Source organism: Somniosus microcephalus, chromosome 16, assembly GCF_052327205.1.
Source record: "Somniosus microcephalus isolate GS21.2 chromosome 16, FLI_Smic_1.0, whole genome shotgun sequence".
In the NCBI taxonomy this organism is placed as follows: domain Eukaryota; kingdom Metazoa; phylum Chordata; class Chondrichthyes; order Squaliformes; family Somniosidae; genus Somniosus; species Somniosus microcephalus.
In genome coordinates this window covers 93,818,147-93,962,325 of record NC_141002.1, presented here as the reverse complement: position 1 = coordinate 93,962,325, position 144,179 = coordinate 93,818,147, and the positions used below count along the sequence as shown (strand labels likewise).

The 144,179-nt window shown below is 44.6% G+C and overlaps 2 protein-coding genes across 3 annotated transcripts in view; one reads left to right on the top strand and one right to left on the bottom strand.

The window, feature by feature from the left end:
• Nucleotides 1–32,569, bottom strand: part of LOC147106392 (glycosyltransferase 8 domain-containing protein 2-like) — a 54,640-nt gene extending 22,071 nt beyond the window's left edge. Inside the window, exons 1-5 of the mRNA XM_086009458.1 lie at nucleotides 32,243–32,569; nucleotides 19,156–19,207; nucleotides 10,308–10,400; nucleotides 3,670–3,883; nucleotides 249–366 (exon numbers count right to left, since the gene is read on the bottom strand). Of these exons, the coding sequence (XP_085865584.1) occupies nucleotides 249–366; nucleotides 3,670–3,883; nucleotides 10,308–10,400; nucleotides 19,156–19,174 (444 nt within the window). The 5' untranslated portion in view covers nucleotides 19,175–19,207; nucleotides 32,243–32,569. The remainder of the gene's footprint in view (nucleotides 1–248; nucleotides 367–3,669; nucleotides 3,884–10,307; nucleotides 10,401–19,155; nucleotides 19,208–32,242) is intronic.
• A 9,563-nt stretch (nucleotides 32,570–42,132) lies between these two features.
• LOC147106391 (host cell factor 1-like) lies at nucleotides 42,133–133,584 on the top strand. 2 transcript variants are annotated; one of them, XM_086009453.1, is made up of 25 exons: nucleotides 42,133–42,318; nucleotides 50,278–50,426; nucleotides 50,635–50,795; nucleotides 60,019–60,221; nucleotides 65,865–65,949; nucleotides 67,606–67,712; nucleotides 69,818–69,997; nucleotides 71,020–71,322; nucleotides 74,142–74,323; nucleotides 79,926–80,150; nucleotides 81,198–81,302; nucleotides 84,711–84,930; nucleotides 91,626–91,762; nucleotides 95,497–95,647; nucleotides 98,019–98,242; nucleotides 99,857–100,103; nucleotides 105,447–105,607; nucleotides 109,351–109,741; nucleotides 110,477–110,746; nucleotides 111,682–111,767; nucleotides 115,488–115,625; nucleotides 119,599–119,784; nucleotides 120,211–120,508; nucleotides 122,896–122,953; nucleotides 125,650–133,584. In XM_086009453.1, the coding sequence occupies exons 1-25, from the start codon at nucleotides 42,159–42,161 to the stop codon at nucleotides 125,687–125,689; spliced, it is 4,467 nt and encodes a 1,488-aa protein (XP_085865579.1). In that variant the 5' UTR covers nucleotides 42,133–42,158; the 3' UTR covers nucleotides 125,690–133,584. The 2 variants fall into 2 exon arrangements, with proteins under 2 accessions (XP_085865579.1, XP_085865578.1); XM_086009452.1 differs by having other exon boundaries at nucleotides 74,142–74,329.
• Nucleotides 133,585–144,179: the final 10,595 nt, after the last annotated feature.

Below are 144,179 nucleotides of genomic sequence, written 5' to 3'. Positions count from 1 at the left end.
CAAAGCGCTTCACAGGAGCGATTAGCAAACAAAACTGGAAACTGAGCCACATAAGGTGGCATTAGGACAGGTGACCAAAAGCTTGATCAAAGAGGTAGGCTTTAAGGGGCATCTTAAAGCAATCTAGGAATCTCTAACACAACCATACACTGTGTGAAGTGTGACCCTTAGTCCACCCCACCCCACCCTCCCCCCACCCCCCCAAACCTTGAGGGAAACCCTGCTCCTGCAGAATCACTCATACTCACGGGCTGCAGTAACTCGGGCCTGGCAGAGTCAGGTCTTACTTTCCCCGCCAGTATAGCAGGATTGAATTCCATTACTTTGTACTGCATGTCTTTCAGATTTGTATTTTCAATCCATTTGCTAATGGGGGGAGAGAAAAAAAAGAAGCAACATGTTTATCAATCAGAAGGAGTGATGATTTGGAGAGGTGCTGGGGTGGGGGGTGTTGAGCACACGACAGTAAAAGGCATCAGGGCTCTTGTTCCCTCATATGATGCAAACTGGTTCCTTCGCACACCTCCAATAGAACATTTCTCCATTCCTCCCACTGAGACTCAATGAGCAGCAACGCCATGTCTCATTTTGCATTTCGCTCAGAATCCCATACTAAACATCCATGAATTATTTACTATGTTTTTGGAAGTGCACTACGCCGAACTGAACACTTCCGGTCTGCAGACCCCCCCATAAAGCTGGTAAACCTCAACTTTAATGATTAGCAATAGAGTTGAGGAGATTGGGAAGTGGGTTTAGAATCGGGATCAGGAATAACTCCACATGGTCCTCAAATCTCTCAAAATTCGCACTGGAGCTTGGAAGCTCTGGTACATGCCCCCCCCACCCCCGCCCCCCTCCCCCTGGTATCCACCTTCTGAAGTCTAAGGCCACTTGACTCGGTGATCTGACTTCCATTTAGTTTTGCTGTATGGCAGGATCCAATGCCACCTTAGGATTGTCTCGCTGTCGGAAGTCAAGGAGCTGCCATTGGGTACAAGATGGGACAGGACAGGAGTCATTCCGAACTTCATCGCCTGGGCGGTACTGTGGCAGAGCAGACCGCCGGCCCAGTATAGAGCCCGTCTGATTTTCATTCTATTGGAATCAGATTACATTGAATTTACAGACCACTCGGCCCATGGCGTTTTTTGCTCCACTCGAGCCTACTCCCATCCTCCTTCATCCAACTCTATCAGCATAACCCTCTATTCCCTTCTCCCTTGTATGCCTATCTAGCCTCCCCTTAAATGCATCTATACTATTCGCCTCAACCACTCCCTGTGGCAGCGAGTTCCACATTCTCACCACTCTCTGGGTAAAGAAGTTTCTTCTGAATTCCCTGTTAGGTTTCTTGGTGACTATCTTATATTGATGGCCTTTAGTTTTACTCTTCCCCACAAGTGGAAACATTCTTTCTGTGTCTACTCTATCAAAACCTTTCATAATTTTAAAGACCTCTATTAGGTCACCCCTAAGCCTTCTCTTTTCAGGAGAAAAGAGACCCAGCCTGTTCATCCTTTCCTGATAAGGTATAACCTCACATTTCTGCTATCATCCTCGTAAATCTTTTTTGCACCCCCTTCAGTGCCTCTATATCCTTTTTATAATACGGTGATCAGAACTGTACACGGCACTCCAAGCGCGGTCTAACCAAGGTTCGATACATGTAATTTACATAGATTGATGTAATTTACACCAATGCACGGTGCCAGGCAGTTCACAGAATCATAGAAATTTACAGCACAGAAGGAGGCCATTCGGCCCATCGTGTCTGTGCCGGCTGAAAAAGAGCTCTCCAGCCTAATCCCACTTTCCAGCTCTTGGTCCGTAGCCCTGTAGGTTACGGCACTTCAAGTGCATATCCAAGAACTTTTTAAATGTGATGAGGGTTTCTGCCTCGACCACCCTTTCAGGCAGTGAGTTCCAGACCCCCACCACCCTCTGGGTGAAAACATTTCTCCTCAACTCCCCTCTAATCCTTCTACCAATTACTTTAAATCTGTGCCTCCTGGTTATTGACCTCTCTGCTAAGGGAAATAGGTCCTTCCTATCCACTCTATCTAGGCCCCTCATAATTTTATACACCTCAATTAAATCTCCCCTCAGCCTCCTCTGTTCCAAAGAAAACAACCTCAGCCTATCCGATCTTTCCTCATAGCTAAAATTCTCCAGTCCTGGCAACATCCTCGTAAGTCTCCTCTGTACGCTCTCTAGTAGCAATCACATGGTAAGCCACTACTCTCATTCACATCATCAGGAGAGGCACTGAGCACAAGCCAGAAAATTTCTCACAAGCAGAGAGGAAATCAAACTTTAGCGCCTGTCGCTCTACGTCACCATCACTGGCAGTGGCCCAGGAGTGGGAATGGAGGATGAGTGGAACACGTTGACTGGCTGCATTGTGTTTTCAGTGAGAAAATGGCATGTGCCATTAAAGGATATCGCAATTTTCTGTGTCCTTATTGCACCCTGTCAGATCAGCACTGTACACAGTCTTGGTTTTAGATCCTATCTGTACAGCAGAGGCAAGCCCTTCACTTTCTGGCCGATTTACAGCTTTCTGTGTTAATACAGGCCAGGAATAATGTGGTATTCACACTGTATATACGTGTGTGTGCATTGCACCTGTTCAGGAACTGTAAGAATGTTTACAGATCCCTAGTCAAAGTTTGGAAGTTGGGGCTGTTCTGACAGTGGTTAGGATTCTGATTTGCTTTGCAGTTTGTCCTAATTTTTAATTCGATCATTTCCAGTGGCCTCAATTGGAAGGAAGACTAAATGCGTAAAGGGTTAGATAAAAAATGTTTTTTGTCAGAACTGAAAGGTCATCGACCTGAAACGTTAACCCTGTTTCTCTCTTCACAGACGCTGCTTGACCTGCTGAGTGTTTCCAACATTTTCAGTTTGTATTTCAGATTTCCAGCATCCGCAGTATTTGGCTTTTTTTAATGAAGACTTTGCTTACTTAAGCTTGATACGTTGTTGTTGGGAGGTGGGTGGATATTTTTTTTAATTCGCATTCACTCCAGATTTCCTAATCCATCCGCGGTTAAGGGGTCCAAGGCCCAAGTCAGCCGTTATTTAAAACTCAGTGTTTTCCCTTCTTATATTCCTACAGATACTATAAGAATCATTACAACTTATTATTTAGTAATAACATTTGGCAGTTTAACAATGTAAATGGTGCTTTTTTTTCTTCCCCTCTGCGACAATATAAAACCTAAATGTAGAAAATAGAATTACTGGTTGAAATCATAAGAGCGTTCCAGCACAGAACCAGGCCATTTGACCCATCAAGTCTGCCCCATTAATCTTCTCCATGAGCCACCTGATCTAATCTAACTCACCATAACCTTTATCATTCCTTCTTAAGGGCAATTAGGGATGGGCAATAAATGCTGGCCTTGCCAGCGACGCCCACATCCCAGAAACGAATAAAAGAAAAAAATTTCAAGTCACTCTGAGGTCCGTTATGAGCTCTGTTTTAACCAGGGTTTCTGACAGAGAATGTTGCATTCTGGCCACCCGCAATGTAAAGACAGTTTTCCCTAACATCCCCTTTAAATAATTTCTGATTATCTTAAAGTTGTGCCATCTCATCAAACAATCTATCATCACTTCAGTGAAAAAAAGTCCAAAAGTCAACAGTTATGACAAATACGTTACCTAATATGAGCGAGGGAGTTTCTAAGTGTAATTATGTAGAAAAAGACATTGGCGTTAGTGTTGCTATAGATGCTGTTGATTGTTGCTATCGTTCCTCCCATTCTCTCCTCCGCAGCGCAAATTATAATAGGTATAATATCTTCTGCAGCAGCAGCTTTACTCTGCTTCATTGTATGGGCTACACTGTGGGTAGTTGGAGAATCAGGTTTTTCAGCTGGACATAAAAACACAGAATCAGTTTAACTAAATGCAGAAAGAGAGATAAACATTCACTGAATATTTACAGAGAATTTTACAGTACAGAAAAAGGCCAACTGGTCCATGCCGGTGTTTGTGCTCCACACGAGCCTCCTCCCACCCTACTTCATCTCACCCCATCAACATATCCTTCTATTCCTTTCGCCCTCATGTACTTATCTAGCTTCCCCTTAAATACATCCATGCTATTCACCTCAACCACTCCCTGTGGTAGCAAGTTCCACATTCTCACCATTTTCTGGGTAAAGAAGTTTCTCCTGAATTACTTATTGGATTTATTAGTGACTATCTTATATTTCTTATAATTTTGGTCTCCCCACAATCTATATTAATGTCTTGGATGAAGGGACCGAGTGTAATGTAGCCAAATTTGCTGATGATACAAAGATGGGTGGGAAAGCAAGTTGTGCAGAGGACACAAAGAATCTGCAAAGGGATACAGACAGGCTAAGTGAGTGGGCAAAAATTTGGCAGATGGAGTAAAATGTGGGAAAATGTGAGGTTATCCACTTTAGTAGGAAAAATAAAAAAGCAAATTATTATTTAAATGGAGAGAGATTACAAAATGCTGCAGTACAGAGGGATCTGAAACACAAAAAGTTAGCATGCAGGTACAGCAAGTAATTAGGAAGGCAAATGGAATGCTGGCCTTTATTGCAAGGGGGATGGAGTATTAAAGTAGGGAAGTCCTGCTACAACTGTATAGGGTATTGGTGAGACCACACCTGGAGTACTGCGTACAGTTTTGGCCTCCTTATTTAAGGAGGGATATACTTGCATTGGAGGCAGTTCAGAGAAGGTTCACGAGGTTGATTCCAGAGATGAAGGGGTTGTCTTATGAAGAAAGGTTGAGTAGGTTGGGCCTATACTCATTGGAGTTTAGAAGAATGAGAGGTGATTTTATTGAAACATATAAGATTCTGAGGGGGCTCGGCAGGGTAGATGCAGAGAGGATGTTTCCCCTCGTGGGGGAATCTAGAACTAAGGGGCATAGTTTCAGGATAAGGGGTCGCCCATTTAAAAGAGGGTTGTGAATCTTTGGAATTCTCTACCCCAGAGAGCTGTGGAGGCTGGATCATTAAATATATTCAAGGCGGAGATAGACAGATTTTTGAACGATAAGGGAGTCAAGGGTTATGGGGAGCGGGCAGGAAAGTGGAGTTGAGGTCGATGATCAACCATGATCTTATTGAATGGCGGAGCAGGCTCGAGGGGCCGAATGGCCTGCTCCTGCTCCTATTTCTTATGTTCTTATGAAACATCTTCTCTACGTCTACCCGATCAAACCCTTTCATAATCTTAAAGACCTTTAATAGGTCACCCCTCAGCCTTTTCTTTTCCAGAGAAAAGAGCCTCAGCCTGTTCAGTCTTCCCTGATAGTTATAAAATCTCAGTTCTGGTATCATATGCAGAAATATTTACTGGACTGTTTTCTCCCCCAAAAGAGGGACTCAAAACACCAGGATGGGTCTCCTCCAGGACGCCGCTCGTACACTACCCATTGTGGAATCGAGACATAGAGACCAACAAGGTTGCAGGTTCAATTCCATTTCTATGCGGAGTGGGAGTGACATAAGAAAACTACTAGGCACTTGGTCTAAGCATTAAACAAAGCTTTAATCAACTGTTTTACAACATGGAGGTCTAGTTGTGTCCTTCACTGGTTCCTGTTAAGAATGTCCTGCGCAAGCTGGGCCCGTGTCCGAGTATTTATACTCTCCCTGGACAGCGCCACCCGTAGGCCGCTCAGTATTATTTCATACGTCTTTCTTTCATGAATGACTGATTCATGTCAAGGAGTACAACAACTCCCCTCAGGCTGGGAGTGAGAGGACGTAAATCAGACTTAGCTGCAGTGTTCCCGCCACTCCATCCCACGCCCCCCACCCCCCTATAGTTGACTAACATGCCAACACAAGGCACTGTGGAAACATCTTCTCTAAATATACTCTTATCAAACCCCTTCAAAATCTTAAAGACCTCTATTAGGTCACTCCTCTTTTCTAGAGGAAAGAGCTCCAGCCTTTTCAGTCTTTCCTGAGAATTGTGCCCTCTTAGTTCTGGTACCATCCTTGTAAATATTTTTGCACTTTCTCCAGTGTTTTTAATTAAGAACTAATTATTCCCACACAGGATTGGTTCAGGGTTTTCCTGGGCAATTTACCTTTTTCTGGCATTTCCTGTAAGAATCACATCAGTTATGTGGAAAGATGAGAGAAGCTGGGATTGTTCTCCTTGGAGCAGAGAAGGTTGAGGGGAGATTTGATAGAGGTGTTCAAAATAATATGCGGTTTTGATAGGGTAGATAGGGAGAAACTGTTTCCACTGGCAGACGGGTCAGTAACCAGAGGACACAGATTTAAGAAAATTGGCAAAAGAACCAGAGGGGGGATGAGGAGAATTATTTTTAACGCAGTGAGTTGTTGTGATCTGGAATGCGCTGCCTGAAAGGGTGGTGGAAGCAGGTTCAATAGTAACTTTCAAAAGTGAGTTGGATAAATATTTAAAGGGAAAAAATTGCAGGGCTATGGGGGGCAGGATTAATTCTCCTTCTCCTTCTTAGGCAGTCCCTCGGAACCGAGGATGACTTGCTTCCACATTAAAAATGAGTTTGCAGGTGACTGATGAGTCCAATGCGGGACCTACAGTCTTTGTCACAGGTGGGGCAGATGGTGTTTGAAGGGGTGGGTGGGTGGGGTGCTTGGGTTGACGTGTGTTCCTTGCGCTTGGCTTCCGCTTGCTCCCGGCGAAGAGACTCAAGGTGTTCGGCGCCTTCCCGGATGCTTCTCCTCCACTTTGTGCGGTCTTGGGCCAGGGATTCCCAGGTGTTGGTGGGGAGGTTGCACTTTTTCAAGGAGGCTTTGAGGGTGTCCTTGAAGTGTTTCCTCTGCCCACCTGGGGCTCTCTTGCAGTGTCGGAGCTCCTAGTAGAGCGCTTGTTTTGGGAGTCTCGTATCGAGCATGCGGACAATATGACCCGTCCATCGGAGCTGATCGAGCGTGGTCAAAGCTTCGATGTTGGGGATGTTGGCCTGAGCAAGAACACTGACGTTGGTGCGCCTATCCTGCCAATGGATTTGCAGGATCTTGCAGAGGCAGCGTTGGTGGTACCTCTCCAGTGCTTTGAGGTGCCTGCTGTACATGGTCCATGTCTCTGAGGCATACAGGAGGATGGGTATAACTACTGCTCTGTAGACCATGGTCTTCAAACACTCTCTTCCTCAGGCGACCGAAGGCTGCACTGGCACACTGAAGGCGGTGTTGGATTTCGTCATCGACGTCTGCCCTTGTTGACAGTAGGCTCCTGAGGTATGGAAAGTGGTCCACGTTGTCCAAGGCCTTGTCATGGATTTTGATAATCGGGGGGCAGTACTGTGTGGCGGGGGCAGGTTGGTAGAGGACCTTTGTCTTATGGATGTTTAATGTAAGGCCGATGCTCTCATACGCTTCGGTGAAGGTGTTAACGATGGTTTGGAGTTCGATCTCCGAGTGTGCGCAGACGCAAGTGTCATCTGCATACTGTAATTCGACGACAGAGGAAGGGACGACCTTGGATCTGGACTGGAGGCGACGGAGGTTGAACAGTTTCCCGTTTGTTCTGTAAATTAGCTCCACTCCAGTGGGGAGCTTACTGAGGGTGAGATGGAGCATTGCCGCAAGGAAGATCGAGAAGAGTATTGGTGCGATGACACAGCCTTGCTTCACCCCTGGTCCATACATGAATTGTTGGTCAGGATCACGGCTTGCATGTCATCGTGAAGCAAGCGGAGGATGGTGACAAACTTTTGAGGGCAGCCGAATTTGAGGAACATAAGAACATAAGAAATAGGAGCAGGAGTAGGCCAATCGGCCCCTCGAGCCTGCTCCACCATTCAATAAGATCATGGCTGATCTGATCCTAACCTCAAATCTTCTATCACTGTGCATCCACCCGAACCCATGTGATCTCCCGGGAGAGGCGAAAAACCAGATAAAGACCCAATGGCCAATTTGGGAGAAAAATATCTGGGAAATTCCTCTCCGACCCATCTAGGCGATCGAAATTCTTCCAGGAGATCACTCTGTCCCTATATTTTCTACAGTACTTACCTTCTGTAAAGGCGATCTCCACCCCAGCCAGGAACAGGAATAAAACCATCTCCTGAAATCTAACACAGAATTAGAACACAGTAGGAGCAGAACCAGGCTACACGGCCCCTGGGCCCACTCCACTACCCACAGGGCCATGACCATTCCGAACCTAGACTCATGTCCAATTTCCTGCCTGCTCCCCGTAACCATTAATACCCTTTACTTCTAGGAAACTATCTATTTCTGTTTTAAATTTATTTAATGATGTAGCTTCCACAGCTTTCTGGGGCAGCAAATTCCACAAACCTACCACCCTCTGAGTGAAGAAGTTTCTCCTCATCTCAGTTTTGAAAGAGCAGCCCCTTATTTTAAGATTATGCCCCCTAGTTCTAGTTTCACCCATCATTGGGAACATCCTCACCGCATCCACCCGATCAAGCCCCTTCACAATCTTATATGTTTCAATAAGATCGCCTCTCATTCTTCTGAACTCCAATGAATAGAGTCCCAATCTACTCAACCTCTCCTCATATGACCACCCCCTCATCCCCGGGATTAACCGAGTGAACCTTCTTTGTACTGACTCGAGAGCAAGTATGTCTTTTCTTAAGTATGGACACCAAAACTGTATGCAGTATTCCAGGTGCGGTCTCACCAATACCTTGTACAACTGCAGCAATACCTCCCTGTTTTTATATTCCATCCCCATAATGCCTCATGGTTGACAGTGTCGAAGGCCTTTGTGAGGTCAAAGAAGGTCATGTACAGCGGTCAGTGCTGTTCCCTGCATTTCTCTTGTAATTGGCGCACGGTGAAGATCATGTCCATTGTGCCCCTTAGTGGGCGGAATCCGCATTGTGACTCTGGGAGGAGCTCTTCAGCCACTGGGAGAAGGCGATTGAGGAGGATTCTTGCGATGACTTTCCCTGTGGCAGACAGCAGGGAAACTCCTCTGTAATTACCGCAATCAGACTTGTCACCTTTCTTGAAGATGGTCACAAATACGGCGTCTCTGAGATCCCCTTCCAGATAAGAGAAATGAGTTCATGAATTCGCGCCAATAGTACTTTTCCGCCATGCTTTAGCAAAGAGCCGGCAGAGGCACGATGGGCCGAATGGCCTCCTTTTGTGCTGTATGATTCTATGAATTCTTAATTATTGACTTGATGGGAATGTCTCTGCGGTTTGCCTATATTCCAATTATTTTCCAGGTTTTGATACAAACACAGCCAATTCAGATGAGATTCCAAGATTTCCTGGCAATCTCCTCGAGTTTCAGAAATCATTTGTTAATCTTTTTGCCTTTCTTTTCACCCAGGTATTTTCCCCTCCCCTCCTGGAGCCTCGTGCGGGGTCTGGTTTCCCAGGTGCCCAGCACCTTCCCGTAGCTTGCCCAATTGGCAATTCTGCATGTGTAAATCCCGATAGCGTATGTTTTTAAAAATTCATTCATGGGATGTGGGCGTCGCTGGCAAGGCCGGCATTTATTGCCCATCCCTAATTGCCCTTGAGAAGGTGGTGGTGAGCCGCCTTCTTGAACCGCTGCAGTCCGTGTGGTGATGGTGCTCCCACAGTGCTGTTAGGGAGGGAGTTCCAGGATTTTGGCCCAGCGACGATGAAGGAAGGGCCAATATGTTTCCAAGTCAGGATGATGTGTATGACTTGGAGGGGAACTTGGAGATGGTGGTGTTCCCATGTTAGCAGACGATTCATTCAAGGAGAGTTTTTGCAGCAGTCCATTAGTCACTTGACCGCCACTCATACACACACTCTTTCCAGCTGAGGTCCTGGCTGCTTTTTTCCACTCCCCAGTCCAGAGGCCCTGAGGCTAAATATGAAACTGAACTGCTGCCCTGCTTAACTTGGCACAGGAGATGGGACCTGCGAACTTTCCAGGGACATTAGGAACAGGAGGAGGCCATTCAGCCCCTCGGGCCTGCTCCGCCATTCAATGAGATCGTGGCTGACCTGCACCTCAACTCCATTCTCCCGCCTTTATGTCCACCTGAGAGGGCAGACGGGGCCTCGGTTTACCGTCTGATCCGAAAGACGGCACCTCCGACAGTGCAGCACTCCCTCAGTGCAGCACTAGGACGGTCAGCCTAGATTATGCGCTCAAAGCTCTGGAGTGGGACTGTGAACACCACAACCTTCTGACTCAGAGGCAAGAGTTCTTCCAACTGAGTCAAGTCGTGTAACCCGTCTAAATGTCAAATTGCTTCAAATCTGAACAGTTTTGTAATATAGCCTTCTGCCAACTCCCAGAATCTGATATGAACCCCATCCCCCGGACAACACAGGAACGCTCACCTGATTCCTCTTCGTAGAGCAGCATGTTGTGAAATTTGTTATACAGAACCAGACAGAAAGTCAGAATGACCAGGAACAGCAGGCCCTGATTAACTAGAAAGACAACATCAATGGAAATACAGAAAGAAACAAGACATTAAAAAGTTAAATATCTGTTTTGAGAAGAGCAAACCCAAAAGGAACTATCAGCACCTCACAAGTAAAACGAAGCTCATTCTAAACAAATCATTAAAAAAAATCTTATTGTTTTAAACATAGTGAAATATTAAACCAATTTTTTATTTCATGAGCTTGGTATCTTATTGATGTCTTTAAGTTGCAATGCGTTTTAACCAATCAGAATACAGGAGGTAAACTGTGAAAGCACCTCGAGACACCAGAACATTGGGCCTGGAGCCTTGATTTCCTGATTAGCCTTATCTTAACACCGAGCTTTGGGATATTGCCAGCATTAAAATAACACCAATTGGAAAGCTTAGGCTCAGGGGTCACTAATTAATTTATGATAGCAACAACAACTTGTATTTATATAGCGTCTTTAACATAGTAAAACATTCCAAGGCGCTTCACAGGAGCATTCTCAAACACAATTTGACACGGAGCTAGGGGATATATCGGCAGATGACCAAAAGCTTGGGTCAAAGAGGTAGGTTTTAAGGAGCTTCTTAAAGGAGGAGCGAGAGGTAGAGAGGCGGAGAGGTTTAGGGAGGGAATTCCAGAGCTTTGGGCCCAGGCAACAGAAGGCACGGCCGCCAATGGTGGAGCGATTACATTCGGGGATGTGCAAGAGGCCAGAATTGGAGGAGCGCAGAGATCTCGGAGGGTTGTAGGGCTGGATAGCAGTGCAGCACATTGTGACATGGAGTGGGAAGATGAGGGTTCGGACCTACATGGCAAAAAGCCCATTGAGTCGGGCCCATGCAGTTCACCACAGGAAAGAACCAATCAGAGTCCAGGCAGCTCTTTTACATCGATTTACCTTACGATTAATATGGAAACGGGCCATTCAACCCTACCCATCCGTGTTGGTGTTAATCCTCCACACCAGCAGTAGCCCTAATCCCATGTGCCTGCCCAGTCCCAATATCCCTTTATCCACCTTTTCCATCAACCGCCTATCTAACCTGTTTTCACTCAGAGGGTGGTGAATCTTTGGAATTCTCTACCCCAGAGGGCTGTGGAGGCTCAGTCGTTGAGTATATTCAAGACAGAGATCGATAGATTTTTGAATATTAAGGGAATCAAGGGATATGGGGATAGTGCAGAAAGTGGAGATGAGGTAGAAGATCAGCCATGATCTTATTGAATGGCGGAGCAGGCTCGAAGGGCCGAATGGCCGACTCCTGCTCCTATTTCTTATGTTTTTATGTTCTAACCTATTCTTAAGTGTTGACAATAGACTGCTTGGCGTGGTTCAGGATTCTTTGGCCACTTTTTCAGGGAAAAGAATTGGACATGAAAAGGGTGGAGTTTCTGATTTGGGCGCAATTGGCAATCTGGGCGTGAATTGCGCTAGTTTTCAGAACTGAAGTTTTTGCTCAAGTTTCTGCTGAAACTCATTTGCATATCGCTGAACGTAAAATCGTCCATGAATCAATGCAATCGGGCAGTGTTTTAGAACATAATTGTTTTTTTTTAATTCCTTGATGTATTTAAACTGGTGCAGTATTCTTTAATACAGCTGAAAATGGGTTCGTCATTAAAAAAAATAAGCATTTTCAGTAAGAGTCCACCGCCTGTGAGTAACCCGATTTAAAATCACTGAAAATGACTAAAAAAATATATTATACTGAACCATTTACTAGTTCCATTGGTGTACACACTGGTCAGTTTGAGTAAATTAAATATTTTTAAATATTTAACAGTTTATAAAAGGTGCCTATTAATGTCCTTGAGCCTTAAAAAAAACCCAGCTTAATTTTAAGAGCCTCCTCGAAGGCTCACAAACGGGCACGGACGTAAGAAAACTACTAGGCACTTGGTCTGAGTATTAAACAAGGCTTTAATCAACTGTTTTTCAACATGGAGATCTAGTTGTGTCCTTCACTAGTTCCTGTTAAAGAATGTCCTGAGCAAGCTGGGCCCATGCCCGAGTATTTATACGATAGCAAAATACTGCAAATGCTGGAAATCCGAAATAACAACAGAAAATGCTGGAAAAACTCAGCAGGCCAGGCAACAGTTTGACTCGAAACGTTGACTCTATTTTCTCTCCACGGATGTTGCCTGGCCTGCTGAGTTTTTCCAGCATTTTCTGTTGTTTTCCAGAGTATTTATACTCTCCCTGGACAGCGCCACCAGCAGGCCGCCCAGTATTATTACATAAGTCATTTTCACATGAATGACAAGGTTAATGTCAGGCACAATTAGCAGAAGCTTGCCGTGGTGATTAATTTGATCTGGAGGGGGGGGGTGCGGGAACTCGATTTGCGCTTGAAATTCCTACATCTTTTTTTGGCGCTGGTTTGGCCAATTTTGGACGAATTGCGCTGAAAAAAAAAAGCGCAACCGAGCGGAAACTCCAGGCCAAAGTGGTTTTTTTTTTAATATGTGTTTTTTGAGCAGAAGCTTCCTTAAAATAGATTAGTTCCCTCAGACAGCCTCTCATTGAGTTGTGAATTCTTTGGCAGATGAGAGGTGTTTCAAATGTCTCAAACAATGGTCAATTTGTTTGCAACGCCCGGTCATTCAGGAAGACACCTTGCCTCTTGGTGTTGACAAAATGTTTTGGAGGGATCTCTGAGTGAAGGAGGGAGGCCACTTAAAATAAGGACAAACACCAAAGAGTCAGGTAGCAGCAGGTTGCAAGGGTTCATCCTCTGCCCTTGTCAGGGAAAGTTGTGTTTTTACGTTAAGTAAAAGGTCGGCCAAAGTCGATTAGCGTACGTGTGTTGACTATGTACCTTTGCAATAGTACACGAGTAGAAGTTGTACTGATTATACCATGTGTTTCTCCGCGTACTCAGTGTTGTAGTGTATGTGCCTTTCAGAGCCCCATGTGTACTGTAATGCCAGTAATGGCCACTCGGGCTATATAAGCCTGTATATTGTGTTGTATCAGTTAGTTCCCCTCCAGACTTTGTTCAGTAAACACCTATGAAACCAACTCCTGTCTTCAGTGTCTCTATTAACACACGGACACAACAGTGGCGACGAATTGGAAACGGACTTACCTGCAATTCGGCAGCACCTCAAGGACATCGATTCCTCTGGCGTCCAAAGTTGAAGAAAAATCAAGAAAAAGAAAAAGCTGTGGTTTCACCAGCTGGCCAAGCTGGTGGCAGGTACTGCAATAATCCTTACTGGGCGTCGGGCTGGGGCTCCAGTGGCTGGCTCTACAGCTGGGCCAAGCAGCGAAAGCGGAGGCAAGCAGTAACAGACAGGGAGGGAGCACTCGGGAGACAGCCGGCGCTGCAAGCAGGTCAGCGTTCAGACCTAGAGAGTGTCCGGCGGGAACGAGTCTCCAACTGTAAATAAATAAATAAAAAGAACGGAAACCGCGGGAAACAGCGTTGTCATCGGCAGCAGCGGCGGGGAAGCGCGGGAAGCGCCATATCTTTTCTGCAGAAAAGAAAGAAAAGCGCGGGAAGCGCCATTTTATTTCTAGGATGCCTAAGTCTGGCAATATTGATGCTTTTGATAACGAGATAGAGGATTGGACCACATATGTGGAAAGAGTGGAGGTATATTGCACCGCAAATGGAATAGAAGATGAAAAAAAGCTTCTGTACTGCTAAATCTAATGGGCGCAAAGACATACGGGCTGTTACGAAATTTAATCACTCCAGCCAAACCAAAGGACAAGATTTTTAAAGAAATTGTTGATACCCTACAGGAGCACTTAAACCCAACACCACTGCTGATAGCGGAACAATTCAAATTCTTCAAGAGAAATCAACACAAGAATGAAAGTAACGCTGATTACCTCACCGAATTAAGAAAGCTATCAAAACACTGCCAATTCGGGCAGGACTAGCAGATTATCTTCGAGACAAATTTGTCTGCGGTCTCTTAAGCGAAGGAACACAGAAAAGGCTGCTTTCTGAAAAAGATTTAACACTGGACAAGGCTTTCAGTATGGCTGTATCATACGAAGCAGCCGCAAGAGGAGCTGCAGAGATACATCAAAAGACACAGGACTTCGGCACCCATGAAATGACACAGGGTTTCGAGAGATGTTATCACTGCGGCAGATCCACCCATGACCAGAGGGACTGCTGGTTCAAGGACAAAGCATGCAGGCAATGTGGAAAGATTGGACACATTGCACGGGTATGCCGATCTGGACAAAAAAAATCCACAGACAGGAAAAAAAAATCAATAAAGAAAAGTACAGAAAGGTACAAATGATGACGGACAGTAGCTCCGAAGACCAGAAGAGCGATAGCGACTCTGAAAACAAGAGACTAAGCTGTCTCAAATTACATTATGTAATTGCCAAAGATGATTACCAGACCATTTGGGTTACCCTCACGATAGCAGGGTCCCCAGTTAAAATGGAGCTAGATACAGGATCAGCTCTGACCGTCATAAATCGATGGGATTACGAGCGGCTATTTCCGCATATACCTTTAAAAGACACATCCATTATCTTGAAAACATATACGGGGCAGAAAGTATACCCCAAAGGGAAAATAAGGGTGCCTGTTGTATACAACGGCAAGGAAATACAAAAGTTGTATTTATACATTCTACAAGATGGTGGTCCACCGCTGTTGGGACGTGAATGGATCAGGAAAATACGTTTAGACTGGCACTCCATTCAGGCACTGACGGTGACCAGTAAGAAAAAAAATAATGATGACGTCATACCTGAACGATTAAAAGACATCTTGGCCAACGCCAAAGAAGTGTTTCAAGAGAAACTAGGAACCTTGAAAGGCATCACCGCCTCCATAAAAGTGGAAGATGCAGCAATTCCCAAGTTTTTTAAGGCAAGACCGGTGCCATACGCAATTTGTCCAGCAGTCGAGGCAGAGCTGCAGAATTTGGAAAAGGCAGGCGCATTATCCAAAATAGATTGGAGCGAGTGGGCAACACCCATCGTTCCAGTCATGAAGAAAGCATTGAATAATGATAAATCTGAAGAACAGAGAAAAATTTGCATCTGTGGAGACTTCAAGGTGACTGTAAACCCGGTCCTTCACACGGTACAGTATCCTCTTCCGAGGATAGAAGATATTTTCGCCTCACCATCCGGAGGGAAACGTTTCACCAAAATTGACTTGGCACAGGCATATCTACAGATGGAGGTTGAAGAGGCCTCTAAAAAATATCTCATGATAAATACACACAAAGGTCTGTACCAGTACAATTGACTGGTTTTCAGAGTAGCATCCGCTCCAGCTATCTGGCAAAGAGCTATGGAGCAAGTCCTCCAAGGGATTCCGGGGACTCAATGCTACCTAGGCGACATCCTTGTAACAGGAGAAAACGACAACGAGCACCTTGCCAATTTGGAGCAGGTGCTCACTAGGCTGAGAGAACGGGGCCTACGAGCAAATCGCCCCAAGTGCGAATTTTTCCAAAATCAAATATCATATTGTGGCCACATAATTAATAAGGAAGGGTTGCATAAGTCACCTGAAAAAATTGAAGCGGTCATAAAAGCCCCAGCACCTGAAAATGTTTCACAATTAAGGTCGTTCCTGGGATTAATAAATTACTATCATAAATTTTTACCGAACTTATCAACTCTTCTACACCCTCTCAATGAACTGCTACAAACAGGAGTAATTTGGAAATGGAGCGAAGACTGTAAACGTGCCTTCCATAAATGCAAAGACTTAATCACGTCCAAAGAAGTTTTGGCTCATTACAACCCATCACTGCCAATCAGACTGGCATGCGATGCATCCCCTTACGGTGTAGGAGCAGTATTATCGCATAAATTCCCTGATGGCTCGGAACGGCCGATAGCTTTTGCGTCACGCTCATTGAACTCAGCTGAGCATAACTATGCCCAAATCGACAGGGAAGCACTCAGTCTGGTATGGGGAGTGAAGAAATTCAACCATTACCTACACGGACAAAAATTTACCTTGTTGACTGACCATCAACCCCTCATCTCCATATTCAACCCTAAAAAGGGTGTTCCCATTATGACAGCGCAAAGGCTACAGAGGTGGTCCCTTTTTCTAGGGGCACACCAATACAACATAGACTACAAAGGATCAAAACAGCATGGAAATGCTGACGGGTTATCGCGCCTACCGTTGCCAACGGTAGAAGAAGCACCTACCGTAGACCCAGTGGAGATTTTCCACTCTACCATAGTCGAATGTCTACCAGTAACAAATTCTGCCATTGAAAGGGAAACTAGAAATGACCCGACTCTCTCACGAGTCTACGATTTAACAGTGAAGGGATGGCCAGCACATGGCGAACCACTGTTGCCAGCATTCTCGCAAAGAAGAGAACAGCTGTCAGTGTGCCGAGGAACCTTGATGTGTGGATCCAGAGTGGTGATTCCACCCAAACTCCAGGATAAAGTTCTAAAGGAGCTTCATGAGGGGCATCTGGGTGGAGTGAAAATGAAGAACCTAGCCAGGGCGTTTGTATGGTGGCCAGGTATCGATGGAGACATCGAAGAAATGACCAAGAGCTGCCTAGGATGCCAGAAGGTCCAAAACGCTCCACCCCAAGCCCCTCTACATCCATGGGAGTGGCTCTCATCTCCCTGGCAAAGGGTACACATCGACTTTGCTGGTCCATTTATGGACTCAATGTTCTTAATCGCGGTTGATGCACACTCCAAGTGGCCGGAGGTAATAAAGATGTCCTCCACCACCACGGAAAAAAACATCACAGTATTAAGGACCATATTTGCCAGGAATGGGCTGCCGGAACAGATCTGTTCTGATAATGGACCGCAACTTGTGTCCGAAGAATTCAGGAAGTTCTTAAAAAACAATGGGGTTAAGCACTACACGTCTGCCCCATACCATCCCGCCACCAATGGATTGGCTGAAAGGTTTGTCCAGACCTTCAAGAAGGCCATAAAGGCCATGGGTAATGAAGACATAAAACTTCAGCACAAGGTGGATAACTTCTTGTTCGCATACAGGAATGCAACACATATGGTTACAAACCAAACTCCCGCCATGATGTTCTTCAATAGAAGCCTAAGATGCTGGCTGGATTTGATCAAGCCCAACATCAGAAGGGACGTGGAGAACCGGCAATTTCAAGGCATGAATGAAAGGCCAACTAGAACCTTCCAGATAGGTCAACAAGTTTTGGCCCGGGACTACCGTACCGAGAAATGGCAGCCTGGAACTATCTGCACACGACTAGGACCGCTGATGTATACCGTGGACATCGGAGAAAGCATAATAAGGCGCCATGCTGACCAAGTCATAGAGTCATCCGAAAAGGGACAACCTACACCACAACTCTATACGCCTAACGATGAAGTAGAGATACCCATATCTACCTCCGATCCGGTGATACTGGAACCCGATGAACCCGACACTGGCATTCAAGCCGAATCAGCCTTGCCAAAAGAACCTACTACACCACCAGAAACTACTACACCCCCGAAGCGTTATCCGGACCGAGTCAGGAAGCCTCCAGAGAGACTGACTTATAATTAATTAAATGCAGCAATGTGTAGTTTATTTTTCTTGTAACATGTAATTAATAATTACTTAAAATATTATGTACTGGTTGGCTAAAAGGGGAGGAATTGTAGTGTATGTGCCTTTAAGAGCCCCATGTGTACTGTAATGCCGGTAATGGCCACTCGGGCTATATAAGCCTGTATATTGTGTTGTATCAGTTAGTTCCCCTCCAGACTTTGTTTAGTAAACACCTATGAAACCAACTCCTGTCTTCAGTGTCTCTATCAACACACAGACACAACAAGTGTTCTCCATGTTTTGCCTACTGTGGAATAAAGCAGCTAACGAACTGAACCGAACGTTGTCTTGCCTAGTGTTAACTCAACCTGCCTGGGGAAGGATTAAAGGAATACATGTGTGTAAGACAGGGAAATTCAGTCCAGAACAAAAGGGAGTTTAACTGTTACACTCCCATGTCCCACTACTGCGCTAGTAGATACAGGGCAGAGGGAGCAAGTCTTCAAACTGCTTTAGGAATGCATTTCACCACTGAACGTGAGGGGATATCTACGGCACTCCCAACATTCTTCAAAACCAGCCTCTTAGACCATGGCACCCGTCACCCCATCCCAATTCTTCCCCAACTACAGTCCGTTCTGCCTCTGTGAAGCACCTTGGGACACTTTGGGAGATATTAACTGGGAGTGGGTTTTGGGTAGGCTGGGGGGCGCGGCGAGCGTCAAACTCCCTCGACGGCAACAACTTGAGACCAGGGCTATTTTAACTCCTGGGCCTCATTTACATCCCGCCGGCTGTATAAAATTGCGTGGCCCGGAGGCTGCCCGCCGGGCTGGAAGGTAAGTGGCAGGGAAGGGATTTTGGCAGGGTCTCGCCGGTGGGAAGGTGGCGGTGGGGTGGGGGGAGGAGGGGCAGCGGGGGGACAGGGGTGGGGAGCTCGGGTCAGCAGGCATCAAGACGTTCCTTGCAGGGCCCGGAGGAGCACTTAACTGAGCAGGGCTGCATGTTAAAAGGCCATCGACATTCTAGTGATGCAATGGGATCCCAATTTGCAGTCATGTGTGAGGCTTCGGCCTGAATTAGGCGGGCGCCTCAACCGCATCCAAAACAGCGCCGTTAAAAATCCCTGGGGAATGGGTACAGAGCAGGTAACTGACCCACTCCTTTTTAGCTGCCTGGATGCCCAGATGCCACCTTTATGATGAATCTATCCCGATATCATTTCAAAGTCGACAAATATAAGAATCGCTGCTTTGCAGCATACTTACTCTTTCTAATTAATGCCATTATTTTCCCCTGTCGCTTAGCAAATGCTCTGATCTGTAGGGATAGTGAGGTAAAGAAAAACATTAATTAACAACGAGCCTGAGAAATGAGAGCACCAATTGATGTAAGAAAACTACTAGGCACTTGGTCTAAGCGTTAAACAAAGCTTTAATCAACTGTTTTACAACATGGAGGTCTAGTTGTGTCCTCCACTAGTTCCTGTTAAGAATGTCCTGCACAAGCTGGGCCCGTGCCCGAGTATTTATACTCTCCCTGTACGGTGCCACCCGCAGGCCACTCAGTATTATTTCATAAGTCTTTCTTTCATGAATGACTGATTCATGTCATCAATAAAATCTCATTAGACTCGAACAAGATTGTGTTTTCGGGGAATATTGTGGGTGGGGTGCAGACATTAGAATCAACCTCCCCTCCCCCCCCCCCCCCCACCGCCCCCAGTACTGCCGCAAAGTCAGCAGAGCATTTGCTCCGCGGCCAGTCCGTGCCGACTTGTGGCTCGAGCCTAATTCCGCTTCGGGGCTTCATTCAAATGCCGACAGGAACCTGTGGGCGCCAAACGTGCACCTCGCAGCGGCTCTCCGGTCGGGGAAGGCGGGAAACTGGCTGGCTCACACTCGGAGTCAACCGGCAACTCGGGTCTGGAATCATAAGAACATAAGAATTAGGAGCAGGAGTAGGCCATACGGCTCCTCGAGCCTGTTCCACCATTCAAAAAGATCATGGCTGATCTTCTACCTCAACTCCATTCACCGGCCCGATCTCCATATCCCTTGATTCCCCTAGAGTCCAAAAATCTATCGATCTCAGCCTTGAATATACTCAACGACTGAGCATCCACAGCCCTCTGGGGCAGAGAATTCCAAAAATTCACAACCCCCTGAGTGAAGAAATTCCTCCTCATCTCAGTCCTAAATGGCCAATCCCTTATCCTGAGATTATGCCCCCTGGTTCTAGACTCCCCTGCCAGGGGAAAGAACCTCTTAACATCTACCCTGTCAATCCCCCTCAGAATCTTGTATGTTTCCATGTGATCACCTCTCATTCTTCTAAACTCCAGAGAGTATAGGCCCAATCTACTCAATCACTCCTCGTAGGACAACCCTCTCATCCCAGGAATCAATCTAGTGAACCTTCGTTGCGCCGCCTCCAAGGCAAGTATATCCTTCCTCAGATAAGGAGACCAAAACTGTGCACAGTACTCCAGGTGTGGTCTCACCAAAGCCCTGTACAATTGCAGCAAGACTTCCTTACTCTTACACTCCAAAACCCTTGCAATAAAGGCTAGCATACCATTTGCCTTCCTTATTGCTTGCTGTACCTGCAATCCAGTGAAGGGGGCTTCAGGTGCATCGGCAGAAGGCCGGAATTTTTTGGGGAGCTCACCGGGAACACTCCTGCTCCTCCTGGACCCGCAAAAATAAAAACTGAAAAAGTTTTTTTTTTGAGGGGCCCCCTTTTGGGCCAGTCAAGACCTGGTGCCATGTGTGTGGCCGCCCGTTCTTTATACCCAGAAAGGAAAATCCTGCGGGATTGTGTAACAGGTGCCCCCCCCCGCCTCCACCACCACCCCCATTTTACAACCCTGCCCAAACTGAATTATACCCCACAGTGTTTCCAATAGCATTATAGCCTAACTATAAATGACAGTGTAAGGTGGCGATTACTCTAACCATTCGAAGACGAGCAGGGGAGGTCTCCTCAGTCTTTCGGAATTTGCTGCCGATGGAAGTGGAGACAGTCAATGTTTTCAAGTGGAGACTGGATAGGCACTTGAGGGAAATAAACTTGCGGGGCTACAGGGATAGAGCGGGGGAATGGGACTGACTGGATTGCTCTACAGAGAGCCGGCACGGACTTCATGGGCCGAATGGCCTCCTTCTGTGCCGTTATGACTCTATGGGCTCGATTTTGCCAGTGTGGGCGGACTGGGGCATGTCAGGACCCCGACTCCGAAGTGAAGTGTTGAAAAATTGCGATATACCCCTAATTAGGCAATTGATTTCCAGTGTGTGGGAACCCCTGGCCCAATGACGCTTTTCATACAGAAAGTCGCCTCCGATGACGTCATCAATGCTGCTGGATTTAAGGCCTGCAAGCAGCCTTGCTTCTTCTGGAGACTGGAAACGCTTTGGACATTGTATGAAGGACTTCATTTACCGACCATATCCACCAGCAAGCAAAAGTGTGCACCTCGCTTTGATGAGCCCTCCCTCCAAGCTCTGGTGCAGGGAGCAAGATCTAATAAGGAGGTGCTCTTCCATTCCTCAGGGAGGAAAAAGCCACCCCAGCAGACTAAAGCTGTGTGGCTGCAAGTGGCCGAGGAGGTCAACTCCATATCAATGAGCTGCTGAACCTGGCTGCAATGCAGGAAGAGGTTTCATGACCTTCTCCGCACGGGAAAAGTATGACTTTCCCATCACCCTCAATCTGATCCCCATCGCCTCTCCTCACCAGCACTCTGCTTTGCCAACCTCTTCCTCTACATCCCGCTTGACACTTACATCCCTGCACCCTTACCCACTCCCGCTCTCTATGGTCACATTCACATAACTATTAGACCATGCAGCCCTCACACTCTCTTTCACTGTGATGCAATGACAACAACTTACAACACACAGGGAGGGCCCTTTGTCGCCTTCTAAGCATCTATGCTATGGATTCTCTACACTCACTCCTTCATTCTCACTCAAACTCCACTTGTGTCCCTCATTGCAGGAAAAGAGAGCCCACAATAAGAGGGAAAGAGCGAGGACAGGAGGAGGCCACCCTCAGTAGCCCAGCTCACCACGTAGGAGGAGGCGGCTCTGGAAATCGCCAGGATCGAGGAGGATTCCCAAGTGGGGGATGGACAGACGAGCGCATCACAGCAAGCTGGTGACAGAATAGTTAGGCATCTCTCTCACTAACATTGAGCCCCCGTTCCCACTGTCCAGGAGGAAGAGCCTGAGCTTCCAGACTCCTCAGAGGAAGCTGCAACCACTGAGGGCGCAGCGTCAGCAGAATTCAGCGCACCCAGCACCAGCGCAGACACTCACACCTCGGTGGGACCTTCGCGAGATAAAGTAGTCTTGTCACCTGGTGTATCACAGCTCACAAGTGAGCATCAGCAGCTGGTGGAGACAGGGTCAGCAGTGGAGAGTCCTTGTCGGAGGGCGCAGGACACTGCCAGCTTGGCTCAGCTGCATGTCGACCCTGTGCCTCCGTGTCCATCCAGAAGGAGAGCGGTGCTGGAACTCCAGGAACAGGTGCAGGAGTCTCTGCCAGGTTTTGTCTCCAGGGTCGCTGCAAGTGTGGAGAGGATGGAGGAGTCCATCGCGAACATGAGCAGAGCCTTTGTGGAGGCATTGGCGCATGAACGCATCACCGCGGAAAGGATGGCAACCTCTGTGGAAAGGATGGCTACAGTAGAGGAGAGGATGGCTCCGGCCACGGAGGAGCTTAGTCGCCAGGGTATGGAAAACATGGTAATTGTTCAGAACTAGAAGTCCTCTGGAGTAGGACTTCCAGTGCAGAAATGGGTCCTCATGGCCCCCCTGAAGTGCAGCAAGGTGCTGTCAAGCCACTTGCTAGCTCTGAAGTGGGGCTGACCCATGAGAGGGATGTTGGTGGCAGACAACAAGGAAGTGGGGGCTCCTCTCCAAGTGCTCACATGACCATGCCACTGCAAAGCCCTCGGTCAGAGCCCCACCAGAGTCCTCACCCAACTGAGATGGGCATCTTAGCCCCTGCACAGCCGCAGGAGCAGCAGACTGTTGGTGAGTCCACACAGGTTCGCCACCCCAGAGGACGGCAGCCAAAGGCGTCGAGACAGGAGCAGCAAGAAAGTGAGCAAGGGACCTCCACATCTGCTGAAGTCACAGGGGAAGCACCACGTAGGAGCATGCGTAAGAGGAAGATAAAGCACAAGTAGTCACAAGGGTAGTCACTTGGGTGCTGTGATGTTTTGTATTTGGCCCAGCCATCATTGTCATTGTATTATAAACAGATTTGTTGAAGTTGTGGCCTGTGTAATTTCGCAAATGGGACTTTCACATTGAGGGCTTAGGGTGCCTTGCAATTGTCAGTATGGTGGTCAGAGTGATAGGAATCCATAGGTTCTTGTCCATTGTCGATGCTCTGGTAAGATGCGAGACAAAAGTGTTTGATTGTGCAGGCTAACCAAATCTGGCCAAGATGCATGCGTCCCTTGCATCCCGGGCAGCAATGTTGTCGCATGCTGGCGCCTTCTGGCCTGTGCAGTTTCAGGTGGGTGACTAGCAGCTTGGCGCTCCTGTTGATGCTCCTGTTGTTGGTGCTGCTGTTGTTCAGGGTTCTGCTGCTGTCGCGGCTGGTCTTCGTTCGAATCTGATGTCCAGGAGGAAAGGAATTAAATGGTCGCCATGCTTCTGGTATATACCTCAGTTGAGGAAGCGCTCAGTCAAGGTGAGGAGAGGGGTTTCCCAGGAGGTTACACTGGAGATGGGTGTCAGGCTCCAAACTTCAACAACAATGAGTTGGCCTGTTAAAAGTTCGCCCAGACCTGAGACAACAAAGTTCTGCCACCTGCAAATGATCATCGGTGAAAACTCCTTTTTAATGGTGGAGCTGCAGCTGTTAGTAAGCAATCCACTTGTGAGGCCGCCAGGATTACCTGGCGTGTTCCAGAGGAGGCGTGTAGGATGAGGTAAATGTCTAAAAATCGGAAAGGCCTCTCAAAATGGGATAATAGAGACAATTAAGTGGTTGTTAAGGGCATTAAGGGCCTATCCCGCCTCTTGGAGGCGGGATGGAAACGGGGTCAGAAAACATGCATGTGGGAAAATTGCTCGGAGGCGGGATGGAAGCGGGATCAGGCCCGGCCACCATTTTTTACGATTTTACCACCTCACACGCCTCCAAACCTGCCTCTTCGTGCTTGGCAAAATCGAGCCCTATGACTCTATGGGAGCCGTTGAGGCGGGATTGGAGGCGTGTGGGGGGTTAAAATTGCAAAAACTGGCGGGCGGGCCCAACCCCGCCTCCAAGCAATTTTCATTAAATTGTGTCTACTGGTCCCGTCTCCGTCCCGCCTCCAAGAGGCGGGATAGGCCATTAAGGCCCTTAACAAGCACTAAATTGCCTCTATAATGCCATTTTGATAGGCCTTGGTGATTTTAACCCTTTTCTGATGTGAAGCACGCCTGCTCTGAAACACAACGGTGAAACCTGGCGGGAGCACAATTGGATTGCTGACTATTAGCTGCAGCTCCACCATTAAATAGAATATTTGATCAGCCATCATTTGCAGGTAGCAGGACTTTGTTGTTTCAGGTCTGGGGGAACTTTTAGCAGGTATAACCACAGCTGTGGAAGTTTGGAGCCTGACACCCATCTCCAATGTGACCTCCTGGGAAACCCCTCTCGCCACCTTCAACTGAGGCATATACCAAGTAATCCTAAGCCCTCAATGTGGAAGTCCCATTCGTGAAATGACACACGCCACAACTACAGCAGTAGCCATCAGATTTTTTATTTACAGTAATCATCTGATGGCTTTTTAACATAAAACATCAAATTTCACCCAAGTGACTACCCTTGTGACTATTTGTGCAGTATCTTTCTTTTACGCGTTCTCCTACGTGATGCTTCCCCTGTGGCTTCAGCAGATGTGGAGGCCCCTTGCTTACTTTCTTGCTGCTCCTGTCTCGACACCTTTGGCGGGCGTCCTCTGGGGTTGCGAACCTGTGAAGGCTCGTCAACAGTCTGCTGCTCCTGCGGCTGTGCAGGGGTTGAGACGCCGATCTCAGATGGGTGTGGACTCTGGTGAGGCTCTGACCGAGGGCTCTGCAATGGCATGGAAGTGTGAGCGCTTGGAGAGGAGCCCCCACTTCCTTGATGTCTGCCACTCTCATGGGTCAGGTCCCCCTCAGCGCTTGCAAGTGGTTTGAGAGCACCTTGCTGCACATCAGAGGGGCCATGGGGACCCATATCTGCAATGGCAGTCCTACTCAGAAGGACTTCCATGAAGGTCTGGTTTCTCTGTTCAATAGATGACCATCGCTCCTCCAGAGATGTCATTCTATTCAGAACACTCACCATGTTTTCTGCACTCTGGCGACTTATACGAACATACGAATTAGGAGCAGGAATAGGCCACCCGGCCCTTCGAGCCTGCGCCGCCATTTAATAAGATCATGGCTGATCCAATTACTCCACATTCCCGCCTACCCCTGATAACTTTTCACTCCCTTGCTTACCAAGAATCTATCTACCTCTGCCTTAAAAATATTCAAAGACTCTGCTTCCACCGCCCTCTGAGGAAGAGAGTTCCAAAGACTCAAGACCCTCTGTGAGAAAAAAATTCTCCTCATTTGTCTTAAATGAGCGACCCCTTATTTTTAAACAGTGACCCCTAGTTCTAGATTCTCCCACAAGAGGAAACATCCTCTCCACATCCACCCTGTCCAGACCCCTTATCACCTCCATGGAGGTTGCCATCCTTTCCATGGTGATGCGTTCATGCGCCAATGACTCCACAAAGGCTCTGCTCATGTTCGCAATGGACTCCTCCATTCGCTCCACACTCGCAGCGACACTGGAGACAAAACCTGCCAGAGACTCCTGCATCTGTTCCTGGAGTTCCAGCACCGCTGATCTTATGGATGGACCCAGAGGCAGAGGGTTGACATGCAGCTGAGCCGAGCTGGCAGAGTCCTGCGCCCTCCGACTAGGACACTCCACTGCTGTCCCTGCCTCCACAATCTGCTGATGCTCACTTGTGAGCTGTGATACACCAGGTGACAACACTACTCTATCTCGCGAAGGTACCACCAAGGTGTGAGTGTCTGCGCTGGTGCTGGGTGCGGTGAATTCTGCTGATGCTTCGCCCTCAGAGGTTGCAGCTTCCTCTGAGGAGTCTGGATGCTCAGGCTCTTCCTCCTGGCTAGTGGGGATGGGTGCTTGCGATGGTCCTGTGGGGGAGTAAAGGAAAGAGTCAGAGATGTGATGCCAAGGTTACATGCACATTGCATATTGCAGATGATCAAATCTGTTAGAGCCTCAGAATCATTATCAGCGACTCATGCAATGTCATTGAGAGAGATGGAAAACTATTCTTTCACCAGCTTGCTGTGATGCACCCTGTCCGCCCCCCACTTGCGCATCGTCCTCCACTCCCACGATCTCCAGGACCGCCTCCTCCCAGGGGGTGAGGTGGGCTACTGAGGGTGGTTCTCCTCCTGTCCTCGCTCTTTCTTTTATTGTGAGCTCTCTTTTCCTGCAATGAGGGAGACAAGTCGAGGTTGAGTGAGAATGAAGGAGTGAGTGTAGAGAATCCATAGCATAGATGCTTAGAAGGAGACAAAGAAGGAGTGAAGTAGCAAGACCAAGGGCCCTCCCTGTGTGTTGTCAGTTGTTTTCATAGCATCACAGTGATAGGGAGTGTGAGGGCTGCATAGTCAAATAGTTAGGTGACTGTGACCATAGAGAGAGAGGGAATGGGTAAGGGTGCATGGATGTCAGTGTCAAGTGGGATGTGGAGGAAGAGATTGCTAAAGCTGAGTGCTGGTGAGGAGAGGCAATGGGGATCAGATTGAGGGTGATGGGAAATTCATACTCACTTTTCCAGTGCGTAGAAGGTCATGAAACCTCTTCCTGCACTGAAGCCAGGTTCTGCGGGTTACTGACAAAGAGTTGACCTCCTGGGCCACCTGGATCCACACAGCCTTAGTTTGCTGGGGAGGCTTCTTCCTCCCTGAAGAAGGGAAGAGCACCTCTTTATGAGCTCTTGCTCCCTCCACTAAAGCCTGCAAGGTAACGTCATCAATTCTGGGTGCAGACCTAGGTCTCTGGCTGGCCATTCTTCCTGCAGGTGCCTCTCACTGCAAAGGCCAAAAGGTTGGCAGTCTGCAGAAGAAGCAAGGCTTGTTGCAGACCTTAAATGCAGCAGCAATGATGACGTCATCGGAGGCGACTTTCAGACTGGAAAAACTCATTGGCCATGGGTTCCCACACGTTGGAACTCAATTGGCCAATTAAGTTAAAATCGCATCAATCTCCCATATCGATTTAGAATCGGGTAGATAACACGAAATGTGGATTACACGACCCCAGCCCGCCCCAGTATCAAAATCCAGCCCATCGACTCTATGACTGAAAGGTTAAACCACAACCCTTTCTGCACTCTCAGGTGGACGTAAAAATACCAAAGCACTTTACAACCAATGAAGTACTTTTTGAAGTGCAATCACAGTTGTAATGTAGGAAATGTGACAGCCAATTTGTGCACAGCAAGTTCCCACAAACAGCAATGTGATAATGACCAGATAATGTGTTTTAGTGATGTTGATTGAGGGATAAATATTGACTGGGGAGAATGGTAAATCCAAAAATGGTGTAGTGAAACCTTAATTCTATGCATATCTTTAAGAGCTCTACTCATTGAAACGCAGAAGAATGAGAGGCGATCTTATCGAAACAAGATTGTGAGGGGGCTTGATCGGGTGGATGTGGGGAGGATGTTTCCACTGATGGGTGAGACTAGAACTAGGGGGCATAATCTAAGAATAAGGGGCTGCCCTTTCAAAACTGAGATGAGGAGAAACTTCTTCACTCAGAGGGTAGTAAATCTATGGAATTTGCTACCCCAGAGAGCTGTGGAAGCTGCAACATTAAATAAATTTAAAATGGAGATGACGATATAAACGGGTTGGTCAGATGGGCGGAAAAGTGGCAAATGGAATTTAACCCTGAAAAGTGTGAGGTGATGCATTTTGGACGGACAAATAAGGCAAGGGAATACACAATGAGTGGTAGGACCCTAGGAAGTACAGAGGGTCAGAGGGACCTTGGTGTACATGTACATAGATCCCTGAAGGCAGCGGAACAGGTAGATAAGGTGGTTAAAAAGGCATATGGGATACTTGCCTTCATTAGCCGAGGCATAGAATATAAGAGCAGGGAGGTTATGATGGAGCTGTACAAAACGCTGGTGAGGCCACAGCTGGAGTACTGTGTGCAGTTCTGGTCGCCTCACTATAGGAAGGATGTGATTGCTTTGGAGTGGGTGCAGAGAAGATTCACCAGGATGTTACCTGGGATGGAGCGCCTCAGCTATGAAGAAAGACTAAACAGGCTGGGGTAGTTTTCCTTGGAGCAAAGAAGGCTGAGGGGGGACCTGATTGAGGTGTACAAAATGATGAGGGGCATAGATAGGGTAGATAAAGAGGAACTTTTCCCCTTAGTAGGGGGGTCAATAACAAGGGGGCATAGATTCAGGGTAAGGGGCAGGAGATTTAGAGGGGATTTGAGGAGGAACTTTTTCACCCAGAGGGTGGTTGGAATCTGGAACTCACTGCCTGAAAGGGTGGTAGAGGCAGGAACCCTCACAACATTCAAGAAGCATTTGGATGAGCACTTGAAATGCCATTGCATACAAGGCTATGGACCCAATGCTGGAAAATGGGATTAGACTGGACAGGGATGGATGGGCGGCGCAGACACGATGGGCCGAAGGGCCTCTTTCTGTGCTGTAAAACTCTATGACTCTATGACTCTATGACATTTTCCTAGCAGATAAGGGAATTAGGGGTTACGGGGAGAGGGCAGGGAAGTGGACATGAGTCTAGATTCGGATCAGCCATGATCCTATTGAATGGCGGAGCAGGCCCGAGGGGCCATATGGCCTACTCCTGCTCCTGTTTCTTATGTTCTTATGTTCAAATATTAACTGATTTTTACAGCTAACTGTTGCAACCACAAATGTCTAAATGAATTTCAAATACAGTTTAAAATTAATCTGATGCACAATGGGGAAAGCAAGTGGTAAAGATAACTGGAAATCAGCTAGTCCATCGGACACATTACTGTTGCACAAAATGCATATCCACCCAGCGATGGAATCTTGGCAGACAGCGGAGAAAACCCAATCCTCAGGCACAGTACAGTCAAAGAAAGCCATGCAGACGAGTCGACTTGCCGATGTGACTTAATCCACGCCAGGGTGCACCCTCTCCAGCTATGATATATGATAGATTGGCATCTTCAAGAAGATGAATACAGGAGCAGCATAAGATTTATTAACACTTAAAGCCAAACCCCTGCTTTTTTGCTTTAAACACAAGAGGTGCTGTAGACACGTATCAACATTAGGTATCAACCCAAAAACTCTGCACAGACTATCAATGGTGCCATTTAGTGGCAGCTCTCTCGCCTCTGAGTCAGAAGATTGTGGGTTCGCGTCCCACTCCAGCACGAAATCTGGAGTGATAATCCAGTGCAGTGCTGAGGGAGTGCTGCACTGTCGGAGGTGCCGTCTTTCGGATGAGATGTTAAACTAAGGCCATGTCTGCCTTCTCAGGTGGACGTAAAAGATCCCATGGCTTTGAAGAAGAGCAGGGGAGTTTGCCCTGGCCAACATTTATCCCTCAACCAACACCTAAAATAGATTATTTTGGTCATTATCACATTGCTGTTTGTGTGCAAATTGGCTGCCGCATTTCCCATACTACAACAGTGACTACACTCCAAAAGTACTTCATTGGCTGTAAAGCGCTTTGAGATGTCCAGAGGTCATGAAAGGCAAGTGCTGGTTAACTCTGCCTTTGAACTTCTGTGTACAAGATGGGGCCTCAGATTAACATCCAATCAGAAAGACGGCACCTCCAACAGTGCAGCACTCTTTCAGTACTGCACTGGATTGTCACTCTAGATTTTTTGCTGGTGGGGGACTTGAACCCACAATCTTCTGACGCAGAGGTAAGAGTGCTACCACTGCGCCATGGCTAACTCTCTAAATGATAGAGTTTTTGGATTGATACTTCATGTTGCTATATAAGTTTCTTTCTATTCCTTCTCTCGACTATGAAGCTTTCTTCTCCACATGTGCCATTACCCTGTACACAGAAGTTCAAAGGCAGAGTTAACCAGCATTTGCTGATCCTGCCTCGTTACGTCATGCATTAGGTGACCTGAATTTTTTTTTTCCCACTGGGCTCCCAGTGCAGCAAATTCCTAGTCACCTGGATGGGTGCAGCTCCAACCACACTCAAGAAGCTCGACACCATCCAAGACAAAGCAGCCCACTTGATTGGCACCCCAGCCACCACCTTAAATATTCACTCCCTCCACCACCGGCGTACCGTGGCTGCAGTGTGTACCATCTACAAGATGCACTGCAGCAACTCGCCAAGGCTTCTTCGGCAGCACCTCCCAAACCCGCGACCTCTACCACCTAGAAAGACAAGGGCAGCAGGCACATGGGACACCACCACCTCCAAGTTCCCCTCCAAGACACACACCATCCTGACTTGGAAGCATATCGCCGTTCCTTCATCATCGCTGGGTCAAAATCCTGGAACTCGCTCCCTAACAGCACTGTGGGAGTACCTTCACCACACAGACTGCTGCGGTTCAAGAAGGCGGCTCACCACCACCTTCTCAAGGTCAACTAGAGATGGGCAATAAATGCTGGCCTTGACAACAACGCCCACATCCCATGAACGAAATAAAAAAAACTAACGTATGATGTGGCAATACTGGGCAGCGAGTGCTAGTTAACTCGGCCTGTCACCATGTCCTTCTCTACTTCCTGAAACCAGCAGGTGTCTGCTGAGTGACAGCTGTCTCTAACTACCTCCTTGTGTTATGGCACCTATCTATTCTATTAAAGCTTAGTTTAGATCTTCTGTTACATTCCAGGCATCGCACTTTGCATAACAACCGATCTTCACCATCTATTTTTTAAAGTATACAATGAGAGAAAGAAACTCAGTTATTGCTGCTATTTTTCCCCCTCACTTTGAGATAACCTCGAGAAGTTGTTGAGATATCAAGGAGCACCCAAGCAATAGGTAAATGGAGTTGAGGTACAGATCAGCCCTGATCTCATTCAATGGGGGAGCAGGCTCGAAGGGCTGAATGGCCTCCTCCTGTTCCTATGAGCTGCTTCAGCAGCAGTAACTTACTCAGCCTTTTGCCGACCTAATATGACCACTTCTTGACAAGGAAAACCACAGAAGTGGCCTTAAAAGGGACAAATCAGGTTAGCAGCTAAACGTTACCACCGTTCATCAGACCCCAGACTAACCGTGAGCGACGTCAAAAGAAAAAAAAGACTTGCATTTCTAAAGCGCCTTTCATGACCTCCAGATGTCCCAGAGCGCTTTGCAGCCAATGAAGTACTTTTTCGAAGCGTAGTCACTGTTGTAATGTAGGAAACGCGGCAGCCAATTTACGCACAGCAAGCTCCCGCAAACAGCAATGTGAAAATGACCAGATAATCTGTTTTAGTGATGTTGATTGAGGGATAAATATCGGCCAGGACACCGGGGATAATTCCCCTGCTCTTCTTCGAAATAGTGCCACGGGATCTTTTACGTCCACCATGAGAAAGAGCAGACGGGGTCTCGGTTTAACGTCTCATCCGAAAGACGGCACCTCCGACAGTGCAGCACCCCCCTCAGCACTGCACTGGAGTGTCAGCCTAGACTTTATGCTCAAGTCTCTGGAGTGGGGCTTGAACCACACAACCTTCTGACTCAGAGGCGAGTGTGCTACCAACTGAGACAGGGCTCAGAGCAAATCAGCTTGTAGTATTGGAAACAAAATCTTGACACAGGGACACGATAACCATTCAACAAATGAGTTTTGAAAGAACATACATTGGGGGGGGGGATTACAACATTGTGACAACTAATGGTGATCCTACAATCTGACAGCAGCGCAAAGCCTCTTCAGTGAGCACACATTGAGCTTTACACTGGAAGCAATACGCGCTGTAAGTTATTTAGGTTTTAGGAAGGCAGCCCTCTCTGTTTTTTGGTGGTGGGCGGGGCGGTTGTCTTTATGCAATTGCTGGCGTTGCACCCCTTCGATCTCCGCCGAAAAAAAAGGTTCTGATCTGTAGTGGAATGGCCAAAGGAAGGGGAAATGTTGTGCTGACGTTGTGTGCTGTTCGAAGGAAGAAGGCTGCACTGCCCCACGAGCAAAGACTTACTTAAATACATCCCAGGCTGGGGCCAGCTTGCACAGCGGCTGTCGAAATAACAAGAGAATAAAAAAATAACCTCTGCAGATGTGCAAAACTGGCCATTAAAACATTCTTCAATTTACCTCAATGTCACTTCCAGACTCCAGCTGAACACGTCCGGTGTCAAGTTTTTAAAACAATCTTCTTTCTGGCCCTCCCTCAGGAGATATTTTCCTTTCGGTGAACAGAACAGCCAAAGAGGATGAACTTTCTTCACAAACTTTTGAGTGTAGCAGGCAGGACGGATATGCGGAGCTTTCCTTCGCCTCCTTTCCACGCGAGCAGGGGGAGAGATCCTGTATAAATTAGGACCAGATGTCTGTGCAATTCCCCATGCCCAGATCCTGTTGTTCGAATTCACTTCTCTCTCTCTCTCTCCCCCTCCTCTTTCCAAAATACAAATTCCATCTGCGGGCTGCACATCAGTCGCCAGGGGCGAGTGCACAGGCTCCTTGCAAATGAACCCAGTCATCTCAACTCATTCAAAATGTGGCCCGCATTGAGGTGCCTCGCCATCAAAATAAACACACGTTTAAACCGGTTTGTGTTTATTATTATAATATATATATAAATAAATCTCGCTTTTAACAGCAACAACTTGCATTTCTATAGCGCCTTTAATGTAGTAAAAACGTCGCAAGGCGCTTCACGGGAGCGTTATCAGACAAAATTTGACACCGAGCCAGGTAAGGAGATATTAGGGCAGATGAACCAACGCTTGGTCAAAGAGGTAGGTTTTAAGGAGCCTCTTAATGGAGGGGAGAGAGGCGGAGAGATTTCCAACATTTTCCAAATATTGACAGCTGAGAATACAACTTGTTAGGCTCTTGGCATTAATTTACGCTGTTCTTGGAAGAAAGACTTGCATTTACATAGCGCCTTTCATTACTTCAGGATGTCCCAAAGCACTTTACAGCCAATGAAGTACTTTTGAAGTATAGGCACTGTTGTAATGTAGGGAAACGCGGCATCCAATTTGTACACAGTAAGCTCCAACAGTGTGAAAATAACTATTAATCTGTTTTAGTGATGTTGGTTGAGGGATAAATATTGGCTAGGACTCCCTGATTAGGGAGAACTCCCCTGCTCTTCTTTGAAATAGCACCATGGGATCTTTTGTGTCCACCTGAGAGAGCAGACGGGACCTCGGTTTAATGTCTCATCTGAAAGATGGCACCCCTGACAGTGCAGCGCTCCCTCAGTACAGCACTGGAGTGTCAGCCTAGATTTTATGCTCAAGTCCTTCCATGTTCTTGCCATGGAAGGAGTTCAACGAAGATTCACCAGGCTGATACCTGGGATGGCAGGAATGACGTATAAGGAGAGATTGGGTCGATTGGGCTTGTACTCGCTGGAGTTTAGAAGAATGAGAGGGTATCTCATTGAAACTTATAAAATTCTGACAGGACTGGACAGACTAGATGCAGGAAGGATGTTCCCGATGGTCGGGGAGTCCAGAACCAGGGGTCACAGTCTAAGGATAAAGGGGTAGGCCATTTAGGACAGAAATGAGGAGGAATTTCTTCACCCAGAGAGTGGTGAACCTGTGGAATTCTCTACCACAGAAGGCAGTAGAGGTCAATTCATTAAATATATTCAAGAAGGAGTTGGATATATTTCTTAAGGCTAAAGGGATCAAGGGATATGGGGAGAAGGCAGGGACCGGTTACTGAGTTTGGATGATCAGCCATGATCGCATTGAATGGCGGAGCAGGCTCGAGGGGCCGAATGGCCTACTCCTGCTCCTATCTTCTATGTTTTCTATGTTTAAGTCTCTGGAGTGAGACTTGAAACCAGATACCTTCTAGACTCAGAGGTGCGAGTGCTACCAACTGAGCAATGGCTGACAAGTAAAAAAAAAGCAATATGCCCTCTCAGGTGGCCCCTATGAGTTTTCTCACAAGTTGCTTGCAGCAGTGCCCAGGAGATGAATCTTTATTCCTGGAGACTCCAGGACAATCTTGGGGGGTTAGCATCCCAATCTACCCCAGACCATGCTTTTTCTGGGGTGTTGGGAGTGGAGTGAGATGCGGAGAGGCTCAAGTCTACACTCACCACAACATCAAACGCTTGGCGAGGGAGTTCAAGTTAGCAGTAGATTTACTTCTGCCTGACAGGTGCCACACTCACCTGGTTGATGACAGGACTTAGTTACCAGCAGTCTTCCTTTGGCCTTGACGTGACCTGTTTTCTTCTGGGTGACAATGGGATTCACTTTGCAATGGCTCTCATTTTATCCAACGGCACGAGGTATACTGTCCCCCAAAACTGACTAAGACTTTATATGCCAGGGTGGGGTGTTGGTTGGTTATGTAAGGTTCTTGAACTTGACACCAACTTGGTTGCTAATAATTTTTATTGAGTTTGGACGAGTTTTGACTACTCAATGTCTTAAGTAATAATCATCAGAGAAATAAATGATATTACCTGTTTTTGCTTTGGACAGAGAACATAACCTCCGTCAATTCTTTCATTCTTGTCTCTCTCTACGAATTGTGAAGGAAAGCTTAAGATCTTTATAGGGCTCTAGTCACACATAACCATCCCTTAAAAGGAGTTGTTGTTCAGTTTCCTAATTGATCTGTTGATCATTGTCTTTGTTGTTTGTGCTATAGGCTACCCTCTTATCTGGAAGACCATTGACCCCTTATCCAGCATTCCTGGCTAACAAAAGACCTCTCTTTGCCGACAAAGCTTTTTCTTGCTAAATGTCATCCATACCCTGAAGAATTATTGAAAAGAGCAACTTGGCCATTTTAGTATTTATAGCTACAGTACAAGTCTACAAGCTTTTTATAAGTCAAAAGACAGCAGGAACCTTAATCATATGAGATTAAACCAAATCCTAATCCTACGTATATTTGCATATAAGAATAGGGTATCTTACAGTTGGGGTTAGGAAGGTTTAAGCTTTAAGAAATCGGTGGTGTTAATATGCTGGTGCCTGAAGGAATACCAACACCAGTTCCAGGGAAGCACCACACTGCTCCACTGGGGCAGGAAGAATTTCGATTTCCACCAAGACGGGTGAAAACTTTGGAAAGAACATGAAGCCGAGAAATAGAGGCCAACTTTTGGCTACAGCACAGGTGTGCTTGGGTAATGAACAGTCAGGGAAAACTGACTGCAGCTGAAAAGAAGCTTGAAAGAACGATTTCTATTCTCACTTTGTGTTTCTACCTAGCCTGTTTATGTAGAGCCATCCAGTGGTCAGGGTCTGGAAAGGTAAGGAGAGGTAAATACCCAGGTTGCTGTGGCAGGCTCTGCTTTCCCAGTCTAATGTTGCGTGACAGGTGTTTTTAACATTGTGCCGTCCTACTGCAGCATCTCGTACAGGTGTAACTGGCACTGTGTCCATTTGTTGGCACATTTAAACAAGATTTTCCCACAGATGATCCTGATGTAGGTGTGTGTGTATAGCACAAGCTATCTGTCTTTGTGGGTCACATAGGGGGCCAATTGTCAAGACTAAATCCACGTTCCTGTTAATTTGCACATATCTCAAGCTTCTGACAGGTTTTGAATTCAGTCTCATCCACCAATGAGGCAACGGAGCTAAGAACAGCCCTTTCCAAACATCCAGGCCCACAAAAGTCAAACAGGGGAAATCAGTGCACAATAAATGTGCGCAAATAGGACTGAAGATGCCTGGGCTTTAAAGGCCAGTTTGCTAGGCACCTGAGCTGCATACATCTACTCTCACAGGTCCTCTACATTAGCAGATCTAGAAAACGACAAGTTTTCCTGGGCTGCTTTGTAAACGGCCTCCAGCGGCTCCCTTAAGCGTGGGCCCTCCATGGTGCATGCTCCATCCATTTGTACTTGAAAGTTGCAATCGGGGTCCTGCAACTGGCGCAGGACCCTAATTAGCATACTTCAAGAAAGAAAGACTTGCATTTATATAGCACCTTTCACAACCACCGGAAGTCTCAAAGCACTTTACAGCCAATGAAGTACTTTTTGAAGTGTAGTCACTGTTGTAATGTGGGATACACAGCAGCCAATTTGCACACAGCAGACGGGGCCTCGGTTTAACATCTCATCCAAAAGACAGCACCTCCAACAGTGCAGCACTCCCTCAGCACTCCCCTGGAGTGCCAGCCTAGATTTATGTGCTCAAGTCCCTGGAGTGGGACTTGAAACCACAACCTTCTGACTCAGAGACGAGGGTGCTACCCACTGAGCCACAGCTAACACTGTTTCAGGCAGACAGACTGCTTGTACATTTACAGGCCTGTCTGAAAAATCACATTAGATAGGCCCTAGACATTAATGGGGCAGTTGAGGTGCCCCCCACCCCTCCCACGATTTGCAACGGCTCGCCACCCATTTTTTCAGGCGTGAAACAGGTGGCTGGCAGTTGTAAACTGGCCCCCTTAAGTATATGATGCACAGTTTTATAAGGACTATTCCATTTTGTTGTTGTTATTCCATGCCATGCAACGCAGAATATATTATTCTACTTTATTATGATATAAAGCTGTGTCCCTTTGAGGCCATAAATCTAACTGCTGTTAAGTAAACACTGGGTGAGTTCACAGGTAATCACCTCAAAGGCTGCATGTCAGAACCCCGGTTTTCTTTCTCCTTTTAAGTGTGGTTGGTAAAACCATTTAGAAGTTGTAGACATTCTGGCTCCTGTGTCAAATTTCTATCTTTGTTTCTTTTTACTTTTTTTTGAAGTGTGACACAGAAATGTGAGTGTGATACATGAAGTTCAATGGAGAAGTGTGCTGGGCAAGAAATGAATGCTCATATACAGATGTACCGATTTTATAACATCACCTCTCCTGTTGTGTTTTCCCCGGTGTCATGAATCTTATCATGACTCATGAAGTAACACTGGGCGGCCAGCTGGTGGCGCCGTCCAAGGAGTATAAATACTCGGGCGTGGGCCCAGCTTGCTCAGGATGTTTCTGTAACCAGGAACTAGTGATGTAACTAGAACTCGGTTTTGAAACAGTTAATTAAAGCCTTGTTTTACACTCAAACCAAGTGCTTAGTAGTCTTTTTACATCACCCAGTAAGTTGGATGTTAGCTCCATCTGTTATTCTTCTAAGATGCTGGCACAGGCACGATGGGCTGAATGGCCTCCTTCTGTGCTGTACCATTCTATGATTCTATATGAAGATGGATTTGTGTTCCTTTTAGGCAACAAGGTAGTAAACACAAGTCCAGGCCACTCAGGTTTAAATATTGTTTGATCAGAGAACTTGCTCAGGGAACAGGGATCTGAGGTCGATAGATTTTTGGACACTATGGGAACCAAGGGATATGGGTATAGGGCGGGAAGGTGAGGTTGAGGTCGAAGATCAGCCATGATCTTATTGAATGGCGGAGCTGGCTCAAGGGGCCGAATGGCCGACTTCTGCTCCTATTTCTTATGCTCTTAACTTTGCAAAAGTGTCATTTGTTTCAGCTCCAGATCAGAAGAACCCAGCATTAAGGAACTGACTTAATTCATTTTTAACGACTGTTTGGCACCTGTAACAGGATGAGGAAATACACACACTGAGAAAAATAAAAACATTCTTTATGAAGAATCATTGTTTTTTGAATTGCACGTATAAACAAAATAAAGCACAGGCTATGTCATCATTTCCTTTTCTTTCTACGCTAGGCTCAGTCTCTCTCTCTCTGAAATAAAAATGAAGCACTTGGTAATAGTACAAGTGTTAAACTTTACTTCATAAAAAACGTTCAACCTTTATTTTGAAGACAAAAGCAAAATACTGCGGATGCTGGAAATCTGAAATAAAAACAGAAAATGCTGGAAATACTCAGCAGGTCAGGCAGCATCTGCGGAGAGAGAAACAGAGTTAACGTTTCAGGTCGGTGACCTTTCATCCGAACTGGAAAAAGCTGGAGATGGAACAGGTTTTTAAGCAAGTGCAGGGGCAGGGAAAGGGGGGAGGGGAGGAAAGAACAAAAGGGAAGGTCTGTGATAGGATGGAAGGCAGGAGAGATTAAGAGACAAAGGGATGATGGTGCGAGGCAAAAGGAGATGGCAATGGGACAAGTTAAGAAACAAAAGATGGCTCTGGTTAACTTTATTTTGAAGACTTGTTTTCAAATCACTTGGAAAAAAGAGGAAACTCAGAGAACTCGCGACAGCCTGCTCCAAATAGCGGATTGAGAGAATCATACTGATTCATGCTGGCAGATTCTGTCCCTGCTCAGACTGCAGGCGTTACGATAGTTGGGAACTCCCTTTCGGCTTCCAGAGTGATAGGTGAGGAATTAATATCAATTGCGGCACAGACCGAAACTGCCAAGTAAAAATGTTAATGAAGGTACTCAAAAAACACAAAGGATAATTTTATATGCAAGTTTAATCCTGTGGTTGTGCAACTTGGAATTTGTACATATTTTTAAGTTTGAATCCTGAACATTTGAGTTTGTGAGTAAAGAAAAATGGCAGCTTGGTTGGTTTTTGTCACAACAAAAACTGGTGATGATTTTGGAAAACCTTTGAGGGATTTCCTTGGTTCAGTTTGTGTTTTTTTTATATTGCCTGATTTTCATAACTTCTCATAGTTGAGATTTCTTGTTTCTGTCCCTTTCATAAATACAATTTTTTTTCCATATCAGATGAAAGTATGACACAGAGAACCTGAACTGAACTGCACAGATAGGACACAGATAGTGCAATTCCTAATGTAGATAGGAGATAGATAGACACTGCGATGCCTTAAGTGCAATGGGTAGGAGACAGATAGACAGTCTGATGCCTTAAGGATAAATGATAGGACACAGATAGTGTGAAGTCTGAAGTGTAGCAAACAGGAAATGTATGTAGCGTGATAGATTGGAAATGTGGGTCGATGCCTCACACTTAATATATTACTAGCAGATCTCCCATGGCACTGTTCACAGTGATCGTACATTATTTTATAGGCACAGGAACATTAAACCATGTAGTATTCTGCTGCTAAGGTGCTGCTGTATCCTTTAAGACAACAAAGTCTATTTGCTGTTAAGTAAACAGAGGGTGAGTCCATTCAGTGTTTAATTGCTATGCAGGCTGAACTGCAGCAATTTAAATTTTTTTGGGTCTTTTTTAAAATGTGTGATTTGTAAGGTCCATTAAAAGGCTGCGTACAATCCTTATGGGTTACTTTAGAAAAAACACTGGTCTTCCTATGGATTACTATAGAAAAGAAGACAGTCTCTTAGTTAAAAAAAAGAATGGACTTGCATTTCTTTAGCGCCTTTCACAACCTCAGGACGTCTCAAAGCGCTTTACAGCCAATTAAGTGCTTTTGAAGTGTAGTCACTGTTGTAATGTAGGAAACGCGGCAGCCGATTTGCGCTCAGCAAGCTCCCACAAACAGCAATGTGATAATGACCAGATAATCTGTTTTTGTTAACAGATGGGTTACTTTAGAAAAGACACTGGTTTCCTTTAGAAATGAAGACAGAAGGTTGTGGGTTCAAGTCCCACTCCAGAGACTTGAGCACAAAAATCTAGGATGACACTCCAGTGCAGTGCTGAGGGAGAGCTGCACTGTCGGAGGTGCTGTCTTTCGCATGAAACGTTAAACTGAGACCCCGTCTGCTCTCTCAGGTGGACGGAAAAGATCCGAAGAGCAGGGGAGTTATCCCTGATGCCCTGGCCAATATTTATTCCTCAATCAACATCACTAAAAAAACAGATGATCTGGTCATTATCACATTGCTGTTTGCGGGAGCTTGCTGTGTGCAAATTGGCTGCCGCGTTTGCTACATTACAACAGTGAGCACACTTCAAAAAAGTACTTCATTGGCTGTAAAGCGCTTTGGGACGTCCGGTGGTCGTGAAACGCTCTGTATAAATGCAAGTTCTTTCTTTATTAGTCTCCTTATGGGTTACTTTAGAAAAGAAGACATTAGTCTCCTTATGGGTTTACATAGGATATACAGCACTGAAACAGGCCATTCAGCCCAACCAGTCCATGCCGGCGTTTATGCTCCACTCGAGCCTCCTCCTGTCTTTCCTCATCTAACTCTGCCTGAAAGGGTGGCAGAGGCAGAGACCCTCATCACATTTAAAAAGTACTTGGATATGTACTTGAAGTGCCATAACCTACAAGGCTACGGACTAAGTGCTGGAAAGTGGGATTAGGCTGGATAGCTCTGTCGGCCGGCACAGACAGGATGGGACGAATGGCCTCCTTCTGCGCTGTAAATTTCTATGATTCTATGAGCATAACCCTCTATTCCCTTCTCCCTCATATGCTTATCTAACCATCCCTTAAATGCATTTATACTATTTGCTTCAACCACTCCCTGTGGTAGCGAGTTCCACATTCTCCCTGCTCTCTGGGTGAAGAAGTTCCTTCTGAATTCACTATTTGATTTCTGAATCCCCCCATTTCATTGCTGAATTCCCCCTATTTGATCGCTGAATCCCCCTATTTGATTGCTGAATTCCCTTATTTGATTGCTTATCTAGTCTCCCCTTAAATGCCTCTATACTATTCGCCTCAACCACTCCCTGTAGTAGCGAGTTCCACATTCTCGCCACTCTCTGGGTAAAGAAGTTTCTTCTGAATTCTTTGGAAAAGACATTAGTTTCATTATGGTCTTTCCTTCTTTAAGACGCTTCTTAAAACCTGACAAAGGGTCACTGACCTGAAACATTAACTCTGTTTCTCTCTCTACAGATGCTGCCTGACCTGCTGAGTATTGCCAGCATTTTCTGTTTTTATTTCAGATTTCCAGCATCTGCAGTATTTTGCTTTTGTCTTACCAGCTACCTCTTTGACCAAACTATTGGTCACCTGCCCTAATTTCTCCTTATGTGGCTCAGTGTCAACTTTTTTGTCTTTGAATACACCTGTGAAGCGCCTTGTGATGCTTTATTACATTAAAGGCGCTATATAAATACAAGTTGTTGTTGTTGTTATTATGGGTTAATTGAGAAAAGGTTCTGTAGAAGGGTTTCGACCCGAAACGCTGACTCTACTTCTCTCTCCACGGATGTTGCCTGGCCTGCTGAGTTTTTCCAGCATTTTCTGTTGTTAATTCGGATTTCCAGCATCTGCAGTATTTTTGCTTTTGAGAAAAGGAGACATTGGTCTCATTATGGGTCACTCGAGAAAAGGAGACATTGGTCTCATTATGGGTCATTCGAGGAAAGGAGACATTGGTCTCATTATGGGTCACTCGAGAAAAGGAGACATTGGTCTCATTATGGGTTACTCGAGAAAATGAGACATTAGTCTCCTTATAAAATTCTAACAGGACTAGACAGACTAGATGCAGGAAGGATGTTCCCGATGGTGGGGGAGTTAATTGAGAAAAGGAGACATTGGTCTCATTATGGGTCACTCAAGAAAAGGAGACATTGGTCTCATTATGGGTCCCAGACCTGAAACGTTAACTGTCAAAACATCAGTTCTGATGAAGGGTCCCTGACCTGAAACGTTAACTCTGTTTCTCTCTCCACGGATGCTGCCTGGCCTGCTGAGTATGCGGAACTTGCTACCACAGGGAGTGGTTGAGGCGAATAGTATATATATAGTATAGAATAGTACAGAGGCATTTAGGGGAGACTAGATAAGCAATCAAATAGGGGGATTCAGCGATCAAATAGGGGGAATTCAGCAATGAAATGGGGGGATTCAGAAATCAAATAGTGAATTCAGAAGGAACTTCTTCACCCAGAGTATTTCCAGCATTTTCTGTTGTTCTTTTTGACACGTTAACTGTTTCTCTCTGCACAGATGTTGCCTGGCCTGCTGAGTATTTCCAGCATTTTTCTGTTTTTATTTCAGATTTCCAGCATCTGTAGTATTTTTGCTTTTGAGAAAAGGAGACATTGATCTCATTATGGGTTACAGGAGACATTGGTCTCCTTGTGCCTGCTCTGAGACAGAGAGTCGCACAGAGTGGGTGGGCCCAGCCTCTGCTCTCTGGCCCTGCTCCTTGTGTTTACTGATCCGGGTGCCTGGCCGTGTGGGGGAGGGGAGGGAGGCGGGGCCGGCCGCGGGGCACTCTGGGGAGGGTGTAGTAAGATGGCGGCTCCCTCTCCCAAATGGAGACGGGTAACCGGAGCCACCGGACCGGTGCCGCGGCCTCGGCACGGCCACCGCGTCGTGGCGATCAAAGAGCTCATGATCATCTTCGGCGGCGGCAACGAGGGGATCGTCGACGAGCTGCACGTCTACAACACAGGTGTGGGGGGAGAGAGACAGAGACACACACACAAAAAAAACCAGCGGGAAGGCGCCATTCCTGCCAGCGTCCAAGATGGCGGCCGATGGCGATTGGCGCCGAGCGGCGGCGGCGGAGTTTTTGAAAATAAATTTTTTCTTATTTTTAAAAAAATACCGAGCGACCCGTTGAGTGAGCCCAGGCCACGGGTTTTAGTGCCAGCTCCGGCCGCTGTCAGTGCCAATTTACCGGGGCCGAGGTTTTTGTGTGTGTGAGTGAGTGAGTGAGGGGGGCGGGGAGGGAGGAGACGGTGTTGCCGGCATCGGGATAAAGGGAGAGGAGAGGGTTAAACCGGCGGCCCTCGGGGAGGAGGAGGAGGAAAGCTGACTGACTGCCTGCTACTGCCGGCCGAGTCGTTGTCACACACACACACCGGGACGGCCTTCGGTAGCGGCGCTGGAATCAAAGCGGGAGCGCTCCGCTGACAGGGCCTGAGGGGGCGGGGCAGGCCGGGCCGGCGCTGGTTTGACGGGTGTCGGGGGGACACAGGGACGAGGAATCCGCGCGTTTCTGAAGGAAAATAACGGGCGACTCCCGTTACCCCGAGGGGCCCTCCCCTTCCCGTGTTTGTGTTGACACTGGGCGGAGCCGCGCCGTCCCCGGGTCACAAGAGGCGGAGCCGCGGCCCTCCTGCAGCCACCGACCTGCAGGGGGCGACCGCGCTGCCCCGCCCTTTGTTTACATTGAAGAGCTGAGCCCAGTGATCACTTTTCCCCCTACCCACTTGTCTTTTCACCTTCATACTCTATCACTCAGCTATTGCTCAGCAATCAAATGGGGGGATTCAGTGATCATAGAAACATAGAAGATAGGAGCAGGAGTAGGCCATTCGGCCCCTCGAACCTGCTCCGACATTCAATGAGATCATGGCTGATCATCCAAATTCAGTACCTTGTCCCTGCCTTCTCCCCATATCCCTTGATCCCTTTAGCCTTAAGAAATATACCTAACTCCTTCTTGAATATATTTAATGAATTGGCCTCAACTGCCTTCTGTGGTAGAGAATTCACACAGGTTCACCACTCTCTGGGTGAAGAAATTCCTCCTCATCTCTGTCCTAAATGAGGGGATTCAGCGATCAAATGAGGGGGGGATTCAGCGATCAGATGGGATGGGGGATTTAGCGATCAGATGGGGGGGAAGATTCAGCGATCAAATGGGGGGGGGGGATTGCGCGATCAAATGTGGGGATGCTCAAAAGGCCAGAATAGGCCTTTAAATACAAGTGATGTTACCCCCCTCTCCTCCCCATTTGCCACCCATCGCTCCAAAATTTATACCTCATTTCAGCAGCAAGACATGAAAATACCCCTCTCTCCTCCTTTAAGATGCTCCTTAAAACCTACTGCCTTTGACCAAGCCTTTGGTCCCCTGGCCTGATGTCTCCTTATGTGGCTCGGAGTCAAATTTTGTTTGATGCTCCTGCGAAGCCCTTGGGAAACTTTACTATGTTGAAGGTGCTATTTAAATGCAAGTTGTTGTTGTAGTTATGTGGGTGGGGTGGGGGTAACTCAAAATAATAATGCCTGCTTTGTTTTGATTTGCAGCAATTTATAGGTATGTTTGTACTGGTTGTTGACCGAGAAGAGTGTGTGTGTGTGTTTACAACAATGTCACGATTCAGTTTTTTTTTAATGCGAGCCGCACCATATTCTGGGTCTGTTTCGCTCGTTCCTTGTTTACATTTTTTTTGATGTGCTTTAAAAGCTGCTGTTTGGAGCTAATCCAGGAACTGACATTTTGTGTAGGGCTCCCCCTGCTGTGAACTTCTGCTGCTTCATGAATGAGAATTGCTGCCCATGACCCTCTCCTATTCTGACGCTATGGGGAGGTAGAAACTCCCGATCTCAAATCAAGAAGCGTTCTCGCAGAAGCCCTGTTTTTGCCTTGTCTCTAACTTGCAGTTTTGAAGCAGAAAACGAGGCACTGAAGGGTGATGGAAAGAGAGCATTAGGATTACAGGAACAAAAACAGAAGATGCTGCAAACACATAGTAGACCAGTCAACATCTGTAGACAGAAAAAGACAAGTTAACGCTGACTGATCTGCAGGCGCTATGTGCCCAGAATTGTCTATTTTTGGTTCAGATTTGCAGCATTTGCTTTTTCTTTGTTGCTTTTCAATACGAATACAGATTTTTTGCTTTTATAACATTTAGGGTTATGTGACAATTTAATTTGTACGCACTCCCTTTTAAATTCAGAATTACTGTGTCGGCTTATTTTGTACCAGCTCTCGTCAATGAGTTGTAACAAAAATTACATTTAATCATAATCATAATAATAATCAACTTTATTGTCATTGTTAGTGCACAAGTGCAGTACAACGAAATGTAGGCTTGCGGCTCCCGAGAGTGTACATTTAGATTAAGACATTTAAACATTCAACATTCATTTGGCTTGTAATACATTAACATAAACATAACCATAATAAAGTGCATTGGCAGGTGTGCAGGCTTTAGAGTTTATTTGTGGAGTTCAGTAGGATGACAGCCCTGGGAAAGAAGCTGTTCCTAAATCTGGTCGTACGGGTGCGAATGCATCTGTAGCGTCTCCCAGATGGCAGGAGGGCGAACAGACTGTGGCTGGGGTGGGTAGGGTCTTTGATGATGGTCCGTGACCTCCGTAAACAGCGTTTCTGGTATATGTGCTCTATGGTCGGTAGCCGGGTGCCGGTAATGCGTTGGGCAGTTTTGACTACCCGTTGCAGGGCTTTCCGGTCATAGTAGCTACAGCTGCCATACCATACTGTGATACAGTTCGTCAGGATGCTCTCTATTGTGCAGCGGTAAAAGTTAGAGAGGATCAGGGGTGACAGGTTACATCCCTTCAGCCTCCTTAGGAAATATAGGCGCTGCTGGGCCTTCTTCACCAAAGAGGAGGTATCAATCATAGAATAGTATAGCACAGAAGGAGGCTCTGTGCCGGCTCTTTCGAAGAGCAACCCAGTTAGTCCCACTCCCCTGCTCTTTTCCCCATATCCCTGCAATTTTTTCTTTTTCAAATATTTACCCAATTTGGCTACTATTAGAGAGAAGTAGCGGTAGGGATTGTGGATGCATTGGTGATTATTTTCCAAAACTCCCTGGACCCAGGAAAGGTCCCGGCAGATTGGAAAACTGCTAATGTAACACCCTTATTTAAGAAGGGAAGTAGACAAAAAGCTGGAAACTATAGACCAGTTAGCCTAACATCTGTGGTTGGTAAAATGTTGGAGTCTATTATTAAGGAAACAGTAACAGAGCATTTGGATAAACATAATTTAATAGGACAGAGTCAGTATGGTTTTATGAAGGTTTGACAAATTTGCTCGAATTCTTTGAGGACGTAACATACAGGGTGGATAAAGGGGAACCAGTGGATGTAGTGTATTTGGACTTCCAAAAGGCATTTGACAAGGTGCCACACAAAAGATTACTGATCAAGATAAAAAATCACAAGATTGGGGGTAATATACTGGCATGGGTGGAAGATTGGCTATCTAACAGAAAACAAAGAGTTGGGATAAATGGTTCGTTCTCGGGCTGGCAATCAGTAACTAGTGGTGTTCCGCAGGGGTCAGTGCTGGGACCCCAACTCTTTACAATCTATATTAACGATTTGGAGGAGGGGACCGAGTGCAACATATCCAAGTTTGCCGACGATACAAAGATGGGAGGAAAAGCAGTGAGTGAGGAGGACATAAAAAACCTGCAAAAGGACATAGACAGGCTAGGTGAGTGGGCGGAGATTTGGCAGATGGAATATAATATTGGAAAGTGTGAGGTGATGCACTTTGGCAGAAAAAATCAAAGAGCAAGTTATTATCTAAATGGAGAGAAACTGCAAAGTGTTACAGTACAAAGGGATCTGGGGGTCCTGGTGCATGAAACGCAAAAAGTTAGTATGCAGGTGATCAGGAAGGCCAATGGAATCTTGGCTTTTATTGCAAGGGGGATGGAGTATAAAAATAGGGAAGTCTTGCTGCAGTTATACAGGGTATTGGTGAGGCCACACCTGGAATACTGCGTGCAGTTTTGGTTTCCATATTTAAGAAAAGATACACTTGCTCTGGAGGCGGTTCAGAGAAGGTTCACTCGGTTGATTCCGGAGATGAGGGGGTTGACGTATGAGGAAAGGTTGAGTAGGCTGGGCCTCTACTCATTGGAGTTCAGAAGAATGAGAGGTGATCTTATTGCAACATGTAAGATTGTGAGGGGGATTGATCGGGTGGATGCGGTGAGGATGTTTCCACTGATGGGTGAGCCTAGAACTAGGGGGCATAATCTTAGAATAAGGGGCTGCCCTTTCAAAACTGAGATGAGGAGAAACTTCTTTACTCAGAGGGTGGTAAATCTATGGAATTTGCTGCCCCAGAGAGCTGTGGAAGCTGCAACATTAAATAAATTTAAAACGGAGATAGACAGTTTCCTAGCAGATAAGGGAATTAGGGGTTCCGGGGAGAGGGCAGGGAAGTGGACGTGAGTCTAGGTTCGGATCAGCCATGATCCTATTGAATGGCGGAGCAGGCCCGAGGGGCCGTATGGCCTACTCCTGCTCCTACTTCTTACGTTATTGATTCTGTATCCACCGCCCTATCAAGCAGCGCATTCCAAATCCAAACCACTCGTTGCGTTTAAAAAAAAGTTTTTCCTCACGTCGCCTCTGGTTCTTTTGCCAATCACCTTAAATCTGTGCCCTCTGGTTATGGACCCTTTATTGGAAACAGTTTCTCTAAATCCTTCATAATTTTAAACACCTCTATCAAATCTCCTCTTAGCCTTCTCTGTTCCAAGGAGAAGATTGATTATAGAAACATAGAGGATAGGAGCAGGAGTAGGCCATTCGGCCCCTTGAGCCTGCTCCGCCATTTAATGAGATCATGGCTGATCATCCAAATTTAGTGCCCTGTCCCTGCTTTCTCCCCATATCCCTTGATCCCTTTAGCCGTAAGAAATATATCCAACTCCTTCTTGAATATATTTAATGAATTGGCCTCCACTGCCTTCTGTGGCTCTCTACCACCTTTTTTGAATAGTGTTATATGTACAAATATAACTAGTGGATTGATTATGTACAAACAAGAACATTAACTTCAAGTAGGAAAGAAAAAAGAAAGTGTTTGAGCTTAAGTGTTGCACTTGAATGAAGTTCCTATGTTGAATTTCTGTATCTAATGTATAGTTAATTACTTTTAAACATTTCATTTGGAAATCTTACTTTTAAAAACACAAAAATATTACAATTTTGTTTTCCCAGAATTCGCAACAGTAAAAAGAAATCTCTCCTGTTTTCATCCCCTCAATCTGGTTAGACCAAAGACACTGACTTGGTTCTGTGGATACTGGTAACTCCCCAGCACCTTGCTCAATGGCCATTCTTAATTTGTGAGTCTAGCCAGTGAATGTTGGCAGGCTGAAGGGCAGCATAAGTGAGCTTCATCCTCTTCTCGCCCTTTGCATATAGACGGGTCACTGGAAGTCCATTCGGCGTGGTTGAAGGAAATGTTTGTACAGCAGTGATTTGGTTCCTATGCACTTACTTGCAAAGGGAGCGAGCATTGTCTGGAGAAGCGCAGCCAGGGCTGGCCAATCAGCAATTGGGACTTGTTACGAAGCATTGGAAACATAGAAACATAACATAGAAGATAGGAGCAGGAGTAGGTCATTCGGCCCCTCGAGCCTGCTCTGCCATTCAATGAGATCATGGCTGATCATCCAAATTCAGTACCCTGTCCCTGCCTTCTCCACATATCCCTTGATCCCTTTAGCCTTAAGAAATATATCCAACTCCTTGAATATATTTAATGAACTGGCCTCCACCGCCCTCTGTGGCAGAGAATTCCACAGGTTCACCACTCTCTGGGTGAAGAAATTCCTCCTCATTTCAGTCCTAAATGGCTTATCCCTTATCCTTAGACTATGACCCCTGGTTCTGGACTCCCCGGCCATCCGAAACATCCTTCCTGCATCTAGTCTGTCCAGGCCTGACAGAATTTTATAGGTTTCGATGCGATCCCCTCTCAATCTTCTAAACTCCAGTGAGTATAAGCCCAATCGACCCAATCTCTCCTCATACGTCATTCCTGCCATCCCAGGTAGTCTTGTCTACCAAATCCGCTTCAAAAAGCAAAACTGCACCGTTTTTACATTGCAATGATCAGTTTTTTTAGGTGGTTAGTGCTATTGTTTTGTACTAATGCAGCTGATTGCAATTTTATATAGCCAACATTTAGTAACTATTAATGTTATTGTGTAGTGAACAGATCATGTTATAAATTGGGGTCTTCAAAATGTAAAGACTGTATTCTGCATTAGGAGAGTTTCTAGGAGAGAGTTTGAATATGGAAAGCCTTTAGTGTGCATTTTCAATTGGCATATGCCTGCTCCAAATGCATTTTGTTGTGTTGTCTTACAAAAGTATATAGAGCACCAGAAAAATGCTAAATGGAGATTTGATTTGGACATCTTTTAATGGGGAAGGCAAGAATGGTAAATAACCATTTTCCTACAAAAAAAATCACCCTTATTTTACACTGTCACTTTCTTTTAAAATGTCTGAGCAATTGCAAAGCACTCTCATTCAATTTGATGACATTTATTGTGGGGTGGCTCTTTGTATGTATAGCACTCTTGCCGGATGTATCGCAGCATGTAGCACTCTGCTAAGAACCTGTGCATCAGTTGTTGAACCATTGTGAAATGAAACAAAAAAAAGTCGGAGAAACAGGCAGCCAGGCTGAACGGAGGGGAGAAAGCCAGAAACTGACCAGGGCTGAATGAAGGAGAAAACCTGAAATTGATCAGGGTAAAGGATGACGAGGGATTAAATATAAAATGACCATCCTGAAAGAGAATCTTTAGAAAAAAGCTTGGAAAGAAATGTTTTAAAATGGAGTATTGTGCTGTCATTTTTCAATGATTCACCCAAACCAGCAAGCTGGAAATGACTTTTTAAATTTCCAGTGCATGCAATTAAAAAAAAAAGTCAGCTGTGAAGAGAGATGCTCCCAAGTGCATCAGCCTATTCTAAATTTGTTTGTGCTTTGCATGTTGCGAGTAGTTATTTTGTGAAGCATTTGAAGGTAACATTCTGTTTACCAAATGGTGTGTGTGTGTATATGTTTGTCCATATATGTATGCGCGTGTGTGTGTATGTATAACAACACTTTGAAAATATTTGATGCATTTAATATATAATCTAATTTCATAAAAATTGTAGAATTAATTATTTGTAAAGGAGAAAGCATGTGTTGCAAAGGTACTATGCTCAGAGTGGAAACTACAGAACAGGGTGGGCACAGATCAATACGCAGTCGGCAGTGAGTGGTTCATAATGCAGGGCACAGTGTTGGGTCCCTTTAAGCTGTTAAGAGATGTAGGAGGGGTATCGATTTATTTTCACTTTTGAAGATGATGTACTTTTTGCTACATTCAATGTTGTCTATTTATATACATTTCATAAAGTGTATCACAATTACAAAAAAAGTAACGTATTATTATAACAATATATACTATTGTAATGTTGGTGGTATTTTCAGGCCAGTCTTTTGACATGTACACCAGGAAATGCTTGCCTCCAACAAGTAAATTCATTGTAGGCCCTTTTAAGACAACAATAAACATGTCCGTGATGCAGTAAAGGTCTAAATGTTTGGTTTCTGAAGCCAAGCTCAATGTAAGTTTCCTATTGAAAGTATGGCACAGCTTGCTTCAAATATTTGTCGCAACTAATGTAACTTTAAAGAGCTGTCATATTGCAAGTTCACCAGTTTAATGATGAGTATGTTAACATCCTTAGAAATAAAAATATTAAACGATGGAATTTGTACTTGGGGCTCACTGTGAAAAGTTGGTATTTATTTGTTCCATAATGCGGTTCTGTACAGCTCCTTGAGCCCCTATTCTTCTTTGCCTTTTATTTTGTGAATATTTCATTACAGCCACAAACCAGTGGTTCATCCCTGCAGTTAGGGGGGATATCCCACCAGGCTGTGCAGCCTATGGCTTCATCTGTGATGGCACCAGGATTCTGGTCTTTGGAGGTATGGTGGAATATGGAAAATATAGCAACGATCTGTATGAACTGCAGGTGAGCAATAGTTCCAACTGCTTAATTCAGAAGATAATTTATTTCTGTGGTATTAAAATGCCACCATGACTTCTCAGAGCCTTAATTTTAGTTAGTTCAGAGTTTGCTCCTGAGCTTCTCAGCTGCTACTGTGATAAACCGGGTGCGTTCTGTTCTCCAATGTATTCTTCTATTTACCTAATTGTAAAAATTCGATTGTTTGTTACAGGCGAGCCGATGGGAGTGGAAGAAACTAAAACCAAAACCTCCCAAAAATGGTCCGCAGCCCTGTCCCCGCCTTGGTCACACCTTGTGTCTGGTTGGTAATAAGTGCTATTTATTTGGTGGCCTGGCTAATGACAGTGAAGACCCAAAGAATAATATTCCAAGGTATTCCTCTTCTGTGTTTCTAATATTAATTTGTGTTGTAATACTACATAGTACTGTTCTTTGGGTAAGTAAAGCATTGACTGTTGCATTATTACTGTGTTTCATATGGATTTTACTGTGAATTTTCAGCAGGCCACCGGTTAAGGATAAGCCACTGTCATTTCTGGAATTCAACATCCTCTAAATCCCTCTATGGAGTGACTTGTGACTCACTCTCTATTCATTTATAAAATGGTTAAAGTCAACTCTCGCTGCGTGATGGTGCAAGTTGTAAATATGCAACGAGATGGGAACTGATGGGGCTCATTTTATTTTACATAAATGTGGTTTTCATGGACCACTTATTATATAGCACAACCAGAAGCAGGCTTTTGGATTACTTCATGACAAAATATGATATAGGTCGAATCATAAAATCAAGTTTAGCAGTTTTGTAAGCTCTGACTGTGCTAGTCTGAAATAGCCTGAATCCATCACTTTCTTAACAACTTGCTCCTTTAATGTAGTAGGTGTCTCGAGATGCTTCACAGGCGAAAAAGGAGGCGGGGGATGGGCACCAAGCAAGTAGGAGAAAAAATTGGGATGGATGACTGAACACAAGGTTGAAAAGATAGTTTCTGAGAAGGCCTTTGAAAGTGGGGATGTCCTATGGTGGAAGGGTTCAGAGAGGGAGTTCCAGAGTTCAGGGCCAAGACGGCTAAAGGCTGCACCGCTGATGGTGGAGCAGAGGGAATGGGGAGTCAGAAGGTCACAGAGGACGTGTTGGGCCATGGCTTGGAGAAGGTTGATGGGTTAGGTGGAGCAAGGCAGGGGAGGGATTTGTAAGTGAAGATGAGCATTTTGAATTCAATGCATTGGGTGGGTGGGGGGCAATGTAAATTGGCATGGACAAGGATTATAGATGAATAACAACAACAACAATTTGTATTTATATAGCGCCTTTAACGTAGTAAAACGTCCCAAGGCGCTGCACAGGAGTATTTTAAGACAAAAAATTTGACACCGAGCCACATAAGGATAAATTAGGGCAGGTGACCAAAAGCCTGGTCAAAGAGGTAGGTTTTAAGGAGCGTCTTAAAGGAGGAAAGAGAGGTAGCGAGGCAGAGAGGTTTAGGCAGGGAATTCCAGAGCTTAGGGCCCAGGCAACTGAAGGCACGGCCTCCAAAAGTGGAGCGATTATAATTGGGGATCCTCAAGAGGGCAGAATTAGAGGAGTGCAGATATCTCGGAGGGGGGGGGGGTGGGGTTTGCTGAGGGAGATTACAGAGATAGGAAGAGGCAAGGCCATGGAGGGATTTGAAAACAAGGATGAGAATTTTGAAATCGAGACGCTGCTTAACCGGGAGCCAATGTAGGTCAGCGAGCACAGGGGTGATGGGCGAACGGGACTGGGTGCGAGTTAGGACACGGGCAGCCGAGTTTTGGATGACCTCAAGTTTGCGTAGGGTGGAATGTGGGAGGCCAGCCAGGAGTGCGTTGGAATAGTCAAGTCTAGAGGTAACAGAGGCATGGATGAGGGTTTCAGCAGCAGGTGAGCTGAGGCAAAGGTGGAGACGGACGATGTTACGGAGATGGAAGTAGGCGGTCTTTGTTATGCTGCGGATATGTGGTCGGCAGCTCATTTCAGGGTCAAATATGACACCAAGGTTGCGAACAGTGTGGTTCAGCCTCAGACAGATGTTCGGGAGAGGGATGGAGTCAGTGGCTAGGGAACGGAGTTTGTGGCGGGGACCGAAAACAATGGCTTCGGTTTTCCCAATATTTAATTAGAAAAAATGTTTGCTCATCCAGAACTGTGTGTTGGACAAGCAGTCTGACAATTTAGAGACTGTGGAGAGGTCTGGAGAAGAAGTAGTGCGGTAGAGCTGGGTGTTGTCAGCGTACATGTGGAAACTGATGCTGTGTTTTCGGATGAGGTTGCCAAGGGGCAACATACAGATGAGAAATAGGAGGGGGCCAAGGATAAATCCTTAGGGGACACCAGAGGTGTGGGAGCGGGAAGAGAAACTGTTGCAGGTGATTCTCTGGTTACGATTAGATAGATAAGAATGGAACCAGGCGAGTGCAGTCTCACCCAGCTGGACGACGGTGGAGAGGCGTTGGAGAAGGATGGAGTGGTCAACCGTGTCAAAGGCTGTAGACAAGTCAAGAAGGATGAGGAGGGATAGTTTACCTTTGTCACAGTCACTGTGGCAAGGGCGGAAACCTGATTGGAGGGATTCAAACATGGAGTTGCAGGAAAGATGGGCACAGATTTGGGAGGCAACAACACATTCAAGGACTTTGGAGAGGAAAGGGAGGTTGGAGATGGGGCGGTAGTTTGCACGGATGGAGGGATCAAGGTTTGTTTTTTTGAGGAGAGGGGTGATTACGGCAGATTTGAGGGAGAGCGAGACAGTACCTGAGGAGAGGGAACCGTTAACAATATCAGCTAACATGGGAGCCAGAAAAGGAAGTTGGGTGGTCAGCAGTTTGGTGGGAATAGGGTCGAGGGAGCAGGAGATGGATCTAATAGACAAGATGAGCACAGAGAGGTCATGAAGGGAGATCGGCGAGAAACTGGAGAAAAATGTGAGTTCAGGGCTAGGGCAGGAGAGAACCTTAGAGGAAGTTTGGCCCAGTGGGCTAGGGCAAGGGAAGTGGCAGAGGCAGCTGAACAGATGGTCTCAATCTTAAAGACCAAAGAAGTCCATGAGCTCCTCACATTTGTTATCGGAGGTGAGGGTGAACGGGTGTTTATGCAGCATAGGATGTGCTCAGTGGACTTTTGGACTAATTGGAGTTTATATACATTGGGGCTCAGGATCCTGGCTTGGCAAGCTGCTTTCATTGTTTTCGTGCATATACTGTACTTGGATAAAATCCATAATCTATCTCTTAGAGTGGCTTAGTAAAATTAAAAGCCGCTAGTATAAATAGCAAACCAATTCAATATGTGACTATTCAGCTTTTTTTTCAGGCTCTGTGTGCCAAATTTTGATCTGAAAAAGCAAATGGCAAATATAGAAATAGCATGTTTTACAATTGATAGTATACATGATAAGTCCCTAATGTGCTATTAATTTAATTCTGTTGAAAATCCTGCTATTAACAAATGTCATGAGGTTTGAAGTTTTAAATGTGTTTTTTTTAAACAAAGTTTTTTAAGCTTGCATGCATTTGGTGCGATCATCCTTATTAATATTAGATTTTAATGTAGCCTCTATAATATTGCACACCAGCAACTAGTAACTACCTTTGGACTACCACAAAGATAAGTGGATGTGGCCAATAACAAGTCATTATAGTGTGAATCATGCTTGATGTGCAACGTCCTGGATTGAAATAATTCAGTACTTGATCAGAATTTTTTTTTTTGTTTACACTTGTAAATCTGAAAGATGCCCTTGCTGTAGAATGAAAACATTTGTCAATCCAGGTTTGGCATCAAGCAGTCCCTGGCACTGGGCAGGAGCAATGCACCTGAAATGTGCTGTGCCTGTCCAGGCTGAGGTATGTCTGAATTTCCTGTCCTGGGTCATTAGCTTGGACTGGGGGTACCCTCAGCACAGGTCTGCCCCCTGGCGGCACTTAGCGCCAGAAAACTGAGGAGGAAGTTGAAGCACTGCTGGAGAGCAGTAGGTAGAAGGCACAAAAGCCCAGGAAAACCTGTAAATTTAAAAACAAAAAGGCCCACTTATCCTTGGGCCTATTTTGATCCTATTGCCAGCCCCTCTAAGAACGTAGGAGTATGCCATTCGGCCCATCAAGCCTGCTCCGCCATTCAATAAGATCATGGCTGATCTTCTAACTCAACTCCACCTTCCCACACTATGCCCATATCCCTTGATTCCCTTAGTGGACGTAGTGTATTTAGACTTCCAAAAGGCATTTGACAAGGTGCCACACAAAAGATTATTGCTCAAGATAAAAAATCATGGGATTGGGGGTAATATTCTGGCGTGGGTGGAGGATTGGCTCTCTAACAGAAAGCAGAGAGTTGGGATAAATGGTTCGTTCTCAGATTGGCAACCAGTAACTAGTGGTGTTCCGCAGGGGTCAGTGCTGGGTCCCCAACTTTTTACAATCTATATTAACGATTTGGAGGAGGGGACCGAGTGTAACATATCAAAGTTTGCAGATGATACAAAGATGGGACAGAAAGTAGTGAGTGAGGAGGACATAAAAAACCTGCAAAGGGACATAGACAGGCTAAGTAAGTGGGCAGAGATTTGGCAGATGGAATACAATACTGGAAAGTGTGAGGTTATGCACTTTGGCAGGAAAAATCATAGAGCAAGTTATTATCTTAATGGCAAGAAACTGGAAAGTACTGTAGTACAAAGGGATCTGGGGGTCCTGGTGCACGAAACTCAAAAAGTTAGTATGCAGGTGCAGCAAGTGATCAAGAAGGCCAATGGAATGTTGGCTTTTATTGCTAGGGGGATGGAATATAAAAACAGGGAGGTATTGCTGCAGTTGTACAAGGTATTGGTGAGACCGCACCTGGAATACTGCATACAGTTTTGGTGTCCATACTTAAGAAAAGACATACTTGCTCTCGAGTCAGTACAAAGAAGGTTCACTCGGTTAATCCCGGGGATGAGGGGGTGGTCATATGAGGAGAGGTTGAGTAGATTGGGACTCTACTCATTGGAGTTCAGAAGAATGAGAGGCGATCTTATTGAAACATATAAGATTGTGAAGGGGCTTGATCGGGTGGATGCGGTGAGGATGTTCCCAATGAAGGGTGAAACTAGAACTAGGGGGCATAATCTTAAAATAAGGGGCTGCTCTTTCAAAACTGAGATGAGAAACTTCTTCACTCAGAGGGTGGTGGGTTTGTGGAATTTGCTGCCCCAGAAAGCTGTGGAAGCTACATCATTAAATAAATTTAAAACAGAAATAGATAGTTTCCTAGAAGTAAAGGGAATTAAGGGTTACGGGGAGCGGGCAGGAAATTGGACATGAGTCTAGGTTCGGAATGGCCATGGCCCTGTGGATAGTGGAGCGGGCCCAGGGGCCGTGTAGCCTGGTTCTGCTCCTACTGTGTTCTAATTCTGTGTTAGATTTCAGGAGATGGTTTTATTCCTGTTCCTGGCTGGGGTGGAGATCGCCTTTACAGAAGGTAAGTACTGTAGAAAATATAGGGACAGAGTGATCTCCTGGAAGAATTTCGATCGCCTAGATGGGTCAGAGAGAAATTTCCCAGATTTTTTTCTCCCAAATTGGCCATTGGGTCTATATCTGGTTTTTCGCCTCTCCCGGGAGATCACATGGGTTCAGGTGGATGCAGAGTGATAGAAGATTTGAGGTTAGGATCAGATCAGCCATGATCTTATTGAATGGTGGCGCGGGCTCGAGGGGCCGATTGGCCTACTCCTGCTCCTATTTCTTATGTATCCAAAAATCTATCGATCTCTGTCTTGATTATACTCAACGACTGAGCATCCACAGCCCTCTAGGGTAGAGAATTCCAAAAATTCACTCTAAATTGAGGAAGTCCCAGTGCAAGCCTGCAGTGCTGGCTTTGTGGGGTGCCACTGCATCTGGGTGCCCAGGGCCACAGGAAGAAGAAATTGAGGTGGGAATGCTCCCGTGCCATCTCATTTGTACCAGTGTGATGGGCAGGCTCAGATCTGCCTGCTGGTGGAGCCCCGGAAATCCCGGCGTCATGTAAAGGGGCCGGAGACCTGGTGCAATGCCTTTTGCACCTGGGTGCTGGGCGTTGCCTGGGAGGCAAGGGTCAGGAAAATTGGCCCCTGTGTTTGCTCAATGTGGTGTTCATACTCTTCCCCATAAGAACTTAACAAATTTACCTAACCCCACAGAGCTTGTGCACAGGTTGGTCTGTGGATAGGGATTCCCAATTGTGTGCCGGGGTACAGCTAAAAACCACACAGCTTACTTTAGACATTGACTTGCAAGGGGTATCTGGAGCCTAGTGGGGAAAAATCGTAGGCCCAGTGACAGATCTTATCCCTCCAGTTCTGGTTACCTACATAACAATGACAGCAGTTCAAAGCAACACATGGTACGTGAAGCACTTTGGGATGGCTCGATTGATGTAATAAGGTGTTGTATAAATAGTCTTTCTTTCTAATGAACCAGACTGGCTGGTCAGTCATCAACAGTGCCCAGGTGTACTGCGGGACCTGCCTGTCTGCCTCAGTTATTAGATTAGCAAGTCTGCCACAGAGGGTCGACTGTTCCAATCTTCCATTGGCAGGCATGTCATTTTGGAGCCAACTTGACCTCAAAAGAGACCCCGCCTCTACAGACCAACCATCCTTATGCCTCTTCTGAGTCAGGTTGCTAATTTGTCCCAAACTCTGGGCAGTTTTGTGTAATAGATCTGCCTAGTAGGTTGATGCAGTTCAAAATGATTTCATTTAGGGTCCTTACAGCTGGCGGATAGGGAAGACTTTCATCCCCGCAGTCTGGGCTAGCTTTTTACCTCAAGTCTGAGGTGTAAGGCAGTGTGTCAAGCATGGTCCCTGCTTCATTGTGTCTTCTTAAAAATCTGTGCAGACAGTCGCTATGCCTGTGATTGTCTAATTATGGCTTTACTTGCAGCTTCATTAAACAGACATTGTCTAGATTGTACATTTTACACACCTCTCAGAGATTTTGTTAGCTTTCTTCTTGATAAATGTCACTCTCTTGGGGAACGTTACTTAAAGGGTTGACGGTGGCTAGGCAATGGCAAACATTTAAAGATCGCATGGATGAACTACAGAATTTGTTCATCCCTGTTTGGCATAAAAAGAAAACAAAAAATGTGACTCAACCGTGGCTCTGCTGAGCTTCACACCTGTGGTAAACCACTGTTTGTATTCCTGTTTGTCCTGTTTGTATTCCACTGTGTACATGCCTGGACATGCCTCGGCTGACTCCTCCCACAGGTCCTAGTATAAAGGTGACTGCTCCCCAGCCCTTGGTATCCTGGACCGGTCGACCACTCGAGGCAGACCTCCATTCTGTTGTTAATAAAAGCCTTTAGTTACTCTTCTAACTCTCAGTCTTTTATGAGTAATTGATAGCGCATCAACACCCCACATGTGTTATGTTACCAAGACCATTTATCTTCAGCTAGCTCTGCAGTATTATCTGCCTCATCCCTACCTCACTCCCACCACTGCAGAAATCCTCACTTACATCTTTGTCGTCTCCAAACCTCCTACTCCAACGCTCTCCTTTGCTAATCTTTCTAGCTTCACAAACATTGGCTCATCCAGAACTCCAGTGCCTGCATCCTACCCTATACAAAGTGTTGGCCAATTCTTTGTACTCGCTGATCTCCACTGATACCCTGTCCCCCATATTTAAGAAAAGATATACTTGCTCTCGAGGCGGTTCAGAGAAGGTTCACTCGGTTGATTCCGGCGATGAGGGGGTTGACGTATGAGGAAAGGTTGAGTAGGTTGGGCCTCTGCTCATTGGAGTTCAGAAGAATGAGAGGCGATCTTATCGAAACATATAAGATTGTGAGGGGGCTTGATCGGGTGGATGCGGTGAGGACGTTTCCACTGATGGGTGAGACTAGAACTAGGGGGCATAATCTTAGAATAAGGGGCTGCCCTTTCAAAACTGAGATGAGGAGAAACTCCTTCACTCAGAGGGTAGTAAATCTATGGAATTTGCTACCCCAGAGAGCTGTGGAAGCTGCAACATTAAATACATTTAAAATGGAGATAGACATTTTCCTAGCAGATAAGGGAATTGGGGGTTACGGGGAGAGGGCAGGGAAGTGGATGTGAGTCTAGATTCAGATCAGCCATGATCCTATTGAATGGCGGAGCAGGCCCGAGGGGCCGTATGGCCTACTCCTGCTCCTACTACTTATGTTCATATATGTTCATCACATTGTCCTCTCTCCCACTACCTTTCCTGTCCCTTCCCCCAGCCTCTAACCTGCTCTACCACAAACCTCTAATCCTTCTCTGCCTTCTTATTAGCAACCTCTAACCCTGCACTATCTTCCCCTCTTTCCCCCCCCTCCCCTGGCCTTGAACTCTGTTTGACCTTCTTCCCCTCCCCCTGCCCCCCCAACCCTCTAAACCCTGCTGTTTGTTCCCCTTCCCTAGGCTCTAACCTCTAACCCTGTTCTGCCTTGTCTCCCATAGCATTTCACTCAACCTGCCCTTTCCCCACTGGCCTCCAGCATCACAGTCCTCTCTCGGCCCTGGTCCATTTATTCCCCCCCACCCTCGAATCATGCTTCACCTGAAAACTACAGGTGTTCTTGACTTCCTGTGCACAGCACTACAGGAGATCAATGAGTAATATGTTAAAAACCTTACATCTGCGTGCCCTCCATTGGCGGGAGGGTATAAATGCTGCAGGACTGGTGGGTATAAATGCTGCAGGACAAGTGGTTTCCATTATAAATGAGGACATATGAATTTATAATGGAAATCTAACAATTAAAGACCGAATGTATGATTTTGAAATGGGGACTGAATTACATCTGCATCTGGTCCAATTATTCCTCACTCTTTAATCCCATTTCATCTGAAGAATAAAGTGTGGTAAATGTGGCCAATACAGGAAACTTTGTGATATCCCGCACCGACGGGACCGAGCTGTTGCCGATCTATCAAAACTGCCGGACATACCAGCGTTAATGTTGAAGCATACGGAGGTTTTCATCTCCGTATCTGACAACAAACACTGTTGCTTAGCAACAGCTTCTAAACAGTCGGCCTGTACCTTGGAAGCGTCTCTGTAGCTTAGCAACAGCTTCAGAGAGACTTTCCAGAGCCTGACTGTTGAAAACAAAGCCACGAGAAGAAAAAAAACCTAACAAAACGGCTCCTGATTTCTGCCGGTAGATCGAGGTTTCCGGATATACAACCTCTGGATAAACCAAAGTCTCCTGTACATGGTTTGTGGAAAGAATAGGCTTGATGAGTCAAATGGTTACATTGTGTTATGTTTCGAGAATGTAAGACGTGAATAAGGCAATTCTCCATCAGATGTGATAAATCTATTAAAAACTTCTATCAACTTCAGTATCAAGTTCGGTTAAAGTAACATGAGGGACAAAGTGAAGCTTTATTTATTGCTTCTGGTACCTGACTTGCTTTCTTTGCCTGGCTGATGGTTGAAGTGCTGCCATTGATGTAGGGGGGGCAGACAATCCATTTTGAAACTTATTTTGGATGCAAGTCAGTGGTTTTCTCGATCTCCATCTCACACTGTTGAATGTGCCTTTCTCTCTTTTTGTTTGTTGTATTTGAAGGTACTTGAATGACTTGTACACCGTGGAACTTAGGACTGGATCAGGGGTGGTGGGATGGGATATTCCTGTTACACATGGTACCCCACCTCCTCCAAGAGAATCTCACACAGCTGTTGTTTATAAAGATTCAAAGAAACCAAAGATGATCATTTACGGAGGAATGAGTGGATGCAGACTTGGTGACCTTTGGATACTCGATGTGGGTAAGTGCACTACAGACTTAAAGCCCATGTCAATCTTTAAGGGTTCCATTTGAGAAAGGGCCTGGATCATTTTACATGTTAGAAGTGCTACATAAATGCAAGTGGTTGTTGTTCAGAAAGCACGGGGCTTTTTAAAAAAATGAGCATTTGCCCTTAAAGGTGCTGTTAGCACAAAAATGTAGGGCGGGTGGAGAGAGAGGATGCTAGTCCTTCTAACCCTTTCAGTTCAAAGCTTTTCTTGCCAGTTCTTCACACAGCAGGAATGGGTTGCCAGCAAGAGTGGTTGAGACCAGAACATCAGACTCATTTAAGGAAAAAACACTAGCTGCCGTAATGGGTAGGTAGACTGATATTCTAGGATTACAAGAGCTCTCTTCATCCGAAACTGTCCTGTGAAGCGTTAACCAGTTTTTGTTTTATTTATTTATTTTATTAATTCATGGGATGTGGGCGTCTCTGGCGAGGCCAGCATTTATTGCCCATCAGAAGGTGGTGGTGAACTGCCTTGTTGAACCACTGCAGTCCATGAGGTGAAGGTTTTCCTCGTAGTTTGATACAACTGAGTGGCTTGCTAGGCTAGGCCATTTCAGAGGGCAGTTAAGAGTCAACCACATTGCTGTGGGTCGGGAGTCTATATAGGCCAGACCAGGTAAGGGCGGCAGATTTCCTTCCCTAAAGGAACTGTAAGCAGTGAATTTTGAGGTCCAACATTTTTCCATTGCAGAGATTGAAATTACCAGCCTATTTGGTGCAGGCTGGAGTATAATTTTACAAGTATAAATTAGATATGTTCTTGGCTTAATTACTATTCTGCGCAATCACCGCAACAGTGCTCTCAAAATTTGCACTGCTACAGGAGTGATTTAATTCATTAAAATAATCTAGCCTCAATTCATTTAACAGTGAACATGAATTCAGAATGCAAAATTCCCTGTGATTCAGCATAAGTTAGGCGCACTTATCTGAGAGGCCATAAGAATGGATGAGGTGAGTTTTCCAATTCCTACGCCAGCATAGCAGAGTGTGCCGTTCTACTTGGATTAAGGCACGTTTTTGAAGCACTGTTACCCCTGCGCTTGCACTATACCCGCTTTAATCAGATGTTCACGCAGGGTATACAAAAATGAAAAAAAATTCTCAGTGCTGAGATCCCTCAATGGTTGTTTTTTTATGACTTTGTTCTGTGGAATTGATCCTTTAAGGATTTGTGGTGTTGTTACTTATGTTTTCTTGCAAGTCCGGAGTAGTCGAACTGTCCCGCCATGTTTGTCCATACTGATTACAATATCTAGTAAACCATTGGGGAATCAGCACAGGCCAGGAATTGGTGCTGTTACCCAGTAAACTAGCAGGGACACCACACAGCCCAGGGATCAATGCCTTTACCATCAGGAAATCAGGACAGACCAGAGATCGGTGTTTTCACCCACTGAACCCGCAGAGGAAGACTCACCTTTATAAAAAAAATAAATAAAAGGATTCTTTTGAATTTGTCAGCCTTGCTTTGCGGAGTGCTTTAGTGTTTGGTGAAGTTGTTGATTCAGTGATGTTTTGCACCTGTGGGTTGACGGTTGTGTAATTAGATATTGTAACATTTTATTCTAACATTAAGGTACTGAATGTACTGAGTGGAGCAATCTTTGATCCATCTGATACAAGGCACCTGGTGTAAGGGGGAAGGTAATGATCAGGATATGTCTCTTCTAATCTCTGCCATGCTTATGTAACTTGAATTCCCTCAGTGTCCGTTCATGTGTGCATTTTGGCTGCCCTTCGGACCTGCGCCCATTAGTTCTTTCTCTCTTTTTCCTCTTGGCTACTCGGGCCCTTCTCTCCTGTCTCCTCCCCTCCTGTTGCCTGGTCATACTACCTTCCATTTCTCTCCTCTTTACCCTCACCAATCCCTACCCCAGCCTATCGCTACTCTTTTGCCTTTCTACTCTCCTGCCACCATTCCAGGCATGAATCCCCTTTGAATAAGTCCACAGCTACACCATGTGCCTCTCTTTGGCATTCGCTGAAGGATCCATCGAGGCACCTGTTGCTGCCTCCTTACAAACAGCAACCCCAACTACACCATTCCCCTCTCTCGCCACTCTTTCGGCCCAGCACGCCCAGAGAGGTAAGCTCGCCAACCTCCTTCCCATCCTGCTCACCCCACCCATCACTACCCTCGTGGATTCTGTCCCTCTCTACATTTCCCTCCAGAATGTCTGAACAAGGCACTTGCCGTCCTCCACTTTATTGTTGATGATTGCACTAACATCCTGGGTTTGACTGAAACTTTTTCTCACAGACGGCGACTTCTTGCCCCTTACCAAAGCCTCCCCACATGGCTACACTTTCCACCACCTCCCCCACCCAAACTGCTGCGGTGGTGCTGTGGCCCTTATCACCCAAATCCCACCTTGGTCTCTCCCTCTATTCCTCTGGCATCTTCTCCTTCTTCTTTGAGCTCCTCACCTTGTTCCTCGTTGTCTACCGCCCCCTCCAAACCCCACCCTGAGTTTATCACTTGAGATATCCTCCCTCCTTTCCTCCCTCTGCACTGAGCAACTTTTCATCCTTGGTGATTTCAATCTCCATCTCCGCTCCCCTTGCTTTCTCTCCTCTGAATTCACTGTCCTCCCAATCATCCCTAAACCTCCCTTCCTCTCCGCCCCCCCCATCCCATATAAAAGCTCCTACCCCATTCATAGCTATTCCCTCAACCTTTCCATGTTCCATGGCCTCTGCTCTTACGGTCTCAACCATTGACAAAGCCATCTCTGACCGCCTCCTAGCACCTCTCACCCTACCCCCTTCCAACCCCACTTCCTTCTGCACCTGGGAAAAACTCTCCCCTATACCATTGACAATTGCACTTCCCTGTGCCCTAGCCCTGAACCTGCATCTCTTTTTCTAGTTTCTTTCATGCCCTCTCAGAGCTCATCTTACCCATGAGATCTACCTCCTGATCACTTGACTTCATTCCCAGTAAACTGCTGACCACCCAACCTCCCTTCCTGGCCCCCATGGTAGCTGACATTTTAAATAGTTTCCTTACTACACGTACTGCCCTTCTCCCTTTCAAAACTGCTGTCATCACCCCCTTAAAAAAAAAAAAAAAACCACCCTTGGCCCTCGCTGTCTATGCAAACTACTTCTTCTTAGGCAGTCCCTTGGAACCGAGGATGACTTGCTTCCACATTAAAAATGAGTTCTCAGGTGACTGATGAGTCCAATGCGGGACCTACAGTCTCTGTCACAGGTGAGGCAGACGGTGGTTGAAGGGGCGGGTGGGTGGGGTGCTTGGGTTGATGTGCGCTCCTTGCGCTGCCTGCGCTTGGCTTCCGCTTGCTCCCGGCGAAGAGGCTCGAGGTGTTCGGCACCTTCCCAGATGCTTCTCCTCCACTTTGTGCGGTCTTGGGCCAGGGATTCCCAGGTGTCGGTGGGGATGTTACACTTTTTCAAGGAGGCTTTGAGGGTGTCCTTGAAGCGTTTCCTCTGCCCACCTGGGGCTCTCTTGCCGTGCCGGAGCTCCGAGTAGAGCGCTTGTTTTGGGAGTCTCGTATCGGGCATCCGGACAATGTGACCCGTCCATCGGAGCTGATCGAGCGTGGTCAAAGCTTCGATGCTGGGGATGTTGGCCTGAGTAAGAACACTGACGTTGGTACGCCTATCCTGCCAATGGATTTGCAGGATCTTGCAGATGCAGCGTTGGTGGTACCTCGCCAGTGCTTTGAGGTGCCTGCTGTACATGGTCCATGTCTCTGAGACATACAACAGGGCAGGTATCACTGCTGCTCTGTAGACCATGAGCTTAGTGCCGGGTTTGAGGTCCTGGTCTTCAAACACTCTCCTCCTCAGGCGACCCAAGGCTGCACTGGCACACTGAAGGCGCTGTTGGACTTCGTCGTCGACGTACTACCCCATCTGCAATCTCCCTTTCCTCTCCAAAATCCTTGACCGTGTAGTTTCCTCCTAATCCACGCCCATCTTTCCCGCAACTCTGTTTGAATCTCTCCAATCAGGTTTCCGCCCATACCACCGCACCGGAATGTCCCTAACCAGAGTCGCAAATGACGTGGACTGTCACCGTGGTGCATTGTCCCTCCCCGTCCTCCTCAACCTCTCTGCAGCCTTTGTCATGGAGTACGATGATGTGGTCGGACCAACACCTCTCCTCCGTTGTCCATCTCAGTGGGACTACCCTCACTTGGTTCCACTATTATCTGATCGTAGTCAGAATATCTCCAGCACTGGCTTCTCTTCCCACTCCTGCACTATTATCTCCAGAGCCCCCCAAGCATCTGCATCTACATGTATGCTGACGACATCAGCTCTATCTCTCCAGCACCCCTCTCGACTCCTCCATTGACTCTGCCGTCAAGACTGTTTATCTGACACCCAATCTTGACTGAGCTGCAATTTTTCCCAGCTAAGCATTGGTAAGACCAAAGCCATCATCTTCGCCTCCCACGATAAGCTCATTACCCTTGCCACTGATATCCCCCACCTCCCCCGGGCTACTGTCTCGGGCTGAATTACGCTGTGTGCTACCTTGGTGTCTTGCTCGACCGTGAGCTGAGCTTCCAACCCCATATCCTCTTCATCATAAAGGCTGTTTACTTGCACCTCCACAATATCGCCCGTCTCCGCTCCTGCCTCCTGCTCTTGTTTCCTCCAGACCAATGTTCACTTTAAGTTGCGCAGCTCGCAGCGTCTCCCGCGCAGCCGGCTTACTGTCTTTTAAATAGGAAAGACTGTGCATGCGTGTTATTTTGAATGGGCCGCACAGCCCTTAAAGGGACCACGCACCCGGAAAAAAAAATAAAAAAAATGGAAGGGTACATTGCTCCAGACTCGATTGTTCCATTGTTCTTCTGGTTGACCTCCTATGCTCCACCCTCCGTAAACTTCAGCTAATCCAAACCTCTGCTAGCCATATTCTGTCCTGCACACCCATCGCCCCATCCCCAACGCCTCATTTAAAATTTTCATGTATAAATCCCTTCATGGCCTCGCCCCTCTATATCTCTGTAACCTCCTTCAACCCGACAATCACCCCCCACCAACTCTCTGTTCCTCTGTCTCTGGCCTTGTGCATTCCACTCCCATTTGCCCTGCCTTTGGTGGCCATGCCTTCAGCTGCTGAGACCCCAGGCTCTGAAATTCCCTCGCTAAGCCGTTCTGCCTTGATACCACCCTCTCCTCCTTTAAGACTCCTCAAAACCCACTTTAACCAAGCATTTGGACACCCTTCCTAATACCTCCATCTTTGGCTCAGAATTCATTTTTTTCAGTACGCTTCTGTGAAGCATCTTGTGGTGTTTATTCTATGTTAAAGGTGCTATATAAATGCAAGTTGTTGTTGTAGCGGCTCATCAGTGTGGTTGCAATTTGATGAATTGTAGACTGATGTGTAAAGTGGTACACAAATCATTGAATTGCATGTCTTCCCCATGTAATTTACCCCTTAATAACCACAGTAAAAGCCCAAGCTGATGGCACCTGGAAATAGCATTGAATGGAGTACAGTCTTTAGGGGAGTGACCCACCGGGAAATGTATTGCTTTTGGACTATCTGTTTGTTACTTGACCAGCTGCACTGTGCAGATATATTTACAGTAAACTATTAAGTACTTCTTGCTTTGTTTACAGAAAGCTTGGTTTGGAGTAAGCCAGTAACTAAGGGTTCAACACCACTCCCTCGGAGTTTGCATTCTGCTACTGTCATTGGGAATAAGTAAGTGCTCTGAAGCTATCTGAGGATGTTCCCCAAAAAAGTCAAGGGTAGGGGTGAGAGAAGAAAGCCTTGCGGTGAGAGAGGACCATTCTCTGTGCGTGGCCTCTTAGCAGGGCAATGAATGGGTATCATTTCTCATGTAGAGTTTAATAGAATCGTACTACTATAATAGAATGACTGATTGCTCTATTTTAAATAATATCATGGTGGGTGGGTGGGTGAGAAGAGAAATATGCATTAGCCCATTTTTATTAGGGACTTTACTGCAGGGGTAAATATTGTGAATGGTAAATACTTACTCTTAGGTGAGTCACTGGTACTTTAGTTGCTTTTAAAACACTTTTACAAATATATAATTACACTTACAGCAGTTAAATACTGAAGGGGACTCTTTTCCCATCCCCAGCCTCCGGAAATTATTTGCTTGCAGCTGGAGAGCTCTTGGCAGAGATGGGAAAGAGGGGAATTTTTTTAATAGTCTGAGCACACACCGGTGCAAATTCGTAGCTGCTGAAATGAATATTACGCCGATCTCCACTGATTATAGCCATGTACATTTTGAATATTTGTAAAATTGTTTTCAAGTATACTCATCTCAGGAGTGCGTCCTTATCGCTACACTAAAGCTTCCTGCTAGTGGTGAAGTTCGACTGAACATTGCCCATCACTATGAAGCAGGTTTGAGGTTGCAGCAACTGAAAACATGAGGTACGACTGCAGTCAAAATGATTGACATTGGGTGTGAGACCACTTCCTGGGCGGTGGTCTCGCACTGCTTTGCTTTTGCATCATTTGCAGTATAGCTTTGTAAGCCGCTCAGAAAGGGTTTAGGCCATTCAGCACCAATGTTACTTAATCTATTGGCTTCATAGTGAACCTTCGATAGATCTGCTGACCCACATTTATTAAAAAAAAAGAAAAAGTTGATTTTTAACTAAATTATCACTGAGACTATGTAAAAGGCATTAAATTTTCTACCTGATATTATTTTACGCCTGGATATATTATGTTAATAATTTTTTGTTTATTATTAAATTGTAATAATCACTGTTTAGCATCTCATCTGTTCTGTAACACATTCCAAATTAGGTGCAAGAATCCTCTTATCAGTGGTCTTTTCAGTTTCCATAAACTATTATCTGTATTTGTCGCTTTGATAATTACGTATTCATTTAAATCTTTTTATTAATTAGAAGGTCAATTATCCAAACTGTTCTGTTCCCCCCCCCCCTCCCCCACCTCCACTTATTTCTGAAAGAGCATATGCTTATCACATTGCTGTTTGTGGGACCTTGCTGTGAGCAAATTGACTGCTGTGTTTCCTACATTACAACAGTGACTACACTTCAGTAGTACTTCATTGGCTGTAAAGCGCTTTGGGGCATCCTGAGGTCGTGAAAGGCGCTACAGAAATGCAAGTCTTTCTTTCTTTTCAGATGTATGTTTTTGCAGTTGATGCTGTAACTATCTGAACACTAAATTACCTGTGGGTTTGGATAATTGACATTCTGTTGTATTTAAACCGCATGAATCATTACTGATTGTGTTCTCCTTGTTAAGTCCGATATATCTGTTTTAAATACAAATGCACAGTTTTGTTGTAAATGGTTTTCAGCACAACCTGTTATTTTTTTGTCTGTACTTATTTTTCTTTAGAATGTTTGTCTTTGGTGGCTGGGTACCACTTGTGATGGATGATGTGAAAGTTGCCACTCATGAAAAGGAATGGAAGTGCACAAATACACTTGCTTACTTACATTTAGGTCAGTCTCTTGAGTTTCCTACTTAAGCGACTAATGGGTATGAAATCAAAGCACATTTTCCCCTCTTGTTATCTCCGGCCATTGTTTACAGATTGCAGCACAAAATGATATCTGTTTCCCATTTTCCATTTTTTTTGTGTGGTTACGAATTATGTCCATTAGGTGTTGGCCGTGGCTCAGTCAGTAGCACTCTCGGCTCTGAGTCAGAAGGTCGTGGGATCAAGTCTCGCTCCAGAGACTTCAGCACAAAATCTAGGCTGACACTCTAGTGCAGTACTGAGGGAGTGCTGCACTGTCGGCGGTGCTGTCTTTCGGATGAGACGTTAAACCAAGGCCTCGTGTAAATAAGTGTATTAATGATCTACAGTACTTTATACAATATTTAAATGTTCTCGAGTATTTTTAGTCAAGAGAGTTATCCAAGCTAAACTTAGAAAGTAGCCTAGAATTTAGTAATTCGGACTCTTCCAACAGAAGATTTCCATCTTACTTTGCAGCCAGAATTACTGAGCAATTCATGCCAGAAGCAATTTTACATTCAACAATTTAAATCATTTGCTTGCTTACTCCACATTCAAGAAATAGCATGTACATGCTTGAGGAGATAATTCTTCATGGTTGTTCTCAAGCTATGTGTTATGTTCTAATAAAGAGAAAAGTCAATTTCCTTGATCTTCCACATTTCTATTGATTGTATTCTAATTATTTTAACTGATCCTTGGCTGGGGAGATATTTTACTCAACTCATCCACTACAGACTTCCATAAAAATGCTGCAGACATATAAATTGCAGACCTGTGGCAAAAATGAGTTGAATATTTGCAATATATTGCCAGTCTGTAGAAATTCTACCTGATCATTATTGCATTAAATCTATTCCCATGCAATGTTTCTGTTTATACGACACATGTGGAATGTAGCCCGGTTGCTTATGCTTCCATCAAGGCACAAGCAGGACATCTTCTTTTCATACTTTTGCGACACAGGTGGTTCAATATTTTTATAAACCACCTCGTCACAAAGTGCCTTGTCATTTTGTAAAAGATTTAATTTTAAACTGGAAGGTTTTAATGATCTATTCCATGTTTTGTCAGTTTCAGGCTGCTTAGTATGATGTCTTCATGCATGTCACTGTAGTGCCTCTTACTATGTAGTTAGTATAAACAGAACTTATTTTAGGAGCAGTGAATTGCAGATTATGAACCATTTATGTCAGTATAACTCACTCATGGGGCTAGTAAGTGATCTGGTTGAAATTACTAGGTAGTTAATTTTTCATAAACTACCAGTTCACAAAGTGTATCCACTAATAAAATAGTACAGGAAACTTTGTGCTATCCGGCACCCACGGGACCGAGCTGCTGCCGTTGCCTCAAAACTTCCGGATAGACCAGCGTCAATGTTATCAGCTAGGAGCTTTTCATCTCCGTATCTGACAACAAAGACTGTTGCTTAGCAACAGCTTGTCAGCACTCGGCTTGGAAGCGTCTCTGAAGCTGTTGCTAAGATACAGAGAAGCTTTCTAGAGCCTGCCGTATCTGACCACAAACACTGTTGCTCAGCAACAGCTTGTAAACACTCGGCCCAGTAGCTTGGAAGCGTCTCTGAAGCTGTTGCTAAGCTACAAAGACGCTTTCCAGAGCCTGCATGTGAAAAGAATGCTAGGAGAAGAAAAAAAAACTAACCAAAACGGCTGCTGATTTCTGCCGTTAGATCGAAGTTGCCGGACATTCAACCTCCGGATAGCACAAAGTTTCCTGTATACATGTACACAGCAATTACTGTACAGTTCAGATATAACCTGGTTTAATTCGGGGGGAAAACATGGTGTGCACTTTTTTTTTTAAAGTACCATAGAATGTTTCATATTATGTTGAAAAATGTAGATGTTGAAAAGTATCCTCTGAGGCAAATGTCATTTAAAAACAAATTCAAGAACTACAATATGTTCTAGTTTAATTTGTAGCTGCGTTTTGGTAATATTGAAAAGTATGTCAGAATTTCACACTTTAATTGCTCTGTTGTGTGTACTTTGTATAAGATGTATAATTTTTGAAAAATTTGCTTTGTCAAAATGAATGAAGTTAGTGGTATATTTCTGACAGATGGCAATATCTGGACGCCTGTAGTCTCGGACACGTTGGAGGACAATGTACCAAGGGCCAGGGCTGGTCACTGTGCTGTTGCCATTCACACTCGGCTTTATATCTGGAGTGGAAGAGATGGCTACCGGAAGGCCTGGAACAATCAAGTCTGCTGCAAAGATCTTTGGTACTTGGAAACTGGTGGGTGTTGCATAGTCTATTTTCTGAAAGCTAAACTTGGGCTAAAGAATTGGGTTCTTTTTGGTTAAAATGGGTTTAAAATTACTTCTAAAGGAAATTGAGAGTAGGACAAGGGGATATGGGTTCAAGCAGCAAAAGGAAAATTTAGGACGAATATCAGGAAATTCTTCACACAAAAAGGAATGAGCGCGTGTGGAACGGACTCCCTGAAAGAGTAGTGGAGTTGAAAACCCTGGAATCATTTAAGAAGCCATTGGATGTTGCAGTGGGGGGGAACAGTAGGGCACTCCTGGACGGGTGAATGGCCTTTCTCATCAGTAACTATTTTGCGTGTATCCATATCTGTTTCAGCTGCTTGGTTTTTTAATTCAAAAGAAAGGGTAAAATTCTCTTTCATGACCATAAATATATAAGCAGCAGAGGCTGGAATTTAACATGCCAGGTTTTAAAAGCTATTGGTAGAAGTAGAAAATTGTGTCAGAGTTGGAATCTAGATCAGAAACAAAAGAAAGGGTTTTATGGTGCACCTGTACCAGTCGTCTACTCATCGGTTTGGGATAAAGTTGACATTGAAATAGCGGAGGACAAATGATTTACTTGCACATTTTCTCCGGTAGTGATTCTTGGAAATTGAGGCTTAAGAAGCCATTCGGCCCATCGTGTCTGTGCCGGCCGATGAAGAGCTATCCAGCCTAATCCTGCTTTCCAGCTCTTGGTCCGTAGCCTTACAGGTTACGGCACTTCAAATGCATATCCAAGTACTTTTTAAATGCGATGAGGGTTTCTGCCTCTACCACCCTTTCAGGTAGTGAGTTCCAGACCCCTACCACCCTCTGGGTGAAAAAAATTCTCCTCCTCTCCCCTCTAATCCTTCTAACAATTATTTAAATCTGTGCCCTCTGGTTATTGACCTCGCTGCTAAGGGAAAGATACGTGGGTCTGGGCAGAGGGACGCGCGAAGAGAAATATTAAAATATAGTTTTCCTAAATACAACTTGAAACAGAGTTTCCTTTGTCTTCAGAAAAGCCCCCTGCGCCTCCCCGTGTGCAGCTGGTCAGAGCCAGCACCAATTCCCTTGAAGTGTGTTGGGGTGTCATTCCAACAGCAGATGCCTACCTTCTTCAGCTGCAGAAGTATGATATGCCGCCATCCACCACCACCACCACCATGGCAACTCCATCATTGAGCAACACTTCACTGCCACAGAAGACTCCGTGCAGCCCTATTTCTCCGACGCCTGCTTCTCCCACCACTCCACTGCATCTACCACTGCCTGCTCCTAAAGTAGCTTCTCCCACTGGTATGCTGGTTCCTGGAATGACAGGTGAGCTGCAGTATTTTTAATAACTATTTCAGTTGTCGTCATTTGAAAGCTTTGGCTTCCTGTGTTTCGTGTGCCAGTTGTACAACAGAATAAATCTAAAGGCTTGTATTTACAAACATTGGAATTCTATGAATTATAACCTCTTAAGAATGTTTTTCCCCTGGAGCAAGGTATATTTTAGTGTGGCAGCTTTTGAGAGCTATTTATTGAATGTTGATTTTCAAATGCATTAGACTATTATTTTGGAGTAATTTTCCCCTTTTAGGTTGTACCTGGGTTACATATAATTTCTTAGCTAAATGTATATTCAAAAAGGAGTTAGATATATTTTAGCCTTAAGAACTATATCTAACTCCTTTATAAAAAAAAAAAAAAAAAATGCAAGGCTAAAGGGATCAAGGGAAATGGGGAGAAAGCAGGGACAGGATACTGAATTTGGATGATCAGTCAGGATCTCATTAAATGGCGGAACAGGCTCGAGGGGCCGAATGGCCTACTCCTGCTCCTATCTTCTATGTTTCTGTATACAGGCACGTGACCATTCCTTTACTAGCATAGCTCTGTACCCAGCCACTGTGAAGTGCACATTCACTGCTTGATTTTACTTGTTTTCCTGTTTGTCTCTCTCTAATGTCTTTGCCCACATACACTGCCCACCTCCCCACACCACTGGCCAAAATAGCCAGACAGAGGTTGTAAGCTAATTATGTGGGGAATTGTGGGCATGAAGCTCTGTCCATGGCATCGCATTGATGCACCAGTGACTCCTCCAGTGGCTTTCCCTACTGTCGTCACTGGTAGTAAAACCTGATGGGACTCAATGGTAAAGAACTAGTCTGTGTATCAGTATTTGTAATTGAGATTAACCTGTTTGATTCAAAAGCTGCATTTTGAATTGTGGAGGATTTTGGCTATATTAGTCTTGCCAAAGCTTTTGGAGTATATGTTAGGCTATGGAAAGGATTGCTCGCCATTTGCTTGAAACCATTCATTTATGATTCGTAAGTGAACTGAGAAAGGGAAGAATTTGTTTAATTTTGACAATACGTCCTTGAGGGGTGGCCTGATTGAGGTCTTTAAGATTATGCAAGGGTTTGATAGGGTAGACACAGAAAAGATGTTTCCGCTTGGCGGGGGAAGACCAGAACTAGGGACCATAAATATAAGGTAGTCACTAATAAATCCAATAGGGAGTTGTTAGAATGTGGAACTCACTACCACAAGGGGTAGCTGAGGCGACTAGCACAGATCCATTTAACGGAAAGCTAGATAAACACACGAGGGGAAAAAGGAATAGAAGGATATGTTGATGGGGTGAGATGAAGTCAGGTGGGAGGAGGCTCGTGTGGAGCATAAGCACCGGCATGGACCAGTTGGGCCGAATGGCCTGTTTCTGTGCTGTATAAATACTATAATACTATATAATAATTTCACAAAATACTAGGCATGGTGTGGAGATGCCGGTGTTGGACTGGGGTGGACAAATGTAAGAAGTCACACAACACCAGGTTATAGTCCAACAGTTTTATTTGAAATCACAAGCTTTCAGAGCGCAGCTCCTTCGTCAGGTGAAGTGGAGAGATGCATAAAGACGCAGCTTATATAGTCAGAGTAAGCATTCCCCAAGGCGGCCTTCGAGACACACGACAACGCAAAATCGTCGAGCAGAAACTGATAGCCAAGTTCCGCACTCATGAGGACGGCCTCAACCGGGATCTTGGGTTCATGTCACGCTACATGTAACCCCACCTGACATAGGGTCATCCAGACTCGAGTCGTCGTTGGCTTGTTCTCTCTACACAGATGCGGCCGGACCTGCTGTGATTTCCAGCAAAAAAAATGTTTTTTGTTTTTCATACAGACCCCAGCATCTGCAACATTTGACCCCTTGTGACCCCACCTCATTGTTCTTTGATGTAATGTTTTCCTGACTGACCTGTTTGGACACCATTCACACCTTTGTTTGCTGTGATTATCTCTCTGCTGAGGTGTGATAAATGGCAGTTAGAAAGATTACCTGTAAACATCTGACATTATTCTCTGACTATATAAGCTGTGTCTTTATGCATCTCTCCACTTCACCTGACGAAGGAGCAGCGCTCCGAAAGCTTGTGATTTTCAAATAAAACTATTGGATAAGGCGACCAAAACTGCACACAATACTCAAGATGTGGTCTCACCAAGGCCCTGTATAACTGCAGCAAGACATCGGACTATAACCTGGTGTTGTGTGACTTCTTACAAAATACTCGGACTGTAGATACTTCATGGGCTGTGAGGAGGGACTGTACGTGTCTCTGTTTTTGTAGCTGAGAGCACGCCATAATATTAATGAAACTGTTCTTATGAAAATGTTAGACCACATATGTTTATCTTCCAATTCTTTGTTTATATTACAGTCTACTCCTCTTTATTCAAATAATCTGTTAATTTGAATTGAAATAGTGGTTTTCCCGTGTTGTTTTATTAGAATTGCTTAATTTGAACTACTGGATAATTTAATCTTTTTCTCAGCAAAAATTAACTTCAAATTAACAGGAGTAGACTATATTTAAAAATGGTCCATTTTCTTTCATTTGGACCTATTTTTAATTAATTTTATCTGTGATATAAATTAGAGCATTTGGTAATAGAATGAATGAAGATTATTCCAATTGCAGGCAAGACCTCTCTAACCTGAGGGTAGCACATTTTTCTTCTGTAATTTTAATATTACAACGTTCCTAACTGAGAAATGTACATTGATTTCAAATGGTGATTCAGTTTTTTTTTTTAGTTTATACAGTCCTTTGCATATTTCTATTTTGTATCCTGTAAAGGTGCAGTGACTGCAATGCAAGTCTCTGCTGCCCAGGTGTCCGGGATGTCTTCGGCAGCAGCCCAGCTGGTTACAGTCTCCCAGCAAGCTGTACAGACTGTTAAAGCTGCAGTTTCTTCCTTACCTGCTGGGGTCCGTCTAGTTGTCCCGGCTCAAAGCACGACCAACACTGTTCCCGCCGTAGTAAGTGTGAGTAGTTTTTTCTCTCTCTCCCTCTTTTATTTACTAGTTGAATCATTAGTTCATTTTAATCATGAGGCAGCACGGTGGCATAGTGGTTAGCACTGTTGCCTCACAGCGCCAGGGATCCGGGTTCAAATCCGGCCTCGGGTGACTGTCTGTGTGGAGTTTGCACATTCTCCCCGTGTTTGCGTGGGTTTCCTCCCGGGTGCTCCGGTTTCCTCCCACAGTCCAAAGATGTGCGGGTTAGGTTGATTGGCCATGATAAAAATTGACCCTTAGTGTTGGGGATTAAATACGTGGGGTTACGGGGATAGGGCTTGGGTGGGATGGCCGCCGGTGTAGGGACCGGGTGCTAGGGTTTGGATGATCAGCCATGATCTCGTTGAATGGCGGAGCAGGCTCGAAGGGCCGAATGGCCTACTCCTGCTCCTATGTTTCTATGAAGCACTTTGCAAAGGAAATGCAAGTGTAGTAACTAATGGAGCAAAGACATTCTGTGTTAGATCATTTTTTATAAGTAGTGGTAAATTCAAAATGGGGAGATGAACATAAGAAATATGGGCAGGAGTCGGCCATACAGCCCCTCGAGCCTGCTCCGCCATTCAATAAGATCATGGCTGATCATTGACCTCGACTCCACTTTCCCGCCCGATCTCCATATCCCTTGATTCCCCTAGAGTCCAAAAATCTATCTATCTCGGCCTTGAATATACTCAAAGGCTCAGCATCCACAGCCCTCTGGGGCAGAGAATTCCAAAGATTCACCACCCTCCGAGTGAAGAAATTCCTCCTCATCTCAGCCTTAAATGGCCTACCCCTTATCCTGAGACTATGCCCCCTGGTTCTGGACACTCCAGCCAGGGGAAACAATGGCCCCGATTTTCGGGCGGCTTTTCATGCGGCCGTGGTCCGAAAATTGCGGGAAAAGTGGGTCGGGACCCCCCCCCCCCCCCGCCTGATTCCCCACCCCGTCCGACTTTCGGACCGCCGTTTCCACGCGCCCCGCTTCAGTCCCGCCCGCCGCTGGCGGGACTGCTCGTCGGAGCACTAATCACCAATGATCACCTTGTTAAGGACGATTTTCCCGTGCCGTTGCGACTTTGGGGCTTTCCCCACCTGAAACCCGCCTGCGGGGAACCCCGCCGATGAGAGCTGGCGTGAAAACAGCTGGCTTGCTTGTTTGCAGCAGCAGGTCGCTGAGGGCTGAAGAGATTTAAAGAGGCAGCATTTGCAGGCTGCAGGACCTTGTTGATCAAGGCTTGGGGGAACTATTTGAAGCCTTAGGAGCAGCTGCAGAAAGTTGGAGCCTCACACACTTCTTCAGTGAGCGCTCCTGGGAAGCCCCTCTCACCACCCTAACTCAGGACCTCCTCAACCGAGGCATCTGCTAGAAGCATGGAAGGCCTTTGGCACCTTCCCTTCCTGGCATTAGAGGATCTCCAACAGCAGAGGTGGCAGCAGCAGAACCAGGAACAGCAGGATGAGCACCAGGAGCACCAGGCTGCTGCTCACTCACCTGAAGCTGCACAAGCCAGAAGGGGCCAGCGCTTGGAAGTGGCTTGAGAGCACCTTGCTGCGCTTTAGGGGGTCAGTGGGACCCGTTTCTGCACTGGCAGTCCTACTCAGAAGGACTTCCATGAAGATCTGGTTTCTCTGTTCAACAGATGGCCAACGCTCCTCAAGAGATGTCATTCTCTTATGAGCACTCACCATGTTTTCTGTATGCTGGCGAGTTATCTCCTCCATGGAGGTTGCCAGCCTTTCCATGGTGCTGCGTTCATGCACCAATGACTCCACAAAGGCTCTGCTCATGGTCGCTATGGACTCCTCCATTTGCTCCACACTCGCAGCGACCCTGGAGACAAAACCTGCCAGAGACTCCTGCATCTGTGCATGGAGATCCATCACCTCTTCTCTTGCGGATGGACCCAGAGGCAGAGGGTCGAGATGCAGCGCAGCTGAGCTGGCAGAGCCCTGTGCCTTTCGACGAGGACTCTCCACTGCTGTCCCTGTCTCCAGAATCTGCTGAGGCTCACTTGTCAGCTGTGAAACACCAGGTGACAACACTACTCTATGTCCCGAAGGTCCCCCCGAGGTGTGAGTGCTGGTGCTGGGTGCACTTACTTCTGCTGATGCTGCGCCCTCAGAGGTTGGAGCTTTCTCTGAGGAGTCTGGCTGCACAGCCTCTTCCTCCTCCCCAGTGAAGACGGGGGCTCTGGATGGTACTGTGGGGGAGTAAAGGAAGGAGTTACAGATGTAATACCAAGGTTCCTCTGGTGACTCCCAGCGAGTTGGCATCTGCTGACACCTGCATCCATGCAGCATTGGTCTCAGTGGGAGGCCTCTTCCTCCCTGTGGGCCCTAACCCCATCCAATAATGCCTGCAGTGAAGCCTCGTCGAATTTGGAGGCAGCTCGGGGTCTGGCACTGGCCACAGCTGCTGCAGGCTCCTCTGCCATCCTGTATGGTTCATTTGGAAGCCTTCAGAGGATGCAGTGCTTGCCATGGACCTTGAAAGCACCATGAATGACGACATCATACTGTGGGGATTTCTGACGCGATTTAGACAATTAGCAAGGCTTCCCACATGCTGAGAATTAATTGGCCAATTGAGGGAAAATTGCGTGGGGCTGGCTGACACTTTTTTTTGTGTGTGTCAGAAACCCGACATTCGGGGAAATCCGACCATTCCCCACACAAGCCGAAAATCGGGGCCAATCTCTCAGCATCTACCCTGTCAATCCCCCTCATAATCTTGTATGTTTCAATGAGATCACCTCTCATTCTTCTAAACTCCAGAGAGTAGGCCCATTCTACACAATCTCTCATCATAGGACAGCCCTCTCACCCCAGGAATCAATCTAGTGAACCTTCGTTGCACCGCCTCCAAGGCAAGTATATCCTTCCGTAGATAAGGAGACCAAAACTGTGCACAGTACTCCAGGTGTAGGGAAGCAAGAGGACAAATTAGATTGAGAAGTCTTATCTCCCAAAAAGGAGGAGGTTTATTACCCTGTACTGTTCAATCAAGTGTCAGCTGTGGCTCCGTGGGTAGCACTCTTGTGGGTTCAAGTCCCACTCCAGACACTTGAGTAAGGGTGACCCCGAGCTTCCGGTCGCCTGTCATTTTAATTCACCGCTCCATTCCCACTCGGACCTCACCGTCCTTGGCCTCTTGTATTGTTCTACGGAAGCTCAACGTAAACTCGAGGAACAGCACCTCATCTTCCGATTAGGCACTTTGCAGCCTTCCAGACTCAATATCGAGTTCAACAATTTCAGATCATAACCTCGGCCCCTATTACTTTTTTACTTATAGTTTTTTCCACCCCTTTGTTTTGGGTCCTCCTTTCCCCCCCCCCCCCCCCCCCCCTCTTTGTTTCTCTCTCTCACCTGGCAGCTGTCTCTTACCTGCCAGTACACTTCTTTTTCTTCTTTTGTTCGACCGCAGTCTTGCCTTCGATCTATTTTCTTTTCTTTCCAGTTTTGAAGAAGGGGTTCGACCCGAAACGTCAACTCCAATTTCTCTCCCCGGATGTTGCCTGACCTGCTGAGTTTTTCCAGCATTTTCTGTTGTTACTTGAGAAAGCTAGGCTGACACTCCCAGTGCAGTGCTGAGGGAGTGCTGCACTGTCGGAAGTGCCGTCATTCGGATGAGACGTTAAACTGAGGCCCCGTCTGCGCTCTCGGGTCGACGTAAAAGATCCCATGGCACTATTTAGATTAGCTGGTCATTATCACATTGCTGTTTGTGGGAGCTTGCTGTGCACAAATTGGCTGCCGCGTTTCCTACATTAAAACAGCGACTACACTTCAACAACAACAACTTATATATTTATATAGCGCCTTTAGCATAACAAAATCCCCAAAGTACTTCATTGGCTGCAAAGCGCTTTGAGATGTCCGGCGGTCATGAAAGGCGCTATATAAATGCTTTTTTCTATCTTATAATTCTATAATCTGCAAGGTCCCGTGCAGGCCACTCACCGGCTTTTACATTGTAAATATTGCGCCTGCGCAAAAATTTGAATGGGCCGCGCATTGGGGGAGGCAGGCCGTGTAGGAGGCAGTGCAACCTACAGGGGACATTGTCTACGATATGAATGGAGCAATACTGTTCCCAGTCAGAAGAGCTCTCCAGAATGATAACACAGAACAGAAAGCCACCAGACAAATGAGAATATATCCCACCGCGATATTGGTGGGATGGTAGTTTACAAGGACAAAAGGGATCATAGGTGAGGGGGTGTGATGAAGGCAGTTTCGAAAGGTAGCAGGACAGTCTGCAAGGAAAGGGAATTATTTACAGTAATGCCTAAAATGGGGGGCAGGAAGAGAAGTTGGGTGATCAGGAGTTAAGTGGGAATGGGGTTGAGGGAACAAGAAGGTTTGCTTGTTTTAGGTATTGGTGTGGAATTGTAGATTGAATAACACAGGATGTTTCTTCCTTTCTTTCCCATTTAGCAGGAAAATCCTCGCTTCTTTTTCCCTTTCTCAATGACACTTTGTTGCTTGTGAATAAAATCCTCTGACCTGAATGTTGCTGGGCGTTTTCACCAGCAGAGGGAGGCTGTACTTTCTTAATGCTACAGTGCTTTCTAAGTGTGTTTAACTCTGTTTAACCAGCTTAGAAGTACTTGCTCAAAAGGAACATAGAATGTTGGATAGCAGATCATTTTTTTAACTGAATGAGCAAATATATTCGCTTGAATTTTAATAGCCTAACTACAAATTAGAATTTAGCCAGAATGAATTGCATGTGGAGGGAATCATCAGCACCTCATTGGTGAAAGATTGCACTATTACTAGCTGAATTTCTCCATAACACAACAGCGAGGAATTTGGAGTCCTTGGGAGGATATTATGTTCACGACTAAACTATTAAAGTTTATTTTTCAATGATCTAAATTTTAAAAGTCACCTATAAACATTGACCATTACCGTTTATTTGTAATAAAAAGAAAGACTCGCATTTATATAGTGCCTTTCACGACAACCGGACGTCCCAAAGCGTTTACAGCCAATGAAGTACTTTTGAAGTGTAGTCACTGTCGTAATGCAGCAGCCAATTAGCGCACAGCAAGCTCCCACAAACAGCAACGTGATAATGACCAGATAATTTGCGTCCACCTGAGAGAGCAGACAGGGCCTCGGTTTAACGTCTCATCTGAAAGACGGCACCTCCGACAGTGCAGCACTCCCTCAGTATTGCACTGGAGTGTCGGCCTAGATTTTTGTGCTCCAGTCTCTAGAGTGGGACTCGAACCCACAACCTTCTGACTCGGAGGTGAGAGTGCTACCCACTGAGCCACAGCTGTAATGGAGAGATTATTTCTTGTTACAAGTCCCAAAATGCAGTTTTCCAGATATATTTTTCACTATTGTAGGTCAGACTGTGTGCAGGAATTGTGATTGCTATGAAGTGAAGACAAACCAATGTGAATTTTTCTTTTAATGTGCGTGAGAGAAGCTTGTAGTACTTAACTGTGACGTAGATGTTATTTGTCAATGAATTGTGGTAGATAGATTTGTGAGAAAGCAGAACATAAAAATGTACCTTTATTCTGCAATAGATGTGTGAAAGTGTTTCTATATCGTGCAGGTGAACACGCCGGCCACAACAATGCTGAAGACAGCAGCTGCACAAGTGGCGACGTCGTCTGGCTCGCTTGGTTCTGCTTCATCCCGGCCCATTATAACCGTACATAAATCCGGTGCATTGACTGTGGCTCAACAGGCTCAAGTCGTCACCACTGTCGTGGGTGGTGTCACCAAAACATTCACACTTGTCAAAAGCCCAATTCAAGTTGGCGGTGGAGGCTCCCTGGTAATTAGCACTTCAAAATTATCTTGGCTTGTATATAGGTTAACATTACTTGCATACGGTCTGATGCGTGATCATAAAGTTAATTTAGCAAAACTTGCCTGTCTAGCTTTTTTTGTGTATGTTTGTATGTCGGGCCGGGGGTTTGTACAGGAAACTTTGGTTTATCCGGAGGTTATATGTCCGGAATACTTGATCTAACGGCAAAAATCAGAAGCTGTTTTCTATAAGTTTTTTTAGTTCTCGTTGCTTTTTTTTTTCCCCAGTCAGGCACTGCAAGGTCTGTAGCTATAGCAACAGCTTCAGCTAGAGACACTTGCAGCTGCAGCCGACTGTTTTGAAGCTGTTGCTAAGCAACAGGGTTTGTTGATTCACACGGAGCTTTTCAGTTCCGTATGTTTCAACATTAACGCTGGTATGTCCGGCACTTTTGATGGTACGGCACCAGCTCGGTCCCGTCAGTGCCGGATATCAGAAAGTTTCCTGTAGAAGGAACGTAGGAGCATAGGAACAGGAGGAGGCCATTCAGCTCCTCGAGCCTGTTCCGCCATTCAATGTGATCATGGCTGATCTGCGACCTCACTCCATATACCCGCCTTTGGCCCATATCTCTTAATACCTTTGGTAAAGAAAAATCAATCTCAGATTTAAAATTAACAATTGATCTAGCATCAATTGCCCTGTGCTCCCACAAATATTGTGTATGTGTACCTTTAAGCACAACTTTTAAGAAAATGTTCTTAGCACAGTCCTAGATTCTTTTAGCGTGAATATGTACGTTTAGGGCCTCCTCGGCCCTGCCGTCTCAAGTTGCTTTCCTAAACCCATCAGCCTCGCCACTGTCCTCAACATTTATTTTTCAACCATGTTGTTGGTCACCTCTCCTAACTCTTGCCGCATGGCTTGTTGTCCATTCCTTTAATCCTTTATTTTTTAAATCTCCCTCTGTAAAGCACCATGGGACATTTTCTGCCTTGAAGACTTTATATAAGTGCTAGTTGCTATTGTTGTTGACTTTGTGTGTTCAATTGAAATTTGTTTTGTTTTTAGATCTCCAATCTGGGGAAAATTATGACTCTTGTTCAGACAGCTCCTGTACAAAGTGGTGCTATCACTGGCCAGGCCACTGCTGGCTCTTTAGCACAGTTCATTCAGGTATGTAATGTTACATTTTCACAAATCATAGCCTAGAAATGACTGTGGCTGATGTTATTCGCTGATTAATGTCTCCGTTATAGTAGCGGACGGAAGAATGTCATGACTGTGCTAAGTTATCCCCCTAGTACCGCCAACAGTAATTTCCAGGCTCATGTGCTTTTATATTTATAGAACATTTATGGATCCATACCTATGTATTATTAAAAATGTTGCATTGGGTGCGCACTTCCTGTCTACAAACCTTACTTTCTGTTGTCCGTTTTTGGCCACACTTTTTGTGTCGGCATGTACCATTGTAAATTAGCCGGTCAACATTTCCCATTTAATTTTGCGATATCAACCATCACAATATCGTTGCAGGCCATGGCCACTATGTGGCTCTGGAGCGAGTTTCTGAAGTCTTCCCAGACCCATCACCAGCTTCTATTTAAAAGCAGCATCATTAGCAATTTTTACTTTTCATAGATAAGCACTATTTTAGTAGTTTACTGTTCCGCTTTGCCTTTTTTATTTTACTATTCCTCACTGCTACTTCTTGCTGCCGTGTTTCAGGTGACATAGTTTGTGCCACAGACTTTTCTGTGGCTGTTGTCAGTGCCCCACCATATTTTAGCAAATGGTCGGCCTTGGCATGTTGCAACAGATTATGCCAGTTCTCTCTCCCTTTATCCCCATAAGATTAAGCACTGTATGATAGCAGAGTGCTTCGGCAAGCATTTGAGGACTAAACAGCAAAACTTGCACTGCATGAATAGTCAAATCCAAATGTTGTTCAAGGCCAGCATTCTAACTTGTGACTGGGACACTTTAAAACTTGACTTCACACCACACTGGAGTTGTATGTACAGCACTGGGTGTGTACCCCGCATGTGGGAGACCAGCTAGTGTGGAGGGTCTTGCGCTACCTTCTGTCAGCGTGCTTGACAGCTAGGTGAAGAACTGACTCTCGAGTTACACAAATTGAGTTTGTATCGATGTGTTGTTGGGGCACTTTATAAACTTACTTTTAAATAATTGAAGAGTTTGGACAGAGCTAGCACTTCGGTTGATGCTCTCCCAACATTAAAAATTAACCAACTTGGGAGCGAAGCATTGCTTGCATTTGTGTGCGGACCTCCTTTATTGCTGGGCAGGGTACTACGTGCAGTGAGGTTCAATGGCAGTGCAACTCGTATCTGTTGGTTCAATGGCAGTGCAACTCGTATCTGTTGGTTCAATGGCAGTGCAACTCGTATCTGTTGGCTGTGCATTTCATGCTGTAGCACCAGTCTCTCAATGGCATCCTTCGAATACAGGAAAACAAGTTTCAGAACATAGAACCGTTTTTAGTGGCGTTACTAACAAAAACTGATATTTGTATTTTTAAGTTAAAAAGAATTATATAAAGTAGTACCATAATTGTCAAATGGAACTTGTGTTTACATGTGATTATGGAAGTATCAAATTTAGAGAATATTTAAACAACTGTGACGATTATAGTCACGTTTATGCAGTTTTATCTTCAGTCTGAAATGTAAATAGTTTGTTTTAAACTCGTTTTCTTTTGCTATTTTTATATTTAGTGTTTTAATCTCTTTCATACACTTTAATGAAAGAAATAAAAACCAACTTGATGTCTGTTTAATAGTTTATATGTAATTGTTTTGTTGAGCCATGGGATTTGGGTGTCCAGGTACTTAAAGCTGGTACATAAAGTAATCAAAATGGCTAAGGACGGTTGTAATACAAAGGCAAGGAAGTGATGCTTCAGTTGTACAGAGCCTTGGTGAGACCCCATCTGGAGTAGTGCATTCCGTTCTGGACACTTCACCTCGGGAAGGATATACAGGAAACTTTGTGCTATCCGGAGGTTGAATGTCTGGCAGCTTCGATCTAACAGCAGAAATCAGCAGCTGTTTTGGTTAGGTTTTTTTTCTTCTAGCATTCTTTTCACAGGCAGGCTCTAGAAAGCGTCTTTGTAGCTTAGCAACAGTTTCAGAGACGCTTCCAAGCTACTGGGCCGAGTGTTTACAAGCTGTTGCTGAGCAACAGTGTTTGTGGTCAGATAGGGCAGGCTCTGGAAGGTGTCTCTGTATCTTAGCAACAGCTTCAGAGACGCTTCCAAGCCACGGGCCGAGTGTTGATAAGCTGTTGCTAAGCAATAGTCTTTGTTGTCAGATACGGAGATGAAAAGCTCCTATCTGATAACATTGACGCTGGTCTATCCGGAAGTTTTGAGGCAACGGCAGCAGCTCGGTCCCGTGGGTGCCGGATAGCACAAAGTTTCCTGTACTGTATTGGCCTTGTAGGAGGGTACAGCGCAGGGTTACCAGAATGATACCGGGACTTAAAGGGTTAAATTATGAGGACAGGTTGCATAAACCTGGGTTGTATTCCCTTTAGTTTACAAGGTTGAGGGGTGATCTGATTGAGGTGCTTAAAAGGATAAAAGAATTCGATAGAGTAGATGCAGAGAAACTACAATAGTGTTTTAGCACTTCGACATTTTCCAACACACATAGCTCTGTAGCAGTTGAGGTTAATTCCCGAGTCGTCTTTTTAAAGCATTTTGCTGAGGCTCACATCACTTAACTGGTGATCATTTTAAAAATAGGACCAATGTCAATAGGTGGTTATTCTGCCCCTCATAAGAATAAATAATTGATTTTTTTTTTTTAAATCCATAAATGTACAGCCAGGGAATAGAATGCAAACTTTTATGTAAAGGACATGGAAAAAACTTGTTTCAAACATTGCATAGAACCAGAATAGAATGAATACAGCAAGAACAAATTGAGATCAGTGTTCCCTGTAATTTTTTTTATTCGTGCTCGGTCCCTTTAACTGGCTGCACGGCCCGTTCAAATTTTCGCGCATGCGCAGTTATTTCCATTGAAAAGCCAGCGAGCGGCCTGCACGGGACCTCCAGACCGCTGCACGGCCGCGCAGCTTAGCGGGCACGTTGATTGGGATGCAAGGAAAATATGTGCAGAGAGATTTGGTTACATGCAGGCTCAGTGGTAGGATCGTTATGATATTTCACATTACATTGGCTTGCTCCTGTGACTGCTGCTCTGTCCTGTTGCCTGCCTACCTACAATGTGTGTGTGCTCAATAGACACACACTAAAATATTACATGTTTCAATATCACAGCATAGGCACAAATTGATTCTGAAAAATCGCAGCTGGTCATCCCTGCTGTTCTAAACTAGTTTGAGTTTTTTTAGTTTTTATTGCAGGAGCTGTGCTGTTTTTTGCAGGAGCCATATTATGAATTAGATGATGTATTTTCTTAAATATACATATCGAAGTGTTAGAAAATAATGAAATAATTGTTTCTGGTATGTGTCTTCCGCAGCTTTTATATTTTATTTTACTGTTTCCCTTTTGTCAAATATTCTGATTTGTTTTTAACAAATCTGAAGGCAAAGGGTCCCTTTCCTCCAGGAACTATAGTGAGACTTGTAACGGCGGCGGATGGTAAGCCAGCAACAATAATCACAACCTCGCAAGCTGGTGGAATAGCTACGAAGCAAACGATCCTGGGTCTTGGCAGTGTCTCGCCGACCGGCAGCAAACCTGGAACAACCACCATCATAAAAACCATCCCTGTTTCAGCACTGATGGCTCAGCCCAATGTTACAGGTACAGAAGGTCACCTACTCCTTGGAAAATAAGTGTCTAAATGGGGTAGAGGAACAGAGGGCTCTGGGGATACGTGATATACAAATCACTAAAAGTGATTAATAAGGCCATGACAAAAGCAAACAAAGCACTGGGGTTCATTTTTAGAGGGATAGAATTGAAAAAGCAGAGAAGTTATGTTTAGATTGTATAGAACCTTGGTTAGACCCCTATTGTGAACAGTTTTGGTCTCCATATTATAAAAAGGACATAGAGGCACTGGAGAAGGTACAAAATGGTTTACTAGAATGATGCCAGAACTGAGAGGTTATACCTATCAGGAAAAATTGAACAGGCTGGGGCCTTTTTCTCTAGAAAAGAGAAGCCTGAGGGGTGACCTGATAGAGGTCTTTAAGGTTTTAAAGGATTTGATAGGGTAAACGTAGAGAATATGTTTCCACTTGTGGGCGAGACCAGAACTAGGGTACAAAAGGTAAATCATGCTTGACTAATCTACTGGAATTTTTTGAGGATGTAACTGGTAAAATAGATAAGGGAGAACCAGTGGATGTGGTGTATTTGGACTTTCAGAAGGCTTTCGATAAGGTCCCGCATAAGAGATTAGCATGCAAAATTAAGGCACATGGGATTGGGGGCAAGGTATTGACTTGGATAGAGAACTGGTCGGCGGACAGAAAGCAAAGCGTTGGAATAAACGGGTCGTTTTCCGAGTGGCAGGCAGTGACTAGTGGGGTACCGCAAGGATCGGTCCCAGGACCCCAGCTGTTCACAATATATATTAATGATCTGGACGAGGGAATTGGATGTAATATCTCCAAATTTGCAGACGACACAAAGCTGGGTGGGAGGGTAAGCTGTGAGGAGGATGCCATGAAACTCCAGTACGATTTGGACAGGTTGGGTGATTGGGCAGAAACATGGCAAATGCACTATAATGTGGATAAATGTGAGGTTATCCACTTTGGTGGCAAAAACAGGAAGGCAGATTATTATTTGAATGGCAATAGATTGGGAGAAGGGGAAGGGCAAAGAAACCTGGGTGTTCTTGTGCACCAGTCGCTGAAGGTAAGCATGCAGGTGCAGCAGGCGGTTAAGAAGGCAAATGGTATGTTGGTCTTCGTAGCAAGAGGGTTCGAGTACAGGAACAAGGATGTCTTGCTACAGTTGTACAGGGCCTTGGTGAGACCACACCTTGAGTATTGTGTGCAGTTTTGGTCACCTTACCTGAGGAAGGACGTTCTTGCCATGGAGGGAGTGCAGCGAAGATTCACCAGGCTGATACCTGGGATGGCAGGAATGACGTATGAGGAGAGATTGTGTCAATTGGGCTTATACTCACTGGAGTTTAGAAGATTGAGAGGGGATCTCATCGAAACCTATAAAATTCTGTCAGGTCTGGACAGACTAGATGCAGAAAGGATGTTTCTGATGGCCAGGGAGTCCAGAACCAGGGGTCATAGTTTAAGGATAAGTGGTAAGCCATTTAGGACTGAAATGAGGAGGAATTTCTTCACCCAGAGAGTGGTGAACCTGTGGAATTCTCTGCCACAGAGGGCGGTGGAGGCCAGTTCATTAAATATATTCAAGAAAGAGTTGGATATATTTCTTAAGGCTAAAGGGATCAAGGGATATGGGGAGAAGGCAGGGACAGGGTACTAAATTTGGATGATCAGCCATGATCTCATTGAATGGCGGAGCAGGCTTGAAGGGCCGAATGGCCTACTCCTGCTCCTATCTTCTATGTTTCTATCAATATAAGGTAGTCACTGATAAATCCAATAATGAATTCAGGAGAAGCTTCTTTACCCAGAGAGTGGTGCGAATGTGGAACTCACTCCCACAGGGAGTGGTTGAGGCGAATAGCAGAGATGCATTTAAGGGGAAGCTGGATAAACTCATGAGGGAGAAAGGAATAGGAGGATATGTGGATAGGGTGAGATGAAGAAAGGTGGGAGGAGGCTCGTGTGGAGCACAAACACCGGCACGGACCAGTTGGGCCAAATGGCCCGTTTCTGTGCTGTCAATACATTGTAATACTTTGTAACAGGATGAAATTAAAACAGTTTTCTGGGTTTCCAGCTTAAATTTCATGAATATTTGTGTGTATGAAAAGCGGACGCATATTCACTTCTGATTTGATCTCTGTTCAGCTGGGATTGTTTTTTGTTTAAATTAATTTTTTTTTTAAAAACCTGCTACTTACATTAGTTCTTTGGATATATAAACTGTCCAATTATTTGTGATTCTTGTGCTTGTTGTCTTCTGTAAGATTGCATATTGAAACAAAGTGAAGACACAGTCAGTGTAAAGTAGATGGGGCGGGGTGGGGGAGTTGAAAATTATTTTTCACTTATCAGAAGTATTAACTGGAGTTAATTGTAAGGATCCCACTGAGCAAGTATTTTGGTATATGTTTAATACTATAAGCATTCTACACCCGACTGGAAACCGAGCCTGTCAATCAGGCTGACTTCCGGGCAGGGAACCTGTCAATTACATAAGATGCCCTCTCCCCACTCCCAGCGCATCGGTAAGTAAAAAATCCCTCCATAAAGTACAAAAGCCAGGAAGTTGTGATGTGCAGTAACACCCACATCCCCTGAATGAATTAATAAAAAAAGTTATGCTAAACCCATATAAAAGACTAGTTCAGCCCCAGCTGGAGTATTGTGTCCAATTCTGGGCACCGCACTTTAGGAGGGATGTGAAGACTTTGGAGAGGGTACAGAAGAGATTTACTAGAATGGTTCCAGGGATGAGGGATAACAGTTACATGGTTAGACTGGAGAAACTGGGGTGGTTCTCCTTGGAGCAGAGAAGGCAAAGAGGAGATAGAGGTGTTTAAAATCATGAGTTTAGAAAGAGTAAATAAAGGGAAACTATTTCCAATTGATGAAAGGTCAGTAACCAGAGATAATGGGCTGGATTTTCATTCAGAAGTCGGGAAGGAGGTGGGACTACAACTTTCGGGGTTGTAGTCCCGCCTCCATCGAGTTCTAGCCAATCCATGCGATTTTCACTTGATTAACCTTGTTGAGCCCACCCAACGGGCTCAGCAGGCCAATTAAGGGCCACCCGGCAACAGGTGACGTCACAGACTGAAATTTCATCTGTCAAGACGTCTTGACAGATGAAATATCAGTGTTTCACAGCTGTTTGAAGCTGTCAAACACTGACAGTCTTACTTCTAACCTGAGTCCTTCTACGCAGACTCAGTTAGAAATCTCGCCGGCACTGAAAGCTGCAGGCTGTCACTTTTGACAGCTCACGGCCATTCTGCTTTCTGTGCCGGCTGAATGATGGACTTCCGAAACCTAGAGGAAGGAAGGCTGTAAAGGTAAGTACAGGTAATTTAAACTTCTTTACACACTTTAGACACACCAAACACTTACCTTTGCACTCATGCACCCATCACTCACCTGAACACCGACATCTTGACCCCTCCAAGTCCTTCAACCCGACGGCCCGACGACTCTAACTTGGCGTGGTTTGGAGCCGTCGGGAATCCCGCACGACAACCTTCAAAATAGGGATTAGGCTAAGGCAGTTAATTGGCACTAATCCCTTCCCGCCTCGGGTCGGCGGGTCCCAGTGCGGGGCGGGTACCCGCCTCCTTTGAAACTTAGATGGAGGTGGGTTTTGGGCGGGATGGTGTCGGGACCCCCAAATTTGGGATTTTAGCCCCCCGCACGCCTAAAAGCCCGCCTCACGGCACACTGAAAATCGACCCCAATGTGATTGGCAAAAGAGCCAGAGATGACATGAGGAAAAACTTTTTGACGCATCGAATAGTTAGGATTTGGAATGCCTTGCCTGATAGGGTGGTGGATACTGCTTCAATAATAGCCTTCAAAAGGGAATCGGATAAATACTTGAAGGAGGAAAAATTGCAGGGATATGGGGGAAAGAGCGGGGGAGTGGGACTAACTGGATTGCTCTTCGAAAGAGCCGGCGCAGACTCGATGGGCCGAATGGCCTCCTTCTGTGCTGTACTATTCTATGATTTACATGGCTTCCACATGGAAACCCTTTAAAAATGAGTACGACACAGGGAAAGCTGCATATCATCAAGCTTAGGGTGTGGCAAGAGGAATCCCGAGTAATGCAGTCATTCAACAGAATCTTATTGGTGGTTCTTGTTTTATTGGTTGTCTCCAAATAGCCCTTTTCCAGGGTATTTCCCACTGCATCTTTGTTAGTTCATAAAGAAAGAGGAACTGGCATTTAAGTGGACTGGCAACGATATACAAGTCTAATTTTGATACTGTAAAGCAAATATGCTACAAGGGAATCCCCATTCTACCATGATCCTAGGACGACATCGCCATTGAAATGGCTACTCTCTTAACATTCCATGAGAAGCCTTGTAAATGGAGTTGTGTTAAAAGTGAATGAAGCATAGGGTTGATGTAGGGATAAGTATACATCAAATACCATGATTATCTCTCTGCTAAAGTTAGCTTTTCAGACCAGGTAAAAGCTCTTGTGACTAGATATGTGAAAATGAATATCAGACTGTTGTAGCATTCTCTGGGACTGATGACGGGCGCATTAAAAGTACTATCATCTGTTGTGAAGTATGATGGTGAATTTTCAGTGACACTGCTCCCAACAAGGAGTCTCACTGGGGGTAATTTTGACTTTGTGCAATAGTGTAAAACAACGTACAGGTATCTAGGTTTTTTTAAACTGGTATGCCAGCTTTTCACTGTTGAAAGTGTCGTTTTTACCAGTGCGATACAGCAATAGGCGAACAGGCTGAACCACCATCCATGAGAAGTTTTGTGGTTGATGGCAGCTGTGTTTTCTAAAAGTCTACAGACACTTCAAGCCATTGATTCAAAAATGGTAAATTCATTTGATGTATTACGTCTTGTCAAGTGGTTTATTTCCACAATCCAGTTGGAATATTTAAAGTGCAGAAGGCCAAAAGAAACTGCAAATCAGTTGCAGAACCAGCAGTTTTTTTTTTTCTGAACTGTTCCCTTATTGGATTCTTGTTATGAAGTGAAGGCCTGGAAATTCCTGTCTTGTACTTAAGCAGAGATTACACGAAATTTACACCAGCTTCTGCACCGATCTTGCTGACGGGACCTTAATGCCGAATTTCCCTGTGAATCTTATTTGCCTCCGCCAGAACATAGATATTGGCGTAAAACAAGCACCGCCAGTAGGGGTAATAGAGAGAAACTTTTTTCCGCTGGTGGGAGAGTCTAGGACAAGGGGACATAACCTTAAAATCAGAGCCAGGCCATTCAGGAGAAAAGTTAGGAAACACTACTTCACGCAAAGGATGGTAGAAGTTCTCCCTCAAAAAGCAGTGGATGCTAAATCTGAGACCGCTAGATTTTTGCTGGTCAAGGACGTTAAGGGATATGGAGCCAAGGCGGGTGGATGGAGTTAGGGTACAGACCAGCCATGATCTTACTGAATGGCGCAACAGGCGCGAGTGGCTGAACGGTCTCCTGCTGTTCCGAACAGCGAGTGAGCTGCTGTCACCTGCCATGGTGCCTCACTCTCAGAGCCTCTTGCCTCTGCTGCTCCTCTTCCTCCACCATTATTATGCAGAACAGGGGTATTCCCATTGGGAAGGCCATTCCAGCTGCTGGAGGGGTCGGGTGACGGAGGCCCAACATTTTCCGGGTGCACTGAGAAGACAGCACTTTGGTTAAGAATAGTGCAGAGCTCGGTAAGAAAAAGTCAGCAAAGAAAATCACTATCAAACTCCAGAGATCTCACCTACGCTGTGACCAATGTTCCCTTTAAGCTGCACAGCCACGCAGCGCTCTGCAGCTTCTGTGCAGCTGGCTTACTGGCTTTTAAATCGGAAAAACCGCGCATGTGGTATTTTGAATGGGCTGTTCAGCCCCTTAAAGGGGCCACTCACCCAAAAAAAAATTAAAGGGAACATTGGCCACGACGCGACTAAATATTTGACCGTAGATCTATTCCAGTTCATTATTCGCGTAAATCCAGGATACTCGCATGAGCTGGTCTTTCACCCGAGATGGAGCTACGTAAATGAACAGCAGACAGTTTCAGCAGATGTTTATGAATTGCCGTAAACAATCGAGGAAATTCTCATGTAGCAATGTTTCCGTGTAAAACCGGCATAAATCATTTATGTGCAAATTTCCGCAGAAAAAAACTGGCGCAACGCCGCTCTGACACCGTAGTTATACCGAAACGTTTCAGGAAATTCCAGGCCAAGATTTGCCAATAGTAAATCTGCACCTGAAAGCTCAGGAACTAATTCATATTAATCAATTGTTGGTTACGTTATTTTTTAGCTGCACCTTAAATCATCCATTCTTGAAATATGAAAACTTATTTACTGCGTGACCTAGTGGTGAGCTGGTGGTGGAGTTGAGGTCGAAGTGTTGCCCTCACCATACTTCCTTCACTGTTTTTGTGTCATGACCTATTAGGGATGTGCCTTTCTGATAATCTCTTGGGTATGTGACTCTATTAACTCTCGGGTTAGTGTTAGAGCTACAAGAGTAAGAATTTATTTGTGCTCAAGTAGTTTTTCTGGATAAACATTCACACTAGTAGAAGAAAAAGGCTAGCGAAAGGCAGCCAATGATCCAAAGAAAGGAATTATGTAAATATAAACATTAAATACTGCATATAAAAATGAATGTCTTATGTCATTTACAACTGCTAAACAAAGTGATGTATACATTTTATTCTAGGTGTGTCTGCATCCCCTGGTATGAAATCTCCAATAACAATCATTACAACAAAAGTAGTCACATCAGGAACTGGAACTCCAGCAAAGATCATTACAGCTGTGCCAAAATTTACCACAGGACAGCCCGGGGTGACGCAGGTAGTGCCTGTTTGATTCAATCCTGAAGCAATTTTAATGTACTTTTAACAATGATAATGGAGAATATCTGTCCCCTTCTTCGCCTGCCCCCACTATGACCATTTCGGGCCCCTATTTCTTCAAGATGCCTCCATCTGAAAGCATATTAGGGATAATGCCACATTCCGTGCTCCCAGCAGGGCACCACACTCGCAGGGAGTGAGAGTCTTTGAATCGAGCTACGGTGTTGTAGTTCTGACCCATGCTTTCAGTGACCGTGGTTCCCCACTTGGAACACGGGATCATGGAATTACTCCACCTTTTCCAAAAAATATTTTGAAGGTTTTTTTATTGTTACAGTAGAACGGTCTCATTAATTCTACCGTAACTCTTTTTTTTGTCATCTTCAATTTGACTTTTGAATTAGAAAATATTTTATTATATTCCATCACTTGGAAACCAAAATCTCTGCTATCTCTTTAAATTGCAAGCCATTTCATTAGAACGCTTGGCCAAAAGGGACAAATGGGAGTGGGATAGTTCCTTAAAGCATGCCAGAAAAAAAGAGATTTGTAGTGGGACATGGAAGACATGAGAAAGAGGAGGTGGACCCAGAACAGATTGGCATGTGGGTAAAGACAAACATCTTTGTCCTTCGGCGGTCCCGAACCGCATTGTGTATTTGGTCAAGCAACAATTTGACCAATGTCATTTCAGATGTCTGCTTTTCATTAGTAAATTTCCAAAATGAAATGTAGTTAATTGTAATCGAGGAACTCTGCATGGCACGTCATCCTTGCTTCTTAATAATGTACATTTAAAAAAATATTTCTTCTCTGGATGTCGGCAGCACAAACAAAGCTGCGTTTGTTGCCTATCCCGGAGAAGTTGGTGGCCATCCTTTCCCTTGAACAGCTGCAGTGCTTGTGCTCATTTTGATCCCACCCCAGTGTTAGGTCGGGCATTCCAGGGTTTTGACCCAAAGGCAATGAAGCCACGTGATATACGTCCGTGTCAGGATGGTATACGATTGGAGGTGATGGTGTTCCCAAGATCTTGCTGCTCTTGTCCTTGATATTGGCGGCCATCTGTGTGCCCTGTAATTTTTTTGGGCCCTGCGCGGCCCCTTCAAAATACCATGCACGTGCAGTTTTTACATTGAAAAGCCGGCTGCGTGGGTTGCCTGGAGCAATGTGCGGCCACGCACCTTACAGGGAACATTAGGGGCCATGCCTCCAGCTGTCTAGGCCCATAGCTATGGGATTCCCTCCTTAAACTTTTCCCCCTCTCTCTCCTCCTTTAAGACGATCCTTAAAACCTAACTTTGTCCAAGCTTTTGGTCACCTGTCCTATTATCTCCTTGTGTGGCTCGGTGTCAGTTTGTCTGATAACACTCCTGTGAAGCGCCTTGGGATGTTTTACTATGTTCAAGGCACTATATAAATGCAAGTTGTTGTTGTAGACGGGAAATACTGTCCAAATACGCTTGGTGAGTTGCTGCAGTGGGCCCCACAGATAATGTATACTGTAGCCACAGTGCACTGGTGATGGCGAGGGTGGATATTGAGTCCCAGTGGCAAGTGTAACGATTAAACACACTGCCCTGCCCTGGTTGTTGTTGAGCTTCTTGAATGTTGTTGCCATCCAGACTAGTGGTAATTATTTTTTCACACTCCTGATTTGAGCTTTGTAGGTTGTGAAGAGGTTTTGAGGGGTCAGGAAGTGAGCCACTCATGAGAGAGTACCCAGCCTCTGTCCTGCAGTTAGTGTCGTTGTTGATATGGGTGGTCTAGTTGAGCTTCTGGTCAGTGGCGACCCCAGGAGGCTGATGGTGGAAGACGTGGCGGCGGCATTGAAGGTCAGGAGGCAATGGTTGAGTCGTCTTGTTGGAGATGGTCATTGTCTGGCACTAATGTGGCACGTTTGCTACCTATCACTTGTCTGAGAGAGCCTGGATATTGTCCAGGTCCTGCTGTAGCCTGGCATGGGCTTCTTCATTATTGGAGGAGTTGTGACTGCAGCTAAACACTGTAGAATCATCATGTAATTATAGACATAAATACTACAGATACAAGGCAATAGTAAACTATTGCTTTTCTTGTTCATTATTTTATAGGCTTTCCCCCATTCTAGTCCATTATTTTATAGGCTTTCCCCCATTCTAGTCCATTATTTTATAGGCTTTCCCCCATTCTAGTCCATTATTTTATAGGCTTTCCCCCATTCTAGTCCATTATTTTATAGGCTTTCCCCCATTCTAGTCCATTATTTTATAGGCTTTCCCCCATTCTAGTCCATTATTTTATAGGCTTTCCCCCATTCTAGTCCATTATTTTATAGGCTTTGCCCCATTCTAGTCTAGTCTTTTGTTCCTTTAGTGTAGTCCTCCCTCTCATCATCTAGTTCTCCCTCCTACAAATAAGCATCATTCCCTATTTGAGAGATTTGGCAAAAAAAACCTGTTCTAGGCCTGTATAATATTGCTTTATAACTGACTGAAAAAAGGTATGCCGTTGTAGCCAGGGCAACGTGGATGTATGTTTTTTGTTTAATACTTTTTATATAAATTTTCTCATTCCCTCTTTGCAAAGAAGTTCCTGACTTCAATCTGGGAGCTAGGTATGTGACGCAGATGCAAGCCAAGCCATCATTGCATTGGACCATTCTTCATTTTCTTTGCAATTGAAATTTGTTCTAACCAAAGAAAAATACAATGGCCCAGAAATTAGGATCGGGGGCTTGCCGCGCGTGCAAGCCCCCGATGTGCACTTACCCGGCGCGCCGACAGCTGAAGCCTGGGACTGCTTGGCATTCCTGTCACTGGCCCGGTTCAGCTGTCGGCGCGCTGTGCTTGCCTGATCCAGCGGCGTAGTTAGTGCGATGTGCCGGCTGGGATCAGGTGAGCACTGGGCAGCCAATCAGGGGAGGGGAAACTTCATTCATGAGTTTGATAGTAAGAACTGTCAAACTCATGAAAACTACGGGCGCCCAAAACACTACTTAAACTTTAAATAAAATTTTTAAAGACATCCCACTAATTAAATGAACTATAAATAACTTTAAAAAAGTATTTTAAACAATTATTAATCAAATTTTTGAAAAAAATAATTTTTTAAGAAATTGGGTCTAAAAATAAACTTACCTTACTGTGAAGTCCTTAAAAACAATAAAGCTGTGGAAAAAATGTTATAATTTTAAATAATAGACCACTTACCTTAAAGAAGCAAGTCCTTACGTCTCCTTTTTTCATTTCTAAAAAGTTCAGGCCCTTACACACGGGCAAACCTGTCAAAAAGAAGGCAGTTCAACGCGTGCGCGCAGAGTCCTGCGCGCACGCGTTGGACCTCTGAACCCCTTGGAGGAAATGCCGGTTTCCCGCGCATGCACTGTGCATGCTGAAATCCGGCACTTCCAACGGGCCCACGCGTGAGTACCCCGTCCGTACTCACGCGTTGGGACCGGAATTACTGGCCCATTAAATGATTGTATGGATGGGCAGTGGCTAGATTCACCATGTGGAGTGATACTGAATCAGACAGACTAGCAAGGTCCACATTCCTTGTCTGGGCTTGGCTTGTTCTGTCATGGTGGCATCGAGGGTTGCTTTAATTGCCTTCTAAGGCTAGGGAGAGAATAATTTGGCCACGGTTCTGGCTCCTAATTGCTGTCCAGTCATCCCGCTTGATCAGTTAATCAGATTTCCCTGATCAATAAAATAAGCGTTATTCTTTCATTTTTAATTGTCAAATTTCTAGGTTGTTCTGAAGACACCGGGAACACCTGGTACCATCCTGCGAACAGTTGGAGGGACTCCTGTAACAGTTAGTGGAGTCAGACTAGTTACACCTGTCACTGTGTCTTCAAGCAAACCTACTGTCACAACTTTGCTAGTGAAAGGAACCACAGGTACTTTTAAAAATATAATTTGTGCTTATTCTTTTACAGTTAAGAAAGGTTACGCAGGTAGTTTTATAGTCAGCTATGTATCCCCATACTTATAAAGTGTGTAGGAATATGTTTTCTTTTTAAAATCTGCCATAGCCTCCTAAATTAATTGGTATAAGATGATTGCAGTTAAATCTAACAGGAACTGATCTGGGTCTCGAGTTAGACTGATGGGAATCGGTCTAAAGATAAATAAAAACATATTTGTGTATCTTGTTGGATCATTGTCCTGAATCTGGTTATAAGCCACATGTTACCAATTTGTTTGGGACTGTTGGGTTCCATGGATGGGTGCAGGCTGGGATGTAGTGCAGTAGATGAGCATGCCCTTTCCAAAGCTGGCTGGCAGTCATACACGACAAGCATGCCTCTCCAAATTTTCATAATCAGATTCTTATCCCAGACAGTTGTTATCATTTAAATTACGAATTCTGTATGTTTTCTCTCTGGTCACCCAGGTCTCAAAAGGCATGATGGTTGAGAGGGCAGGCAACCTCAGCCCAGGCTTCAACCAATGCTACTGAGCTAGCTAATTGGCAAAGCTATGCCTGCGATGTGACAGTGGTGCCTGGCCTTTGCCACTTTCTGAGGTGCGGATGAGAGCAGGAACTCAGTGGAATAGGGAGATTGTGGTGAGACAGGGTTTTACAATAGTGTTGCATATTGGTCTTTCAACTTTTTGTGTTGGCTCTTCCAAGCTTTTTCAATATAGTAGTAGTAGTTTCTTTTTGCATGGCTGGAAAATGGCTCAAAAATGAAATCAGTTTAACAGCCGACCCGCCCAAGCGGTAAATCTTGAGCTGGTTGTTGGATGGCACCTCTTTGGGGGGATTGTCTTATGCAGATGAGAGGATTGTCTTACGAAAATGGAGGGATTGTCCTATGAGGAAAGATTGGGTAGACTAGGCCTATATTCCCTAGAATTTAGAAGAATGAGAGATGATCTCTGAAATGTAAAAAATTCTTAAGGGGCCTGACAGGGTAGATGCTGGGAGGATGTTTATCCTTTGGACACTAAGGGAACCAAGGGATATGGGGATCGAGCGGGAAGGTGGAGATGAGGTAGAAGATCAGCCATGATCTCATTGAATGGCGGAGCAGGCTCGAATGGCTGAATGGCCGACTCCTGCTCCTATTTCTTATGTTCTTATGTTGTTTTGCTTTTTCGTGGAGGCAAGAAGTGATTATAGGCACTTTCAGAATATATGATAGTTTAGATAGGATGGATTGATAGATAGAATTGATAGGATGGATAGATAAAGATTAGATAGATAACGCTCTATCTGATACCTTTAAGCTCTCTTTGAGTTGTTTTGCAAGTTTTTGAAATCTGCTTCCAGAAGGATGTCTTGAGATGCCACAGGGTTAGTGAAGTAGCTCATATATACCCAGCCTTCCAAAATGCCTTTTGATATTCTGAAGTGCTCCCAGTTCCATACTTACAGCAGGACTGAACTTCACTGGGCTTAAATGTTGGCTGAAGTTGCAAATAACAGGTGGGAAAATTGGAAAATTCTTCACTTGCTTTCTTCAGTATAATTTTGAACTCCTAATTATCCAGGTCTCAATGGGGCCGGGCTAGGATGCGGAACTGAGGCGGGCATTCGGGTGACAGGATGGGGAAAAACTACTTGCTGTGTCAGTCAAGAGGACCAACCATACTCGGGTGACCTCTTTTCTGCCCCCATTCCACCCCTCTTTTTAATAAAAAAAAAAAAAAAAAAACCTGTCTGGCTGCACAAGGCATACAGGCAGCTGCTGGTGTATATTAGGGGTAAAGGGCAGTCTCCTGCCAGAAGCCTCTAGCAGTTGTACTGAGTGTTCAACAGCAACAATAATCTACTTGAATGCAGATAATTGTTGCTGTTGAACACTCCGTACTAATATTTAACATTGGACCTATACTTTAGTTGAGTATTATCACTGCTGTGTTAGATAGATTATTGGACTCTAGGGGAAATTGAGGGATATGGAGATAGGGCGGGAAAGTGGAGTTGAGGTCAAAGATCAGCCATGATCTTATTGAATGGTGGAGCAGGCTCGAGGGGCCATATGGCCTACTCCTGCTCCTAATTCTTATGTTCTTAGCTACACACTGTTTGCAGCCTGGATCCTTGTTTTACACACAGCTTTCCCCCTTTTTTTAAGAACAAGAGCTATGTTAAGATAATATGTGTATAATATGCCACCTCTGTGTTGCCATGTGGATTACTGCAACTGAAATCCAGGCTCATGTCATAAAAACCGAGATGTATTTTGAACTGCTTTAGAGTTTCTTCAAGAGTGTTTAATAGTTCTTGAAAGCCTTTCTTTGTAATGTATTGCCATGTAGGTGTTACTGCATTGGGTACTGTGACTGCTGCAGCCACTACAACCCATGTTGGAGCAACTAGTCTTGCATCATCAAACTTTACAACACCAGTCACTGCTCTGGCTAGAGTAACAACGCTGGCCACCCAAGGAGTTAGCACAACTACTGATCCCTTGGCTGTGGCACCAACAACATTAAAGGCTACAACAGGAATTGTCTCAACTCCTTCTATAGTTAACACTGAGGTAATTGGTTTATCTTATCGATTGTTTGCGTGTTTTTGTCTTTTGCTAATTAAATAAATTACAGCAGAATCTCATCTTTGTGTTTACATCCCTTCATGGCCACCCTGTTTCCCATCTCTGTAATCTCCTCCAGCCGTAAACCTCCCCTCCCCCCAAACTTTCCATTCCTCTCACTCTGGCCTCTTGTGCAACACCTTCACCTCCTTTTGTACCTCCTTTGACGGCCAAGTATTCAGCCGCTTAGGTGCCATGCTCTGGAATTCCCTCCTTAAACCCCACTGCTTCTTCACCCGTGTCCTCGTTTAAGACTCTCCTGAAAACCCAAGCTTTTGGTCACCCTTCCTAATATCGTGTAGGCTCAACATTCATTTTTTTTCTCCCTATGCTTCTTAGGATTGTTTTTTCTGCGTTACATGTACAATATAAATGCAAGTTGGTGTTGCAACTTTCGCTGGTTCGCCGTTCCCCGACGTATTAATTTAGAATTCTTTTCCTCATCTTCAAATTCCTCCATGATCTCTACAATCTTCAACCAACACCCCTGCGAACAAATACTGGTCTTCCAACTATGATCATCTGTCCCCCATCCCAACATTTGAGGGTAGGGCCTTTTGCCATTATATCCCCTGCACTCTGGAATTTTCCTCCTAAACCTCCTCACTTCAGTTCCTTCCTCACCATCACCAAAAACCTTTTGAAAATTTATCTATTTGGCTGTGCCTTCAGTCGCCTCTCCTAACTTCTCTCCTACTTTCTGCTTGATGTCCTTTTATAAATTCACCTCGGGATATTTTGTTCTAAAAGAAAGACTTGCATTTCTATAGCGCCTTTCATGATCTCTGGACATCCCAAAGCGCGTTACAGCCAATGAAGTACTTTTCAAGTGCAGTCACTGTTGTAATGTAGGCAATGCGGTAGCCAAATGGCGCACAGCAAGCTCCCACAAACAGCAATGTGATGATGACCAGATAATCTGTTTTAGTGATGTTGATTGAGGGATAAATATTGGCCAAGACATCGGGGATACCGCCCCTGCTCTTCTTCGATATAGTGCCACGGAATCTTTTACGTCCACCTGAGAGCAGGCAGGGCCTCGGGGTTTAACGTCTCATCCGAAAGACGGCACCTCCGACAGTGCGGCACTCCCTCAGCACTGCACTGGAGTGTCAGCCTAGATTTTTGTGCTCAGGTCTCTGGAGTGGGACTTGAACCCACAACCTTCTGCCTCAGAGGCGAGGGTGCTCCCACACTGAGCCACGGTTGGAACAATGTTCTGTGAAAGATGCTATACAAGCAGAATTTGGGTTACTGTTCTGGGTGTAGCTAATTGACATTGATTGCCAGCGTCTTCCCCCCCCCCCCCCCCCCCCCCCAGCACTACCAATCCTCATTTTGATGAAACCAAATATTCACCAAAATTATGAATCTGAAGTGCAGAAGCACAGTAAGGTTTAGGTACAAGAGTAAGAAGTTTACGTTGGAAGTTCTTGGTCAGTTATAGATTATTATGGTCCTCTACATTGAAGAGTTGTTCCTGAATGTTTACAGTTACACGCCCAATAATGCATTCGTAGGTTAATACTTTCTTGCTGCGTGTATTTTGTGTTTTGACAGCCCATGTTTGTGATATCAGGAGAAGCAGTGTCCCCTCGAGTAACTGGCTTGGTTGCGCACACCAGTGAAATTCAGGTGCCCGTGGCTGTAGAACAACCCGCAACTGCAGTAGCTGTCTCCGAGAATAGTGTGCAAACCTCAGATCAACAGATACATCAAGCAGCAGAAGAGCCAGCCCATGAAACTACAGAGACAAATACTACGAATACAGCTACCTCCAGTACAGCAAACATATCTCTGAATCAAAGTAAGTAGATTAAACTCCCTGCCCCACCCCACCTTTCCCTGCTTCTGTACTTGCTTAAAACCCGGTAGATCTCTAACCTTTCCCAGTTCTGGCGAAGCGTCGTCGACCTGAAACGTTAACTCTGTTTCTCTCCCCACAAATGCTGCCTGACCTGCTGAGTATTTCCAGCATTTTCTGTTTTTATTAAAGAAAAGTGAGGTGTTTAAAATTGGTCACCAATGTTCCCTTTAAGCTGCGCAGCGCTGTACAGCTCCCACGCCGCCGGCTAACATGCTCACCAGCTTTTAAATAGGAAAAACTGCGCCTGCGTGGTATTTTGAATGGGCTGCACAGCCCCTTAAAAGAGCCGCACACTCCCAAAAAAATTAAAGAACATTTTTGGTCACACCATTTAAAGGAGTGATATTTCTTAATTAATGTTGGTGCAGTAGAATTGCTAACATTGTGCTTCTGCCTGGCTTATCATTACAAACAAGGATGGACTGACAGACCGCAAGAGCTCTTTTTCTGTCCAGTTGGTGGAACCCGACTACTTCAGCTGTTCTGAGATGTACTAGCGCAACTCTAAATAATTATTTTTTAAACTTTTTTTGTTAGCTACTCTGGAGGGGTGACCGTATAATTCTCAATATCGCGGATAGAAATTTTACATCTGTCGTGCTAGATGTCATACTTGTATGTTACAGGTAGAAAATAATTTTAAAAAAATACTCACTTAATGCTGGGTGCTTCTGATCTTTGGCCTGAAAGAAAGACTTGCATTTATATAGCGCCTTTCACGACCACCAGATGTCCCAAAGCGCTTTACAGCCAATGAAGTACTTTTTGAAGTGTAGTCACTGTTATAATGTAGGAAACGCGGCAGCCAATTTGCGCACAGCAAACAGCAATGTGATAATGACCAGATAATTTTTTTTTAATGATGTTGGTTGAGGGATAAATATTGACCAGGACACCGGGGAGAACTCTCCTGCTCTTCTTCGAAATAGTATCCTGGGATCTTTTACGTCCACCTGAGAGAGCAGACGGGGTTTAATGTCTCATCCGAAAGACAGCACCTCCGACAGTGCAGCACTCCTTGGAGTGTCAGCCTGGACTTTTGTGCTCAAGTCCCTGGAGAGGGACTTGAACCCACAACCTTCTGACTCAGAGGCGAGAGTGCCTCCCACTGAGCCACAGCTAACACCGCAAACATTGTTTCACTGAAACTTGCAAGCATTTTCCTATCTCCACCTTCTCTTACCAAACAACAATTAAACTTTGATTAACCTGAGCCTGTGTTTACATAACAAAAGACTGTGTGGCCTTAATGCAACACAGTTCTACATTAGCAGAAGAATATTACATTGGGCAATCCATTTCCGTCCTTATAACGCATGTTATCCCACTCACTGAGTGCAATGTCATAGGAAATATTTAAACAACAACAATATCAACATCCGCTTATATAGCAGTTTTAATATAGAGAGTCATCCTAAGGAGATTCACTGAGGTGCAAACAAAAAAAAATACGCTGAGTCAAAGAAGGAGATATTAAGAGTGACCAAAAGCTTGGTCAAAGAGGTGGATTTTAGGGAGAGTCTTAGAGGAGGAGAGAGAGTTGGAGAGGCAGAGGGGTTTCAGGTAGGGAATTCCAGAGCGTGGGGCTTAGGTTGCTTAAGGTATGATTATCAATGGTGGGACGAAAGGAGGGGGGAGGGGAATGCACGAGGTCACAGTCAGAGGAGCGGAGAGTTTTAAAGGTGATAGAGGGCTGGAGTGGGTCACGTAGATGTGGAGGGGCAAGACCATGCAGGGATATACACACGAGTATGAGAATCTTACATTGGAGGCACTGGGGTACATGGGGCCATTTTAGATCAGTGAGGACAGGGTGGGTCTTGGTGCAGGATTAAACACGGGCAGCACAGTTTTGAATGAAGTGAAGCTTACGGAGAGTTGGAGGATGGGATGCCGGCCAGGAGAACATTGAACTAGTCAAGTGTGGAGGGGGTTGTCTGTGTCCGAGGTTGAGGAGAATGAGATGAGCTAATGCACCATGGTCACAGTCACAGTGAGAATGTCATCGAGTCATAACGGCACAGAAGGAGGCCATTCGGCCCATCGAGTCCATGCCGGCTCTCTGTAGAGCAATCCAGTCAGTCCCATTCCCTCGCTCTATCCTCGCAGCCCTGCAAGTTTATTTCCCTCAAGTGCCTATCCAGTCTCCCCTTGAAAACATTGAATTTCTCTGCTTCCACCACTTCCGTCGGCAGCAAATTCCAGGTCCTCACCACTCACTGCATAACAAAGTTTTTCCACACTCCCTCCTGTATCTCTTGCCCAAAACCTTAAACCTGTGTCCCCTACTCGTTGTACCATCAACTAGTGGGAACAGCCTTTCCCCGTCTAGCCTATCCAAACCCGTCATAATCTTGTACACCTCTATCAAATCACCCCTCAACCTCCTTTGCTCTAATGAAAACAAATCCAGCTTCTCCAACCTGTCCTTGTAGCTAAGATCCCCCATCCTCGGAACCATTCTGGTAAATCTCCTCTGCACCCTCTCACGGACCTTCATCCTTCCTAAAGTGTGGTGACCAGAACTGGACACAATACTCCAGTTGTGGCCTAACCAGCGCTTTATAAAGGTTCAGCATAACTTCACTACTTTTGTACTCAATACCCCTATTTATGAAGCCCAAGATTCCATATGCTCTGTTAACCACTCTCTCAATATGTCCTGCCACCTTCAGGGACCTATGCACATTAACTTCCAGGTCCCTCTGTCCCTGCACACTCTTTAAAACTGTGCCATTAAGTGTATTTTGCCTCTCCCTGTTCCTTCTGCCAAAATACATCACCTCACACTTCTCTGTATTAAATTCCATCTGCCCCTTGTCTGCCCATTCTGCTAGCCTTTCTATGTCCTGTTGCAGTCGATTGATATCATCCTCACTGTTTGCTACACCCCCAAGTTTGGTGTAATCGGCAAATTTAGAAATTCTACTCTGTATTCCGATATCCAGGTCATTTATTTATATAGTGGCCCCAGCACTGACCCTTGGGGAACACCACAGTCTACCATCCTCCAGTCTGAAAAACAGCCATTTACCACAACTTGCTGTTTTCTGTCCTTAAGCCAATTCCTTATCCAAGCTGCCACTTACCCACCTATTCCATGAGCCTCAATTTTGTTAACCAGCCTTCTACGTGGTACTTTGTCAAACGCCTTCTGAAAATCCATGTAGACAACATCCATTGCATTCCCTTCATCAATCCTCTGTTACTTCATCAAAAAATTCAATCAGATTAGTCCAACACGATTTGCCTTTTACAAATCCGCGTTGACTCTCCTTAATTAGCTTAAAACCCTCCAAACGTCCGTCAATTTTTTCATGATTATTGTTTCTAAAACTTTACCCACCACTGATGTTAAACTGACCGGCCTGTAGTTACTAGGATTGACCTTACACCCTTTCTTGAACAGTGGTGTCACATTTGCCACTTTCCAATCCTCGGGCACCTCCCCCGCATCTAGGGAAGATTGGAAAATTATGGCAAGCCCATCCGCTATCGCCTCCCCCAATTCCCCCAATACAAAGTACTCATCGAGTATTCTAGCCTTGCCCTGCGCCTCTAAGCATATATCACCTTCTTTGTCCCTAATGGGCTCCACCCCGCCTCTTACTACCTGCTTACTGTTTACATGCCAGTAGAAGATTTTTGGGTTCCCTTTTATGTTAACTGCCATTCTACTCTCATATTCATATTCTCTCTTTGCCAATCATATTTTCATCTTCTCTTCCCCTCTCAACTTACTGTATTTGGTCTGATTCTCCCTTGATGAATTCACCTGACATGCATCATACTCCCTCTTTTTTTTTGTTTCATCATCTTCTCTATCTCCCTCGTCATCCAAGGAGCCCTTGCTTTGGTTCCCTTACCCTTCCCTCTTGTTGGAATTTACCTAGCCTGTACTTGGAACATCTCCTCCTTTAAAGATCACCCATTGTTCCGTTAGTTTTCCCTGTCAGTCTTTGGTTCCATTTTACCCTGGCTAGATCCTTTCGCATCCCATTGAAGTTAGCCCTATTCCAGTTTAGAATATTAAATATGACAGTAGAAAGTATCATGATTCAATGTGAAGGATGGCGACAGTGATGAATTTAATTACGACCACTGATTCCATTTTCTTTCATCAATTGTGCAACTTAACTCGTAGCAAGACCTTGTCTGCACATTCATAAAAATCTGTATATGGATATCTTCTGGTGTTACATTCAGGCACAGTTGGAATGGGAAGAAATAAAATGAACACTGATGTGGTGTTTATAACTCTTATAAGAAAGCAGTTAGGACAAAGCAGAGTGGCCTAGAAATTCAGTGGGCTGTGCCACCCGTTAGTGCCTTAAGATGGCGCTACGTGGGTCGCAAGCCACTGGCCACACCTCCCACTAAATTCAGCAGGACGCTAGTGGTGGCGCTAGCCGTTAGCGCTGCGCCGCTACCGATGACGTCATCGGTGTGCGCAGCGCCCTGCTGACGCCCCGGCCGCAATATTTAGATGCGCATCCTGATTTAACGCCGGACGCTATGTGGGACCGATTCAGGGGGGGGGCCTACCTGCGGCGGTGGAGGTGCAAATTAAAGGAGCGGTGCGGGGCGGCCATTTTTGTTGCTGGCTGCCTGCCAGCACCTCTCTGCGCTGCCGTCCCCGGCCTCCTGAGCCCCCCCCCCGGCGGAGTGCCGACTGCGTTCCAAGAGCCCGGCACTTCTCCTCGGTGCCGGGCTCTTTTGCCGGCACTCGCGATCCCCGGGGGCCCAGCTGGGCCCCAGATCGCGCTGAACAAGGCCCCTCCCCTTTAAGAAGGGGAGGAAGGCCTGCAGTACCGCAGCGTGACGTGCCGCAGCTTGTGGCGCTGCGGCACGTAGCGAGACGATATTCAGTTGCAGCGCCCCAAGAGGGATGCGGGGCGCCTCCAGTAGCGCCGCGCTTCCCTTTGGGGTGCTCCAACTGAATTTCCGTCGGGCAGCCGCGAATGCTTCCGGGGCGCTACTTTTAGCGCCCTGGCGAGGCTGGCGCCCCAAACGGGGCTATAGTCAATTTCTAGGCCAGTGAGTTTTATTCTGTATCTCAATTCCCAAAATGTTCCATTCCGCAGTGTCCTTGTGAGCAAAATTTAACATGGGCTCGCCCAACTTATTGAGTCTCCCGATAGAGGTGATTAACCACAACTATAAAATACCATCTGCGATCCATGAAAATAAGCAAGCAAAATTCTAGGATAGTAACATGACATTCTTCTTGCTATACCATTCAGTGCTTTTTTAAAAATACCTATTGGGATTTGTATGTCACAGTTCAGCCACCAGACACAAGTAACAATGGTATCCCAGAAAGTGTCCACGGAGAAACAGCGACTGCAGGAACAACCAATACAGCGACCACCGTCTCGGCAGCACGCACTGGAGCAGTGACCACTGTTACACAATCCACACCCACTCCAGGCCCTTCATTGCAGGTAAGAAAAGAAGAAAATGATTCTGTTTTGACTGGTGCAACAATAAGCATTGTTCTTTTAACTATTTTGCTTATCTTCAACATGCAAGAGGATATTTGGGGAGGCTGCACTCCCCACAAATCTGCCTTCGTGTTAGAGCCCAATCTCTGACTTACGATCCCATCACGCAAGGCTCTGTACTGGGAGTGGAGCTTTGCAAAGTTATCCTGCATGCAGCAAGACCTGGGCAACATCAAGACTTGGACTTGTAAGATCTTAATGATCTCTCAGTTCTTGGACAAGACACCAATAGGTAGCAGCCAGTATGTTTGTCTTATTTGTCATTATTTGTCTCGGCACAGACGTTAATAACTTCCATGTCGGTAAAACTTTAAATTTCTCTTTTTTTACCCCTCTTTTTAAGTCGGTGTCTCAGCAGCTTTTCCTGGCTTTCCAAATCCCTGTTTTTTTCCTTCCTTTGCTGAGTTTTCAGATCGGTTACCCTGCAAATTAGATCTTTTTCCTTCTTTATCTCTCCTTCTCTCTCCTGCACTTTATGCTTAATCACCTGGCTATGTTTCTCTCTTAACTCGTGTTTTTTTTGATTCACACTTTTATCACTTCTTCAAAGGGGACTCGGTCTCCTTTGATTAAACGTTCCGTCAATAATACCTGCACTTCCTCCGCACAGGCGCCTTTGTCTAACTTACTCTTATATGCGTTAACTAGCCATTTGGTGATTTTCCTAACAGCCCTCTAACATCAATAACTATAGGCGCGCAATTCACAGGCACTCCCCACAGGGTTTATCCCTCCTCAAGAGCAGCAGCTGATCAGGAAGCTACTTTCGAGGTCCGATCTATTACACAATACTAGCCGCTTTGTCTTGTCCCATCTGAAGCGTGCCAATTTGTAAGATCTTAATGATCTCTGAGTTCTTGGACAAGACACCAATAGGCAGCAGTATGTTTGAGCAATAGATCAAGATTTATTAAGCATACAGCGTAATATACTTAATATTAGGCGATAGTTTTCTTCTTCCTTCTTCTTAGGCAGTCCCTCGGAACCAAGGATGACTTGCTTCCACATTAAAAATGAGTTCTCAGGTGACTGATGAGTCCAATGCGGGACCTACAGTCTCTGTCACAGGTGGGGCAGACGGTGGTTGAAGGGGCGGGTGGGTGGGGTGCTTGGGTTGACGTGCGCTCCTTGCGCTGCCTGCGCTTGGCTTCTGCTTGTTCCCGGCGAAGAGACTCGAGGTGTTCGGCGCCTTCCCGGGTAGCTCGCAGCCCTTGGTCTCTGGAACCTCTCGGACACAGGTGACGTCGTCTTAAGTCTGTTCCTTTGTTCTTGCAGTACGTCTGTGTAAAGTTGTTGTTTGAGTATCGAAGTTTTAACCCTTTCCTTATCAACAGTTCGTTTGGCCAGTGTCCATATATGGTCTTTAACAAAATCACCTTTTTTAATTGGTTCTAATAGTCAAAATACCATTGTCACTCAGACCAAGGTTAGCATCTTGGCCACACCTTTTTCAGTACTTTTCCACAACCCTATCTTGCTGTCTTATCTTGTTTATAGTTCTTCACCCCATTGGAATTTACTTTATCTCTTTCATTTCTAGCTTCCCTGGTACAAGGCCTTTATACCAAGGGTCCATATCAGCGCTGTTTCACTAGTCTTGAGGTATCCAGACTATCTCACATTAATCTACCAGATAAACACCTTAACTTCTATGATCTCTCTCATTTTATGTCCTTATACTAATTATCCTTTAAATATTGTTGCAATTAGTTTTGTTAAGCGAATTCTAAGTTCTATTCAGCATTATAATATGTTATTTAATGATTTGACCTTCACTTGCAGCCTGTAGCTGTTTGTTATCAAAGCTTAGTCAAAACTGCTTTTGACTTGCAGCTGCATTCTGAACAAGTCTTAGCTTTTTAGTTACCCAGGAGTAGTTATGGGTAATATTATTTGGTCAATGGCTACACTTGAAGTTATACATATATGATTCTCGTCTACTAAATATCAGCCTTTCGTACAGACTGATAAATGGCAAGTAACATTCACGCCGCACCTATGTCAGGCAATGACCATCTCCCACAAGAGAGAGCCGAACCTCCGCCCCATGACATTCAATGGGGTTACTGACGTGAATCAGTCATTCATGAAAGAAAGACTTATGAAATAATACTGAGCGGCCTACGGGTGGCGCTGTCCAGGGAGAGTATAAATACTCAGGCACGGGCCCAGCTTGCGCAGGACATTCTTAACAGGAACTAGTGAAGAACACAACTAGACCTCCATGTTGTAAAACAGTTGATTAAAGCTTTGTTTAACGCTTAGACCAAGTGCCTAGTAGTTTTCTTACGTCAGTTACCATTGCCGAATCCCCTACCATCAATATCCTGGGGGTTATCATTGACTAGAAACTCAACTAGACAAGCCACATAAATGCCATGGCTACTAGAGCAGCTCTGAGGCTGGGTATTTTGCGGCAAGTGACTAACTTTGCTCCTCCAAGTTTCTCCACCACCTACAAGGCACAACTCCGGCGTGTGATGGAATACTCTCCACTTGCTTGGACGGGTGCAGTTGCAACAACACTCAAAAATCTTGACATCATCTGTGACAAAACAATCCACTTGTTCGGCACCCCGTCTACCAGCTTAAACATGTCCACCACCCGTGTACCATGACTGCAGTGTGTAGTATCTACACCACCAACTGCTGCAAGTCACCATGGTTTTGTCGGCTGCACCTCCCAAACCTGTGACCTCCACCACCTAGAAGGACAAGGTGTATGGGGACACCAGTACCTCCAGGTTCCCCTCCAAAATCACACACCATCTTGATGGGCATATATCACCACTGAGTCAAAATCTCAGAATTTGCTACCTAACAGGATTATAGGAGGACCTTCACCACACGGACTGCAGTGGTTCAACAAGACGACCCACCGCCACCACCTCAAGGGAAACTGGGGTAGGCAATAAATGCTGGCCTTTCCAACGATAACCCATATCCCAACAATGAATTTTTAAAAATTCACACTGGTATTTTGAACAGTATGGATGGAAACCAGCCCTTCTGGTGGGAAATATAGGTGAGTCATTTAGGCAGGAGAAAATCAGCCAGGGTTCCCACTCCTGTGGGTAGATTTTAATTATCGGGCGGCCGCCTGATAGTACCTAGGGTAGGCCTGGTCCGTTTTGAGCGTCGAGCCTCATTAGCATCAGGCCAGCGGTTTGCGTTCGGAAATCAAGCCCCCCCCCCGGGGTAGCCCACTGGCTCTGGGCCGCCTTAGTATCAGGCAGCCAGAAGGAGGTAAGTCCGTTGGGGCGGGGGGCGGGGAGCTGTTTCTGGATATTTTATAGTAATGCAGAAACTGTTGCAACATACTTATTACATTGAAAACTTGGGGTACTTGAAATCTTCCCTTTCTCATCCACACAAAACTTGAAGTATTTCCCGTCGTGGGCATATCTGTTTATGTTTAATTCGGGGTTGTTTAATTCAAATTATCGGATCATTCAATTTTTTTTGGCACCAAATTCCTATTTAGCTGTATTATTCACTTTGCATAATAAAAAAATGTTGGATAATTCAGTTTATTAGCACAACAATGACTTGGAATTAACAGGAGTGTTCTATATTTGCTGTATCTAAAAGACAGAATCTGGTGGAGTATATTTTATGTTTGTGTTTTGGATTCATACCAGGCGTATACTTGTAGTCTTAACATTTCACTTTCCAATGACCAGGCCATCTCGACGACATCGGAAGTTACTTCAAGCAGTAGTACATCTTTGTCAGATTCGAGCATGTCGCAGTTGGCACCTGCTGCAGAGACTGGCCAAAATCCAGGGAGTTCTGAGCTTCAGCCTTCATCCGACCAGACATTAAAGAACTTTGAAAATGCAGTAATCCCACAGCCAACTGAGAGTCAGCAACCTGATCAGTCAGAGGCCTTCGAGGACCCGCAGGAGAAAGCGGAGGGCGGTGAAGCACAGGAACCGTTGAGTCAAAACCCAGAGCAGCCCCACCATGTCACTGCATCTGAGCCTTTTGTCACTGGAACAAAACCAGCCGACAGTGTCCAACACCAAACGACTGCTGGAGATGTTCCAGTGTCTTTATTGCCAAAAGCTACAGGTAAGCACCAGTTTTTTTTTGTTGTTGAAAGTAACTATTTTAAATGTGGTTCAGGAATAGGCGGAAATTCTGCCCAAAAGGAGAACGGTAGCTGTATTTTTAATCACTGAAAGAAACATTGTCCGACAACAACGCAAGCCATTAGTTGCTATCGGGAAAAAGTTTGAATTCCATTTTATACAGAGTGTCAGTAGGTAGAGACCAAGTACTGTATAACCTTGTTCTTGGAATCATTCTGCAGATTAGTATAACTGAGCTTAAAAATGTTGGTTTAACCTACTATTTAAAAAAAAAAACTTTGAGTAAGGGTGTGTAGCAATCAAAAATGTGAAATCTGCAGCTTTAGATACAATACTACTCTTAAATTATATTAAATTAATTAACGACCATGACTTGTTTTATATCTGAGGAATGTATACATTGGTAATTCAGAGCTGTGTCCATTTGTATTTTGGTAATCTAATATGCTATTGATTAATGAAACCATTAAACCTTTCTATATCTGATTTCTAAAATATCCTGGATAATTTTGCATTCGGTATTTTGCGGAGAAATGTATCAATTTCAGCTTGTTAAAGTGTATTGTTTATATTACAGTGCTGCCGCTGGATATATAAAAGGGTTCCACTTTTTTTTAAAACAGAATTTATTATGTAGACGTCAGTTACACTGAATCTTTTTTGATATATTTCAGAATGAGTAATCTTTTCAGAAGTGCTTGTGTTAATATTTTAGAATGCAGTACTGTAAAGCCCTCGTCAGAAGATGCCGCTTCAGAACCAGGTGTGCCTCACGTAGACTCTTCTCAGCACCTGCAACATTGCCAGAAGCTTGTCACTCAGACCCCAGAGCAGCCAGCGCATCAAAAGGATCCGTTACAGCCTCCAGTGCCGCCGAGTGCTCCTCCTCAAGCAGCAGTGCTGAGTCCTAATGACACAAACGTGCAAAGCAGTCAGCAAGGCCAGGTCACTAGTACAGTGGACGCGCACCAACCTACCACTTCAAGTACGTTTAACTGGCTAGAACGTGCATATTCTATTCATGTTTTCCTCCGCAGTATTTGTAATTATACTCGCACATCTTGGTTTCACTGTGTTAGGAATCAGATCAAGGTCTTTCTCCTGAGATGCGCTAGTGCTTTTGCATTAGTGCACAGAGAGGAGCACATGCCTGTAATGTTTTGGCTTTGCTTTACTTCCAGAATAGGAGAGATGCCTTTTTAAATGTTTTTATTTTTGCTTTATTTTCTTTTATTAACTCAGTGCATCTTGGTATGTCTCAATATTTGCATTCAAATAAGATCAATTTAATGGAAAAATTGTGAAATTCCAATATCTAGTTACAGCATATAAATGAACTGATAAGATTGCAAATGTCTTCAAAACAGTTTTGTGTCTGCTATTTAATAGTATTTACAAATACGGTGGAATATCCAAGGTATATGTTTTACTGGAGATTGTTTTTAATCTTAAAAAGAAAGTGTGTTTTGCCGTATCCAGATTATTTATGGTAGTTGTTTGCAGGAAATGTTTTATTGGAATATCTTGCTATCTCTTATTAATATGGTCTTATTTGTAGCACTGGTCCATCCTGTGTCAACACTGTTAACTTCAAAGTGGGGAAAAAATGAATGCTTTAACTTTGCCTGAAAGCTGACTACCATTTGAATGCAAAATTAATGAGATGCATTTATACACAGAATTGAGTTCAGTGCTTTTATTTCAGTTTCTTGTTTATTACGGTGTATTTATTACTAAAGTGCACATGATTTAACAAAATGATACGGTCTAAAGGTCAGTGTTTACTGCTAATATTAATGGATACAGCACTTTCAATGTTTTTATGTGTTGTCAATAAACTTAATTAAACACAGGATGATGAGATTGAATAAATTCACATCTAACATACAGGAAATAAATTTGTAGGTCTTCTATTTCTAGGTCCTGCCAGCTCACTTCCTTCGTCCTCCGCCACGGCAGCTGTCTCACCAACTGAAGTCTCCAATAGTAATCCACTAGCAAATGGGGTAAATAGCATTACTATTACTACCTCAACGACAGTTGTACTAGTTTATTTGGTCACCTGATGCAATAGATCTTACACCGCCATTATAGAACTAATGAAGGGGGGTGGTGGGTGGCAGGATTCAGGAAAGAGTCAATTTAAAAGCAGTGAGAGAAATGTCAAGGCAGAGTAGAGTTTTGGGTAAACATAAGCAGAGTGGGTCAGGAAGGGACAGAGAGTAACAATGGTAATAAGGCATCAGGGAAAAATAGAAATAAGTCAAAGCTAAAGGCACTATATCTGAATGCGCAAAGCATTTGCAACAAAATAGACGACTTAATAGCGCAGATAGAAATGAATAGGTTTGACCTAATAGCCATTTCGGAGACGTGGTTGCAATGTGGCCAAGGTTGGGAACTAAATATTCCAGGATACAGGAAACTCTCTGGTATCCGGCACCGACGGGACCGGCGTGTTGCCGGTTGATTAAAAATTCCGGATGATGGAGAGGGTTATCTACCGAGGCTATTTTTAACAAACAAAGAGTCAGACTCCTGTTATTGAGGTGTTCGGACTTCTGACAGTGCCAAGAAGCCGAGTAGTGGCAGTTTGGAGAACTATCCCCACTGACTAACTCGGCCACTGCAGGAGACTCGGACTCTGACTCGGCAACATTTCCGGTTATTGAGGTGTTTTTGGAGTATGAATTTTGCTGGTTAATAGAGAATTCCGGATATTTAGGTGCCATTTAAACGAGAGTTTCCTGTACTTAACTTTTAGAAGAAATAGGCAAAATGGAAAAGGAGGAGGGGTAGCCCTGATAAAGGATGGAATAAAGACAGTAGTGAGAAAGGATCTTCGCTCTGAAAATCAAGAAGTAGAATCAGTTTGGGTGGAGCTAAGAAAGAGCAAGGGGCAGAAAACATTGGTGGGAATTGTTTATAGGCCCCCAAACCATAGTTGTAATGTAGGGCAGAGTATAAATCAGGAAATTAGAGGCGCATGTAACAAGTGTAATACAGTAATCGTGGGGGACTTTAAGCTACATGTAGACTGAGCAACCAAATTTGCAGTAATAGTGTGGAGGACGAAGTCATGGAATGTAAGCAAGATAGTTTTCTAGATCCGTATGTTGAGGAACCAACTAGGGAACAGGCTTTTTCAGATCTAGTATTGTGCAATGAGAAAGGGTTCATTAATAACCTTATAGTAAAGGGGCCTTTAGGGAAGAGTGACCATAATATAATAGAATTTTATATTGAGTTTGAAAGTGATTTAGTTAAATCCGAAACTAGGGTCTTAAATCTAAACAAAGCAAACTACGTAGGTATGAGGGGCGACTTGGCGAAGGTAGATTGGGAAACTACATTAAAAGGTATGATGGTAGAGAAGCAATGGCTAGCATTTAAAGAATTAATACATAATTTACAACAAATATACATTCCTTTAAGGCACAAAAACCCCACAGGAAAAGTGGTCCAACCATGGCTAACAAGAAAAGTTAAAGGTAGTATTGGATCAAAGGAAGAGGCTTATAATGTTGCCAAAAAGTGTAGTAAGCCTGAGGATTGGGAGTATTTTACAATTCAGCAAAGGAGGACCTAGAAATTGATAAAGGGAAAGTAGAATATGAGAGCAAACTTGCGAGAGACATAAAAACAGACTGTAAAAGCTTCTATAGGTATGTAAAAAGGAAAAGATTAGTGAAAGTAAAAGAAAAACCCTTGCAGGCTGAGACAGGAGAAGTTATAATATAGGGATATAATGGCTGTAGAGATAGTGGATGCATTGGTTGTCATTTTCCAAAATTCCATAGATTCTAGAACGGTTCCCGCGGATTGGAAGGTAGCAACTGTAACCCCACTATTTAAGAAAGGAGGGAGAGAGAAAATGGGGAACTACAGACCAGTTAGCCTGACATGCTAGAATATGTTATTAAGGACGTGGTAACAGGGCACTTAGAAAATAATAATGGGATTGGGCAAAGTCAACATGTATTTATGAAAGGGAAATCATGTTTGACAAATCTGTTGGAGTTTTTTGAGGTTGTAACTAGCAGAATAGATAAGGGGGAACCAGTGGATGTGGTGTATTTGGATTTTCAGAAGGCATTCGATAAGGTGCCACACATGAGGTTATTAAACAAAATTAGGGCTCATGGGATTGGGGGTAATATACTAGCATGGATTGAGGATTGGTTAATGAACAGACAACAGAGTGTAGGAATAAACGGGTCATTTTCGGGTTGGCAGGCTGTAACTAGTGGGGTACCGCAAGGATCCGTGCTTGGGCCTCAGCTATTCACAATCTACATCAATGATTTGGATGAGGGGACCAAATGTAAGTTTGTTGATATAAAGCTGGGTGGGAATGTAAGTTGTGCGGAGGGATGCAAAGAGGCTTCAAGGGGATATAGACAGGCTAAGTGAGTGGGCAAGAACATGGCAAATGGAATATAATGTGGAGAAATGTAAAGTTATCCACTTTGGTAGGAAAAATAGAAAAGCAGAGTATTTTTTAAATGGTGCGAGATTGGGAAGTGTTGATGTTCCGAGGGACCTGGGTGTCCTTGTACACGAATCACTGAAAGTTAACATGCAGGTACAGAAAGCAATTAGGAAAACAAATGGTATGTTGGCCTTTATTACAAGAGGATTTGAGTATCCGAGTAAAGACGTCTTACTGCAATTATATAGGGCCCTGGTGAGACCACACCTGGAGTATTGTGTCCAGTTTTGGTCTCCTTACCTAAGGAAGGATATACTTGCCATAGAGGGAGTGCAACGAAGGTTCACCAGACTGATTCCTGGGATGGGGGGATTGTCCTATGAGGAGAGATTGAGTAGACTAGGCCTATATTCTCTAGAGTTTAGAAGAATGAGAGGTGACCTCATTGAAACATACAAAATTCTTACAGGGCTTGACAGGGTAGATGCAGGGAGAATGTTTCCCCTGGCTGGGGAGTCTAGAACCAGGGGTCACAGTCTCTGAATAAGGGGTCGGCCATTTAGGACTGAGATGAGGAGAGATTTCTTCACTCGGAGGGTGGTGAATCTTTGGAATTCTCTACCCCAGAGGGCTGTGGAGGCTCAGTCGTTCAGTATATTCAAGACAGAGATCGATAGATTTTTGGATATTAAGGGAATCAAGGGATACGGGGGTAGTGCAGGAAAGTGGAGATGAGGTAGAGGATGAGCCATGATCTTATTGAATGGCAGAGCAGACTCAAAGGGCCAAATGGCCCACTCCTCCTATTTCTTATGGACAGTTGAACTTGCGTGTTGTGCCTCGACATTTAAATGTGAAGTAATAATAATGATACAGTCACAACCTGCTGTCATCTAATTTTTGTTTGAGGATAAGCTAAAACTGAGCCATGAGATAGAAAAGTCCTTTGTAAGCAATGTTCCCTTCAATTTTTTTCTGGGCGCACGTCCCCTTTAACGGGCTGTGTGGCCCGTTCAAATTCCTGCGCATGCGCGTTTTTTTTCTATTTAAAAACCAGTGTGCCGGCTACACGGGAGCTCCAGACAGCCACGCGGCCGCGCAGTTAAAGGGAGCATTGTTTGTTAGGTCAAGTAGCTAATCTCTGGTTTGATGTTCCGTGCTCATAAACGTAAATAAAGTGATACGGCCGTGGTTGTTTTTGTTTCTTTCTACACAACTATTAGTTTTTCAGTGATGCTTTCTGCGTTTAAAGCAGGCATAAAACCTGAACAACGTTCCTGGTTTTTTTTTTCAGAAACAAGAAAATTCTTATGCACAACACAAGGTAATGCCAAAGAAAGAAGGAAATCCATGGTATGATGTAGGAATCATCAAAGGAACCAGCACTGTGGTAACTCATTATCACTTGCCACCAGAGGGCAGTCATGGAGAGGTGAGTGAAATTCAAATGGCTAATGTGAAAACTGCCCCAAGTTTCACATATTTTGTGATCATGGTTTGCAGAATGGAAGATTTGCCTTTAGTACTTTGTAATGGCTTTGGACCTCCTTTCTCAGCAAGCTTTATACCAGTTAGTGTTTAAATGGAGACATTTCGGAGTTATCTGTCCTGTGTCCTGGCCAATATTTATCCTTCAATCAACATCACTAAAACAGATGATCTGGTCATTATCACATTGCTGTTTGTGGGAGCTTCCTGTGTGCAAATTGCTATATTACAATAGTGACTACACTTCAAAAAAAGTACTTAATTGGTTGTAAAGCGCTTTGGCACATCCGGTGGTCGTGAAAAGTGCTATATAAATGCAAGTCTTTCTCTGTCCTCCCTTCCCTTGTTTCCTTCCCTTCCCTTCCTTGCTGCCTTTCCTTCCTTGCTTTCATCCATCTGTTCTGCACCCTTTCCTTCCTTCCTCCCTGCCCTTACAGAGAGATTCTGCCCTCTTGAGGATCCCTGATTTTAATCGCTCAACCATTGGCGGCTGTGCCTTCAGCTGCCTGGGTCCTAAGCTCTTGAAATCCCTCCCTAAACCTCTCCGCCTCTCTATCTCTCCTCCTCTAAGACGCTCCTTAAAACCTACCTCTTTGACCAAGTTTTTGCTCATCTGCCCTAATATCTCCTTGTGTGGCTCGGTGTCAAATTTTGCTTGATAATCGCTCCTGTGAAACGCCTTGGGATGTTTTACTACCTTAAAGGCGCTATATAAATACAAGTTGTTGTTGCCTTTGCTCCTCGCACTTTTCCAGCATTTTTCTTAAACCAGGTATGTTAACACCCGACACTGATTCCTGCCCTTGGCTTAAGGATTTGTGAACAGGCAGTGCTGGCAGAAACAAAAACACAGACTGACAGTATTGCAATTAGCTGAGATTAATTTTAATAACTGACAGGCCTCTATCATAGTGTTAAGTCAACTCAGTAGGACCAGTGGATTTGAGCAGCCTCTCAGGACACTATACAGCAAACTTTTTTTTATCCGGCACGGATGGGACCGACGTGGTGCCGGTTCATCAAAAATTCCGGATAACCGAACGCTATAGTAAAAGATAGGAAGAGCTGACAGCTCCGTATAAAGCAACAACCTGTTGCAACTGTAGAACAATGGCCACAAGTTCCAAGCGTCTCTGTAGCTTAGCAACAGCTGCAGCCACACCCTGGCACAGCAACAGATGGAAGAAGGCAAATACATGGGAACTCCAGCTTTCAGTAGAATTAATGAAGCATACTTGTTATTTATGGACCTCTTTCAGAGATTATGGGATTACCTCAGAATTTTTCAGTGATCTCAAGCTACAACTAAATATTTTGGCACTGATCATTTAGACATGTTCCTCCTTTGTGCCAACAGTAAGAGACCTCTTTTCACAAGAGCACCAGTGTCACATCTTTGGAATTTTCTATCTCTTGCTGTTCATTCTGTCCCTCTTCACTTATCTATTATTCTCCATCACAAGAGAAGGTACAGCTCATTTTCCTAGAAACTATAGAGCATCACATTTGCTTAACGACTTGAAATCACGCTCCTGTTACAACCTGTTCCACAACATGGTATTCTGACAAATCTGATTGAATTTTTCAAGGGGGTGACTAGGTGTGTGGATGAGGGAAATGCTGTGGATGTGGTTTACATGGACTTCAGTAAAGCTTTTGACAAAGTCCCGCATAGGAGACTGGTCAAGAAGGTAAGAGCCCATGGGATCCAGGGTGTCTTGGCACGTTGGATCCTAAACTGGCTGAGTGGCAGGAGGCAGAGGGTGATGGTCGAAGGTTGCTTTTGTGACTGGAAGCCTGTGTCTAGTGGGGTACCTCGGGGATCGGTGCTGGGTCCCTTGCTGTTTGTGATCTACATAAATGATTTGGATGAGAATGTAAAAGGTATGATCAGTAAGTTCGCAGATGACACGAAAATTGGTGGGGTGGTAAATTGTGAGGAGGAAAGCCTCGGGCCACAGGAAGATATAAACGAGTTGGTCAGATGGGCGGAAAAGTGGCAAATGGAATTTAACCCTGAAAAGTGCGAGGTGATGCATTTTGGACGGACAAATAAGGCAAGGGAGTACACCGAGTGGTAGGACCCTAGGAAGTACAGAGGGTCAGAGGGACCTTGGTGTGCATGTGCATAGATCCCTGAAGGCAGCGGAACAGGTAGATAAGGTGGTTAAAAAGGCATATGGGATACTTGCCTTCATTAGCCGAGGCATAGAATATAAGAGCAGGGAGGTTATGATGGAGCTGTACAAAACGCTGGTGAGGCCACAGCTGGAGTACTGTGTGCAGTTCTGGTCGCCTCACTATAGGAAGGATGTGATTGCTTTAGAGAGGGTGCAGAGAAGATTCACCAGGATGTTACCTGGGATGGAGCGCCTCAGCTATGAAGAAAGACTAAACAGGCTGGGGTTGTTTTCATTGGAGCAAAGAAGGCTGAGGGGGGACCTGATTGAGGTGTACAAAATGATGAGGGGCATAGATAGGGTAAAGAGGAACTTTTCCCCTTAGTAGGGGGGTCAATAACAAGGGGGCATAGATTCAAGGTAAGGGGCAGGAGATTTAGAGGGGATTTGAGGAGGAACTTTTTCACCCAGAGGGTGGTTGGAATCTGGAACTCTCTGCCTGAAAGGGTGGTAGAGGCAGGAACCCTCACAACATTCAAGAAGCATTTGGATGAGCACTTGAAATGCCATTGCATACAAGGCTATGGACCAAATGCTGGAAAATGGGATTAGACTGGACAGGGATTGATGGACGGCGCAGACACGATGGGCCGAAGGGCCTCTTTCTGTGCTGTAAAACTCTATGACTCTATGTCTACCTATTGCTGATGTGTAGTGCACCAACATTTGGAACCAAAAAATTAATTTGATGATTCTGTAAACACACCGGGAGATCAGCATGTACCTAACAGAATGGTGTCAAAAATAAAAAAATGTATCTTCTGTTTCATGCAACTGTCTGCTATCGCTTCCTCCTTTTTATTGCATCCTTTTTTCTTCTGTATCTTATCTAATCGATCATTCTCATCAGAGCTAATTTTCATCCATTAATGGTACTAATTCTAGAACTATGATTTGGAACAGTCACTTGCAGCAGACAATTTGCGCACAGGAAGATCCCACAAATGCCAATTAAATAAATGACCAGAACACCTGTTAAGGCATTGGTTGAGGGATAAATGTTGGTCAAGACTCTTCTTCGCATAGTGCTGTGGGATCTTTCAAGTTCACCTGAGCAGGCAGGCAGAGCCTCAGCTTAACATCTCATCCGAAAGACGGCACCTCTGACAGTGCAGCACTCCCTCAGTACTGCACTGAAGTGCCAGTCGATTATGTGCTCAAGTCTCTGGAGTGGGGTTTGAACCCACAACCTTCTGACTTTAGAGACGAAAGTGCTATTACTGAGCTACCTTCCACTCACAAATGAATGTTTCAACCAAGTTCTTAGCATAACTAAATGCCAGTACAAAAACAGAATGGTACAGGAAACTTTTTTTTATCTGGCACGGACGGGACCGACGTGGTGCCGGTTCATCAAAAATTCCGGATAACCGAAAGCTATAGTAAAAGATACGGAGCTGAGAGCTCCGTATAAAGCAACAAACCCTGTTGCAGCTTCAGAACAATGGGCACAAGTTGCAAGCGTCTCTGTAGCTTAGCAACAGCTGCAGCCACACCCTTGCACAGCAACAAATGGAGGAAGGCAAGTAATAAAAGTTACCTGAACCTACTCCTGAATTTTGCCGGTTAACCGAGATTTCCGGTTATTTAGGTGCCGGTAAATCGAAAGTTTCCTGTAGATAAATTCATGGATGGATCTAACTGCTGATTTCTGGTGTGAACATTTAAAAAAAAAGACAACATTACAAAACTGTACACTAAATTTAAATATGTATTTGCTTTGTCTGTTTGTTTTAGGATGCAAGTGCTAACATCCCAGACTACAGCATGCTAAAAAAGCAAGAACTCCTCCCAGGCACTGCATATAAATTTAGGGTTGCTGGAATTAATGCATGTGGAAGGGGTCCTTTCAGCGAGATATGTGCGTTCAAAACTTGTCTCCCTGGATTTCCTGGCGCTCCATCTGCTATCAAAATTACCAAGGTACAAAGGGGATCGGTAACTACGGTTTACAATAAACGTATAGTTGTGCATTTTGTAAATATAGTAGTTTATAGAACTTCATAAGGCTTTCTCTGTAAAAACCATTTCACTACAACAGTATTTTCACCGAAAATTCAGTCGTCAAAATCAGTACTTTCTGGGAAAAGCAATGAATTGGAAATGCATGCTGTTTCAAATGTATGTCTCCAAATTAAGATCGAGGGACGAAACAGCGATTTAAAATAACAATGACTGTAAAATGGTGGGGTGGGGGAGGTGGGGAAGCTGCTTCTATAAGAATTTAAGCTTAATTTTCTGGTGGTGAAAAATTTAGTTAGTTTAGAAATTTGTGTCCGGAAATGCCAATAGAAAATTTTGAAGTGAGCGCTGATTTTAATTTCTTAACATCCCTTTTTCCCCCCACAGAGTGTAGATGGTGCTCATCTTACCTGGGAACCACCTGCTACAACTGCTGGCAAAATTCTGGAGTACTCTGTTTATTTAGCAGTGCGCAGCATTCAGGTGACCGAGTCGAAATCTGGAAGTCCGGCCCAGCTGGCCTTTATGCGGGTGTACTGTGGTGCTAAGCCATCTTGTGTGGTGTCCTCATCACACCTTGCAAATGCACATATTGATTGTACAACAAAGCCTGCTATCATTTTTAGGATTGCAGCACGGAATGAGAAGGGATACGGACCAGCTACACAAGTTAGATGGCTTCAAGGTAACTCTCTCGCTGCAATTTGGGCACCTGTGCACTGTGTGGTATTGGCCTGTAAACTTCAAAATTCAATCATTCTTAAGAAAAATATAAAGAAAAGAAAGACTTGCTTTTATATCGCGCCTTTCACGACCACCAGATGTCCCAAAGCACTTTACAGCCAATGAAGTACTACTCCCTCAGCACTGCACTGGAGTGTCAGCCTAGATTTTTGTGCTCAAGTCTCTGGAGTCTTCTGACTCCGAGGAGAGAGTGCTACCCACTGAGCCATGGCTGACATCTATAGATTATATGCCACTGTAAATGCAGTTTTGCTAGTTGATGTGCATCTGATGAAGCAGATATGCTTTTTTTTATATTTTTACCTTTCTAAATTGTTATTGCTAGTTGGCGAATGGTAGTAAAAGGGCATAAGGTCAGGATTATCACTAGAAGAACACGGAGGGAAAGTTGGAAGAAATGTTTTCACGCATGGCGTTATTAGAACATGGAATGCTTTACTGTAAGTGGTTTTTGAGGCAGAATTTAAAATGGAATTTGATTTGTATGTTAAGAGGAAGAATTTAAAAGCCTACAAGGAATGGGATTAGAGTGGACAGCTTCAGGTGGCGAGCTAGCGGTGCACACGGGTGCAGTGGGCTGAATGGCTTGTGCTGCAATTTGTGATTCTGTGAAACTGTATTAATTTCAAGTATAAACTTGAAAAATTTACAACCATAGCATAGAATAGTATCATTTGTTCGTGTAGATTGCGAGATGCAGGTTGCATGCTGCAGAGTGCACTGTTCAACTAAAATTGTCAGATCATTTTGTAATTGCTTTCTGTAATCACAAAATGTTTTCAAATGCAGTTTACCATTTTAAGCGATTCAGTTTTATTAATGTCTTGGAATTGGTTTGCAGCTGGGAATCATTGTACGGAATCAGCCTTGGTGTTAAAGATGAGCATATGGGCTAGTTGTGGCAAAGGAACTGAATGACATACTACACACAGACAGACATTTTCAGAATCTTTTTGTTCATCTAAAACAAAAACCTTAAACTTATTTTAAGTGCTTACAAAAAGTCCGTAATCATTTGCAAGTGGGTCTTGCCTATGAACCCTGTACCCCCACACACCACCTTTCAGATACAAGTGTGTTTTAATCTAGGCTGCAAATGTCATCCTGACTGATTCAGTAGTGGGAAGTTTGCCTATATGCAAGAGCACAGATTTATGGTTTTCACAGAAAAAAGGATGGAATTGCAGAATTCGATCCTCCAAAACTCCAGTAAAAATACTTGAATCCAGATGCAATGTGAATGAAACTTGACTTACTCAGTCACTATAAACCAGTATCCCTAACTAGAGGGGAACAATGCCCATTGTTCCCTGTGTAGGTGCAGCTTTCCACCGTAAGGTGCTGAGCTGAAAACTGACACTGTGGCGGAGCCACTAAGGGACTCCGATCAATTGTATATAATTTTTAATAATATGTTAGCTACAGCCTGAGTCTGTATCTTTGTTTTCACTGTTTACATGTACAGAGCGCGATCACTTTAATAGCGCGGGTAAACGCGATGACGTCACGCCGTTCATCATGTGATCCCCCACCGGCGGGAAAAACGTGATGACGTCATGACGTCAGCCACAGGACCGCCCGAGCAGTCCTCGTGGAGCCTCCGAACTGACTAGACCTATATTTGATGTTCTCCTGTAGTTATCCGTTAAACTCTTATTAGTTTTCATTAAACCTCGTTTATTTGATCGCCTGAGTGGACCTCAGTCTTTTGGATAGGAACTAGACATTCCTACAACACCACTCTTTTCAGTTGTGGTGTGTAATCGAGAGATTTGGAACTGATGGTCTGTGGGATATAGAATCATAGAAGGGTGGAGTTGGTTGCTATCACAGCACTAAATATTAATGTAGAGGATTCAAGGTTTGTTCCGAACCACCACTATTTAGGTGTATTATTTGAATCCGAGTTATTGAGATCACATGGGGTATTAACTGCACTGATTGAGCTAGTTGGGTGCATTAAAAATATCTCAATATATTGTAAAATGTTAAACTTTTTTCATTACTTTGGTGATGTAATTTAAGATAGCTTATTATAAGAATCCTTGCAATAATTTTATTTCCCAAAGTGATTTTTTCTGCTTGAATCAAATTAAAACGATGAAACGTCGTGGTAATGATTAGCCGACTTGGAGCTGGAATGTTTACACTATATATTTTATTTTGAATTTGATTTTTTCTCTTTTTTGGGTAGAGATTGTTGGCAGAGCTTAATGCCTGTTGAATTAATCATTGTGATGTTGAATGTAATATTCCTGCATAAGTTGTTGCTGAAAATGCATGTGTCCGGAGAAACTTTCACAACTCGATTATCTTCATATTCTTTAGACGCAGGTGCACAAGGAACAAAAGGCACTGTAAAACGGCCTACAGCATCACCAGATAAGTAAGTGAGCTACTGTGAGTTCCTGTTGTTAGTGAGGACTAACCTAAAGTACGTTTCTTTAAAAGGAGCAAACTCTCGTGTGCACTTTTCGTAGGATTGTTCATAGAAACATAGAAGATAGGAGCAGGAGTAGGCCATTCGGCCCCTCGAGCCTGCTCCGCCATTCAATGAGATCATGGCTGATCATCCAAATTCAGTACCCGGTCCCTGCCTTCTCCTCATATCCCTTGATCCCTTTAGCCTTAAGAAATATATCCAACTCCTTCTTGAATATATTTAATGAATTGGCCTCTACTGCCTTCTGTGGTAGAGAATTCCACAGGTTCACCACTCTCTGGGTGAAGAAATTCCTCCTCATCTCTGTCCTAAATGGCTTACCCCTTATCCTTAGACTGTGACCCCTGGTTCTGGACTCCCCGGCCATCGGGAACATCCTTCCTGCATCCAGTCTGTCTAGTCCTGTTAGAATTTTATAAGTTTCAATGCGATCCCCTCTCATTCTTCTAAACTCCAGCGAGTATAAGCCCAATCGACCCAATCTCTCCTCATACGTCATTCCTGCCATCCCAGGTATCAGTCTGGTGTCCTAGGTATCAGTTTTATTGCTTAAAGGCATTAAATATTTGCCTATAAGCATACTAAAGCTCATAGGGGGTGAGATTGGTCTGCAACAGTACCGCGAAGCGGGCTCATAGCGAATCGGCCGCCTGTTTTTCTTTTCCATTGAAGTCAATAGAAAAGAAAATTGGGCACGGTGTATAACGGGCTGGCGATTTGCTATGAGCCGTAGACCAATTTCACTCCCATAGTAGGGTTTCTGGCCAGCGGTTTAACTGGTAGATCGTATGTTTGAGTTCTAGTGCTGCTTACCACTTCAACTTGTTTGATTTGGGTAAATAATCTCTCTTCCTCATCTGTTTAACCGTCATATGTAAATGAAAGATATTGCCTTTATTTCATTGGATAGAACACCTGGCGCCACCGCCCCTTTTAAGAAATTTACGTCCAGGTCTGATCAGCTGATCTTGCCTGTTCTGCTTTGCATGAGGCTTTATTTTTGCGCCAGTCCTTCCAATTTTTCTCCCATTTTTGGCAGCAGTTTTCTCTGACCCTGGAAGAAGTTTGATGATTACTTCTTGTTGGTTCCATGCTTGATGTTCAAAACAGTTAACAGTCTTGATCGCACAGAACGGTGCGCTATGCAAGAATGAATTGGCAAGTAGGTCCAATTGTAGGGGCCTCGTGACACCTTGTGAAACCGTACAAGTGAACTTCCTCACATACTCCCCCCTTGACCACGTTGACCACTCTACAGTGGTGGTCGCAAAGTGCCAGCATTGCTACTGGGTTGCAGCTGCCGCCTTCCTAACGGTCACAAACCTGAGTGACCTGTGCCAACCTCACGGGGTGGGGGACCCTACCTGGAGTGAACGTGAGCCGAGTGAATACGAGATCGCTGATGTGACATGTGCCACATCAACAAAATCCACCCTGGAGCAATATAGAGTGAATCAGAGAAGTGCTGATTGGGCTCCATTTATCAACAAATGGGGTGGGACTGATTCACTAGCTGTGTCCCAGTGCCTTTCAAACCTGGCGCTGGTGCACGGTAAATTTTGTAGTCTTGCCAGCCAAAATCTTCGAGGGAAATAAAATGGCTGATGTCTTCAACGGAGGCAGAGCCCACGCATGTGAATGGGCCATCACTTTGATTTTAGTTGAATGGAACTACTGTAATTCTGTTCCAGATTTCAAGGTGGACCTAGAAAGCTTGTGATTCCCTTGCAAAAAGGGGCTTCTGTGTTTTTTTTGTCCTGTATTCCCTTGTAACATCGTTTATTGACTAGATTTAAAAGAAAGAAGGACTTACATTTATATAGCGCTTTTCATGACAACCGGACGTCTCAAAGTGCTTTACAGCCAATGAAGTACTTTTTGACGTGTAGTCACTGTTATAATGTGGGAAACGCAGCAGCCAATTTGTGCACAGCAAGCTCCCACAAACTGCAGCATGATAATGACCGGATAATCCATTTTAGTGATGTTGAGGGACCTATATTGACCAGGATATTGGGGATAAATCCCCCCCTGCTCCTCTTCGACATAGTGCCACAAGATCTTTTGCATCCACCTGAGAGCAGACGGGCCTCAGTTTAACGTCTCATCTGAAAGGCGGCACCTCCGACAGTGCAGCACTCCCTCAGTACTGCACTGGAGTGTCAGCCTAGATTTTTGTGCCCAAGTGTCTGGAGTGGGATTTGAACCCACAACCTTCTGACTCAGAGGTGAAGGTGCTACCCACTGAGGCATGGCATAAGAACATAAGAAATAGGAGCAGGAGTCGGCCATTTGGCCCTTCGAGCCTGCTCCGCCATTCAGTAAGATCACGGCTGATCTTCTACCTCAATTCCACCTCCCCGCATTATCCCCGTATCCCTTGATTCCCTTATTATACAAAAAAACTATCGATCTCTGTCTTGAGCAGAAGAAATAAGTGATTCTTGTGACTCGTGTTAGTGGCCAAGGAAACCTTGGTTCTCAGCCCTTTTCGCTGTCACTGTTCAAAGATGCATGGCGGCAAATGGCACAATTCGGAAGGAAACGGGTCGTGGAGGAGGAAGGGGGAATAATTGGGGGTATGTTAGTTGGACCACAGTGGAAGACCTATTAACACAATGCCATGAATGTCATTGCAGCACTAAAAGTGGCGGTGCCAAGAAATCCAAGTCTGAATGATGAATAGAAGACGTCTTCTATCTGCTGGATGAAAGAAGTAAAGTACCGTCGGATAGTATTTGTATTTATTTTGTAAATGTTTTGTAATATGTTTCTGTTATACTCTTAATTCCTATAACTTGTGAGCTTCTTAGAGAAGGAATTTAATTTGTATTAATTGTACAAAGTACATTTCTTGTTTTAGAACTGTGACAAATAGGCTTCAGGCAAGTTTTAAATGATAGCTTTTTAGAAACATATATAATGTAGATTTTAAATTTGTATTAACATTACTGTGTAGAGTTCATGTAGGTGGCTTGTCTCTAAAGTGGCTTATTCTGAAATCACTACAGTAGTGACTGGATGTTTGCTGTGCAAGCAGTGGTTTAAAGAGTTTTCAAAGAAATGTTGGTGTTTCACCTTGTTGCAGGTGGATTAGGTAGGTCTTTAAAGCATGTTTATATGTGGATGAAGTTTGGGACCAAAAAAAGGCACTACGGAGAAGCCGCTTCCTTCTCAGAGTAGCACTTACACAGATTCTGAATCACCATTAGAAACGGACGTTATTGGACATTTTTTCTTTGTGTGTGTGTGCTACCAAGTGGCATTCTTGTGCATGGTTTGTGATGATAAAATTTAAAAAGTACCTTTTTATTTTCAATTTTTATACAAATATAAAAATGAATGAAGATGTATTGGGTGCGGAAGTTGTATGACCCCACTGTTTTACTAAAGTTCCTATTAAACATCACCAAATAGATGAACCAGAATCATCTCTTGTTGGGCCAAAATGAATTTTAGAAAGTCCTTTGGTTCCTTCAAATTTAAAGACTTGCCCTACACGTGTAGACACATGGACACATATCCATACAGAAATCACAGGGGAAATCTAGGATGTGTGTATGGAAAGGGTATTGATTACAGTCTTCCAGCAAACAGTGATGACTAGCTGTAAGCAGCACAAGCGAAACAGCAGCTTTAAATGCAGTAAACATTGTTTCAGTTGCACTCGTTAATTGAATTAAAGTCCCTTTTCCGAGAGGTTCCTATTTCGGTGAGCACTGTTAATTTACTGGAACGTTGTGGGGTCATGTAACTTTAAGGATTCATAACTCGAGCATTTTGTTGGACTGGTTGAAGCTGAAAATTGATTAATGCTGTAATACTGGCTAATTTCATCATCATATAATTGTATAGTTCAGAAGATTACCTCTGCCATAGCTAACCAAGTGGATTTGTACTTGTCATTGAACGCAATAGTTTATACAGGTAGACTATCCTTTATCCGCACTTCTGAAAACCTGAAAACCGAAAGTTTTTTTGTGGAGCGTAAGTCGTGCGCACGACATAACCCGAGTGGCGCCAAACATGACCCGACGCGGCTGATGCTTTCATGACCTGATTTGCGGGCCAGCTTAGCGTAGGAGTCAGCCGATATCTGGCTTTCCCACAACTGGCGGCGGCAGTCGAGCCCCAGACCCCCGCTAAGTCAAGGAATTCAGATACGGAGCAGGGGGAGCCGGAAACAGACTGGGAGCGGCAGCACAGAGAAGCAGGAAGGGGAATGAGACACGGAACAGTCGCAAGAGGTAGCCTGAACTTTTTAAATTTATATTAAATACAAATACTAATTACCAAATTAATTTAATGTTCAGAGTTTCCCAGTCTGAAATAATACCTTCTGAAATCTGAAAATTTCAGAAAACCGAAACACAGCTGGTCCCAAGGTTTTTGGATAAGGGATAGTCAACCTGTAATAATTTCGTGCATTTTTCTTTTAATTTGTTTTTCTATCAATTTTTTTGTTGTTAACCTGGTTGCCTGTTCACAAAGCTTTAGCGCAAAAGATACAGAGAAACCTTCCCCCCCCCCCCCCCCCCCGAGTTGAATTTTAGGCAACTGCACACAAAGATCTGCACAAAAACGCTTTTGTTAATCCCACACTAACAGCTTCAGCTTTAGCAAGGTGCATTGGGAAATGCCAGTCCAGAAGAAAGTTCTGACTTTTAGTAATGTTGCTCTTGTATCTTTCTACAGATATATATATATTATATGTATAATATCATTGGAGTAATCCATATTTGGTAAGACATGTTAAGTTTTCCTTTTTTTTGCAGTAAATACGGCTTAAAACAATTCTGTGCCGTTTAGTTTAATTAAAAAGTTACATTTCCAGCAATGGATGGATCATTTGGTATATTTCCTCATGCCTTGCGATTGGATATTCGCTTTATACCTCTAACTCAATAAAGGCCAGAAGTAATTTTCTTTGATTTTAAAAAGGTGTAGACACTTTTTATAAACTAGACTATTTATAAGGTTTGCAGCAGAGTCCTTTTAAGACCAATTCCTAATTTTCAGCAAAAATGTGTGACCTGAAGTAGGGTTCAATCAGAACCGTTCCTATTTGGTTTCTGCTGTACTGAAAATAGAGAAAAGTTGCTGAATCTGAATGCTACTCTCTCGATCATATATACAGCTCTACCCATCCACAACAGCATGCAACTACAACAACCTGTATTTATATAACGCCTTTAACATAGTAAAACGTCCCAGGACGCTTCACAGGAGCGTTATAGAACAAAATTTGACACTGAGCCACATGAGATATTAGGACAGGAAAAGAGGTAGGTTTTAAGGAGCATCTTAAAGGAGGAAAGCGAAGCGGAGAGGTTTAGGGAGGGAATTCCAGAGCTTAGGGCCTTGGCAGCTGAAGGCACGGCCACCAATGGTTGAGTGATTTAAAATCAGAGATGCTCAAGAGGCCAGAATTGGAGGAGCGCAGATATCTCGGGAAGTTGTGGGGTTGGAGGAGGCTACAGCGATAGGGAGGGACGACACCATGGAGGGATTTGAAAACAAGGATGAGAATTTTAAAATCTAGTCGTTGCTTAACCTGGAGCCAATGTAGGTCAGCAAGCACAAGTGGTTCAAATTGAAGAGGTCCATTTAAATGTTTAATATAGTGTACATTGAAACTACCTGCTTTTTATATTCTTGTAATATTGGTGATCTTATTTATGAGCAAGCCCTGAATAATTGATAAAGTGTGCTAATGACATCCAGCGGTAATTAATAGAACTCCGGCAACTTTCTGTTTGATTTCTGAGACCCGGATTGATCGCTAGGCAGCAAGAGCTATTGTTTGTTTTCCCCGAAGCATATTTGTTACTTTGATCAGCGTTCCCTATTTTTATTTTTGTGTTTGTGTTTTATTTTTATTATTTTGTGCAGGGACAAAGTATTTGTGTTGGGTTTCAGTAGTTTAAAAACGGAATCATTAATGCAGACTGCACGTCTCTGCCTTAACACGCATTCAGAAAATGCACTCCCCCCCCACACCACCCCCCTCCCCATTTTGTGTCAACGCCTGAGCAAAAATGGTACAAATATAACAAAGCGTTATATAAAGAGCTGGCTGAATGTAACTTTGGTTATCTGTTCTTGCTCAAAAAAGACTTGTACAGGAAACTCTTTTTTTTATACGGGACCGGCGTGGTGCCGGTTTATCAAAAAGTCCGGATTACAGGGAGGTATAGTTAAAAGGTACGAGAGCTCCATACACAGCAACAGGTGCAGGAACCCCGGCCACAGACCAAGTGCCCCTGTTGCTTAGCAACAAGTGCAGGAACCCCGGTTACACAGCCACAGATCCAGGAACGGCCACTAATATGAAGTAAAACTTACCTGAACCTACTCCTGAATTTTTCCGGTTAACCGAGATTTCCGGTTATTTAGCTGCTGGTAAATCGAGAGTTTCCTGTATAATTGAAATTGTGTTTTTATTTGTGATGTCTTTTTGATACTTTGCTTCCATGATGTCTGTGTGGTTTCATTTCTACCCCCACCCATTTTATTTTTTTGCCAGTTTTCAATGACATTTATTGCTTGTGAATTCCACTACCAACCTCCCACCGGCCCCAAAAAAACTCTGAAGTAATTGAAAACGGATAACGGGGTAAGCCCATGACTGGTAATTCTTAAGTTTTAACATATCCAGCTGCAGCATAACATCTTGGAACTCAAAAGAATTAAGACACAAAAGCACCTCGGAAGGCACGCAGCAACACATTTTCTGAATGACTTCACACGTCTTCCAATACCTAAATAAACACTGACACAAAACTAAAGTAACAACAAACCGTTTTTATATGAAAAGAACAATTTTAGAACAAAAGCTAATACAAAGATGCTTTGTTCTACAGGTTGTAGAACTAAAAGTGAAAATATGTCCGTGTTAAAAATGATGTGTGGGGTTCATCCCCGATGAGGTAAGAAAGTTTGTAAACTTTTTGCTATTGAATGGAGGGAGAAGGAACTGTCATACAAAATGAGCGAGGGAAAGTAACTAGGATGCCCCATTAATAGTCTAGGGTCTGAGAGGGATTATATACATCACGTCTTTCCTCCTCCCCCCCCCCCCCCCCCCCCCAATCCCTTTTGTATGAATTGGGAGTTTTCCTAGCTTTGCCTGGTTTTCTGTTGACATCATCTTGGAGCTTCCTAAGTTTCTGCTCTTTTAACTTCCTTGTATACTTCCGTACAGCCATCTTCTTTCAAAACAACAGGGGTACTATTCCCGATAAAGGCCTCTATATACCGGTGGAGACTATTATGGCCTCTACACCAGACTCAAGCTGCTAGTATTTTCTCCTCTGTTTGGAGGATGACATCTTTTTATGTACGTGTAGTTCACCACCCGTTCAGGAATGAGGAAGGCCAAGGCCCTGAAAATCCACGTGAGGCCGCATCTTGGTACAAGCGCCAGGATGCAGCAGCTGCCTCTGACCCTGCCGAGGTTCATGAAGTTAGGAGGTGGGGCCGGGACAATCAGGGTCCTTGGTGCCTGGGGAGCAGAACTGAGGCCCCCCCCCCACAGAGGAGGTCACATACAGCGGTGTAAGTGGCAGGGGATGTGGTGCCGCTATTCCCCTCCCCCAAGGAAACAAACATTTCAAGGTCCTCATGGCGGGGGTCTGCCAGATCAGCTGCCGATTTTCAGGGCCATTATCTCTGGTAAGTAATCTAGTGTTCTTTAATCTGTGCCAAATTTGAGATCCACTTCAAACCGTGATGGTTTTGCTGCAGTTCAGTCTTGCTGCATCAGCACAGGTGGCTTTCCTTCCAGCAAACTTACTGTAGGTTTGTACGTTATGCATTATCACAAAAATTTGAAGTTGTAAGAAGTGGTGCAAGACAGTGTTCAGCACATTTTGTGGCAGATCCAGGAAGTATTTAAAAGTGCCATTGACACTTTCTGCGTAGCTCAAGCACATCTGATGGTGTGTTGATGAAGTCATATTGACTGCATCCTTGGAGATGTCTGCGGGTTAGAGCAACAATCCTGTTGACTAAGGATGGGGATAATGACCAGAGGTATAAAAGTTTGGTTTGAATTCACAAAATTAAAGTAGATTTGATTGTCCAGTTTTGGGAAGAGAAGACGTGGAAATGAAGCACAAGGAATTGCAGACAATTATTTTATATCCTACTCTAACAGCAAGCAATAGTATTTGATCGTAGTCACTGAAGCAGTATCAATAAAGAAATCCCGAGCACTAAGAAATACGATACTTGCAAAGAAGGCGTGTAGAAGTTGCTGATAAACTCCTTGGTTTTTGTATAAAAATAATAAAAGTGCTGACTCCCCAATCAGCTGCTCCTGGCAAGGAACCGTGCTTGCAGAGAGTGCAGGGCAGGAAATCACGGGTTTGCGCCCCTGCTTTTTCCGACCCATTTAAATTCATGGAAAATCGGGTACTGTGCGCCCATGATTTCCTGACCAGCGCTCCCTACAGGGGCTCGATTGGGGAATCGGTCCAGATAAACGGGAGGCATCGATCGGATGATTGATACACTGGTTGAGTGACATTCTCTGCTGACTCATGCCCGGGGAGATCGCGTCGAGATCACCCGAAGAACAAATGAGTTCCTTCACCTCTGTGGGGGGGAAAGTCCTGAAGGAATCCCCATGGATTTTTAAGTTGCCGATTTGCTACCCCTTTTCAATGAAATTGTAACTCAGGTAGTGTTGTTAATGGGCACAGAAGGGGCAAGCTGTTGCCCCCCCCCCTCCCTCCACGGCGTGGGACTCTGGTACCACTTCATTCATCTGGAACACATGCTTTTTATCTTGAGTTGCTAAATGTTTATTTCATATCTTAAAAAAAGTTCAGGGTGTGGAAGCAGGTGGGGAAAAATTTAGTACGGCTTTAAGGGCAACGGGTGGGGGGAATTGGTGGGTGGTTTACAGCGGGCAGATGGTTCTGACTCAGCATTCTTGCTGAGGAAATGTCTTGTTCTTATTACCACTTCATTTTGGTGTCTACATACCTGAGTGTTCTACTGCAAATGGACATTCTGTCATGGATCTACAGGATGTAACAGCTGGTCAAGCCCGCCCCAACTTTTCACTCTCTGAGCTCCCACCAATATTATTTAGGAAAATTTGATGTAGGCTGTAGCAGTTTTAATGGCAGTAAGTCCTGCCAAGTTGTATAGCATTCCTGTGGCAGCAGAGAAAGCCTTGCTTATACAGCTCATTGTTGGCTCCCATGATTTTCAAATACAGTCTTGAGAAATGGCCTGTCCAGATGTTTACACCACCTGAGAGAATATGTTTGAATTTGTGGCTCCACGCTCAAAGGGTTTTCCAGATGCATGTAGCTTCCTGGCAAGGGCGATGTATTAAATTTATTCAAAAAAACAAATTATACAATTTGAGTGTAGCTCAAGTTCCTCTGATCACAAAAGCGAAAAAGTACTATGCATATTACATAACAAAGTTACAGGGCTTTGCATTTTGGATTCCGGCTCAAGGTATCCTACACAGGTTTACCTCGCTGAGAATTTCAAGTTTCCCACCTGCATTTCAGAAGATGCAACAACAACTTATATTTATATAGCACCTTTTAATGTAATAAAACATCCCACGGTCACAGGAGTGTTATATATATTTTTAAAACACACATTTGACACTGAGTCATATAAGGCATATATGCAGTTAGTGTTACCTTTGGCCAGGGACGTTCCAATCTTTATTAGACAGCCAGAAATAATAGCAGCAGTCTCTGAATGCCATTCACAAAATGATTTATAGAAGCCCAGTCTAGCTGATTCCATGCCCCTTCAAAGAATGCCTGAAATCGGAATGCTGCAATCCTTTCTTGCCAATCGGAGGTTTGTTCCTGGATTGCAGAGGGCCAAAGCAGACTGGACTCCAGGGGAGGTACAGGAAACTTTTTTTTTATCCGGCACGGACAGGACCGATGTGGTGCCGGTTCATCAAAAATTCCGGATAACTGAAAGCTATAGTAAAAGATACGGAGCTGAGAGCTCCGTATAAAGCAACAAACCCTGTGCTTCAGAACAGTGGCCACAAGTTGCAAGCGTCTCTGTAGCTTAGCAACAGCTGCAGCCACACCCTTGCACAGCAACAAATGGAGGAAGGCAAGTAATAAAAGTTACCTGAACCTACTCCTGAATTTTGCCGGTTAACCGAGATTTCCGGTTATTTAGGTGCCGGTAAATCGAAAGTTTCCTGTACAAGAAAGAAATTCCCTTCATCCTCTTCTCCGCCTCGCAGCAATGCTGTGAGGTTGCGACAGATCCCGTCGTTGCTGCATGGATCCAGCAGGGGAAGAAATGCATCTGATCAGTTTTCAAGCAAGGATTCGACTAGTTGGGCATCGAGATAAGAGAATCGGATTAGTCCCTTTGTTTTAAAATTACATTGGTATCGGATCACAGCACAGAAACAGGCCGTTCGGCTCAAGTGATCTATGCCGGTGTTTATTTATGCTCCACCCGAGCCTCCTCCCACCCGTCCTCATCTCACCCTATCAGCATATCCCTCTATTCCTTTCTCCCTCGTGTACTTATCTAGCTTCCCCTTAAATGCACCCATGCTATTCTCCTCAACTATTCCCTGTGGTAGAGTTTTCCACATTCTAACCACTCTGAAGTTTCTCCTGAATTCCTTATTGGATTTATTAGTGACTATTTTATATTTATGACCCCTAGTTTTGGACTTCCTCACCCCCCCCCCCCCACAAACATATGTGGACATAGGAATTTTTAATGGTAAAATTTGATAAAAGTGCACATCGATGTAAGATTTTTAATGTATAGATATCTTTAACATCAGAATGAGGTATTGCAGGGTACGTGCTCTTGTACATTTCCAAGTGTAATATTGATATTTGGGTACCATTCTGCGGTGTCCAAAAAGTAGTGTGTGTGGATTTTGGTTTTGTTTTGCCGATCTCGGTTATATGTTCGTTTTTTGGCTTACTTCCAGCAATGTATACTGGCAAGCCGTGTCGATATTGATTTAATCTAGTCTTTTTTTTCTTTCTCTGATGCTTCCACCCATATTGAAAGATAGAGCTATAAATATCTGGAGAACTGAGTTGACAGCAAAATAGGTGGCATGTAGTGCCCTCTTAACCCAGAGCCTGCACATTTCTGTTGCTTTAGGCTTTTACCATTTAGGTTGACCCACTAGTGGCAGATAAGACTGGATTGTAGTGTCAGCAGCCAGAAGAGAGGCATTCATGCCACATTGCAATTCAGACCTCTCGCATCCAAGTTCAACCCTGATAAACATGAGTAGGGCGCATAACATTGCTATAAAGTAGTAATGTAATGTCAAATTTACACAAACATTGCTAAGTATATCGAATTATTTTTGGATTAAATAGAGAATGAGTAGTTTATAAGATAATCTAGCTGAGGCAGCAGATGACCTGAACAGTGAGTGAAGCTTGAGTGGTTTATTAACGTTGTTTGAGCCAATTCACCCCTTTATGGCGTTTACAACTTTAAAAAGTTTTTTGTTAACGAAATCCGTCCTCCTAGGTTTGTGAGGTAAATGGCTAACTGAAAGTGATGTGGCACTAAACTGGTCTTGAAGAGAAACCACGATGCATACGTAGGGTTTAGTTTCCTGAGGCCCTTCAACGCACTCTGCCTAGAGTATTGGTGGTCACGATTGAATTTATAAAATGCAAATGTTGAAGTTTATGTCGGAATGTTGCATTGCAAGTGTGTTAATGCAGGAACCAGTAGCTACAACAACAACCTGTATTTATATAGCGCCTTTAACGTAGTAAAACGTCCCAAGGCGCTGCACAGGAGCGATTATCAAACAAAACTTGGCACGGAGCCACATAGGGAGAAATTAGGGCAGATGATCAAAAGCTTGGTCGAAGAGGTAGGTTTTAAGGTGCGTCTTAAAGGAGGAAAGAGAGGTTTAGGGAGGGAATTCCAGAGCTTAGGGCCTTGACAGCTGAAGGCACGGCTGCCAATGGTTGAGCGATTATAATCAGGGATGCTCAAGAGGGCGGAATTGGAGGAGCGCAGATATCACTGATAGATGTTGATAACATACCTGGGTATCAGTAATTTCATCACTGTGCTGTGAAGAATCAATTAATCTTCACCAGTGGATAAAATATCGGCAATGAAAGCTTTGCAGATAGATGTCTTCAACTAACACTCGAGCTTCATGTAACGGCTTGGGGAAACTGGTTCTTAATATTTTCTTGCAGTGTCCTCGACCCTCTTGGCCTGTAACAGTAGTTGTTTATTGTCATAGATGAACATGTAGCACAGACTATGCTACATGCTTTCCATCCAGCTCCGTGGCCCTGCATGTAAATCGCAGCAGATGATCGTATCCTGCCATATACATGATGACTTTGTTAATTTTTTTTTTACTACTTTACGCAATGTACACTGTCCAGCCCGGACTCGGCATTTAAATGCACGGCTGTGGGGAGAGAACAAGGGGAGTGGGACTAATTAGAGAGCTCTTTCAAAGAGGCAGCACAGGCACGACTGGCCGAATGGCCTCCTGTGCTGTAAGATTCTATGAACAGCTTAGTTCAGTTAAAACAATGGAGCCTCCATGTCCTTTCACTTTCCTCACCAGCCATGACAGTGGCGGTCATGGGCTGTAGCTAGTGGAGAGTTACAAAGTTTAATGTTACTTTTACAGTTTGGGCCTTATCCCAACATGTTTACATAGGATTACATAGAATATATGGCACAGAAACAGGCCATTCGGCCCAACCAGTCCATGTCGGTGTTTATGCTCCACTCGAGCTTCCTCCCGTCTTTCCTCCTCTAACTCTATCAGCATAACCCTCTATTCCCTTCTCCCTCATAGGCTTATCTAACCGCCCCTTAAATCCACCTATACTACTCGTCTTGTGGTTGTGGCTAAATGGCACTTTCCCTAAGCAGAACTGAAAACTGCCCTTAAATGTGCCATGGATTAACTCCCTCATCGCGTAATATTGCTCACCGGACAATCTGTGAGATTCCCAACACATTCTCCCATTGCTTCCAAAAGCAGGTAATAGCGCGCCGTCAGCCCAGCACATAAGATAAACCGCTTGGTCAGATTGCTAACACATGGAATCAGAAAGACACAGCAACATAATGAAACCACAAAGTACTTTTATATTTTAAAAAAAAAAGTAAAACCAGAATCACCTACAGGAAGTTAATACACTTAACAATGGGGCCTTTGTGGAGTCTTAATAGGCAACAGGACTTTTAGATGAAACAGTCAGGTTCCCCTCTTGGTAGACCTTCAAGATGAAATATTGTACATGGATGATGCAAATTCCAATTCACTCGTGGTGTTCAGAGATGGTCTTGCTAGAACTGAAGTTTAGCAATCTGGGCTGTGGTTTGTATCGTATCCATTTTTCAAGTCAGCAAGCAAACTGAGAGTTTGACGGATCTATCTTGCACCTTGTGAGATGACGTGTTCATTGTGCTGGATTCTGCTGTTGCCGACGTGTTCCCCCACCCCCCCCCCCCCCCCCCCCCCCCCTAGATTAGAGTTTAGCCCCTATGATGGACTCCTGATAATGGCTTAGTATTCAGAGATTACAATTCTCTATTCCACTCTGTCAATCTGTTTACGTTAACAGTTCGAATAAGCTGTTCCAGCCACCAAAGCAACGTTTTACTTCACTGGTCCCTGGACAAAGGCATTGACCACTTTACTGGACTTCATCTTTGGACCTCCATTTTGAATTTTAGTGAGGAAAAACCGCTTCCATTTTAACTAGTTTTTTTCAAAAGATACAGAATAAAAACAAATTTTCCTATTTGTCACAGTTGTAATGTCTCATAATTTATTGCTTTATCCTGTCACACATCTGCTGCAATGCATTTGAATAGAATCATGTCTGTCAAACTGCCTTTTGTGAGTTTACAGATTATACCAGCCAAGGTGTAATCTATTCAGTATTTGGAAGGAGAGTTGAGCCATTATTCACACGTTCATTTATTTTGTCTGGTCTAAAGATGTTGTATACTGGATGATAATGTAAAATAAACTCTTGGATAGTGCCTTTATTTATAAAGAGAAAGGGAACATTTAAGCCTTTCTGTGCACCTTCTGTGACTTGCTCCTATCCTTATAATCAGCTGGATTAGTACACTTGAGGTTTCAAATGTAAGAGGCGCACGTTTTAAAAATCGCACTTTGTAACGGATTAACCCTTGTATTGCCATCGGCGAGCTAACTTAGCGAGCGCTGGAAGTCCCTCGTTGGAGGGGTGGGGAGGGGGTGTAGAATCAGTGGTCTGCGCAATGACCAGGTCAGACCAGACTTCAATGTTTGGACCTTTTGGAGGCCAGTTTTTGAAACTGGGGTTCTGAAGGCACCGTGTGTGTGGGGGGGGGAGGGGGTGGTGGGGGAACAAATTAAAGTTTACCAAAGTGTAGAATATTGTTTAGAAATGCAAGATAAATATCCTATACGGTAATAATGTGCCGCTCTGCGCAAACAAAAAATTAGCGGGGACATTGGTGGGAGGAGGCTCATGGAGGCAGCATGGACCCGTTGGGCAGAATGGCCTGTTTCTGTGCTGTACATTCTGTGTAACTCTATGTAAAATTGCCTTGAATCTTTTCCCCTTGGAGTATTAAATTGGAAGATAAACAATAGGGGAAAGGGAGATGGGAGAGCAGAGGATCTTAAAAATGTGTACTTTTATAATAAAAAAATTTCATTGTTTATTTTAGGATAACGTGACGCCTGAGCCACGTTATTACCGTATGGGATATTTTTTCAATGTCACAGTGCGTGAGCTGAAATATTGTTTTAAAAATCTCCAACTGGAAAGTACAGCATTCTGTGGCGCAGTGTAAGGGTTAATTCTATACTGCGAGTTGGAAAAACTCAATGCATCTTATCAGATGTCAGCCCCATCAATTTTCAGCGGTTAGAGACGAGTTGTAAAGTGCAGACTTTAGCAGAAAGATGCTCCCTTGTTTATCAGCATTCAGTTCTCTGATTAGACCCATTCAGTTGATGCTAATCACATTAATTTATGGCCTGATCTTGCCCTGTGATAACAATTCAGTGACTGCGATAGATCAAAGGGAAAAATGTTGCTTGCTTCATTTTTTTTAAATGAATGGTTCCGATGCATTTTTTTTTCAAATGTATTTTAATGAAAGGTTTAAATGCTTTTAAAGTTTTAGGTAAACCTAGATGCGTTTAAGGGGAAGTTAGATAAACACACGAGGGACAAAGGAATTAGAAGGGTATGGTGATTGGGTTAGACAAAGAGGGGCGGGAGTCACTGTTCTCGTTAAGCTGCGTGGCCACGCAGCGATCTGGAGGTCCCGCACAGGCCGCATGCCAGCTTTTAAATGGGTCCTGCACCCAAAAAAAATTTAGCGGGGACATTGGTGGGAGGAGGCTCGTGTGGAGCATAGACCCGTTGGGCCGAATGGCCTGTTTCTGTGCTGTAAATTCTATGTAATTCTGTATGTAAAATTGCCTTGAATCTTTTCTCCTTGAAGTATAAAACAAAAAAAAGGATTTAACCAGATAAAATGCTGTTTTGAAAACCGACTTTAAAAAAAAATCATACTTTTAAATGGTGATCCTTTTTATGAGAATTCTGTAAAGCAGTGTACCAACAAACGAGAGGCCTACCATCCATTCTGGGATGGTGAGCTCAAAGCATTTCTAGAGCCAAGAACTAGTGGTGCGGAGCAGAGGTCAGTATAGTTTTGTAAACAGTATGTGACTTTCTAGGATCTTCATGTAAGCAATGTTCCCTTTAAGCCCCGCAGCGCTCTGGACCCCCCCGGGCGCAGCCAGCCCGTCGTCTTTTCAATCGGAAAAACCGCACAGTGCGGAATTTTGAATGGGCAGCGCAGCCCCTTAAAGGGGCCGTGCACCCAAAAAGAAATTAACTGGAACATTGCATTTAAGTCGTCAAAATTTCAGAAAAGGTCTTTTTCAGTAACGTCGTTTAATATTTTTAAAATGGGTTATTGCAGCATTACTGTTTATGGTAAAGGTGAAAGCAAGTATAGTGTGTGGTGATGGTGATTTATTTTTTAAAATAGTGTTATATATGTGTGCTGAAAACATGACCGATATTTACGTACAAAGTAATCAAATGTCCTTCCTAGCTATCCTGTGATCTAAACCGCAGCCAGGAGTAAGATTTACTCTCGAGTTTGGTGGCGTCTCCCATCAGATTGTAAGTTTTAATTTCACTTATCAAGACACACGGTATCGCAGTGTGTGGAGGAAGAAATTAGACATCTACTTTGACTGAGGAAAGGGCTATAAACCACACTTCTACATTAGGAGTAGGACAGGGTTGAAGCTGTCGATCAAAACTGACTTTGTAAAGGAATTTTTTTTTTTAAATGTAAAGGAGACGGATGGCTCTAGTTTAGTGTGAATTCGTCAGAAGAATTAACGAATCATTGGCCAACCCCCCTCCCCCCCCCCAAGGTCTTGGCCCTTAAGTACTTTGTGAGTTTTGCAACTAATGTGTTCTCAGCTGGTGTACTTTTTTAAAATAAAATATTTAAAATAAAATTGATGAAAACGTGTGAACATACGAGACATTTGCAAACTGCACAATCGGGTGCAGCCGAGAAAGACATATATACCACAACCCGATGCTGAAATTGTACTTTCGTACTCGGGCTCAAACTTGTGTAAATCAAGCTGCGAAGCAGCCCATCTTAAACTAGCAACATCATAACGCTCATGTCAGGCAAAATGCAACTTTCAGAGCTTTATAGGTTTTCTTTTCGGTGGAACATAATGTAAATTTAGTTCTTCTCGATTGGTCATACTTTAAGCTTGTTTGTGCTTTGTAGGGAAAAACAAGTGTTATCTTTGTACATTCTCGACAGTAATAAAATAATTGCCAATAACTTTTTATCCTACTTACCACTTTCTCTTCTGTTGGTTAATACACACAAATAAAGCGTTTATAATTATGCCTGTGTTCATAGTATCTCTTGTCTCCAGTTTCTTGGATGTGCGTCAAATACAAGGCACGCTGATTTGCAACACAAACATGCTCGGGGCAGGGGGGAGGCCAAGCAGGTTTGTTACCCAGGCAATTTGAAAAACTTTAAATAAATAAATAAGTAAAAATAAAAATATTCAGTATGTTATTTTTCAAAATGATTTGGTTTATTTTAAAATCTATATTAATCATCTTTGCTGCATTGGTTTTTAGTGTGGCCGCTAATATTTTTTTGGACGTACTAAATTTCCTGTGTAACTGTCTTGGCCAATGTTCTCTTTTTAATTTTTTTTTGGCTGCGCGGTCCATTCAAAATACCGCGCATACACGATGTTTCCTATTTAAAAGCCGGTGAGCCGGTTGCGCAGAAGCTGCAGAGCGGCGCGCAGCTCAAAAGGAACGGTGGTCCTGGCCAGTATTTATATCTCAAGAACACCTTTATATAAAAAAAAAGCACTTCATTGGCTGTATTGCGCTTTGGGACATCCTGAGGTTGTGGAAGGTCCTATATAAATGCAAATTTTTTCCCTTCTATCTCATTAGGCGTCCAAATTACTATTGAAAACATACGTTTCTGTCAATTTAAACAGCTGCCTTTTTTTTTACATTTTACAGTCCCACTGCTTATAGCGAGTGTGTTGGTGTGACCGCAATTTGCCCGCTATACACTGGACAGTAAAAACCAAAAGAAGTAACCAACATTTTTTTTTTTAAAAACCCCTACAGGAAATCTTACCCAGCAACTGCCTCCAATTGTTAGCGGTTGCAGCCAGAATCTCCTCACCTAAGGTAATCGCACTTCCAACAAGATGCGAGCAGGTGATTGAAACTGCTTGAAGACCCGACTTTGTCTGAAATCAGCAGAGCCCTTTAAATCGGTAAGTACAGCTTATTGAACTGCCCAAAATAGTCAACCTACAAGTTATAAGCGGCACCGTTGTAATTGACTCCAATGGTAATCTCGCCGTTTGCCCAATATAATTAGCTCTTTCATAAGAACATAAGAATCAGGAGTCAGCCAATCAGCCCCTCGAGCCTGCTCCGCCATTCAATAAGATCATGGCTGATCCAATCTTGGCCTCAACACCACTTTCCCGCTCTCGCCCCATACCCCTCGACTCCCTTGTAGTTCAAATGTCTGTCAATCTCCGCCTTGAATATATTCAGTGACTCCACAGCTCTCTCGGGTAGAGAATTCCAAAGATTCACGACCCTCTGAGAGAAGAAATTCCTCCTCATCTCCCGTCTTAAATGGGCGACCCCTTATTCTGAAACTATGCCCCCTAGTTCTAGATCCCCCTACTAGGGGAAACATCCTCTCCGCATCCACCCTGTCAATCCCCCTCAGAATCTTGTATGTTTCAATAAGATCACCTCATCTACACTCCAATGAGTATAGACCCAACCTGCTCAACCTTTCGTCGTACGTCAACCCCTTTATCCCAGGAATCAACATAGAGAACCTTCTCTGCACTGCCTCCAATGCAATTATATCCTTCCTTAAATATGGAGACCAAAACTGTACGCAGTTTTTCAAAGTTTTCAAAGAGTTGGCACAAGCACGATGGGCCGTATTATTCTTTAGGCAGCTGTACATGATGAGCATCGACGGCGTAAGTGTTGGGGACTGTATTTAGTTCCACACTACTAAAAGGAAGAATTGGAATTGCCACCATATAATTGTATTTGTTAATGCCTCTTTTGGAGTTATTGAGTATAATCTGTCTACCATTAAATCGCTTCTGGATCCTTGTATCCTGGAGCAGATCCTGGCTACACGACTGTTGCAATCAAACCTTCTTCCACCGTGGGCTAAAGGACACATAAGCCAGCTAGCCCCGCTTTTTTTTTCCAGGGAAGCAAAACCGCAACAACTTTGTGACTCTATGAATAGAAAGTACCACTGGAGCAATACAAGAAGAATGTGAGTGGGGATAGAGGCCTGTTGCTAGCCGCCCTTTTTGGCACCATTTGGATAAGGCACAAGTGTCGTCAGGATTTCGTCTTTTTTTCTGCTCAGTAGCTCCAGGACTGCTGCAATACCACCTTAAACATTCACTCCCTCCACTACTGGCGGACTGTGGCTGCAGTGGGTACCATCTACAAGATGCACTGCAGCAACTCGCCCAGGCTTCTCTCGTTCCTATCCCCCACCCTCAGCGTTTACTATAGGAGGAGGCCATTCAGCCCCTCGAGCCTGCTCCGCCATTCAATTAGATCCTGGCTCATCTGTACCTCATCAGCTCCATTTACCCACAACCTCTTACACCTAGAAGGACAAGGGCAGCAGGCGCAGGGGAACACCACCACCTCCCAAGCTCGCCTCCAAGTCACACGCCAGCCTGACTTAGAAGTAGATCGTCGCTGGGTCAAAATCCTGGAACTCCCTCCTCAATAGCACTGTGGGAGTACCTTCACCACACGGACTGCAGCGGTTCAAGAAGGCGGCTCTCCACCACCTTCTCGAGGGCAACTAGCGATGGGCAATAAATGCTGGCCATGCCAGCGACGCCCAGATCCCATAAAAACAAATAAAATAAATAAGTCGCACTGGATGTGCAGGGCCAGTGGCTTAACCATGTGAGTGGACCTTGCAGCTGGAGAAAGTCTTGATAGATGGGGTTATCCAGAGGGAAGAATTCTGGCACCTTTTCAAAACCAAGCACGGCCAAGATTTTAACTGCAGGTGGCAACTCAGTCGAGCTGTAGTATTCTAGACACTGCTGGGAGGACCTGTATTTGGCACCTTGGCTCGTTAGTTGTAGAGTTAGGCTTGAACACTCATTGGCATCGTGAAAAGTTTATAGTGCTGAAAGAAATTGCTTGTCTGTTGGTGCTAGTAAAGCGTGACCTAATTCAGTCATTCGCAAACTTTTGTGGTTGAAGGACCCCTTTTCAAATGGATTAGTAATCACGGACCCCCCCTCCCAATATCTAAATTATAATATATAATATAATAATAATTGCAACTTTCTCACTCCTGTAAATTTGCTCATGGAACATACAATATCTGCATTAATGATTTAGTTTAATACAATTCAGTTGCACAGCAATTGTAACGAGCCCTGTCTTTCCCAGTGTTTTTCCACTCAAATGGCATATGCATACACTGCCTCCAAAGACAGAGAAACACTTTTCCAATATTCGGGGCTTTCCAGCAATGGCTGTAACCATCCAGCACAGGCCCAAGCCTTGCCAGCTGCTGCTTCACAAAAAGAAAGACTTGCATTTATACAGCGCCTTTCACGACCACCGGACGTCTCACTGCGCTTTACAGCCAATGAAGTCCTTTGGAAGTGGAGTCACTGTTGTAATGAACAAACAACAATTTTGCAAACTAGGACAAGATTTATTAAGTGCAGCTGCTTTATTGATAATGCTCCACCAAGGGGATGGTTTGGGATTAGGAAAGCAGAAACATGGCAGGTGCAGTATAATGTGGATAAATGTGAGGTTATCCACTTTGGTGGCAAAAACAGGAAGGCAGATTATTATCTGAACGGCAATAGATTGGGAGAAGGGGAAGTGCAACGAGACCTGGGTGTCCTTGTGCACCAGTCGCTGAAGGTAAGCATGCAGGTGCAGCAGGCGGTTAAGAAGGCAAATAGTATGTTGGCCTTCGTAGCGAGAGGATTCGAGTACAGGAGCAAGGAGTCTTGCTGCAGTTGTACAGGGCCTTGGTGAGACCACACCTTGAGTATTGTGTGCAGTTTTGGTCGCCTTATCTGAGGAAGGATGTTCTTGCCATGGAAGGAGTGCAGCAAAGATTCACCAGGCTGATACCTGGGATGGCAGGAATGACGTATGAGGAGAGATTGGGTCGATTGGGCTTATACTCGCTGGAGTTTAGAAGAATGAGAGGGGATCTCAGTGAAACTTATAAAATTCTGTCAGGACTGGACAGACTAGATGCAGGAAGGATGTTGTCGATGGCCGGGGAGTCCAGAACCAGGGGTCATAGTCTAAGGATAAGGGGTAAGCCATTTAGGACAGAGATGAGGAGGACTTTCTTCACCCAGAGAGTGGTGAACCTGTGGAATTCTCTACCACAGAAGACAGTGGAGGCCAATTCATTAAATATATTCAAGAAGGAGTTGGATATATTTCTTAAGGCTAAAGGGATCAAGGGATATGGGGAGAAGGCAGGGACAGGGTACTGAATTTGGATGATCAGCCATGATCTCATTGAATGGCGG

Excerpts from the sequence above, each read along its gene's own strand:
- LOC147106391 (XM_086009452.1), top strand. The coding sequence starts at position 42,159 with ATGGCGGCTCCCTCTCCCAAATGGAGACGGGTAACCGGAGCCACCGGA. Across the intron at positions 105,608-109,350 it reads CTCCAGGCCCTTCATTGCAG|GCCATCTCGACGACATCGGA; the intron begins GTAAGAAAAGAA and ends TCCAATGACCAG. Across the intron at positions 111,768-115,487 it reads GTAATCCACTAGCAAATGGG|AAACAAGAAAATTCTTATGC; the intron begins GTAAATAGCATT and ends TTTTTTTTTCAG.